The sequence below is a fragment of the Clarias gariepinus genome, chromosome 8, assembly GCF_024256425.1.
Source record: "Clarias gariepinus isolate MV-2021 ecotype Netherlands chromosome 8, CGAR_prim_01v2, whole genome shotgun sequence".
NCBI lineage: Eukaryota > Metazoa > Chordata > Actinopteri > Siluriformes > Clariidae > Clarias > Clarias gariepinus.
This window is the reverse complement of record NC_071107.1, coordinates 4,870,247-5,014,425: the sequence shown is the minus strand read 5'-3', so window position 1 is coordinate 5,014,425 and position 144,179 is coordinate 4,870,247. Positions and strand designations below refer to the sequence as shown.

The window sequence follows — 144,179 nt, the reverse complement described above, 5'->3', positions numbered from 1 at the left end:
TTTCATTTCAATGTCAATTTAACATGAATCAATTACACGGTCATGAATATTTAAGTTTTAAATGCACTCGGATTAAATCCTTGCAATACAAAAAATGTTTTAAAGGACCCTCAGTGTCTTAATACGGTTGATAAAAAAATGTATCCAAATAACATTTAGACGTTTGTTTTATTGGCGGAACGTCTGCACAGCTGAAGACAGATGTGTTTCTCTGTGGTGTATGAGCTTAGATTAGCACATGACTTATTTTAGTCCAGAGCAGATACAGGGAAAAAAATCAGTAAAGGAGGCATGATCTTGGTCTCTGGCCTGTCAGTCTTAGTGTAGGAGGTGTGACCTCTGTGTGGGAATCAGTCCCAGTGGAGGCGTGGTCTCTGTGAGTTTCATTACCTGTATTGACCTGCAACACTGGAAGGTGCAAGTGCTTACCACTATGTCAATGTACCTTCATCAAACTTCTGCAAATTAGTATCTTTATTACCTGCTTCATACATTTTTACACAAGTGTTTCTCTTTTGAATAAGTTATAAGGTCAACCACAACATATTGCAATTGAAAATAATCAGCAGAACAGAAAATATCAATTGCTAAGTTCCTATTTTATCTGTGTGACAACGCATCTGGTAGCCTATTGGGTAATCAGGTAATCATCAGGTAATAACATCTTTCTGTTATTTTGTTTTTGTCTCGAAAATACACGTCAAACATAGGAGCCTTATGTCTGTTAAAGTGCGTCTGTATCCGTTATTTTCGATGACGTCATGGAAAAGGAGACTGCAAAAGATCTATAATTATGTCTCTCTTTTTTTTTAAGTATAATTGTACATATGATTAAATTTTTAAGAATACATTTATTAGACTACATTTCATGAAATATCAGCACTTTGTAGAAGTCACAGTTTTCTGCATGCATGTTACTAATTTTAACATTCCAACCTAACACCTTAAGAAAAGAGCAAATTCTACTCTTACTCACATGGTTTTACTGTATAAGCATATACACCCGTAAATGACTTACTGTAACAAATGCCACTGGCTTAATAATGCATAAAGAAAACTTAATCTTTTCCATCTGAAAGCAGAATCTGCCAAATGCTTTCAGAGTCCTCGCCAAAGATGGATGTGACATCATTAGGACTGGTTTTTGGTATCCCTCCAATGCTAGCATGGATGCTTGAACTACAGCAATTTTTATGTGCTCATTATTTCCTTCATAACCACTATCAATTCTAATTACTTAAAGCGTTTGTGCATCTGCAGCAAGTGTCATGTTGATCTATTTCCATCGTGCCACTGGGAGCAATGCACCTGCTTGGTGAGAAATTTAATTTCCACATCACCTGTCAACTGGTATTAACCAGCATTCGTTCGTGATGTCAGGCTAAGCCATGTCGAGAGCTCAGACTAAACTAAATTGCTTGTCTCTCAAAATAATCAACATCCAGTCATCTCCCTGTGTGCTCTGGGAGCATCTGTTTGTGTTGGCCTTAAACCTGAGGAGGGTATCGACCAGGCTTGCCCTTGGTGAGTGAAATTCAATTTGTGACAAACATAGAGTGACATACTGAGGTTTGTTTTGCTCACTAATAAGTTCCTTCTCACATTCATCCATCACTCGACAGACATGGGGATGCTGAGACTAACAAACGCAACCAGACACTCACATAGTGCCCATGTAAGTGTCTAGTGAAGTTGTGCGTCTTCAGTCTTGATTTAAAGTGAAGTTCACTCCACCACCTGAGTGCCAGGACTGGGAAATTGGGGGTTGAGCTGAGCCATGCTAGATAATTGAAGGGAAAGCTCGATAACTGGTGAGTTGGGGTCTGTTTTTAGCCTGTTAGGTGAACATCGGTGTTTTAAATCTGATTTGATCGAACCACTGACTTTTCAAAGGCGAGCCAAGTAATGAAGACTGAAGGTTAAGAACTAATACATCTGTCACCACTGAGGATCTTAAATCTGTCACTTTGGCCTGGAAGGGTATACAATTCAGGGTCAAACTCATCCACCATTGTGGCCATTGATTTTAAAATAGATCAAAAAAAAGTGGGAGGGAAAGCAAAAGTGTCTTAACACCGGATGCTACGTCTGATCTTACTTGCATATACTTATATTTATTTTATTAAACTAAAACAATTTTTTTTTGTTCACTGATTTTGACAATATAGGTTTTCACTCAGCAACTTTAGAAATAAAAGCTTCACTTGCTGTATGAGCAAGCCAGTGGCGACGGGAACGAGGATGAGGACGAAACCTTGAAAACAACCAGACTTAAAACAGAAGCACTCCTGAGTGATGAGAGTCACATATAAAGAAAACAGTTCTATGTGGACTGGAAGGAATTATTTGTATTATTGTATATCCTAAGAAAATAAGTGAGTAGACAGAATAGGAGTTCCGGTATGATCATAAGATCATAAACAATCTTCTGGTGTCTAGATGAGATCATCAACAGAAGCAGGAATTTGAGTCAAAAGGAAGTTAATATTCCATAACAGGGGTACTTCATAGAAAGAAAAAAACAACATCCTCACCTTGGTATACTGTACGTACTGTTGGATGAGACCAGTTTGTAGTCATGTGGTGGTATTATACTGTATAACTAGAACAACATTGTACTTTAATTTATTCTGGCTAGTGAACTTGTTAAACAGCAAAGTGTTATTATAGCCCACTTTATAGAACATTAAAGCATGAGCTAGTTTTCCTGATTGTTTGTACTTCTAACATGGAAAAAAAGTCTATCTTAGTAATATTAAGCCTGCGCAAATGACAGACTAGACTTAATAATCGTATGTATTTCTTTAACACTTTAATCACAACTAAATGTTTTACTCTGCATTGAGATCGAAGAGTTCGAAAAGACATAAAGACCCTAATAAGTCAGCAGTCTGTCTTTTATATGAATCCAAGTAAGTATACAAGCTTTTTTGGTTTTAGAGATGCAAAGGATGTCTGATATTGGTCTATATATATGTTTTTACTCTGACATGGGTCAGGATCATGTTTATTAATTAGTATTGCAGTAAGACATAAGACCTCAGGTGCCATTAAGAATTTTTTTTTAAACATCTTTTAAAACAAGACAGAGTTGCCCCTAAAAGGACATGAAAGGAAAATAAATTAAGAACAGAAAAAAATAACTGTTACTAACAACGTCACCTAATATTTCTAGTTCTACTCCCAAAATAATTAACAATCAAAGTTATCTATCTATATAATTTTTTTAATTTTTTTAATTTTTTTTTTATCTGGTTTACATAGACATTAGCAAAAAATAATATATACTTCTAATAAACACCCAATGTATAGCAGTATTTATTATTATTATATTTTTTTTTGCATTGACAATTCTTACACTGACCTGATTTTACTCCCATCCATCCAGTCAAGGGTTCAGTTTTTTTTTTTTTAGTTATTTAAAAAATTATTAAAAAAATAATAATTTCTACATATTCTTCTCCTCATATGTCCTTCTACAGGCTCTAGAAGGAAAAGATCAATTAAAATATTTCATGATGTCAAATTTACCCACAAAATATACAAAATCTCTCCACCGATATGTTTGTATGGTTATTGTTTAGTATTATGCAAAATTTACTTTATATGCATTTTTAGACATATGATTTTACACTGTAAACAAAAAAAATTAGGGAGCAAAAGAAAGCTTTTTGTACATTTTCCATTTTTCTATTGGTTGGGATTTAAAAGCCAATTAGATTTTCCTTTAATGTGACCTCATATAAGAAGAGCCCCTCCCCTGGTTTGTTGCTCAGGAGGTGTGTGATTCAACAGGAACTCATTTACATAGATGCTGAAATAGCATGTGCAAAGCAGGAGTGAAACAGAGGGCATTCGAGGTGAAAACATGCACACACACACACACACACACACACACACAAACGCATGCACATGCCCCCACGCACGCACACACACTTTGAAGGAGCTTTGAGACCTTTGTTTACTTGTTAAAGAAATGGTCTGATGCAGTGGTTCTTAAAGTGTGGGGCGCGCCCCACTAGTGGGGAATACAGATATGACAGGTGGGGCGCAATGAACGGGAGGGAATTAGTGGAAAATAATAGGAAAGTACCTATTCTAATTCATGCTTTTCTTAATTGATTTCTTTAATCTTTATTTTCTTTATCGGACACTCGAAACTAAATAATGACACACAAAGAAATGGATCATTAATACAAGTAAATTAAAATAACATCAGAGAAAACGTGGAACCATAGTGCAACAATAACGGTTTAACGTCGGCATGTTAACTTCTTCTTCTTTGTCTTTCGGCTGTTCCCTTTCAGGGGTCGCCACAGCGAATCATCTGCCTCCATCTAACCCTATCCTCTGCATCCTCTTCTCTCACACTAACTAACTTCATGTCCTCTCTCACTGCATCCATAAATCTCCTCTTTGGTCTTCCTCTAGACCTTCTGCCTGGCAGTTCTAACCTCAGCATCCTTCTACCGATATATTCACAATCTCTCCTCTGAACATGCCCAAACCACCTCAATCTGGCCTCTCTGACTTTATCTCCAAAACATCTAACGTGGGTTGTCCCTCTGATAAACTCATTCTTAATCCTATCCATCCTTGTCACTCCCAAAGAGAACCTCAACATCTTCAGCTCTGCTACCTCCAACTCTACCTCCTGTCTTTTCTTCAGTGCCACTGTCTCTAAGCCGTAGAGCATCACTGGTCTCACCACTGTCCTGTACACCTTTCCTTTCATTCTCGCTGATACTCTTTTATCGCACAACACACCTGACACTTTTCTCCACCCATTCCAACCTGCCTGTACCCGCCTCTTCACCTCCTTTTCACACTCTCCGTTGCTCTGGACCGTTGACCCTAAGTACTTAAAATCCTGCACCTTCTTTACCTCTGCTCCCTGTAGCCTCACCGTTCCTCTTGGGTCCCTCTCATTTACACACATGTATTCCATCTTGCTGCGGCTAACCTTCATTCCTCTGCTTTCCAGAGCATACCTCCACCTCTCCAAATTTTCCTCCACCTGTTCCCTGCTCTCGCTACAGAGCACAATGTCATCTGCAAACATCATAGTCCATGGGGACTCCTGTCTTACCTCATCTGTCATCCTGTCCATCACCAGAGCAAACAAAAAGGGGCTTAGAGCCGATCCTTGATGCAGACCCACCTCCACCTTAAACTCTTCTGTCACACCTACAGCACATCTTACCACTGTCTTACAGCTCTCATACATGTCCTGCACCACTCTAACATACTTCTCTGCCACTCCAGACTTCCTCATACAATACCACAGCTCCTCTCTTGGCACCCTGTCATACGCTTTCTCTAAATCTAAAATGTTAACTGCAGAGGAACAATATATAAGGAAACATTCGGTATTATATATGTAGTTTCATTCATTCCAATGTGTATGCTGATGTTTCTGTATTTTTGTTAAACATTAATATTTTATCAGGCAGTACTAGTCCTGCATTTCTAGTTTCCAGTGTGGCAACAAAGTTGCTTTTTGATCCTTCAGGCGCTGAACAGAAGGGAAGATCAATATCGTTCTACGCTTTTTGTTGGTGTGCGGCATTTTGCGATGATCCCTAAATCATTCGTTGCGCCGTAGAGAATAATGATGTTTATGCTTTTAAACATGTATAATTTAAGGCGGATGTAGCTTGTAGACAATGTAGAGAGGAAATATATGTGGGTATCTTATTCCGTGGACACAAACCGGTGTTATGCGCTAAAATGCCCCCCTGCCACGGATTGCCCCCCTACATAATCTCTATCAATTATTATATTAGGACATGCATTCAAAGGTTTATTATTATCAAATATATTATTACTATTATAATTAACCCTAGCACGTGACAGCCGTCGAGACCATAAATACAAATCTCCCAAAAATGATTTCTTTTGCAGGGGTTTGTCAATGTACAAATAACAAATTATTCATCACAAATTACACTAAATAAATATTGTTTGTTGTGAAAAATTACAGGAAACGATTTTTATTATAAAATAAGCAATATAAAAATATACATGTGGTATATGAAAAATTAATAAGCGTTATTTATATATTTTTTCTCCTATACAAATTTTTTTATATTGCTTACTTTATAATTAAATTAATTTGTTATAATTTGTCATTTGTAAACCATAAACCTATGAATTTATGTTCTAATATATAATTTGAAAGAGATTATGTGTGTGTGTGGGGGGGGGGCACAGTAGCGTACTGTATGTAGTGAGCCTAATAACATCAATGGATACATTTGTTACATGGACCACAAAAAAGCAGGTGATTCTGCACTATCAGCCTAATCAACCAAAAAGCCAGCCAAAAGGAAAACATGATGAAGCCTATGTTGCGCTTGGATTCATGGTGGTGATGGTGAGGGCAGAGGAGAGACACGTGTGTGTTTTGTGTCTTAAACTGCTGGCAGCAGACACTTCGAGACAAGTCACGTTAATAAGCCACTCGACTTCTTTGAAAGAAAGCTCTAGATAAGTAACAAAGTAAGTGCTTTAGCTGAGCAGCGTATTAACTCGTGCTGGTGTCTCTAAGTCCTAAATATTGTTTCTTGTAAATCTAAAGTCAATACAAAATACTCTGATCGTGCTTTCACCACCAAAAACACAGTGTGTGGGAATAACTTCTTTTTCCAGTTCTTTTTCCAGTCTTTTTCCAGTCTTTTTCCAGTCTTATTTATTTATTAAAGTGCACATTTGTTAATAAATCTACTTTATACTCCCTCGTTTAAATGTGATTTAAACTCACCAGATATTTAACAGCTTTATTGAGTAGCACTTTCTCCTCCGCAGCCCAATGTACCACCGCTCCCCATGGCTCATCCTCAAGCGGCACTCATCACAACAAGTTTTGTTTTTCTGAACAGCAAACACATTTCGAAGTGTTTTGAAGCTTTACATTGTCTCTCAAGTGGAAGTGCAGTTCTTGTTTTCTTGTCCCCTACTGTATCTCCCTTGCTAACAGTGTGAGTGCACGCTAGCAGCCAAATTTACTTTAGCTCTTCTAGCTTCGTCGCATTCGTGTGTCGTGTATTAGAATTGCCGCGAGGTTGCAAATGCAAGAGCTGTGTTTCCGGGCCTGTGTGTTTAAATTACTAATGCACTGATGACACCGAGGGAAAATAGGTGAAGTGAACTAGCTTCAAGAAGCAAGCTGTAAAACATAATGCACATTATTTTTGTCGCTGTGTCGTTACTGAGCGATTCTGACTGATGAATCATCTGCTTAATGAAGCCCTGTCAGACGGATTTATCTTTGATTATGTCTCATCCTGCCTCGGGCACCGTTTTACTTTATTATATGTCAAATGGGCTTTTTTTTTTTTTCATAAGTCCGACTACACAATCGAAACCCTGTTATGCACTATTGAGTTTTGGCTTCTGCCTCAGTGATAATTGGATTTAGAAAGGATAATGTATGATGCAATAATGGAGATCACGCTGGTCATGTGTATGGCTTGCAAGCTGCTGTGTTTCTTTGTGTTTTATACCACAGTGCTGCTGTATTCTCTAATCTGATTGGTCAGAAGGTATAAGCACTGATCGCTGGGGAAGTTGGAATACTTTCGGACAACAACATCTGAACATTACCAGCCTATCTATAGAAACTTAGCACAGCTGTTCTATCTTCAGTACTCTGGCTGTGCCCTCGTACCTTCAGCCCCATCACAGCCATGTTGATATCAGAGCAACACCATGACCTGGAGTGTGTGATTACTGCTTTTATACAACAGTTCCACATACAGAATTTATTATTGATCTACAGTTATTTTTACAGTTTGACATTATAGGAACGACATGTTTACATGCTTACAGTTTTTTTTGTTTTTTTTAATCCAGAATGAAAGCATAGAAAAAAATATATAATAAATCTTCCTGCTGTTGTGCAAGAAAAGCAACCCTGTACAATCATGAGAAGAAGGTTATCAAAATCAAACAAATGTGACATTTTACTGTGAACTATTTCTGCATAACCAATCAAACATCATCGTGAGGATTTTGTTAAAAATGTCATCTTGGTTTGTTTTTCCTTATTTAAAATAATAGAAAGCAGCAGTGTATGGAAACAAATTACTCTACTTGTCTTTCTTTCTTTCTTTCTTTTTTTTCTTTCTTTCTTTCATTCTTTCTTTCTTTCATTCTTTCAGTTAGGGCAGTTTACATCATGGTGATGGAAACCCAAGCACGGGGAAAAGATGCAAACTCACTTACAGGTAGTACTAGTTTTTACTATTAAAAATTTTGTTTTATCTTTTAACAACATCCAAAAGAGTAGCTATTATTTTCCTTTACAAGTTTTTCCATGTGACAAGTTATGGGTCTTAATTTATGATTAATAATAATAATAATAATAATAATAATAATAATAATAATAATAATAATAATTAATCCATAAACCTCAATGTTATTTACAGCTGTCCTTTGTCAGAATCCAGATATCATAAATAAAATGTTTTTTTTTTATTAATTGCTTATCTTCCCATTTAATAAGCAACACATACAGTACAATATAAAGTACATATACCGTTACACCCACCAACATAAAAGCAGCCCACGAATGTAATAATCCACAAATGTAATACAATTCTGCCGATTTTAATGTAATAATCCCCCAAATTCAATGGCAGTTGTGATTACATTCAGAGAGATTTGTTGCATCTTCTCATCTTCTATACCGCTTTATCCTGTATTCACGGTTGCGGGTATGCCTTTTTATTATTATTATTTCTTTCTCTTTTTTTTTTTTACATCAAATGTTGTGCATGTGTGCGGGCTGAGAAAAGGATGAGTCTTACAGGAAGAGGGCCCTCAGTGATATATTTAGAGCATAGCTAAGCCTTTCTCATTCTTCTGTGTCTTTATAACAAGCTCTGAGACTGAAATCAGACAGGAAGCTCTGATATACAGAACAGTATATATGTGATGTGCGTGCTTGTGTGTTCCTTGGGCTTGCATCCGTGACTACACACACGTTATTTTTTCATGAGTTTGAGGGATGAGCTGGTCCTGAGAGTCCAGAGGAACATGTTCTTCATCCTCCAGCTTCCAGCACTCCTTATATGTGGCCAATTCTCAAACCCTCAGCGGCCCTGAAGGCCACTCTGACCACTTTCTGCTTCCTGGGATAGATGGTGTGTAATGGACTGCAGTAAATGATGTGGCAGATGTGGAAAGGATCATTTGTGCCACCTGAAGCTGCTGTGGTACTGTGGTAATTAAAGGCTTCCGCTTGTTGTCCGGCATTATCATTTATATTGTCACAGGGATTGAGATTTAAGTTTAAAGGATTCGGTTAAAAGATTTATGTTTAAGGGATGCTACTCGGTATGACAGGTCCATACAGGATAAAGACACATCCATAGCTAACTCATCTTGCTAGAATGCTACTCAAAATGAACAGATCCCACCAGTCTGAAAGCTAAAAGAGAAAAAAAGAAAAAGAGATTATCTCATAATAAAATAATTAAAGACAGGGTAAGCCATAAAGTAATGCAATGCCACAATAGCCAGCAAACACATAGCTATGAAGTCTGCTTGGTTTACAGCAAGTACTTATATAATTAATTTATTTAACTATCTTACTTAGAAAATATCTTTTTGTTTTGTTTTAAAGTGTGTACAAAGTTTTAAAGGCAACACTTTAGCAAACATATTATTTTTGTAGGCAACATGATTAACATTAGGAATCTTGATCTAGCCCTTCATCTAGAATAAGGAATATAATGCTTATCCTTCCAGAGTGTTGTCCTATACTGTAGTTTCCACAATTGTTTTTCAGGAAGGCATCTGGCTCACATGATCATCATCTCTCTCACTCACTCATCTTTTATAGCGCTTTATCCTGTATACAGGGTCGGGGAGCCTGGAGCCAATCCCAGGGGCCTTAGGGCACAAGGTGAGGCATACCCTGGTCGGGAGGGGCCATTCCATTGGAGCGCACGCACACACAGTACACACAATTAGCCTAGTCTGCATGTCTTTGGATTGTAGGAGGAAACTGGAGCACCAGGAAACCCACTAAGAGGAAAAACATGCAAACTCCAGGCTGGAATTGAACCATGGAGGTGCAAGGTGATGGTGCTAACCATTTAGCCACCATGCCACCAATGGTGATCACAAGGAATAAGAATATCAGGAGGTCCCACTACAAACCATAGAATGCTGACAAATAAATAATTTGCTTTATATCTTTTTTTAGGCGTTCAGCAGACTGGAGTATTAGTCTGCTTCCCGATCCCAGACTAACTGACTAAAAATGTAACAGTGACCTCATAAGCTAGTTACAGTAAGTGTGTTAATACATAGTACGGATATCAAAGGAGCATATAACTGTAAGTGTTAACTTCTAAAAGCAGAAGTTCCCATTCTAGCACATCATGTTTTGATCTTTGGCCAAAAATCGTGTTAAACATTTTGGATATGATTTTAGATAGTTTTATCCTCATAAACGATGTAAACAATTTGACTAGCATCATCCTGATAGCATAATTTTCCTCCATCATCCGGAGATTGCATGCTTGATTCTGTAGTCAGGACCTGGGGGTGTTTGGGGGGCACGCTTACACTCTCGCTTCAATCAGGGCCAACACTAGGTGTCTGTAAGCTCCCTCAAGCAGAAGGGCGTGGATAGCGCTTTTCTCCAAGTGTGTGACGTGTCTCCCTAATGGTGCATATGAAAAATATAGACTGCATGCTACAGTATGTACGCGATTACAGGGATGAATTAACGAGTATAAACTTTGTGATTTGTTAATCAAAACTAATCATTAAGCTCCACCTCATTATCCCTGATTTAACATAATCTGGATTTACCAGTATTTTGAATTTACGTTTCTAAATTTACCCACATGAGTCTAATGTCATTTCTGAGCAATAAGACGTCCTGACTGCACATACATGGTAGGGCTTTTTTTTTTCCTGCTGACATGTGAGTGTATATCCTTACACACATTTACACACCACCATATTCACAATGGAGCAGATGTGGCCTTTATCAGCTTTAGAGAACGATCTCTGCAGTGGATGCTGCCTCTGTCAGCGGTTCTAGTTCATTATGGGACTTGATTGTCCCCTGTGCTGCAATCTTACTGTAGGTGGTGTAACGGGTTTCAGGTGATCTCGGAGCTTCAGCCTGGCCATGATTGGAGCATGATTGTCATGATTGTGGCAGAATGGCTTGTTGTAGGGTGTGGAAGGAAATAAATTAACTTATTTACCTTCCTGTTAGCGCAATGCTACAGCCGTGAAACATGCATAAGGTTTGGTCCCAGGTAATTATAAAAATGCGGATTATTTTGTAAAATAATGTTAGTATTAAATCATTGTGTCATGTGCAATGTTACTTTGTAACGCGTTAGAGTACTTGGATTACTTTTTTGATGTAACGAGTAATCTAATGCATTAGGTCCGCCATTTAAGTACTAGCTTTACATTTTCAAAAATGTAATCCGTTATTTAGACAATTTCTGTAATCCGTGAGCCAGACAGCAGTCATTCCCAATCTATTAGTGTGTGTGTGTGTGTATGAAAGTCGTCCTACAAGCCCCGCCCCCGATAACCCAGCCCCCTCTGTTATTTCTGCTGTTATACCCCTATCTCACCTATGCGGTTTGACTATGCGAGGACCGACGCACAGAAAGATGGAAACCTAATCACAGTGCCAAAACTCGCAGTGAATCATGATGATCCGTACTTACAGTCACCGCGCAAAACCGCGTAGGTGAGATAGGGGTATTAGTAGTTAACAGATTATGGCCCAAATTTCGCTGAGTGATTATGGTAGAATAATTATAAAGGTCTTGACTCAAACAACATGCATGAGGAATCACAAAGGAGTTTTAATTTTCTGCGATTGAAAAGTACTCAAACTAGTTACTTTTATCAGAAAGTAACGCTGTAATGTAACTAATTACTTTTTAATCACAGTAATTTTGTAATGTAATTGGTTACTTTAAAAAGTAACTTCACCCAACACTGGTCATGTGATGTCCAAAAGTAGGATGCAAGATGCAAGATAAGAGCAATGCAACACTATGTCAGGAGATAATTAAAAATTGTCAGGCAAAGCTGATGAGCACAGGCTCAGTGAACAATGCAGGAAGTGGCGACCAGTGCCTACGTCAAAGTTTAAAGATTTGTTTTTATTTTCCTATGTAGTAAAGTACATGTACAATTTGTTTCAATAAATTTGTGTTAGAAATATGGGCTTTATTACTGACCCGTGGGATGCCGACCCCACTTCCAAACTTCCCCTAAAAAGATCTGATTGAGCACCCATGGGATAGACCAGACAAACAAGTCCGATGACACAACCAACAGCACCCAAAGGATCTGCGCTTAACGTCATTGTGCCAGACACCACAGGACAACCCCAGAGGTAAGAACCTACACAATACTGGGTTTAATATTTTTCTTTTTAATATAATGGCTGATTAGTGTACAAATATGGTAAGATGCAGTATTGATGATCATACATTTTAAACAATCAGAATCTAGAATTTAGCTGTACTGTAATATTCATTACTAAGACCATCCATCCATCCATCTAAGAACCTCTGTAGTCCAACTAGGGATCATGGAGGCCTCTTTATCACAGCCATGAACTCATCAACTGTGAGTGAAGAAAATTGTTAAAGGGGGTGCTAGCACTATGATTACATTTTTCATACAGAACGTTAGGAGGGGTGAGGGATTAATAACCCCAGTGTGTAATTGATTCTCGGATCAATTGCATTAGGATAGATGGAGATCAGTGATACACACATCCATACATGGTGGCAGTAAATCAACAGTATTTAAAGCACACACACACACACAGGAAAATGATAACTTTCTTGTGTTACTTTCACTGCAAAACATCTTATCATCTCAAACTCTTAAGTATTACTCTTAAATGATATCTGTCTTTCTTTCTTTCCTTTTACTCTTTCTTATTTTTTCTTTAAACTTGTGGGCCCTTTGGGACTCAGGTTCCCATCATTGGACCTGTTTCTCGCCCTGTTCCTGCATATTATAATGTTTTTCTTGCTTTACTGCTGCATTCGTGACTAAGTGGGAAGCTTTTGTGTTCTCAACGTGAAACATCTGTTTGAACAGCTCTCTTAACTCCTACTCAAAAAGTCAAAGATTTTCAAGAGCTCTGACTTCTTCAAATTGTAGCTCATCTTGAAAAGCAAGAACAAGACATGAGAGCATGATTAAGGATGTTCAAGCAGGCTTTTGAGGTTCTGTTTATGTTCGGAATTGCTAAATACAGGGTGAAACTTTGATCGTTTAAATATTAATTCCCTTTTTGCAAGATGTTTTGCATAGACTTTCATGTAAATGTTGATGCTTTTACTAGTGAGTTAGTCACATTTACGCTGAAAATGGTAGACTTTCAGTTTTATTTCTGACTTCAAATGATGAAATGTGGGAAACTAGCAGCTTCTGAGCTGGAAGATTTAACATTTCCCCGTTATCATGAATACAGAGTTATACACACACACACACACACACCACGCTTCAGAAGGTCTGAAGAAACTAGGGCAGGGTGAGCTCAGTGGTTAAGGCATTGCGCCATGGTCTGGAAGGTTCCAGGTTCAAACCCCACCACCAAGTTGTACCTGTTAGACCTTTAACCCTCAAATGCTCAGGTGTATAAAGGGATTAAAATGTAAGTGGTATGTGAAATAGGTAACCCTTAAAGGTTCCATATTTGACTATTTCTTTAAAAATAATTAGTACAGCTCTCAGAAAGCCTGCCCTTAAGTAGATGTGTTAACTCTCCAGGTAAAATACCTCTCAGACGTATTTTTTTTATACCCCAAACTCCTTTTATTTCACCCCTCCTCCGAATGTGCCATTTCAGTTTTTATGTAAATGAACTAGTGCTAAGCCACACCCCTCTAAAGAAACAAGCCAGTGAAGGGGATCTTCTTATAGGAGATCACAACAGAGGGGAAATCTAATTGTCTTGTTTAAACTCTGGCCAATAATAAAAATGAAAACAGAAAACGCACAAACCTCCTGTGTTTTTGTTAGTGGAGCCTTTTCTGAACATGGCAAAAAAGGAAATTTTGCAGTGACATGCCATCCTTAGATGATCATCCTACTGTAGGTATGATCCTTAAAAAAAACAACAAAAAAAACAGAGAGCAATTGTTTAGAGTATCATTAGAAGACACTTTATAACCCCCACTTCAAATTCTAAATGTACAAATGTCTTTTTTTCTCTATTTTTTTTTTTTTACTTTTTTTGATTTTCTCAACATTTTTTATTGGTATCCCTTTTTTATGTTGCAAATTACGGTCACTGAACTCACCAAAAATGCTTCTTCACCTGTGTAGGGTAATAATTTATTCCACAGGAGTGGTTCTTCATCTGATTAAATGGTATCTTGTTAAAATTAGAAATGTTTTCAATTTACAGTATAAAAATAAAACCAGATGTTCTTCAGTTGAGTTCAACAAATTGTAAAAGTTTTTTTTTTCATTATGTTATTTGATGTATTATCTGCTGTTTTTCTTAAATATGATTTACATTTATCACCATGCCCTACCTTATGATGATATTCATAATTTTACAACAGAACTTTTCTAAATTGAGATGTTATCGCCCACACAGACAATGAGAAATAGGTTAATATATCTTTTATATAAATGTGAGTAAATAAAGCCTGGAGTGTCCAGTGTTCCTGGCGTGTGTGTGTGTGTGTGTGTGTGTGTGTGTGTGTGTGTGTGTGTGTGTGTGTATGTGTATGTGTGTATGTGTGTGTGTGTGTGTATATATGTGTGTGTGTGTGTGTATATATGTGTGTGTGTGTGTGTGTGTGTGTGTGTGTGTGTGTGTGAGTGAGTGTTCTGTGGAAGGAACAGCCATTTCAGTGCTGAGGTGAGGCAAGGTGAGCTGTCCATATGCCTACACACACACACACACACACACACACACACACACACACAGATGCACATGGATAGCTCACCCAGGTTGAACCCACGTCTCATGACACTGACGATGGTGCATGCTCACACACTGAGAGAGTTTCAGTTTGTTCAGCAGTGTTCACAGTGATGATGGCAGTTTTAACAGCCCCCCTTTATTCCCATGTTGTTTCAAATTGAGCATCAAAAACAGGCAGAGAAAATAAAGTAAACACGGTTTGACAACAATCCCAGGTGCATCTGATTGTGGCAGTCAGGATCCGTTAGTGTCACAAGGACATGTGGTTGGTTATTTCCAAATTTAGGAAATCAGACAGCTGAGCTAGACCTAGAAGCTTTTCAGGCCGTGTGTGTCCAGTTTCTCCGTCTTGGTCTTTTGCATGGCTTACGATTGATAGTGAGAGCTGTAATGAGTCAGGAGAGAGAGGTCAGTGTCAGTAATAAATCGTCCCAATTGATTCTGTTTGCCTCGACAGATTCCGATTACTTCAGTGACCTCTAGGTAACAAGCTCCGAGGCAGCATGGAATGTCTTCTGGGTGTGCTTCACTAATCATTGCGAGCGTTTAGTCTTTAGTGTTTAACTTTTTTCTTTTTTTTCAGGGTAGAGCGATTTAATCAATTTATGCAATTTAATCACTCTTTTTTTCAGTCATTTTGACTTTGAATCAATTCACATTTTTTTTGTTATTTGCAAAACTTACAAACCGCTTCTATCTTTTGCAAACACTGTCATTTTGTGAGATTACTGCGGAAAAAAAAAAAATTCTTTTTTTTTTCCTCTTCCTTCTTTTTCTTCTTCTTCTGTGTACAGGACTGGAGTGTGAAGCACGGTACAAGCCTCTGAATGCAGTGTTATGATCTGGGGTTGATTCAATTGCTCAGGTCTAGGCTCAGCATTACCATGTGGCAACAAAATGAAGTCAGCTGATGACCTGAATGTACCAGACAACCAGGCAAATATCAAATCAAATCTAAATCAAATATTTTATTTACTGATGGAAAAGGCATATCCCAGATTTATCTTCCCATCATTAAAGCTAAAGGTGCTTAATGAAATCTTGGATTTGAATTTTTTTTTTTTTTTTTTGGCCAGGCAAATTGCTCTCCATAAGCCATCTTAAGTGGGTTTAAATTGTGTGATTGTGGAGGCCAGGTCATCTGATGCAGCACTCCATCACTCTCCTTCTTGGACACATAGATCTTACATATACTGTACACAAGCTAGAAGTGTGCTTCGGGTTATTGTCCTTCTGGAAAACAAATGATGGTCCCTCTAAGTGCAAACCAGATGGGCTGGCATGTCCCTACAAAGTGCTGTGGTATCCCTTCTGGTCTCAAATTCTCCAACAGTGAATTACAGCGAAGTAACCACAGCATCATCATCATACCTCCTTTTTCCTGTATCACAGTAGGAACCACACAGTCAGGAATCGACTGTTCACACTCTCTATGTCTAACAAGGACATGGCAATTGGAACCAAACATCTTAAATTTAGACTCATCAGACCAATGGACAGTTTTCCACTGATCTACAGTAATGTCCATTGCTTGTGTTTCATGGCTCAAGCAAGTCTCTTCTGCTAGTTTTTCTTCTGATGTAATGGTGTTTGCCGCAGTTAGTCAATGTCCAGTAGTGCCATCAACAAATAACCTGGGGGAAACCAGTGAGACCCGTTGTCTTCAAGGAAGAATTGTGGCTCCAAAGCTATAACTCCGACATGGAGACAATGCATCTCAACAATGCATAAAAATGTAGGAACCAGGGTGCCAAAAAAATTAAACTGCTCTAAACTGATTTAATCGTTTTTTTTTGTTATCAATTATATTGATAACAAATATAAACAATTTTCCCCTCATCTCTTTCAAACAAATGAGAGTCTATTCAGGTGGAAACATGCTGACTCGTTAATCATGATTTGCATCCGATCTTATTAAGAACTAGTTTATAAAAGCAACATTTGATTTGGTGAGAGATCTCAGAAGTGATGCACAGTGCAAACGAACTGATTGATTGGGTAATTTTGTCTAGCCATACGCCTTGTAATGGGCAGAACGAGACGGAGTGGAGGAGTGAACATCAATTTAAGAGATTGTGCAGCTGCAAATCATGCTTTTTAGTGTATATGCCTGCTTGTTAATGGTCTGCTTCTGCGAGAAACCTAATAAAATAAAATAAAAAAACTCAAAAATATGTTTGGCATCCTCATCCACAGCTTGGTTTGATTTATAACAACCTAAACTTTGAACTGGTACACAGGTGGCCCTTTTAAACAAAAAGAAGTGCTTTTTAAATTTTAGTTTGATATGATCTTATATGGTAAAGTCGCAAAATTTGTAGTTGCTATAACATAAAGGACTAACTTGTTTTGTATAGGTTTACGATTAAAGAATAAAAGTCTCTCATTATTATAATATAATATTGTCTAGTTCCAGCTACACATGCTATTACCTATAAATAGGTGGAAGCTAACAAAGTGCATTTGCTTTGTTACTGTACTAGGTGTAAGTGCATACAGTACCAGTATGTTTAAACATTTGACTGGTAGTGTATTTCATGTATCTGCACTTTACATAAGTAGTTTTATTAGATTAGATTATAATAAATTAGATTAGATTAGATTATAGATTAGATTCAACTTCATGGCCGCTGCACATGTATGGTAATGCAATGGTCAGGCAATAAAATACAGTTCCCATCTAACCAAAAGAAATATCTTTATATCTATATCTTTATATATACCTATACCATGAAGAAAGATAAAAAAAAAAAAAAAAAAAAATTATACATATATATATATATATATACACCATGATAGAAAACACATGTAAGTGCGCAGTTATGTTATGTACCTATGTACAGTACAGTATGTATAACAGGTATGTACAATGGGTGCAGTGCTATTGTATACCATGGTTATGATATTTGTCATTTGAGAAGGTGATATATGTGTGCAAATTCTTATAGAGAGTGGAATGAGGGAGGATATTACTGTATGTACAATATGTGCAACAGTATTTACAGTCTATGTACAGTTGTGAGTTATGAGCAGCAGTTATGGGTAGTGCAATTCTATTTACAGTGTCTGTATAGTGGTATGTTACTGGAACTTAACACTTCTACTTCACTACATCAAACATATATCTGTACTTTCTACTTCACTATATTCTCTAATGGAATTAACCAGAGTGGTGCATAGTATTTAAAATATTAACCTGCTGAATGTGGTGTATAATTGCATGATTTACCATCCGTAGTCATGTAGCAGGTGGAGACATTGGCAGAAGCACAGAGAGAGAGAGAGAGAGAGAGAGAGAGAGACTGACACTATACCTTAAAGGCTATACATCACACATTTAAATCAATTTAAAGGTAATTATTTTGTATTTTCGATCAAGCAGAATTGTAAGTGGAAGATGTGAGTAATATTTTACTTGTGGTGTTTATACGTTTTATAATTACACAGTAATGTGATGGACCAAATTAATGTATATCAATCAATCGAACAAACCAATCAATCAATCGCTCAATCACAACTGAGGGGTTAGGTAAATAACAATAAATAAATAAATAAAAAAAGGCCACTGCTTCCGTAACTATATGGTAAGAATAATATCTTTATTATTATTTACTATGAAAAAAAGTCTGTGCCTACTGTGACTACAAACATGACTACTCTTAAAAGCTGTTCCTGATGCAGCTGTATTCAGATCCAGCCGTCCCACCATTCCCTCAGTCCCCATGGCCTTTCATGGAAATGTCAAGTGTGACAGTAAGAGAAGCTGAACGGTGCTTCACTGCAGTCCGCCTGTGAAACTCAGTGGATAAATTTCAGCTCACCAATGTGCACGGTTATAAACTCTAATACAGAAGTGCTCCTCAACCCCTGGGGCATTTTAAAGCAGAGGGTATCTTTCAGCTTCTCTAGCAACAAACAAATGTGCTTCTGCCCCAGTGAGCCCCGTTTCCAGGTCAGGTGTGCTTACTGAACATGAGATGATTTTGAGATGATTCGACATGGTTGGGAGTTTTTGGACTGTGCTGCTCGGTTAGTATCAGCATAAAGAAAGATAACACCCAAGAGGACTGAGAACAAATCGCACTTTCTGTTCTTGAAAGTGTATGTATGAAAATCTGATATTTGTTAAAAAAAAAAAAAAGGCAAGAAATGACAGGATTCTTTATGACATAGATTTTTTTTTTTTGATAAATTGGCTTTTCGTACACTGTAAAAATGTAAACTTTTAACTTAGCAACTTTATGAAGTTTCAGCACTTGGACCATGGCATGGTTGATGGGATTAGAAGAAACTTTTAGAATTATTGCACAAAATGGTGTGAAAAACAAAAAACATCCAAAAAGCAGTTGTTTTCAAGGCAGAAAACACCTTTTTGGTAAAAGCAATCGAAGGAGTAATGACAGATTGGTTCAAACTGACAGAAGGGCCACAGTAATTAATGGAAGAAATGTTCATGTGTTAAATCCTTGGATAAATGGGCTACAACAGCAGAAAAGTTCCAACCACTGACAAAAATAAGATGCTACCATGGGCTCAGGTGACCACCAGGTGCGGGTGAAATATTTATAAAATAGGCCATGTGAATAAAAGTAAAATATATACTAAATCAATTTGTATATGGCCCAGCAGTAGCAGCAATATTACAATCTAGATCTTATTTTAACTGGGACTCATTTTAAATTTCTAATTTCTAGCACCTAAATGCCATTACGCAATGTAATGGAAGTCATTAAAAAAGCCCATCTCCACCTGTTTCAACACCGGCTAATGCAAGTTTCATCAGATTCATCTCTGTCCACTCCATCACTGAACACTGCTTCATGTGCCTCATTTCTGAGGCTGTCACTCGAGCCACAGCAGGAGAAGCAAAACACCCCAGAAAATTGGATCCATTTCAGATGGGAATAAGATTGTTGGGTGGGGGCTGGAGGGGGGCTGGAGGGGGGTCGAGGGCCTGCTTATGGAGTATGAATTCAACAACCCCAGCTGTGAGGTGTCATCTAACAGCATCTTCCTTACATTGCCCCATCCAAGCATCATTGTCTGTTTGTTTGTTTATTTGTTTGTATGTACGTTAGTTTAGACCCATGTTTGACGGCATGGGCACAGTGTTGCTGTGAATAAGTGGGTGCAGAAAAATATGTGGAAAAAACAAACCTGGAGCGAGGCTGCATCATGTGACTCAAGTTGCATTCATATATGTAGCGCTTTGCTAAAATACTAATTTGCTATTCAGTGATCCCCATTGCCCCAATTCCCAATAACTGGTTACTCCTTTTTCCAACGACCAACCATTTTTTCCCAGTGCCCAATAACTTATCATCACAGTACCCAATAACGAACTGCTATTGTTTTCAATGACTAATCACAATTGTTTGAGGGTCCAATCAGTGATCGCTATGGTTCCCAAAGCCCCTAAATCAACCACCATTATTCCCAGTAGTCAATCTCTCTCAAAATCATGAATTATAATTGTTTCCAACAGCCAATCTCCATTTCTTCAAAACCCAACCAGTGATCTATATCGCGTCCAGTGCCCAATCAGTGCTTTCCAATGTTCCCAGTGTCCAATCAGTAATCTTCATTGTTTTTAGTGCGCAATTACTGATCATTATTGTTCCCAGTATCCAATTAGTAAACACCATTGTTCCCAGTACCAATCAGTACTCTCACTCGTCCCCAGTGCCCAATCAGTGATATCCATTGGTCACGGTTCATAATCGCTAATTGATTTTGTTTCATCATTGTTTCCAACACCTAGTAAATGACCACCATTGCTCCCAGTGGCAAATATCTTACTACAGTATACAATTTCAGTTATTTCAGACATAACTGTTGCTTTTGTCTATTCCTAATCACTTTTGAGCATTGCTTGTATGTTTTATTATTTTATGCATCTCAAAAAAAGAAAAGCTCCATTAGTATTTTTGTATTGCAAATGACCATGAGGTTTCAACGTTTATGTGACTAAGTCTAATTCATGATTTGGTGATGTTTAAATGTTGTTGTTTTTTTTCCTACAAAAGCGTCTTTCTAGCTTTACCCATATGGCCATGTTTGGAATGTAAGATAATGGATGGGCAAGACAGATAACCTTATTTTTCAGAATTATGAATTTGATAGTAAAAATGGTGTCAATAGTGAAAATGATAAGATGAGATAGGATAAGATAAGATAAGATAAGATAAGATAAGATAAGATAAGATAAGATAAGGCAAGTACGTACAGTATTTAGCTTTCAGGTTAATTAATGTCTTGTGATGAGTCCTGTAATTTCAACAGAAATCTGATAGCTAGTAAAGCAGCTGATCACTTTAATTCACCATTTAGTCATACACTTTCTTAAAACCAGCATTTGTATTTCACTATAGTTGACTTTAAGTCTAGTATTTTGTTTTGTCATTTTATTTAGCACGGAAGAGCATGCCAGGTTATTCTCTTACAAATCTGTGATGTAACCACGTTGCCCTTTTTTCGTGCTCATTTTTTTTTGCCTCCAGCTCTTGTTACCCTGAGTCATCACTCAGAAGTTTCTGAAAATAAAAACGTCTCTAACGAGAAGCTAGAAGCTTGGGGAGTCCCAGAATAGCTGATCAGATTCTGGCTCAATGAGCTGTGCTTGTTGTAGAGCACCTTCTTTCTCCAATACACAGGGATAGAGTTTGTATAGCAGCCTCAGTCATCTGTTTGCTCATTGTCTTTTTCCATTATTAGACCTTTTTATAGTTTTGGCCTTTGGGTGCACCGTGTCATCTCATCCATGCTCCCTTTGCTTGTCTTTGCTCCACTGAGAAGAGAAACTGAAATAGCTCTAGGACTGGTGTACGGTTTGGTTTCATTAAGAGAGGAGCGTGGAAGCGGCAGACTCACTCGAACTTCAGTACTGCAGAGACACTGAGACGATGAGGGATTTTTTTTTTTTTACTCATTAGCATAATTTATTCATTTATTTGTTTTCCATAGAGCTTATACTGAGTAGGGTCACAGAAACCCGGATCCTATCTCAGGGAGCTTAGGGTACAAGACAGGGTACACACTGGATGGGGTGCTAACTCATTGGCAAGGCACATTATTGTAAATTGATTGGAAGAAAAGAAAATCAAAAAGAAAAAGAAAAAAGTCTCAATCCAAAAGGAGTCCACTAAGGAGTGACTTCTATACTATACAATGTTCTTAGACATCCAAGATTTACACCTACAAAAGAATTATTAAAACTTATTTATTCATTTATTTATTTTTGTTTATTTATTTATATTATCACACATAATTTAAATGTTTTCAGGGACAGATGCAATTTCTATTCAGTTAATCCCATTAGCTTAAAACGATCGATGATGCAGATCATATGCTAGTTAGCATAAGTTCATTCATATGCATGTTCTTTACAGTACAATTAGTTTAGCTGCAAACTGTTCCCCCCACAAAACTGCTGTAGATTTAGGGTCAGATCTGCTTTAAATAAATAGAGACTAAAACATGTCAACAATGCACAAGAGGTAACAGTATAGGAACTGCCAAGCACGTTTGGATTAGTAGAAGTATATCCCCAAAAGAGATTCAAACTATATTGTAAAGTTAAAGGGTTTTGATTGGTCAAATACAGCAGGTCTTGATGTTGTTCAATTCTTTATTTCATCAGTGGAAATCTCAGGAAGCACATCATTAACAGTTCCAGGTCTAATGAGTGAAGTAAGCACTATTAATCAGTGTTAAACAAACTCATCTAGCGGTCATACTGTATGAGCTCATGCACTGGCATTATTAAGAGATGTTTGTTTGCAGTTGATGCTCGGAGGCTCATGATCAAAGAAAGTCAGTGGATTAAATAAGTGTTAATAAGCTTCGGTAGAGATGAAAAGAACTTCATGCAGGAGTATTCCACTAAGTATCCTCTCGCTTTTTCATCCAAAGCAGGAAAGGGAAAAGAACTCAGCAGGAATAAATAAGTGCTAAATGAAGTCCTGCAGAGTTAACATGAGCAGTCAGAAGCAGTGTGAAAGGGCAGGATATAGTGTTCTCTTTTCAGGGGGTCCGGAGGAGGGGGGGATCGGGGGGGGGGGGGATTGTTGGTGCTAGCCAGGCTGTAAATCAATTCTTGAGTTCTTGAGAGTGCAAAGTTTGTTTTTTGATTTACAAAAGGTACAAAGTGCAAAGGGGTGCAAACAGAGCTTCCTAATCGACAAGGTCAACAGAAATCAGGCAACTAAATATCAGGAGGGTAGCTGAGCACCTGCTTTCTGCATCATACTGTAGCCCTCGCAAACCAATATTGCTTCCCATTTTATTCTGGTCCGTTAGCAGATCATTTGCTGGACAGTTCTGCTTCATAATTAATTAAATGTTATTTATAAAACCAAAAAATCCAAAAATTATCAAATAAAGAATATGATAACATAAAAAAAATAAAAGACTAAAAGAACCAGCATAAATAATAAACAGAACATAAAATAACAGAACATAAATAACACACGTCTTTTGCAATCGTTAAACGACGACTCAAGACGTATCTGTTTCTTCAGTACTTGAACTAATTCCCCACCCAAAAAATAAAAAAATAAATAATCCCCTTTTCAACTGTGTTTGACTGATGACACTTAGTTAGTAACCTAGTAACCCAGTGTAAAGTATCTATCCAATACAGAAACTTCAGAACACTTTTTGTAAGTCGCTTTGGATAAGAGCGTGTGCCAAATGCCTTTCCAAAGAGGAAACCAGAGTTCCCAGAGGAAACTCAAAAGCAAGGGGAGAAGATGCAAACTTCTTATACACAGACCTCGAGGTGAGAATTGAGCCCAGACCCTGGAGATGCATGGTGACAGTGCTAACCACTAAGCCACTATGCAATAATAATAATAATAGTACATTAAATGTACCTTTCTTAACCTTTAAAAAAAATTTTTCAAATAAAATTTTTTTCAGAGCTTTCTTAGCTTCCTTGAGCTTCCATCATTCATGCATGTACACCTTCTCAAAAATGTTTGCACCATTCAAATGTTTTAAGAGCCTCATCACTGTACCGTACTTGACGTCTTCTGTAAATGTCAATTACTTTTCCATCTTTATTCACCAGAAATTTCATCACAAGTTTCAGTTTGACATGAACACCCCATATATACAGTATTTATATATATTAGTGTAATATGTAGTAGTATTGTGGGTTCAGGCATTGGAAGAAAACCATTGTAATAAAAGTTAAAGCTGTAATTATTTCTTAGATTTTTTTTCTGTAAGCTATAACTGAGACATAAGTCTGATGCATTCCCAAACACCACAAGCATTCCATAAGCACTGATATTGGACGCACTTATAATTTTATCGTATTAGCTGTCGGTGCGATGCCAGCTTCCTTTCTTTCATTTCTTTCTTTCTTTTTTACCAAACACAATTACCCAGAGTAAGAGGATCCTACTGCAACATAAATTATTCATTTACCACAAACGCAGCCAGTGAAACCTCACGGTCAGGGCAATAAAGACGCAATAAAAAGCTCACTTGATGTATTATGCATTCAGACAAGCTGAATTAACAACATCTCTCCGAGTGTTAATTGTAAACGATGAAACTGTTTAATTATGCAGCTGGTATTGTGCAGTTGGAAAAGTTTTGGAAAATGTGGTGAGCAAACTTCTTGTTAATAGTTATTGTTTGTTCTTGCTCGTTCACGTTCTCGTTCTTGGTGATGCAGTTGTACTTAAACAGTGCTAGGAGTCCAGTGTTGTCCACTTTGTGACCCCCATCTATCAAACCACATTTGGAGGTGGTCTGGGTTGCGTAGGACTACATACTGCAGTAGACTCTCAAAAACATCCTAGACAGCATCAAAGACTTCCCTAATCAACATAGAAGGCTGAAAAATACATGAACATATACTCAACATACACTGCTTGGAGATAAAGGCAAAAACCAGCTACTTTTTATATCTTTTTCTGTCATATGCCAGCCACTATGCACTAGTGGTCGTGGCTCAAAGGTTAAGGCTAAGGGTTTTTTTCCCCAGCACTGCCAGATGGTAAACCATTGAGCAAGGGCCTTAGCCTTATCTGCTTCATTGGCTACCTAATTGGTATATGTGAAAAGTCATAATAATAATTTCACTATGTGACAATTAACTAAATCTTACTTTCATTGATTTTCTTGTTTTTAGCAGAACATGTGATCAAGGCATTTGAAGCTGATCGTACAGGTCCAGTAGAAGGATTTGAAGGAAATTTTTACTGGGAAACAAATGTAGAACAGATAATTAAATAATAAATGTGTATTTCATGCCTACTCCAAGGAAAATAATGGGTAAAATCTGAGCCTGAGGGTTCTAATGCAAGGTTTGAAAAGGGTCTATAACATGTTCTTCCTCGTACATGACCATGATCAGGTTGTGTCGATGTGATTGACTGGAGAGAGACCAAGCCCCTCCTACCCTGAGGCAGCAACTTTCCTGGTCCAACCACTGGTATCCAATGTGGGGAAAAAATGGAAGTGCAGCTGTATTGTATCTGTATTTTATATTTTGACATCATGCATTGTGTCATAGCCCTCGCAAACCAATATTGCTTTCTATTTTATTTTGGTTAGTAAGTGCATCATTTGCTGGACAGTTCTGCTCCATAATTATTTAAATGTCAATTTATAAAATAAAAAAATCTAAAAATGATCGAATGAAGAATACTAGACTAGAAGAACCAGCATAAATAAACAGAACATAAAATAACAGAACATAAATAACACACGTCTTTTGCAATCTTTAAACGGCGATTCAAGACGTATCGGTTTCTTTAGTACTTGAACCAATGTCCCCCCCCCCACAAAAAAAAAAATTCCCTTTCCAACTGTGTTTGACTGATGACACTTAGTTAGTAACCTAGTAACCCAGTGTAAGGTATCTATCCGATAACGGAAACTTTAAAACACTTTTTGTAAGTCGCAGGTAGCATCTATATTCATGGTTAGAACTCTGGACCATTGTATTTATTCCCATTTTACAACCTTGTTGGACCTCGGGTTAACATTCACAAACACATTCACCTTCAAACACCAAATAGCATTGTGTTAATTTCTTACACAAGGGTTAGTTCTGTATTAATAAATGCTTATTGATGAATCTTGGAGTAAAGTGTTACTGTACTGTATTGCTTGACATTCTCATAAAATAAAAAATTCAACATAAAAAATAAAGCAAACGACTCTGCTTCTACAGTAGAAGACCAAAGGCTTTTGTCCAGCCCTTAAACAACCTCCTAACCATGCCTCTTCATTAAATAGCTGATGTTCTGCCTCTCTGGATTAAACTTTTTGTGAAATGAATGAATATAATTTAAAAAAAACTAGCTTTTCTTAAGCCGAGTTCTGATTGGATAAATTTTCCAGCATCAACAAAAAGGTTAATTTTCCCTCAACCTCAATTTTCCAGAAGGCACACTTAGTCTAGAAGCAAAGTCGTATTCAATGAACTCCATTAGAGTTTGCTGAACTTGTGGAGGGTTTATATGAACCCACATAAAGAAATGGGTGATTAACAGATTTCTGAAATAAGTAAAAAAAAAAAAAAAAAAAAGCAGTTGTACATCATTTCAAAATAAAAACCAGCATCACATCTGATTGATACCCACCAAAAGCCTTCGAAAAAAAAAGGGGGGGGGGATGAGTGGGGAGGGGTTTGCTCTTTAACGTATTATTACATCAGATCTTCATTCTATTTTGTTTGACTGTTCACGTGCGGACGTCCATAACCGCAGTTGAACTGAATGGCAGTTATATTTAGAGTTTATGTAATGGCATCCTGAGGGAAAATCAATTATCATTTCACAGCTGCCTCTGTGGAGGAGTTTAGAAAACAGGCACATAATGTTACACCTCAGTGTTTGAGTTAATGAACGGTTCAGCGTAGAGAAATGGTGTGTAAACGGTTTGTACTGGGCACAAAGCAGGACCCGGGATTGTTCATGTGTCAGGAGTGTGCATGCTGCATGCTTCTCTCCGTGTTTGGTGGGACTCCTCCAGGTACTCTGGTTTCTTTTCACAGTCCAAAGATGGGCAGTATTGGCATTTGACAATCGCCAGGAGTGTGTGAATGAGTGTGTGAGGTTGTATTTGCTTTTGCTATGCAATGGATTGGCACCCAAGCCAGGGTATGCCCCTAGTGCCCCGAGTCCTCCGAAATAGACTCCAGGCCTCCCATGACCCTGTACAGGATAAGCGTTTTGGAAAATGAGTGAGTAAGGGATAATTATAATTATGCATTATATATATATTTTATTAAAGTTTCATTTTATTTGTATTTTCTTGTTTTAAATATGTAAAGCCATAATTTTATGCTAAAGCAAAAAAGAATATATACAGCTATCCCTCCTTTCTATATTCTTGCATAATGACACAATCTAGTCTGAGATAATGTGTACTTTTATTTAAATATAGTTATATTTAATATTTTGGAGCGTCCTGTTTTCACATACAGTATAGTATATCAGCAGTCATTCCCACACCAGCCTCTCTTCATTTATCTCAATCATTTTTAATAAGGTAAATAAATTTAATAAAAAATAATTAACTGGTTAATCATTGTGTCCTGAAAATGAAAGAAAAGTGTGCTGACATGTGCCAATGTTGTCTCTATCAAGGATTATGCATTTTAAGCACTTTATTTGGAGCATCCGCAATACCCAACAGCATTCCTTATCATTTATTGCAATGTGAAAAACAAAAGCTGATGGTATCTGTTAAAATAAATAAATAAAAATAGAGGAGTCCGATATCAGACAGTGCACTAGGGTTTAAAGAGATTAGTGGCACTGGACAAATGCACGATTAAATTGAAAATCACTGACTGGAAAATTGCCTTTGATCCTATTGTCTCATATCCCAATGTGTGTGTGTGTGTGTGTGTGTGTGAGAGAGTGAGAGAGAGAGAGTCTTATCGGAATAGGAGGAAGAGAAACTCCAGGTTATGGTCATACGCCCAAACATATATGTATCCAAGCATAAGATAAAAAGCATCATCTATTTAAGATTATTCTATTACTGGTTTAAATAAAATAAATAAAAGAGCTAAAAACCTTTTCTTTCACATCAGCATTTACCTAACTTTTAACTGAGTAAGGGTATTACTTCCTTCCTTTTACTTAATTCTTCTATTTTACCTTTACTGATTTTATTTGGTTGTACTTTTATTCTGTCGAATTCTTATATTATTCTTATACTACTGATACTGCACTTCATTATATGGAGCCCCAACCAGATTGTGTTTTGTGGCTGTCTGGGGTTCTGATCCCCCCAGGAATGATTCACTATTACTTCTCATAGGGACCGGACCGAGGGTCTTCCAAAAAGATCTTATTTTTTTTCTAACTTTACTTTGCACCCTCACTAAATTTATATATAAATGTTTACCCATGTCTATCGAGTGGTATTAAACAAATTGTACCGTCTTTAAACTATTGTAGGACAATTTGTTTTTTTAGACTTGACCTGCAGAGTTAAATTTTGTTAAGATCAAGTGCATGCATTATTTCTGTCATATGTGCTTTACTGTTAAGGTGCATCAGGTTTTTTGTCCTCCCCACCACTAGGGGGCTGCCACATTAAGGCTACTACTACCACTCTTAAAGCTACTTCATGAGGGCAGAAGACTATCACATGTTTCCTCCGAACCACATGACACCATCTGACCGCATCTTTTCTAACTGCTCACTCACGCACCGTTGGTGGCGGCGTAACTCTTAGGACAGCGCTATCTGCTCCTTCCACTTGCGTGAGCTCACAGATGCCCCTGATTGGCTCTAGAGCCATGATTGATGTGGAAGCATGAAGTACCTCTCATTGAGCAAAGCTGTAGAGACTTGTGTTCATTCAGCTAAAAGGGCATTAGTGAGCTACAGTAAAGTGGAGAGGGTCCTGATCCAGTCTAGTCTGTTCAGTGGGGATGGGTTCCATTTTGTGCACTATGCAGTACATTCGAGTTCTTCCAGTCCAAGTTTAACACACCATGTCTTCAAAGAGCTGGCTTTGGGAATGGGAATAGTGTTTGGCCCTCCTATCTCCAGTGAAGGGAAATTGTAATGCACTAACATGCAAATACTGTACATTTTAAACAATATCAGTTTGGAAAAAGTCAACGTATAGGTCTACTGTAGGTGCAAATACTTTTGCAACACTTTGTATTTTTGCAAACCAGCTTCAACAAACGTCTGCCACGTGTCAGCAGAAAAAAGCCTTAGACTTTAGAATTGGAACTATTTGTTTCAGTGTGTGTGTGTGTGTGTGTGTGTGTGTGTGTGTGTGTGTGTGTGTGTTTGTCCACATAAATTCAAGCTTTTCATCTTTTATGCTTTTATTTCTACCTCCTCCACTATCTCTGAGAAAGAAATAGCTTCAACTGCATCTCCTCCTGGTTAGCTACTGTATATTATTCCCTAACTGGCACTGCAGCTTGATCTTAGCAGTTTCAGCAGACTCTCACCAGAGATTTGTGGGGTTATCAAACAAATAATAATATTTTTAAAAAATGTAAACAAGAATTTGGTATTCATGCATGTCCAAATACTCAAAAGACACATTCTATAGTTGTTCTAGTCCTCACAGTTTTACCTTTTATTTAACCGTAATTATTATTACATGCTACTAGTTACATCAAATACAAATATAAATAAATATATAAAACATAAAAAATATTTCAATATATAAATAAAAAATTAATGTACCATTTAAGATCATCATTCATCACTATTACATTCTATAGTATACATAAGTTTGTGTATCTAAGTTAAGCAGTTTGTGTCCAGATCCCTTTGATTTTTTCCTTGGAATTTACAAAGCAGTCAAATGAATGAATTTGGACCAAACAGTAATTAGACTGGTGTTGTGCTGTGACCCTGGAAGTGATTAGTGCACTGATGAGAGAGCAAAGCTTTCTATTTAGGTTGGATGGCTATAAATCCTTTTGTGTCTTGGCAGTTCTCAGATATTGCTAGTAAGGTAAAAAATATAGTATGTAAAGATCATAAAAAATAAAGATTGTTAAACTTGAAGAATAATGAATGAGTGACTTGGTTTGTCCGCTGTGCTTGGAAATGCTTATTGATGTCAGGAGTCAAACACCACAGGGGTGTCGGAAAGTTCTCAGTTTAATAAAAGCAAAAAACAGAGTTTTTATATATTTATCCAAACGCCTGATGTAATGGACATCTGCTACTTCAAAGAACATTAAAGCATTTTAACATATCCTGGTGAAATTAGGGAGAGAAGAGAGAAGGGAGTGAAAGTTGTATAGAAGTACGCCTGGAGATAAACCAAGAAGTGTTGGGTCAAGGGGAGGGACAGAGAGAGAGAGAGAGAGAGAGAGAGAGAGAGCATGGGAGAGTTAACAAATTTTATACTGTATATATATATATATATATATAACTTTATTTATTACATATATAAAAACTTTATTTATTAACCTGATTTCTGCAAAAATTAAAAATTTGATACAATTCACCTACTGCACTGTATTGGCCATTACACAAAACTAACCTGTGTGACTAAATATGTGATTTAATATCACATATTATAAATTATATATATATATGAATTATAGAATCACAATAATGACAATAATGTGAATCTCATTAAACTTGGGAATGCAATCACAGTTTAATGCAGGATTTTATATCCTCTCAGCTGATATACAGATGCACTGTGGAGTAGAATATTTAATAAGTAAAAGACAATGTATCATAGTGGTATGAAATAAAACAATCAAGAAAAGGTGGTGAGATAAAGATGAAGTTACTGTTTCAACCATGAAATATTCACTTTCTTTAATTGCAATGTATTATTCATTGTATACTTTTGCAATTCACATAATACTTCTTTATTTTGCAGTAATAAACTGCTTATTTTGCCCTCGGGCAAGACAAGGCTAGGCAACAAAATTTTATGAAATCCAACAAAATTTAACAAAATTCAACAAAAAAAAGGAAATGCAGCAAAATGAAACAAAATAAAAGAAATGCTCCCGTGCATGCTTATTGATAAATGTAATTTATGCATGTATTTATGTATTTGTATATAATACTATTATATACGCTATTTTGTATTAGGATTTGTTTCAATAGTCTTTATAGTATGAACTGTAGCCTTAAAGTTATTTGTAGTTTACTATATTTTACTTGTTATGTTACTTAAAACAACAAACTTAAAAATATAAAATAATAAAGCAATCTGCATTTTATTTCTAATTAACTCTCGAGAGTCTCGAATTTACCTGAAAATAAATCTCCAGTTCAATCCGCAGTAGCACAGTGGTGCAGAGTTTGTCTAAGAAAGAGGTTTATTTCATTTCTTACATTTGGCATGTAGCAGCGTGACTTTGGCTGTGCAGAAAACAAAATATTATTCCACTGATGATCAATGCATTAACATAACCACCTGCATGCTGTAAATAGCATCGGACTGTGAAGAGTGCGGAGGATGTGGAGTGTGGGAAATATGAGAAATGTGGGAAGAGTGAGGAGTGTGGGAAGGAGAGTGTGAAAGGTGTGAGGAGTGTGGAGTGTGTGAAGAGTGTAGGAAATATGAAGAGCTTGAAGAGTCTGCAGAATGTTAAGAGTGTAAGGAGCATGAGGATTGTGGGAATATATATATATTTGAATAGATGAATGAATTGATCATTGATGAATGGACAGATTGATGGATGTCTAAATGTATGAAGAATGATAAATAGATAATGGATTAATGTACTGATGGATAGGTTGATGGATGAATTGTAGGTTTTGTAAATAAAACAATAAATTAAGGATTGGAGGAATGAATAGGATAGATTTATGAATTGCTTAATGGATGGATACAATAATTAATTAATAGAAGGATTAAAGGGTAGATTTAAAGAAAAATGAATTAAAGAATGAATGGATTAATGGATGGATAAACAGAGTGATAGGTTGAAATGATTGGGATGGACTGGCGGATGAATTGATAAAGGATGGTTTGATGGATACATGGAAAGATGAGGGATGGGAGAATGGATTAATAAATGATTGATGAATTGGGGGATTGACTTATTTAATGAAAGATAGGATAATTAATTGTCTAATTGACTGAAGAATTAAAATATTAATTGATACGTGGATTCATGGAATGGCTAAATGGATTGATAAATCGAGGTAAAGGATTGATGGATTAACAGATAGATTGATGGATAGGTGGATTAAGGGATGAAATGAAAGATGGGTTGATGGATTTCAGGATGGACTGATGAACAGAATGATGGAGGAAGGATGGAGGGATTATTATGGTAATGAATGGACTGGAACCTGGAGGAACATTGTTTCGTTTCGCTGTGTACTGAACTGGGTTGAAATTACAATAAAAGCCTACTTGACTTAACTTGACTTGATTGATTGATTGATTGATTGATTGATTGATTGATTGATTGATTGATTGATTGATTGATGGATGGATGGATTGATGGATGCATGGACAGATTTACATTGATTTTGTGACCACCTATTTGTCTAACCTTTGGTGCGTTGTACAAACGACGATTAATTAAAAAGAAGATTTGACCTTGAAAAAGGACTTAATCTTGACTTGTCCTTGTGTTGATTTAGACTCGATCTTGACTTGTCCTCAAGTTTATTTAGACTTTATCGTGACTTGGACTCAAGTCACCTCATGAGTCACCTTATTATAATTTTTTTTTTTATCTTGGCTGGTCTTGAAGTTGGCAATAATGGTCTTGACTACTGCCCTTTTAATGCAACTAAGATCTAACACCTATTAAAATGTTCAACAACGAAACTGTAGAGTTCATCAAGGCATTATATAACAATATCTTATGGATAGTAATACGTGTAATAAGCATAATGTGGAGAATATTAGACACACACTTAATGACAGTTAGATAACTGCATTCTAATTGTGATTTTGGCTTTTCAATTATTGTTTTTAGAGGTTCAAATTCAGTGTGGTGTTCATTAGATGTAATAAAAATCAACTGTCAAATAGATTTTTATGAAGTACAGTACAAACAACAGGTGAGACCCAGAACCAGAGGAAAAAAAAACAGAAGAATAAAAACTTAGCACTTACCTTGATAAATAGCAAGGATAAACACTGTTAGAGGAAAACAACAGGGTGTGAATAACACTTCACACACTTCGACAGAGCTGAAAAAAACATAGCATATCATATGAACAAAAAGCTAGTACAGTTGTATATTTTGTTTCTTTACATATGTGCATTTCTAACTAACTACACTAAGATACCAATTCGGCTGATTTTAATGTGTTATATCACCAAATACAATGAGACACATGGTATTTTTTTTAGATATTGCTATGAAATTTCAGTATAAAATATTTACAGGATATCTAATATTTATGTGCGTTTATATACTGTATTAAGTACTAAGTGGTTATTATATTCTGAAAGGACTAATATTTATATTAATAATAGTAACATTTGCAGTATATGGTCACATTGCTATATCATTAAGTTCTGAATAAATGTGACAGCGGGTCTGGGAAGCAGATATATCTTCCCCCGGGGTTGATTAGCGACTTCTGAATTGCTTCAAACTTTCACTTAAATCCCCAAATTATCCTCGTTCCCTGATGATGGGAGATCTCTTCTGTCATCAATCCGTTCTCACTCAGACGCTGATTAGTCCATAAAAGATGCTCAGGCTCAGCGTGCCTCGACAGGGCAGACACACTTATTCAGAAAGGCCAGCTGAGATTATACGCAGGGCACGTCAAGTAATTGACAGAGTCCAGAGTAGGCTATTATCAGCCAACTCACACTGGCTCACACACTTGCTCACGTACACACGATTTCTGCCTGGGAATATATCTACTTCTGAATGCCCAATCAGACAGCAGTTTTCTCTGACTCTTTATTTATAAACCATTCAAAATAACCAGTGTTGGATATTTGAATTGTTTTTCATTGCACCGCCTTTGATTTGATTACAGCACACATTCACCATGGCACTGCTTTGAGTACTTTATTTAATGACTACATTTATTTCCATCCAGAGTTGCATTCATTTTTGGCTGAGATATTGTATTAATAAGAGGGGCGTCAGAACATTCTGTGTAAAATCTTCACTAGCACATCTCCGAGACTTTCAGTAAGGTTGGATTGAGGACTCTGCAGTCTCTAAGAGAAAAATGTAAATCCTGGAATATGGCCATGCTGTTAAAAAAGAAAAAATCCATAGATGTGATAACCTGGTCATTTAGTACATTCAGGTCGTCAGCTGACTTCATTTTATTGCCACATACATTTACATTTAAGCATTTGGCAGATGCTCTTATTCAGAGCGACTTACATTTTTATCTCATTACACATCTGAGCAGATAAGGGCCTTGCTCAAGGGCCCAACAGTGGCAACTTGGTGGTTGCGGGGTTTGAACCTGGGATCTTCTGAACCGTAGTCCAATGCCTTAACCATTGAGCTCCCCCTGGCCCCTATAACATGGTTGAGTCTAGACCTGATCAGCTGAAGCAACCCCAGATCATATCATTGCCTCCAGAGGCTTGTACAGTGGGCACTATGCATGATGGTTAAATCACTTGCACCAATTGCTCTGGAATAGGGTCAATCTGGACTCATCAGACTACATGACCTCTTTCCGTTGCTCAAAAGTTCTTTTGAATCTTTATGTTCCCTAGCAAAGTGGAGCCTTTTTTCTGTGTAGTCTCACTAACAAGTGCATTTCTTAAGGACACACAGCAGTTTAGGTTCAATCCTGTGAGCTGCCATAGTCTCATACTCTCACTTTCACTATTAAACTGATCATGATTTTATTTTCATTTATTGTTGCCTACATTTCTTGATGTCTTGATGAAGTTGGCAGGTCTGTACTGTCCTTCCAGGTTACAAAAATGTAATGTAAAATTTTCTGACAGAAGGCTCTCGTTTAATTGGCTAGCACTTCTTGGATCTGGACAAAGCTGAGGGAATGGTGATCACTTCCACAACCTCATTTAAAATGTTAATAAAAGACCAAACACAAACAGGACCTATGCTGCCAGAGTGCTGTGCCCTGGCACTGAGAGATTGTTTGAGTTGCTGCCTGGTTCTGCTTATCGTCTCACTCCAGAGTGGTGGCACAGAGCTAAGAACAGGGTCAACACAAATGACTACACACACATTACAGATGAAGCAGATGCACTCAGCTCCATCTGTACCAAACACACTGCCTGCAGCAAGCGGTGCCAGTCTCTATTACTCACCGCTGCAGTGACACGCACTGGGATGTCAATTCAGGTTTATTTTTAAAAACTCAAAATCACAAGCACATCTTAGTCCCACACGCAGCCACATTCATAATGTGAATGTGATGTCTCTCTCACCGCTGTGTGTTTCTGTTTGTGTGTATTGTTACGACGGATCGCTTACTTTCCATTCTCGAGTAGATCAGCACCTTCACCTGCTCAGTGTGTGAGAAGGTTGTGAATAAAGGTGAGAGCTCAAGTGTCAAAACAGCATCTATTTAGTAGAACATGACATTTTTTTACGTAGATGTGTCCAGTTTATAAATGTATCACTGCATTTATATCTTACAAAATACATGAACTGATTTATGCTGAAACAAATTCAAAATGATACCCAGTTAGACAATGTTGATCTGCAGGATTGTGCAAATGGTGTAGATTATCAACACAATTATACATGCAGCACACCAAATATTTTGTTCAATGTTACTTAGCAAGTTTCACCTTTGTTACACACTTTTGTTTGCCATCAAAAAGTATAAGGTGGAAGTCTAGTTTTATATTCAACCACTCGTCTTGGAAGAATTGCAGAGCTGGGAGATACAATAACTGAGTAGATGTACTGTTACTGTACTTCAAGTTCAAGTAGACTTTAATTTTCATTTCAGCCATATACAGTTTAGTACACAGTGAAACGAAACAACGTTCCTCCAGGACCAAGGTGTTCCATACAACATAAATTAACACCATAACAAAAATTAACTAGCTAACTAAGAAACCTAGTTAGCTGACTAGCTGAGACAAGACAGTTAACAAAAAAACTAAGCCCTATACAAAAGAGACAACATAAAGTGCACATGCAAATGTGCAAACAAGAGCGACAAAGTGACAACGCAACAACATGACATTCCAATACTTTGTGGTAATGAGGTAGTGGGAGTAGAAAAAGTAAGCAGTAAGCAGACACCACCTACTTTTATGTGTAATTGTTTGAATCGTCCTTCCTTTAAGACACGCCTAATAACGCAAATAGAAGCATGGCTGCGATGAAAACAGCACAATCACAATCAATAAGCATTCTATGAACAAGGTTACTCTGAGCTAATACAAGCCCTGTACATTTGATTCATGAAGTGTTTCGTTAAATCTGTTGGTTTCCTGGAACAAACTACAATTTAATTTTTTTATAGTCCTGAGGCTCCAAAAGTTAAAAGTCATGTTCCTGTTCTACTTCACAAAAAAAAAAAAAAAAAAAAAAAACTTTAATGTGTGTTTAAAAAGATTGTCTTGCTGGAACCCTCAATTGTGTCTAAGTTTCTATTGTCCAGCTATTGATTTTAGTTTTTGCTGAAAACCTCTGAGGTTTTACTTAATTTTCATTTGTGTAATGCACCAGGTCAACTGACAGGAAAGCATTCGCAAGCATGATACAACCACCACTATACTTGCCAGCTGCTACAGTATTCTTGCCCCACCAAAGGTGTTCCTCCAAAAGGCTTTTTCTTCATCCATGTGGTCAGTTGCAAACTTTAGTCGAAATTGAAAGAGCAGGGATTTCTTTGTTGGATGGCAGCCTTTCGGTCCATGGTGTTATAAAACTGGCTTGAGCATACACAGTGACATTAGTGTTCCAGCAGCTTCCAGTTCATGGCAGGCCTGTGTCTTGGTTGTTTCCTCTCAGCTGTGATACTGTAGTTTGTGTCTTTTTCCAGACCTTGTGGCTCTACCTCCCAATGACTTGTAATCACATAGAGGTATTTGAACTAATCAGATGTAGTTAATCATCACCACTAACAGGAAGTTAAAAGGTCTTGTGCTTAGCTTTTTTTTAAAAAAAATTTCAGACTTTTACTAAATTTAGTAATCTCCACTGAATTAATAATATATTAATTAAATAGAAGTTGTATGTCTGTTTTTGACTTGTTAAATGTTTGACTTGTTAATTTCAGAAAACACTAAATGAATTACACAGACTCTACACATTCACATTCTGCACTTCCTGTTTAATTTATAATTTATTCATTTTATATTTTTCTATTTTGGGTATATTGTCTATTACAGTGTTATAAATTGTAGGTTATAGATTTGTACATTTACCTGAAATTTATATATTATAAAATTTACAATTTTCTCTGTGCAATTTTTTCTTCCAATAAAATTCTTCTATTTTTTTGCATTCCCATTTCACCCTACCTTTCTTTCTTAGGTCATGAACAGCCATATATGCATTTCATTGCACATTACACTGTGTATGGTATGTATATGACAAATAGAATTAAAATTTGATTGTTATATGGGCAAATAGAGGGCAGTTAAAAGGACATATAGATGAATGATGGAAAAAAGAGATGAATGCTCAGATAAATGACAAGATGGATTGAATGAATGGATGAATAGATTTACTGACATGGATGCGTATATGGATGGATGGATATATGGGAAGAGGAATAAATGTACAGATGGAATGATGGATGGATGGATGGATGGATGGATGGATGAAATGATGGATAGGTAATGGTCGTGATTTCAGTCAATGCTACTACTACTATTATTATTATTATTATTATTATTATTATTCATTCATTCATTCATTCATTCATTAACTCTTACATACCATTTATCCAATACAGGGTCACAGAAGCTTGAAGTCTATCCCAGGAGACTGAGGGGTATACACCGTAGACAGGGTACCGATCTTTAGGAGGGCACCATTATTATTATTATTATTATTATTATTATTATTATTATTATTATCATCAGTATTATTGTTATCACTATTTATAATAACAATGACAACAACAGCAATAATAATAATATAAATAATATAAATAATAATAATTGTACAGTATTATTATTATGATGATGCCACTGTTATTCAGTGTGTGTGTGTGTGTGTGTGTGCGTGTCTGCTCTTGCTTCAGCGTGGAGCGAATGGTAAACTGACCTGTCAGTCACACGCGCTCGTTCTCTGGAGTGGGCGGGTCCACACGCACTGCTCTCACTCCGTCAGTGTTCTCTCTCTCTCTCTCTCTCTCTCTCACACACACACACACACACACACACACACACTCCAGCTGCCACGAGCAGCAGCGCACTTCTCTCAGAGCGGCACTTTAAACACATACACACGCACGCACGCACGCACGCAGCGCGCGGCTGAGTCTCGGGATGTGTGTAATAACGCCGCTGAGAGCTGCGCGTGCCGTGCGTAAAGAGCGCGAGCGCTGTCCGTGGTGCTGAAGTCCGGTACGCGCGCAAAGGGCTTTTCCCGGCGTGTGTGTGTGTGAGTGTGTGTATAAGTGCATCTGTACTGAAACATCACCATGACTCGGAAAAGGTTGCGCTGTGTAGCTGTGCGGGGATTCCTGGCGTGGGAAGTGGCGCTGTTAGTGAGGTAAGAGCGAGATTTCATCAACATTTGTTTATTTATTTATTTATTTATTTATTTATTTATTTATTCATTTTTGAACACGTAATTTGCATGTGAACCCATGAGGCTCCTTAATAAGTTTATTAATTTCACACTAAAGAGCAATGTCATGTTTTTTACTATATTTTTAGAATATAGATTGTTGTTTGTTTGTTTGTTTGTTTGTTTGTTTGTAGTGCTATCCACTAGCAGTTTAATGCCCATAGCTATGCCGGGAGATCAGTGTGTATTTGTATCACTCATGTGTAGTTTGGCATTTACACCCCAGTGTGGGCAGCAGATCTGAGCAGGAGATTTTTTTTTTTTTGCGTGTAACAGGTGACTGTATGAAATGAATGCAACCAGTTCTGTTTATCAGTTGGTTTACACTTTGTCACTGTTCATCCCAGGAATAAATATACACTTAGAAGAAAAAGATTAAAATTATGAATTCTACAAAACTGAGTTAAATTTAAATTGATGTAGATTTAGACTTACAGGAAAGAGGGAGCGAAAAAAGAAAAATAAATACAGATAGAGTGAGTGAGTGAGTGAGTGAGTGAGTGAGTGAGTGAGAGATCAATGGGATATGGATATTGTAGTAATGAAAAAGAAGGAGGAGATGAAAAGAGAGAGACAAAGGAGAAGAGAACAGGTAACACAGGAGAGAGGGGGGGGAAATTAGAGAGCCGGTGTGGAGGAGGGAGAGATGCAGGGAAGGAGGGAGAGAGAGAGAGAGAGAAGAAGAGAGGGAAAGGTTGGGGAGAGAAAAGGTGGTGGGATGATGAAGAAACGGAGAGAAAGAGAGCAGATATAGTAAGATAGATAGAGAATAATTACTTTTTGCACTGTATTTTATCTAAAGGGTTTGTTTAAAAAGATAAAGTTGCCAGGAAAGGATCAGAACTGCTGAAGAAGCATCTATCTATCTATCTATCTATCTATCTATCTATCTATCTATCTATCTGTCTATCTGTCTATCTATCTATCTATCTATCTATCTATCTATGTGGCAGTCTGCCTGCCTGTCTGTCTGTCTGGCCATGTGAATGACTGTTAGACAGACAAACATACAGACAGACTAGCAGACAAATAAATCAGTAGACAGACAAACAAGGGGAGACAGACAAACAGACAGACAGACAGATGTACGTCTGTCTGTCTGTATGTATATATGTATGAACTGGGTATTCTGATACCTGACTATTTTAAACATGCCTTTGTAGAGCATTCAGAAGGATGAGTTACTGATTGACCAGAGAAACGGCGACTCGTACTTGACCCCAGGTCATATGACATCATACTTCAGTGACCTTCAGTATCAGTTTTAAAGCTCACAACACTATTGCAGCTACTGTTTGTAGAGTTATACAAAACACCAGGTCTACAGCATGCCGTGTGTGTGTGTGTGTGTGTGTGTGTGTGTGTGTGTGTGTGTGTGTGTGTGTTTTTGTGTGTGATCCTCATTCACTGAATGTGTGTGCGTCGACTCCTTTTGCCCAAACAGACGACTTTTATGGTTGTAATATGAAACTGTAATTAAAGCGAGGGATGAGAGTGATGATGCGTGATGGTGACTGAGGTGGAGTGTGATGGTATGCTGAATCATGAATATGTTGCATTATTGATAAGTTTAGATTAACAGCTGTAGGGAGAGCGATTACACTCACATAGCACTGAACACAACACAGAACAGCAGATAGTTCATCTCCTCTAATAACCTCTGTGTGTGTATGTGTGTGAGAGAGAGAATATTAAAGGTCGCTGAACAAATCGGTCTGTCATTAAGTGTTTGTTCTTTAGAGCCACGTGTTTCTCTTCTCTCACAGTAAACAACACAAGCCGAGACTTGTCTGAAGTTCAGTTATTGAAATTTAAATTAAACCTAGAAAGCAAAATCTAAGTAAATATATATACTTAACTATATAACAGTTTTCATCATGTAAAGTATAGTTGTATTATTACCCACATTGACCAGCCATAACAATAAAAACACCTATGTTTTGGAAACTTCTGCACCACAAGGGCAGCTCTGACCCCTCATGGCATGACTCCGCAGTGTGCTATGGTGTCTGGCACCAGGACACTAGTGGTGTAATATGTAAGTGCAATGGGTTCTCCTGAAGGGCCTTGTAGTTTGTACATGTTTATCCATTGCATTCCATAGGTGCTCCATTTGGATTGGGATCTGGAGAGTTTGGATGCCAGGGCGGTGGCCTTGGGTCTTTGGCTGCTTGGCCTCATGCATGGCAGGCTGTGGTGCACAGGCCGTGGTGTAATGGGTGAGCCTTGGGTGCCCATGATCAAGGTTTTCAATTAATAAACAATGTACTTTGTTAAGTGGTGTTAATGTTTTGTTATACTGATTCGTATAAACAGTACCTACATACATACATAAATACAATTAATAAATAAATTATTAACTGATGTAGGTGAGTAAATCTGTACAGGGTGGTACAGTAACTCTTCATCTATACAAAGGTACTACTTAACATAGTCTCCATCATAAGGCATGCATTTGCTCAATCGTTAAACCCAGCTCTGGAAACTTATTTAAAAATCCTCTTTGTCATAGCTGTGTATATGTTGTTATATAAGTATATTTTATTTACATATGCACATTCACATACTAAGGGAAATTAGGAAATCCCAATTAGCCTAATCTGCATGTCTTTGGACTATGTGAGGAAACTATAGAGGAAACCCACCAAGCATGAGGAGAACATGAACTCCATGCACAAGGTAGGAATCAAACCCATACCTTTGAGGTGCAAGGTGACAGTGCTAACAACTAAGCCACTGAGCCGCCACATAATAATATAATTATACTTTTTAAAAAATATTGTAGATACTGTATACATATTGTTGTAAAGCATCCACAAGACAGTGAAAATTTCTCTCTCTCTCTTATCTTATCTGTTTCATGATGCATCCACTGTACAAGTCTTTATGAATGAGCTGTTACTATAGAAACTATAGTGTTTACAAGAATGAGTGCATTAATATAAGCCTGGGATGTACAGCTCACTACTGTCAGAGCTACTATTATAGAAAACGAATCAACACACTTTGACCAAATAGAATCCAGAATCCAGAATTAATTAGTGTGTGACAGTATTGAGCAGTTTTGCATGGTCTGGACATCACAGACTGACAGGAGTGAGAATGTGCTGCTTAGAAACCAGTGTGTATGAGTGTTAGTGTGTATGAGAGAAAGTCAGTGTGTTCAGCTGGTTGGTGATGTAGGGCTTAAAAGGTAGATTTGTCTCTGAGTGCATGTCTTGTAGATGTTTGTGTAGCTGCAATCCAGTTGTGCTGTCTCAAACACACACACACACACACACAAAATCTGCTCAGAAGCACGGAAGCTGTCAAAGTGTCCATGCAACGAGACAGCCACTAAGACAAGACGTCTTTACAGCTCTGCATTTCCGCCTCGGTGCGTTCCGTGAGATTGTCTGCTCCTTCATCTGGAGTGAAATCATTAAACTTCCTTTTCTTAAAGGAGCGATCCGACCTGTTGCTTCGGTGAGGATTGCAACCAAATCACGCGTTTAATGAGATGGTGGTGATGGCGTAAAGGGAAATTACAATTGCTGATTTTTGGCTTGTTACTGTTGCTAGACAAGGCTTGTAGAGAATCGTATCCGAAGAAACGGAAAGAGTGAAGAGCCCTATGTCCATATGGTGCTTTCACTTGGGCTTGGTGTTGAAAAAGTAAAAACAACAACAACAACAGGGCCTGCTCGGGAGCAGGTTTATTTCATGTAAACAGGATTTAGCCTACGCTCCTGGCGGGTTAGGATTGGTTGAAATGGCAAGGTCACATCTGATTGGTTAAAGAGCACGACTGACTCACATGGGAAAAGAAAAGTATATGCCCCCTGCCATGGACTCCCCCCCACCCACACACATAATCGCTATCAAATATTATATATGAACATAAATTCATAGGTTTATTAATATCAAATATGATATTACGATTATAATAAACCCTAGGCACGAGACAGCCGTAAAGACCATTAATACAAATTTTTGTATAATGTTTATTTTTTAACACATTTATTTTTCAGGGGCTTGTCATAAAAATATGCAAATAAATATTTATATATATTAAAAATAAATATTTTATAATGATAAATTGGGCGAAACTAATTTTATTATAAAATAAACAATATAAAAGTATACATGTTGTATTTAAAAAAAATATTAATATTTTTTTTTCATATACAACATATTTATTTTCATATTGCTTATTTTATGTTATTGTCTCATGTCATTTGTAAACCATTAACCTATGAATTTATGTTCTAATATAATATTTAATGGTGATTATGTGGGGGGGGGCAATCCATGGCAGGGGGGCATTTCAGCGCATAACACGTGTTACAAAAAAAAGTTGAGCCGCTCTTTTTCCATTTCGTCAACCAATCAAAGGGGTTGTGATCAGTGTTTCTACTGTCGATGCATATCGCCTTTTAAACCAACGCACGAGCGCGCAATAATCCTATACAACTCAATCCAGCTATACCAATCATCAACAACAGGTGAGCTCGAAGCACCGAATTAGCCAGATCGTAATTAGCACGATGATCTCATCTTAGATGTGTCACTTCATCTCGGATGTGTCAAGCGATGCACGAAGAACGGACCCCAGCGCTGGTGTGTTTGCCATTTTCTTGAGATTATTTAAGCAGAGGAAAATATGACAGTACATCATAATCACAATGGTTCCTCTGATCCACTCCTGAATGAGCTTGACTCAACAAATTATACAAACCACCATGCTGCCGGAAGTAAATCAAACATGCTGTCTGGTTAAAGATTGCAGTTTTGTTGTTGTTGTTGTTGTTGTTGTTGTGTATGTGAGCTGCTAAACTGGTCCAAAGCACAGACGTTATAAATGTGCTTCAATGCCATAAAGAAATTAATGAAATAAACAAGAATATAAACCTGGGATGTAATGCACTAAATAGTTTAAAATAGATATTTACATGTTTATCATATGAGTAGTTTATGTGTGCGCTTGCAAAGTATGTCTTTACCTTTTCTGTTGACATATTTCTGACTGTTCACATCCACATAACTTCCTCTAACAGCGAGAACTGATTGGTCTCCTTGCTGTCTTAGATGGACATACAGATGGATAGACGGACGGATGAATAAATAAATAGATGTATGGATGGATGGATGAATGGATAGACATGGAAGAAAGGATGAGTGAAGAAACATGAACAGATGGATGGATGGATGGATGGATGGATGGATGGTAACCCTTGTCTGCCTGTGGGTTTTACAAATATTTCATCAATCCAAAGTATTAAGATCATGTCATTGACCCTCTACTCCACTAATAATAATAATAATAATAATAATTATTATTATTATTATTATTATTATTATTATTATCTTCCTTTTTTTTCTCGAACATTAAATTGTAAATAAACCTCCTGGTTCAAGTGCACAGTCCGCACCTGTCAGTGTAAGCATCTTTATAGAGAAAAATATTTTTAAAATTTCATTAATAAATAAAATTGATGAAAAAAACAAATGTTTAAAATTTCATAGAGTGTGTATAATGATGCTCTGGCAGTCATGTCCTTCAGCAGTCCTGTGCATCATTTTAGAGATTTAAAGCTACAGTTGGATTTCTGTATTGACAAGGTTCACTGTGTCAATGCTGCACAAATAAAATCTAATTAAATATCTAAACTCTGAGTTTAAATTTATGATGCAAACTTTACTTTTATTTTGTTTTTGCTGGTAATTTAAAAGACTTAATCACATGTGAATTGCAGATGCCAGGCTAACTAACAGTGCAGGTAAGCACACACACACACACACACACACACACGCACGCGCGCGTATATACACTCAGGGGGTTGATGATGCTCTGCAGGAGGACAGGAAGGCTGAGGTGGATGACAGTCATCACTCAAGCTTTGTCAGCGTGTCAGAGTGTATTGGCTTCTGTGACTCCAAACACACACATCACACACGCACTGTAAACCGTGGCAGATTAGAGGGGAATCTGCACTAAGCTGGCTTTGAATGCATTTTTCATGAATCTCAGAGCAGCCAGGGCTTGTTTTTCACTCGAAATTTTACCTCCACTTGTGAACACACACATCATGTAATGCATTAATTATATAAACATCCATTAATCATATAAACGTCAGTATTTAGATACAGTACACTACATTATGCCCGTGTACTGTTAAATACTGGATTCCGATTGGGCAGAAGTTGTTATTTCATTAGTCAGGTTGTCATTTTCTGTCCAGTTAATATGATAACCTACGATGCTGCTCACCCACAAGGTTCCTGTTCAAGTTCCAGCTGAAATACCCCTTTAGATAATGCATTGTTAATGCCCCAAACTCCCTGTTTTACTCCTCTATGTAAGTGAACTACTGCTTATCCCAGTCTTTGGGAAACAGCAGAGCTGAGTAACAAGAAGAGGTTGGGCTCTTTTAATACTTCCGAGTCTTTTTTCCCGGGTGTGTCAGCAGGGTTGACCAGTAGCCAATTTTGCTTTAAAGTTGCAGACTTTCAGAGTCTCCAACCAGCCTTGCCTGGTATATCCAGGCCCTTCTGCCAGATTACATGCCGGGTCTGTTGTATGAGAGGTGTGCTGGATGGCTCCCGAGCCTGCTCCTCATGATGGTGACGTACTGTAAAGGAGATCCTGAGGGAACCCAAGTATTGGCATGCCTTGCATAGCTGCAAAGATGCCTGCTTATATGGTGGGCAGAATGGTCATGGGTTAAGCCAAAAGGGCAGGTTCATTTCATCCTAGGGGCCCTGTGATGGCTGGAAGCATCAACTTTCACTGCACAGGCTTTTTTTTTAAATCACCCAGGTTTGGGAGCTACAACTGGTGCTGGGATTTCCATGGTTCCAGCCAGACAATCCACACAGCAACTGGTTAACTCAGTCCATCTCTGTGTAGGGTAAACAGTGCTTCCAGATTTGTCTCAAAGGTACTCAACCCTAATAAAAACCACAGATCCAACTGATTGATCTACTGTGTCTTTTTAAAAGGCCTGGCCCAGAATTTGTCTTAGCATAGACTGGAGGTTTCTTCTTCTACATGTTGAATTGAAAAAGTGCTTACAATCTAATTGACACCATGGCAGAGAAAGACTTGAAGGTAATTGATAAAGTCATCTGAAAAATTGGTTAACCAGTTTACTTTTGTTTATCTTATATATTAAGATTATTATAAGTTTATGTTATAATATTTTAGTGTTCAGCAAATCATTTCATCCATGTACTTTTTGTGCTTCAACTCCTAAGTACTGTAATTACATCATTCTTCTGGCTTTGTGGTCTCCAAAGACACATCAGGATGGACCCAGCCAAGATAAGAACCATGACAGAGTGGCACAGGCTCACATGCAGGTTCCCCTGTGCATTTCCCTGTGCAGGTTCCCCTGTGCATTGTTCTTTAATCACTTGACCCTGAAGAGGAGGTATGACATTGTTGATGGCCATTAAGCTGACCTTGGATGAGTGGAGACACTGGCTGGAGGGGGCCAAACATCAATTTATCATTTGAATCGACCAAAAAAAAAACATTTTTTTTTCAGGCCGCCAAATGAATTCTCCACAGGTCTGGTGGTCTTATTATTTTTTTTATTAGATTAACTTATCTGTTGATATTTAGGCCGTGTTCCAAGAATCTTAAACCTACTGTAGTGTGCTGTCAAGGCATTAGGACCTACCCTTACAGGACCCTGCTCCCAAAAGTATCATACCCCAGCCTCATATCGTAGCTCCCGCTGCTGACATTTCTCGTGGCTCAGGATGGACATGATCAGTATATTTCCAGAACACGGTACAGTAAATGCCCTTTCAGTCTACTCCATCTGCTGGAAAGCCTTCAAATATTTATTATAAATAACACTGAGTCTATATTTGGGCTTCCGGCCAGAATTGAACGGTCAGAATGAGAGGAACCAACCAAGACATTGAGTGCTCCCTCAGGTGTCTGGCATCATCCAACCACTCATCATGCGCTGAACATCTAATCTAGGTGGAGCAAGCACATGACACACTGTGGCACTTGTAGCTGGGCATGCCACCATTTGAGTGCCAGGCAGACCTGCAGGCCACTACAAGTCTGGTTGCTAGGCAACACCACCGTAGAGGTAATCAGGTGGACGTTATAAGCCTTACACTTGCCTCACTCAGCTTGCGGACGTTAGTTCGATACCAGGTATGAGAGCAAATCTATGTCATTTCAGTATAGAAAAAAAGTGAAAAGAAAAGAGAAAAGAAAAGACTTCCCTTGGAGCTGTTATGCCTTGCGCCGTCCATACATAACAGTTATATGACTTGGCAGTAGGGGGCTGCCCCCGACACCCCCGCCCCCAGCCACACACACACACACACACACACACACACACACAGTCTTGTTCATGCTTTCTCTGTGCACATAAAGCCGTAATGCAGGAAGTAACTTAATTTAAGTTGGTTCATGTCAAAATAAAAACAATCCGATGATTAAGTTTCCGTTTTATTTTCTTCCAAACGCACACCCACACACACACACATACACACACACACAGTACAGTGTGTAATTAAAATTCCTGTGTGAGAAATGTGTGAAATGTCTCCTGCACTGGTTTAATGGTGAGACATTCTACCTGATGAGAGTTGAAGTCTCTATTTTCTGTTTTTATTCCTCTCCACCTCCACTTCCTTTTATTTCATGATAAATGACTATGTGTTACAGAAAACTAATCAACAGCAGGCTTGTGTGATGAAGCAGAATTGCTTAATGTGTCTTTTCCTGAAGTGTTTTATTCCTCTCGTATTGCAGGAGCTTGCCTACATGAAGCATATTTTAATAAATTTAATTTAATTTAATTTAATTTTAATTTTAGAATTTCCTTCAGGATCAATAATATGTCTATCTATCTATCTATCTATCTATCTATCTATGCTGTCTTTTTATCTTATAGTCAGTGAATCGCTAACAGGGTATTTTTCTCTCTTTTACAAATTTTCTGCCTTTCAAGATTCAAAGAGAAAAATAACTACTGATAAAAGCCACTGAGAAATAAAGATAGAAAAAATACCAGAAAGAAAAAAAGAGAAATGCCAATAATAATAATAATAATAATAATAATAATAATTATTATTATTATTATTATTATTATTATTATTATTATTATTATTATTATCTATGGATAACATATAAATTGTTGAAAGTGAGACATTTTGAAATCTCTATTGGTTCATTTTGGATTTCGTGAGCGCTAAACATTACAAAAAAGTTACAGGTCAGGACAGGTAGCAATAAGAGTGTATTATATTATATAATAATATGTACATATGAGAATCAGCTGAAGGACCAATTTGCAACTTACTAGGTCAATTGGCAACATGATTGGGTATAAAAAGAGCCTCTCAGAGTGGCAGTGTCTCTCAGAAGTCGAGATGGGCAGAGGATCACCACTTCCCCCAATGCTGCGGCGAAAAATATTGGCGCAATATTAGAAAGGAGTTTCTCAGAGAAACCTTGCAAAGAGTTTATCTACAGTGCATAATATTATCCAAAGATTCAGAGAAACTGGAACAATCTCTGTGCGTAAGGGTCAAGGCCCGAAGACCATACTGGATGCCCGTGATTTTTGGACCCTGCATAATATACAAGAATGCTACTGCAATGGAAATCACAACATGGGCTCAGGAATACTTCCAGAAAACATTGTTGGTGAACACAATCCGGCTAAAACTCTATAGGTCAAAAAAAAAAAAAGCCATATCTAAACATGATCCAGAAGTGCAGGCGTTTTCTCTGGGCCAAGCCTCATTTAAAATAGACTGTGGCAAAGTGGAAAACTGTCCTGTCGTCAGATGAATCAAAATTTGTCATCCGGACTAAAGAGGACAAGGACAACCCAAGTTGGTAACAGACTGAGAAAACTAACACTTTTTCAGTTTAATCATTTGATATGTCATCTATGTTGTATTATGAATAAAATATTGAAATTTGAAACTTCCACATCATTTCTGTTTTTATTCACAATTTGTACAGTGTCCCAACCCTTTCGGAATCGTGTTTGAAGGACATTTAGTGACAGGGTGCAGCTCTGTCCCTATTCTATTAAATGAGCTCTGCTGGCACAGTCTCATCTCTCGAGTGGACTGTCTGTGTCATCCTGTCTCTATGGTCAGACGCTGCTCACCTTCGTCAAGGTGTTTAGATCTGTCACCATGCTCAGAGAGCCAACTGCATCGTATTCTACAATTTTGTTGGGGTTTCCCAAGAGGTCACATAATTCCCCTTTGGTGGTTTATTCTAATTGGGTCTACAGACTTGTTCTGGTGTTCACTTTGTGAGTGTGTATTAATGGTGTTGTGGAGCAGTGAATCAGGACCAGTTGGATGAGGAGACTGGAGGCTTTGCTCAACTCTTGGTGCTACAGAGCTTGGTACCAGTGTGGAGCATACTGTACTGTACTCTTTTAGATGTTTGCATCTAAAATGGTTTGTATCTTAATGCTTATTGCCTTAATTTTTTAATGTCATTTGTGGGCATTTCTTCTTGTGGGGCCTCTCTGACCCCTCTCTATCACTGTCTCTTTCTCTCTGTATACACTGTACAGCCAGGCCCATAAGTTTAACAAATCAAAGTCAAGACTCTTAGCTTGAATTCATGGGGTTTGATAATTGTGTGGCATTCACCATTCAGGTATTAAAGCCATTTTCATAGATACACCTCCATTTTAGGGGTCATAAATAATGGAACAAACCAACATAGGCAAGGCAATTTTAATTGTATAATACATTTCATACACAATGGTAATTCAAAGTGCTTTACATCAAAGAGAAGAAAATTATCATAAAGAGAAATAGACAATAATAGCAATAAAAATTAATTAAATAATTAAAAATATTTAAAATTTGATTTAAAATAAAAATAAAAACTGTTTGTAGTGACACTTTTGAAACTTCTTAAAATTTGATTTAGAATAAAAATAAAACAGGTTAAAATCTAAGAAACATAAAATACAGTGCAGTCAGTTCGGACATAGCACAATGCTCATTCAATTAATGCGCAGCTAAACAGATGTAACATAGATACAAATATTTTTCAGCCTTATGATGGCCTGCTTCCCTTGTACAGTATAGACATCTTCAGTTCCTTTGGCTTAGTTGTTAGCAATGTCACCTTGCACCTCCAGGGTCCGGGTTCAACTCCGAACAGGTTCGATTCCTGCCTCTGTGTGCATGGAGTTTGCCTATTCCGCCCATGCTTGGTGGGTTTACTCGAGGGTCCTCCAGTTTCCTTTCATTTAGGCATTTGGCAGATGCCCTTATCCAGAGCAACTTACATTTTTATCTCATTATACATCTGAATGGTTGAGGGTTAAGGGCCTTGCTCAGGGGCCCAACAGTGGCAACTTGGTGGTCATGGGATTTGAACCTGGGACGTTCTGAACCGTAGTTCTATGCCTTAACCACTGGCTCCCACAGTCCATAGATATGCAGGTTAGGTTAATTGGAGTTCATAAATAGTGTGTAAATGAGCATGTGAGTGTGTGTACAGTATGTGTATCTGCCCTGCGATGGATTGGCACCCTGTACCCCGTGCACTAAGTTTCCGGGAATAGACACGAGGCCTTAGGATTAAGTGGTATAGATGATGAGTGAGTGAGTAAGTTTATGCAAAGCTCATGTTCTAACCCTGTACACTCAAGGTGTGAGATGCTATTTAAATACAGTACTGTGTTTCTTAATCCTCCCTGATGTAAGAACTGTGGGCAGAATGTGGAAATGTATGGGTTCCTCACAAATAGAGAATTTAACCGATCTCTTGTCCTCACCTGAAAGTACGGTAACAGTGACTTCGCTGATTTTTTCTTGGCTATCACTGGAACTACAAGGCCTATAGAGTTCATTCTTAATAGTTAAAGAGAGGAGGCTTTATTTGTACAGGATATTAAGTTTCATGTGTGTATTGCTAAAATTGGGATCAGGTTAGCGGTTTTTCCAAAGTGGTTAGTGGGCGTTTTTTGTATGTAAACCAGCAGAGTGTATTTCAGTTTTTCATTTCAACTCCCATACTGTCTGAATTTGAACAATCTTCTCAACTTTTTAAGCTGAAGGTTGTGATCTAAAGAATTGAAGGAGAATCCGCAAGAGAGCAATGAAGGTATTATATTCCGATTTACAGTCTCTGCACAGTAGAGTCCCAATTATTTTCAATGGAGAGAATTTGAATGAGATTTAGACGAGGCTTAGAAGGGGTTACTTATTTTTGATCGACGTGGAAAGTAATAGAAAAGTAAAAGCTAAAACCAATCCCTCCAGCAGTATGACCTGCAATTAATGTCAAAAAAAAAAAAAGTGCAGTAATGATAGCTTTGGGGTGTAACAGTAGCTGCGCTCTATTACACCACCCAGTGGTGAATGTTTTTTCCTAAAACAGTACAACATGGAGTGTTTTATGCCTTACATTTTTCCAAAAATCTATTGGATAGTTGTAACATCCATGCGGTATTCGTCTATATAGCAGAGTTTAACTTTGATCCAGAGTAAATGAAGGTTTCAGGATGAACTAATTAGCGAGTGCATCATAATTTTTTTATTAATTTGTAAATCAAATCAAATGTAATGCAATCAAATCTTCGCCAGCCCTGCTGTTTTACATGATAAGAATTTATAAAACCCAGTTTGAATTTTGGCCTGTGAAGAAAGTGAGCCTCTTTACACACACACATACACACACTCACATAGACACACACACACACAACAGCAGTCTAGGGCACTCTTTCTTTCTCTTTACTTTATTCATTGTTTGTTTTTTATAGGACAGCAATCTTCCTAATACAATAAAATACAATACAGTACAAACAAATAAATTCAGAGCTTGGACTTTCTATCTGCCTCGTAGTGCATTCTGCAGTTCTGTGATTATATAACCAAATGACAACCCATGTCTCTCTCTCTCTCTCTCTCTCTCTCTCTCTCTCTTTCTCTCTCTTTCTCTCTCTCTCACTTTCTTTTTTTTTAATAATCAAAACCGAGCTCAAAGAAATCAAATTGCCATTAATTAGCCTCCCAGTAATTGTGGTGCAATATAAAAACAGCATATTGTTTCAGCAAACACACATTATGTTTTTCTGTAATTAGGTTTTCCCCTAATAATCACTTCAATACAAATATTGGAAAATATACAATTGATTATAAATCGTCATTATTTGTCAATTTTTTTAAATGCCACAAGTCTCAAGACATTTTGTAAGTCAATAATCTGAGTGTAATATATCTGATAAACAAAGGACAAATGAATGGTATGTAAATGAAAGAGATTAAAGTGCTGGTTTAATACAGTTTAATGCAGCGTGATCCCATTTGATCACAGTGTGATATCTCATTCCTCAGCATACTCAGACGTGTCAACACTGATAACAAGAAAATCCTAGCAAGCAGACAGGCAATGCGAGGGATTGGCTCCCTGTCCAGAGTGTACCCTGCCTAGTGCCCTAAGCCTCCTGGAATCCGCTCCAGATCCCTGCATACAGGATAAAGCGGTATAGAAATCTGTGTGCATGGAGTTTGCATGGAGTTCTCCCCGTGCTTGGTGGGTTTTCTCCGGGTACTCCGGTTTCCTCCCACAGTCCAAAGACATGCAAAGTATGCTAATTGGCTATGCCAAAGTGCCTGGTGTGTGTGTCGATGGATTGGGACCCTGTCCAGGGTGTCCACTCCTCTTGCCGAAAGTCTCCTAGGAGGTCAGATGTTCCCAAGACCCACATCAAGCTACTGGTGTTACAGGTCACCCTTAGTGCTCGACCCAAGGCCTGAGGAAAATAGGAGAGTTGTTCCCAAAAGGCATCCCTAGTAAAACCCATGCTAAAATCATATGGTGGATCCACTGGAGAAATCGTTATTAAGCAGCTGTAAAACAACAACAGGTTATCAGAGGCTAGAGCCGAGAGGGCAACAAGATTTTGATATAATATTTAAGGAGATGTTGGAAGATAGTGAAAGCTGAGGAAGTATCAGGAGTGAACTTGGAAAATCAGAGTGAAAAATAAGATCCTGATTTAGAGCACAGACCCTACCACAGCCTACATAGAGAAGAGAACCCAGAACTGCCAGGCAAAGAGCTCCACATTAACCTGAGCACAGACCAGAGGGAATATGTATGTCTAAGAATGGTCAGATTCAGGTTTCCAAAAAGTAAACCACCTTGTTACGTGTAATATAATCCTATTGGTACCTGGGGCCACAAGAATACCAGAGAGCCATCAGTCAAGCTATTGCTTTTAACCTCAATTCAGAAAGAATTCTAGAGAGGATCATCCGTGAGGGAAGATGCATTTTTGGAGAGCACTGGAATGACATGGATAACACATGTCTTTACTTTAGGATCCTCACAGGTCTCTCTCTATATAAATAGTATGCAAACCGTTTTAAAAAAAGAAGAAGAACATGATTCATGCAAGAGAAATGTTGATATAGTGCACACTTTATGAAAATGAACAAGTTATTATTCACAAATTATTATTCTCAGAAACAATGCATACTTCCACTGTTAAAAATGGAAGTATAAACTAGGTAAAAGATGAAAAGATTTTATTGGAAAAACAAATGAAATATTAAAAATATTTTGTTGAAGACGCCATTATATTTCAGTATATAAGTGCCTGATGAACCTCAGTTTGACCCAGGACAACATTGCCAACAAGTACAAATCTAAACACAACACAAGTGTGAAACAATTTTAATTTAAAATATAGTTGTAAGCAGCGATGAGCGGGTCCAAACACCTTGCGCCATCACCTCCCAGGGGCGCCGTACAACCTGTGTGTTTTTTGAGCATTTTAAGACCTACAAAGCCCATCGCCACCTGGGTGCACCGCACACTTCACACACTATATAGGGCTGATGTCAGCTTGGACCCTAAATATTAGTTGAGTGTGTGAAGTGTGTGTGTGTGTGCTCATAGGAATCAAGAAAAGCCTATAGGAATCAAGAAGTTTGTTAATGTACTTATACTCAACCCTGTTAAAAAAAACCCTCCAAACTATCCCCTTGAATTCAATTTGTGGAAGGAAAATAGGTTTCTTAGGAAAATATAATGGGCAGTAACAAAGAAATAATATAGCCACAAGTGAAAATCACTGTTTGCAAATATCATCTGTTCAAACCAGGTTAAACAGAACTATCAGGACACTACAGATCGATACTCTTTATTTTAGCGATGAGAGCTCAGTGTTAACCAGGTCAGATTCCTGCTGATGGTACTCATGGTTTGAAACTAATCAAGTCATCAATTCCAAAATTCCAGACATACTGTAAGTACGGTTCTTATGGAAGTTTCCTATGAACAGTTTATTGCGAAACCATGCAAGTAAACGAGGTTTTGCCGTGTTAGAACTGATGTGGTGAACATGTAGTTTACAAGTCTTCTCACTAACTTTGACCAAATGTTATGTTTCTCTGACTTATTGTTTGGTCTCAAGGGGGGAAAGAATGTGAAATTCTTTGGCGCTTAAAACACTTGATAATAAACACATGAGCTGGGTTCAAAAAAGACTCATTTATCTTGGAAAGAACTAGGAACTTGAGTGATGTACTGTAGATGAGGTCTGAGGAACGGTCAGAGCCTGTCCCTAGTGCTCTAAAGGAAAGCCCCTGACCATCTCAAAAAGCTTTTTGCTGCAGATGTTTATCTTGCCTGCTTTTGTCCTATTGTCTGTGTTTTTTGTTTAAGTTTCTCCATACTGTATATCACTTAAGTCCTGGGCCTTCATCATTTCCCACATGCATTTATGGGAGGCCATGTGAGGTTCTTTATGATTTCAGTTCAGGTTTCAGTTCCCACACAGAATTAAAATATCAGCAAAGTTACAGTCAGTAATTACGTTGTTTAATTTGTCTAAAAACATCATCCTCTCCACTGCCTTGGTGGGAGTATACACACAAATAAAGACAAAGGCCTCGTTCCCATAAACAGTTTTCACTTTCAAAAGCCTCCAGTTTAAAAAATTCTTCTATTGTATATGAGTTAGGTATAAAATTGCCTGTATGTATTGCGGCTCGGAATTGCGAGCTCATCCCACCCTTTTGACCAGACGGCAGCATTTTTGCCGTCGCTGTGTGTCTCTTAAAGTAGATCCACATCAATGTGCTTCTGTTTTAATAGTTCATAGAGTTTAGCTCTTTTTTTAAATGTTCTTGGCGTATTTATGTTTAAGCTCGCACGATGTTTACTTTATTCATTCATTAAAAGGTGTAAATAAAATGCATCCATTGCACCACATTTAAAACATTTAATATCGGTGTTTAAGGATAGGAATATGATATGAAAGGAGGAACATTGGATAAAAATATTTTGTAGCTGGGGAGCTCAGGGGAGAAACCAGTACAGTATGTGCTCGTTATTAACAGTGATTCCGGAACAGTGAAGTCTGATCGCTTCATCAACATTATTTACAAACAAGACAACATCACTGTTCATTCGGGAAGCAGAGACAATGTTCTCATGTCCCACCACACCTCCAACCGCTAAGACACACTCCTCTAAACTCGCCGAGCACACCACGCGCACACCGTGCCGGCAAGTTAAATAAAAAAAATTAACAAAAAGGAAATTAGCACGATGACAATCGTTTTCCCGCTCCACATGCCACATTAGCTTCCCTGCCTCACCGCGCATGTGCAAAGAGAGAGAGATAGTAAACTTTATGGTTATTAAATTACTGGCAGATCTGATGAAATGCTGGAGTGTATCGATGTGTGGGAAACCCATCAGGCCTGCTTGCATTGATCTATCTGAAGCTATCTATGTCTGTCCAGTGTCCACAATCAGTCCACCGAGGGAGACACACAAAGTCAATTAGTGTAATGGAGGAAACCGGGTGGATGCGCATTTGATTTGTGAGTGCCATCGCAGTTTATGTACAATAATTCAATGGACATGCTTGATGTCAGGACTGCAGGAAATGGGTTTCACTTTAGTGTTATATGTGTGCCTGTGTGTTTATGACTTCAGTACACTCTAGAAGTAAACCCTGATACTGATCCTCTGATTATTGCGTTAGAGTAAACCAGTGTAGAGTGCCCTCAGGAAACAGCACGACAGCACTGTAGCTAAAACCTAAAGCGGGAGGCAAAGCTATGTGGGGTACGAGGGTCTTATAATGCAATTTCTGGTGAATGAAGGCATAAAAGTGAATAAAAGCAAATACGTTCGTGAATGACGATCGGAGGTGTCTCATTATTTACCACCACCATCACATTACAGGATCTTAGCTGGGAGTTATCGCCACATCACCTGTACAGTCCTGATCTCGCTCTAAAGCATTTCCACATGTTTGGGCTCTTAAAGGAGTTCGGCCAATGTTTCAGCCGTGAAACAGACAGTCTGATCATGGCTCCGGCATACTGAGTAAACTTTCGATCTTGATGGTATTCATGGAGTTTTTACTCTCATAACTGTGTTTTGTTATTCTGCACAAGCAAAAGTCCCATTTTACTTGGACGCCCATTGTAAATCACTTTCGAACCACACCATCTTTAAACAACAGCATCCTTAAATCAAACCAACCCCAAACCATACAGTATCTACAAACCATCCCACCCTCAACCTAAGCATTTTAGGCCCAAAACATCTCCAAACAACCCCTTCTACATAGCAGCCTCTCAAAATTACAGCATTTCCAAACCACATCATCCCTAAGCCAAACCAATTCATCACCAAACCAATGAATCTCCAAATCAAACCATTTATAAACAGCACCATCTCCTGATCTACTCCCTCTCCAAACCACTGCATCTCTAAAACAAACCACATCTCCAATGAAAGCCTACTCCAAACCAGAGCATTTCTAAATCAAAACACCTTCAAGCCACAGCTTCTATCTGTAAACCGAACCAAATAATGCCAACACTTGTGAAACCCATAGTTATAAGCCATGTCTACGTTTGGCATATTGTAATGTCACCAGTGTTAATCATGAGCACATTACACACACGCTGGAGTGTGTGTTTGATCAGCTTTGCTTCTTATTCATTCCCTTTGTGTTTGGTGTGTAAAAGGAAACAATCCGGAAACGCCTCACTGATTGAATTGCTAATCCATGTGTTAGCATGCAGATACGGATTCAAAGCTGAATGTTGTTGTTTTCCGGAGGGACTCGGCGTCCGTTGGGGAGACGATATGTTTTGGTTGTGTGATTGTGTGTTGGTTCAGCAACACATATTTTGAAATAGCAAAGAAATAGCATTTCACAGCAGAATCCACTGTGAGAAGTGGATCTTAGCTGATCATGAGCTTTGAGTGTGTGTTTTGATTGATTCCGAAAACTTGGCGTGTTAAACACACAGATAAAGCAAAATCCACATCGGAGTGTATAGTTGGAATTTGATTACAAGCTTTTGTGTGTGTGTGTACAGTATGAAGATATTTTAAACGCCAAAAAGGCAAGTCTGATATATTGAGTTAGACATCTGCTCCTGTTAGTGCTATTAACCTTTTATATGTAGTTTATTTAGTGCAGTACTAAATCAAAGTGCGTTTTTTCTTGCATTTAGGCAATGTAAAACAAATCTGCATTATACAGTTCGTAACTGATATGGATGCCTTGCACACACACACACACACACATACACACTACACGGCATGTTTTAATGTAGAAAGTGCCGTCCTGGTCTTTCTTACCTGCCAGGCTGCATTAACCACAATGCACTGGGAGGGAGATTAGACGGGTGCTGAGGTCAGGCATTGGTGATTCTGCTCGGGGGCTCGTACCCATTGTGTTAAAATGACTTGTGTTGATTTAGACACATGCAGAAACTCATAGACTTGAGTGCACCAGGGATTCAGTCAAGCAAAGAAAATGAATGTAGCTGGGGAGAAGATCAATACAACACACACACACACACACACACACACACAGGGGTCAAAAAATGCAATCCATTTTTACGACATGAACAACATGAATTATGGGATAGATGTGTGGCAGGAAATCCTGTTGGAAGAATGAGCTTTCATCTTAGGCATTCATCCATAGCCATTACCAAGGCGCTTCAAGACCTCACAATGCTGGTGAATCCTTTTGTAATTACTAGACATGACTAAGATGACTGGTTTAACTGTTATGCTGCTTTAGGTTGAGAACAATTTTAGGAAACCTGATAAAGTCTAAAAATGCAAAAGTCTATAAAAAAAAATCTCCCATATTTGACTCCCCATAGTGTACGTGAAATATGTGTGTGTGTAGTCAGTCGGTTAATACTGAGGAGTACTGGGTTACTAATTGAAAAGTCAGGGGCTCAAGCCCCAGCACCACCAGGCTTCCACTGTTGAGCCCTTGAGCGAGGGCCTTAACCCTCTCTGCTTCAGGGGCGCCGTATTCCATCCAATATCCGGTATCCTGTATGCTGTCAATCAACTTCTGGGCCACATTCTTGCATAATCAATGTTTGGAGTTTATTAGAATTTGTGGGTTTTTCTTTGTCCACCGACTTCTTGAGGACTGACCACAAGTTCTCATGGGAATAAGGTCCAAGGATTGATTATGCAAGAATGGGCTGTTTTCAGTCAGGATGTGGCCCAGAAGTTGATTGACAGGATGCCAGGGTGAATTCCACAGGTCTTAAAAATGAAGGGTCAACAGTGCCAATATTTTCTCTTTGAATAAACGTAATGTAAGTATCAATAAAAGCTTTTGACACTTATGAAATGCTTGTAATTATACTTGGGTATGGCATAGTAACATCTGACAAAATGATCTACAGTAAAAACTCAAAAAGCAGCAGACTTTGTGAAAATGAATGAATTTTCAAATCTATTATTCTATCATCAACAATGCGGTGTTAAAAAAAAGTGGTTCGTTTATCGCAGTTGGACTTTTAAATCTGATCAGTCAATAGATGTTGATTAATGTTCTATAAGAGCAGCTGTGATAGTAGTGCAGATACAAATCACAGGTTAATATACAGTAAATGCACTTGTTTTGATACATTAAAAGTCAGCTTCAACTTGACCATCAGTCGCCACCTCACCCGCTGCTCTGACACATCAGTGGCTGCTGGTTGCCATGGTGACTAGCCTGATTTGGACCGTGTGTGTTTATGTGTTTGTGTGTGTCGAGGTGCTTGAGGTCTAAAGTGACCTGTTTTAGTTGGAGACGGAGTCAGTGCAAAGGCTCTTGGTGTAAGAAATGAAAGGTACAAAAATTAGAGAGGAATGAAAGATGATGCAATTAAAGGAGCAGTGTAGTAAAGAAGGAAAGAAAGAAAGGAAAAAAGAAATGTGGTTAACTAGAATCCATGCTGATGCCATAAGGATTTTATATCATTTTAACATTCTAATGAGATTTGTCCCCTATAATCATCAACCCTAACCACATGATACCATACCGTGACCCCAATGGCCCACTATATACCATGCACATTAGTCTATTCTCTATATTGGACAGTGCGCATGTCTTGGCTGATTTATGACATTTAGGGATGCAGAAATGAAATAATTTGATTAATATTTGTGAAACAGTCGTATTGAATAGAAGCCAGAGGCAGTTTAGTCGGATTTGCTGAATGTGTTTTTGATTAAGCCTGGAACTATAGCGACATGCCTGATATAAAGCGCCTTTTGAAAGAATGAAGGAGATTTAAAAGCAGCTGTCACACACCAGAGCATTATAAATAAGACTGGCAGTGCTGGCCTCACACTCACACACACACACACACACACACACACACACACATAGAGTAGAGTTAGGCAGTGTGTACAACAGAGGGGCAATCAGAGAGGCATAAACAGTCATTACAGCCCGGGATCGACTCCGTCATTCACTCTTGCTCTGAAAGAGCTGGCACAAAGCCCGGCCATCATTTGCTTGTCTATCTCCTGTCTGTCACTGAAAGCCTTTCTCTGCTGCAGGCTTGTTATCACCAGCCAAAATACACCCCTGAGAAAATTACAGTCATTTAGGCAGACCGAATGATAAGAACACACAGGATATTTCTCAGTAACAGTGAAAGCACACACACACATACACACACGCATATATATATATATATATAAAGACCTCTTTGACCTTTTATTTTCCTGTGTTTGCCCTTAAATAGGAGGTCAATATAGCTCTTTCTTTACAGTGTAAAGTAGTAGTCAGATCAAAAGTGCCAAAGGGGAGGAAACAAAACTTTTAGTGTCTAAGGAAATTCATCAAGATGGACTTGGACTCCATGAATTTGAATACACTAGACCAGGCAGTATCAGCTAGCAGACCGAGGAAATATTTTAGCATTTCTTTGCGTTTTTCTTTTTATTATCACATCTTCAGCCGTAATTCAATTATGCCATGCAATAAAATATAAACCATAAAACAAGCATGGCATTAAATCCACTGACAGATGATGTGAATAACACTGATTATCTAGTGGTGCATTTTCTAGGGGTGGGATACATTACGCAGGAAGTAAACAGTAAGTCCTCAGAGTTGGTGTATTTTAGAAGCAGAGAAGAGAGGGCAAGTGACCTTGACGATGGCCAATCTGTGATGGCTAGACGAGCAACTCCAGGTGTTAAGAGACATGCCACCTGGGGGAAGAGATGGCACCAGGATGCACTATGTGTAGAAAGAGGAGCCAAAGGAGGCAGTGTGATGTTTCTGCTGGGAAACCTTGGATCCTGACATTCATGTTGATGTACACCCTGATGGCAATGGGTTCTTTCAACGGGATCATGCATCCTGATACACTACAAAAAAGTTTCAGGAACGGGAACAGGACAAAGAGTTGACTTGGCCTCTAAATGCTTCAGATCTCAATCTACTGTACAGTAATTGGGCAGTGTTAGCTCAGAGAGCTGAGGCACTGAGTTACTGATAAGAAGGTCAGTGGTTCGAGTCCCAACTCCACTAGGTATGCTGAGAAAGAAAGAATTTCATTGTGCAGTAATGTATATGTGACAAAGTAAGGCTTAACTTGCAAGATACCTGTTGGATAAAATAAGTCCTAATCATGAAGGCTTCTACTTTATCAGATCAAGTTCATCAGTCCTAAAGGATCTGCTGCTAAAGTCTAGGTGCCACAGCACACCTTCAGAGGTCTTGTGGAGTCCATGCTCTGAGATCTGAGCTGTGTTGAGGCACACTTTATTAGGCAGGTGGGTTTTTTATGTTTTGTCATGACTGGTATGCAGTATGTGTTTATCTAGGTTCGTTATCTAAAGGAAGCACATTGGACCAGAGAAACCAGAGTTTTCAGACATTTTTATGGATTATTTCCCTTCTGTGATCTTTTTGGTGAAGTGATAACATGGAACCTACAAAACAAAAGATAAATGGTGGTTTATCCCCATTATTCATGTGGTTTAATCTAAGTTTAATCCTCAAATTGCAAAATACAGTTTTACTGCCACTGTATTATATTTAGGCCTCATTCCTGAGCAAAAGTCTTGCTCAACCTGTCTTATGCAGGCACTATGTTCTCCATGGTTGCCAAATCAGACTGTAAAAACCTGCCTTCGAGTCTGTGTGTGAGGTTTGAATGTACTCCACATGCTTGGTGGATTTCCTCTGGTATTTTCTTTTATGGGTTTATCCTGCTTTGTGACCCGTGTCCCCTGAGATGTGACCATGTACAGTACAAGATAAGCGGATAATAAAGATATGTGAGCTATATTATACAAACATTATCAGTTAATACATTTTACTGTAGTTGGTTGAATTCTTAATAGCAATGAATTTATGAATAATAATGATTAACATGAGTTACCATTTAATCATAGTATGTAATTTTTGGCCTACAAATCCAGATTTGGGAGTCATCATACCTAATCTGGGTGAATGCAAGATTAGATAATGATGAGCTACGAATTTGAAAAAAGTTGGGACGGAAAGAGGCCGGAAAAGTTAAATGTACATATAAGAATCAGCCGAAGGACCAATTTGCAACTTATTAGGTCAATTGGCAACATGATTGGGTATGAAAAGAGCCTCTCAGAGTGGCAGTGTCTCTCAGAAGTCAAGATGGGCAGAGGATGAGTGGTTTCTCATAGAAAAATCGCAACGAGTTTGAAGTTATCATCGTCTGCATGCATAATATCATCCAGAGATTCAGAGAAACTGGAACAATCTCTGTGCGTAAGGGTCAAGGCCGGAAGACCATACTGGATGCCCGTGATCTTCGGACCCTTAGACGGCACTGCATAATATACAGGAATGCTACTTCAATGGAAATCACAACATGGGCTCAGGAATACTTCCAGAAAACATTGTCGGTGAACACAATCCACCGTGCCATTCGCCCTTGACGGCTAAAACTCAAAAGAAAAAAAGGTAAAAAAAAAAAAAAAAAAAGAGCCATATCATAACATGATCCAGAAGTGCAGGCGTTTTCTCTGGGCCAAGCCTCATTTAAAATGGACATGTGGAAAACTGTTCTGTGGTCAGACGAATCAAAATTTGAAGTTCATTTTGGGAAACTGGGACGCCATGTCATCCGGACTAAAGAGGACAAGGACAACCCAAGTTGTTATCAGCGCTCAGTTCAGAAGCCTGCATCTCTGATGGTATGGGGTTGCATGAGTGCGTGTGGCATGGGCGGCTTACACATCTGGAAAGACACCATCAATGCTGAAAGGTATACAGTATTTAAGTTCAAGGACAACATATGCTCCAATCCAGACGTCGTCTCTTTCAGGGAAGACCTTGCATTTTCCAAAATGACAAAGCCAGACCACATACTACATTAATTACAACATCATGGCTGCGTAGGAGAAGGATCCGGGTACTGAAATGGCCAGCCTGCAGTCCAGATCTTTCACCCATAAAAAAACATTTGGTGCATCATCAAGAGAAAGATGCGACAAAGAAGACCTAAGACAGTTGAACAATTAAAATACTCTATTAGACAAGAATGGGAGAACATTCCTATTCCTAAACTTGAGCAACTTGTCTCCTCAGTCCCCAGATGTTTGCAGACTGTTATAATAAGAAGACGGGATTCCACACAGAAAACATGGTCAACATGGCCTTGTTTCAACTTTTTGAGATGTGTTGATGCCATGAAATTAACAATCAACTTATTTTTCCTTTAAAATGACACATTTTCTCAGTTTAAACATTTGATATATCATCTATGTTGTATTCTGAATAAAATAGTGAAATTTGAAACGTCCACATCAGTGCATTCTGTTTTTGTTTACAATTTATACAGTGTCCCAACTTTTTTTGGAATCGGGTTTATATATACAGTACATATGAAGTTCGATATATATATATATATATATATATATATATATATATATATATATTAAATATAGAGTGGTGAGCAGCATTGTTCCGACTGTTGCTCACACAGTTTCACTGATATGATGCATTTTGATGGTAGTGCAAAAATTTAGCAAAAGTGAACAAAATAGTGACACTGGAGCTGTGAGGCAACAACGTGATGTGGAGCTATTTTGTATATGAGAAGTATCTCGTCTCTAAAATCTTTTTAGAAATGTAGTTTCATTTAGGAATTGTGAGTTTATTCTTTAGAGATGTAGTTCTTAGGTGTCACTCTTAGGGCACTGTGTGTCATTCTGCGAATGGACTCATAGATATTCCTGCTGTCTGTAAGTGAATAGATGTGCTATGCCTTGAGGGATGTAACTCCTGCACTCCTCTGAGTAAACCTGAATGTGAATTATGATGTCAGATCATATTAGAGCGGCTCTTCCCATTTATAGCCTCAGTGAACTGTCTCAGCCCATTTTTCTAAAATCCCCCAATTCTCTCTCTCTCTCTCTCTCTCTCTCTCTCTCTCTCTCTCACTCTTGCAGTCTGGTGGCAACAAAAGACCCTGAACATCCTCGGGGGAGAGCCGTACCCATGTCTCCTTCAGACTTTCTGGACAAGCTCATGGGAAGAACCTCGGGCTACGATGCCAGAATTAGACCCAACTTCAAAGGTAAGGCATAAAAGCGTTAAAAAAAGCATTTTTACTTTGTTTCTTTTTCAATCTGTCTGTCTTTTAATCAATAAGAAGCTGAGCTGATCTTTGATTATTTATTCTGTATGGATCAATTAACAAAAAAATAATTCTTTGAAGTCATATTCACCACTTTCTGTTCATAGGCACCAGACTTCCAGTTTATCACAACTACAGTACTTGCTGTATATGTAAGCCTATAGTTACAGTCAAATTATTGGCACCCTGTATTACATCTATTAATTAATGCTATTAATTAATGATGTTAGATGATGAAAGAAAGAAAGAAAGAAAGAAAGAAAGAAATATCTGCTTTTAGCCTAAATTGAGCCTTTCTGATTGTAATAATCATTGACTCCCTTTAAGAAACTGTAATTTTTTTGCCAAAAAGAAAGAAATAAATGAAAAAATACAATTCATATGGTTTAAATGTAATCCTGCAAGTTTAACCAAAGCAGCTGAGAAACCTAGATGAATGATGGTTTAGTTCCCCCAGACAGGCTGCACACATTGTTGGCTTCTAGTGAATTTCCAAGCTACTCGATTTGTCTTCAATCTGTTATAATTAATCACCCCGACACCAGCCCTGTTTTTTTAGTGTGACGACAAACCAACACCGCTTTTAGATTGGCCTCGGAGTTAAAGCTTCCCAAATGAAACGTCAGGCGGTCGAGATCAGGCAAGTTCTGTCAAATATCTGGGTTAGGCAGATAAGGGGTAGCTACATCAATGGCAGGTGTATTTTGGGTTTCAGTAGAAAGCACTTAAGAACTATATATAATAGAAAATGTCAAAATTTCACCATGTGAAGGGTTTTCCCAAAGCCCCCACACATCCCTGGTTTAATTGGCTCAACTTGTCCTTTATACCAGACCTGGTACCAAAGAACACATAGGAATATATGGTAGAAAAAGTCACTAATTTAATTGGCTACTTATGAACAATTCTTTAATAATCTTTAAGTTATTTATTTGGCGTTATTAACCAGATTGCCTACAGAACTTGTCATGCTTAATCATCTCCACTGCTCTGAAACGCCAGGCCAGGTTTATTATTTTAGGCAGATTTATTCACATACTGTATACTTTTCATTGAAAAGACCAAAAAAAATAATCTAAAGGTTTTTTCTGAGGCTGACACATATACTGTAGCTCCCTGGTTTTATTGACTTTGCTTCCAGTTTACATAGTTTGCCAAAAATGACTATTTTTCCTTATTTTATATCACATTAATGTCTCTTAAACACCTGGCTTTGCTTATTAGAGGGCCACCAAATGTTTACGGCAGTTTGGTCTCAAAGCTTCCAAATGAGACAGTTGGCAGGCCAACGCAAGCGTTTCCTGACCAAATATGGATTAGGGCCATAATGGATAATGGGACGTGTATTCTGGACCAAAACTGTTCCAAATATAAGGAGCCACACTTAATATTTGCTTGTATTTGGAAGATATGTCCAAGTTGGCTGGTTTGGGGTCAAATCTGGCAGAGTGGTACTTTACATTCTGACATAATGTCTTATCAGGGTGAAGTTGTTGCTTGCATCCTGGCCAGACTCAACTGAGATCACAGTGATGACATGATGAAGAGTGATCCCTAAACCCATCACTCAGTAACTATTTGACGGGATGTATTTATACACAGAATCTTAAACATTAGCTTTAGTGTACTAAGAGCTGATCTTTACTACATCTGACATACATTTAGGAATTGTGGATAGTTTGATCCAAAGGACTAAAGAAATGCTAATGAAATGTTATCCATGACAGGTTGGAAAGGGGCCAAGCCAGTTCTATTCATTACCATTATCTAATAAAGGTAATCTGATCTAATTTGATCCAATAGCAGTGGGCTCCATTCACAAAGTATTGCATTCTTATTTCTATCCCTAATTAGGATTCCCCCCTTCTCCCCAAAATCCATAGGTTAAAAATGACTTGAACTTGTTTCATATTCATACATAACAGCAAATGATAAAACTCTCTTGTAGTGTGTTGTGGATTTAAACAGCAATTATCCATCATATTTATAATTACACAGACATCCTAAGACATAACTTGACTGATTTCTAATTAAACCTCCCTCTAGGTCCACCGGTGAACGTGTCCTGTAACATATTCATCAACAGCTTTGGCTCAATCGCCGAGACAACAATGGTGCGTATTCTGCGTTTTTATGTTTCATGCATTTTCATTAAAGCATATATGAGAATGATCTATTGTATAGAAATTAATAAATGAATTGAGAATGTTTGGTAATGAAATCCTGGTTCTGAAATCTTAAGGACAGATGAGTTAACACTACATTTTCTCAGTCAGATTGAAAGATCAAATTCAAATTTGATTTGTCACATACACAGTCATACACAGTACGATATGCAGTGAAATGCTTAGACAACTGCCCGTGACCTTAAAATGAAAGACTATGAATAGAAAATAAATATGAAAAAGAAAAGAAGGTAAATTTAACTGAGAAAAAATAAATAAATATAACATTAAAATAAAATAACATAACTGTACTGTAGAAAATATACAATATAAGAAAAATATATGAAAAATATAGAAAATAAGAAACAGGTGTAGAATACAGAGATATAGAATTTATGGACTTTTTTTTGTGGGAATGAAGTTAAATATAAATTGAATATAAATGGAAATGTCACATATTTAAAGTGTTTAAAGTGTCTTGTGCATCCGGGTAATAGAACGTCCAGGGGGTGTGCAAATATGCTTGAAGGTGACATATTTAAAGTGACTTGTGATGGGGTGATTGGATAATTTAACTAATGTCCACAAATGTGTAGTTGTGCAGTGGCCACTAGTGTAAGTGAATGTCCAAAAACCATATGTTTGTGGATGTGCAAAATGGATCAGTACTGTGTGGTGTACTGATTAAGAGACCGTATCGCCTGCGGGAAGAAGCTCCTCCTCAGTCTCTCTGTGTTGGTCTTCAAGGAGCGGAATCGCTTCCCAGACCACAACAGAGAGAACAGTCCATTGCTGGGGTGGCTGAGGTCCTTCACGATCTTCCTGGCCTTGGTCCAGCACCGCTTGCTGTAGATCGAGTGCAGGTCAGGGAGCTCGATGCAGATGGTGCGATCGGCTGATCGCACAACCCTCTGTAGAGCTCATCTGTCCTGCATGGTGCTGTTCCCGAACCAGGTCGTGATGTTTCCCGTCAGGATGCTCTCTATGGTGCAGAAGTAAAAGTTCCTAAACACCTTGTAGGGCAGTCTAAAGTCTTTCAAGCATCTGAGGTGGTAGAGACGCTGCCGGGCCTTTTTCACCACGGTGTTGATGTGACAGAACCATGACAGGTCCTAAATGATGTAAACACCGAGGTATTTGAAGCTCTCCACTCTCTCCACTGGGCTCTCTTTGATGACGAGGGTCATCAACGAGAAAAAGATGAGTGTTTTTTTATTATTTCATTTGAAGTTGTTAACTTCAAAAGTGAGGCAAAAACAAGTGGACAAGTGGTTTGTGGACATTTCATGACATTAACAGCACCTAAAAATTGAAAAAAATGATTTCTTAAACAATCCTTTAAAAAATAACATTATACTGTATATATTATAAAACTATTCAGGGTATAACAGTACAGTATCTGAGCTTCATCACACAACCCCATCGCTGAGTCCTTACACACAGTATTTATCTAACTTCTAAAGTCTTTTGTTTAATGTTTTGCATTTGCTGCAAATTTAAAACCCCAGAACCTTTAAAATTACAGCAATACAGGAGATAATTAAGCCCTGAGAAGCCCGTCATAATCCTGAAGACACTCACGAGGACGTCCAAGTTAATGGACCTAACTCGTGTTGTGTGTGTGTGTTCTTTCCTTTCAGCTATAGTGCAGTGCTTCACACTTTGCTCCTCGGGACTCATTGTGTTGCCGCGAGCTCCATCTCCTCTGACCCGATGAATTAATTAAGTCATGTTAAGCTATTAACAGATAAGCGGATCATAATCAAGTGCGAGCTAAATGGCGGAGCAGCACAGGATGCTGAAGAGATGCTAATCACATAAACGGTGATTTGTTATAAAGATTTTTTTTAAACATAAAGAAAATATCAGTATCGTGGCTATATCTAATACATCACAAGGGTGATTCCTTGATTGTTGCACAATTGAGTTCTTGTAACAGAGAAATTTCAATCTTTAATATTTTTTTTTAAAAGTGCGTTCATTTACGTACAATCCCTGCTGAGGTGTCTCAGAGCCCACTGCCGTCGTTCCAATGAAAATCAACATATAATTTGCTGCCAACTTGAAAGAAAAGACGTTTGTGTAAGAATATTGTATTTTGCACAATCCAACGTCCCGGTTTGACTTGAACATACCTCATAAAATCTGTTATCTATGCAGCTTATCCTTTGTAGGGTTGTGTGGGTCTTGGTGCTCACGAAACTCAATAATGTGATGCCAAGCCATTGCAAGACATAAACACACACACACACACACACACACACACACACACACACTCATACACAGTCACACACTCAGTAATACAGAAGGGGCAATTTGGAAAACAGGTAATTCAGCCTACAGTGCATGTTTTTTGACTGTGGGAGGAATTAATGCAGTAACGCAAAATAATATGATGTTTTGAAGTATTGTAATGATTATGTTATATAAAGTGGACACGGTTATGTAGTTGTTTCAGATAGGCAAAACTGCTGTGGGTTTATTATTGTATGAAGTGGTTTATATGAAGGCCTGGGCTCTGGGCCACCTGATGTTACTCCCGACACTCGCCTTCTAAGCATTACACACGTAGTATACGCTACTTCAAATTACTTCAGATTAAAGCTTCTGCTAAATGAATGAACGTACAGTAAATGTATGTAAAGCCATGCATACGGTATATTCCCTTATGGATGAGGAATGGGGAAAAAAACAAAAAGATGTGCTCAGATGACATCTGTACGAGTCTTTGGGTTTTTTTTTTAACCTACCTCCTGCCTTTTTAAAGTAAAAAAGGAATTTTAGCAGTCTATGACTATATAAAGGTTAACTATAACTCCTGAGAGAGAGAGAGAGAGAGAGAGAGAGAGAGAGAGAGAGAATAATTGAAATGATATTATTAGTGATGCTTGAGAAGCAAATCTTGCAGGTTTTTACTTTTTTCTATTCTTTATTTATTTTTTTTCTCCTTCTTCTTCTTCCATACAAACTTTGGTGTGTAACTAGTCCTGTACCATTTGTCAAAGACCCATGGAAGAGGTGTGAACTTGTGCGGCTTATTCGGAAATGGGGTGCTATGACTTTTCTAAGGAATGGGGGTAAATAGCCCCAAAATCTCATAGACTTAACATTTTCGAACATTTTCTTCATTTGAAGAGACTCGCAAGCTGTGTCAGAACATACCACACAAGAGAGTATAAGTTGTACCCCTGGGGTGCTAGACGTGCCCAAATTTGCCCCATTGACATACAGTACTGTATATCACTGTAAAGGTACTCCCCACTGAAATAGGAAATGCCCACAGTTGCATTACTTCCATAGGAACATTAAAACTGACCCTACCTGGGGCTGCCGTTGTCATGGAGACGTGGGGGTGGGCTCATTTTACTCAGGTAACCAATCAGTCTCTCAGGATCATTATGAAGCTGTCAAGCCATGCCCTAGCAACCACTTTAGAGCACGTTAGCAACTAATCCTGTAGACTGTCATTTAAAAGGGCCCAGAGGCCCGAGTTTTGCCACGGCAAGCACCACTCACATCTTCTTTAAGAAAACTTACCTCTCTAGTCTTTTCTGATAAAAACACACTTTTAGTAATCTTTTAGTAAGCCTTCATTATAGTGCACCTTTAAAATAAACAGATTTAATGTTTGTATTATTCTTTTACCTTTATAAGTATTGGCATTAGGGAGAGATAGTTTTATCCCTATGTAATAGTAATATTAACAAAATTTTCTCATTAAGTTATGAACATCTTGACGACAACAACAACACCACAACTTACTGATACCATGCAAAACCATATCCTCTTCTTCTTGCTATTATTATTATTATTATTATTATTATTATTATTATTATTATTATTATTATTATTGTATTAGCTCTGTCTTCCAAAGTACTCCCCTCTTAACTGTAAGGTTCTGCCACTGATTCACGAAGAGCTTACAAAAACCAGAGACAGATGGTTGACAGTAAAAAAAAAAAGCTAAATAAATTAAAAAGAAAAAAACTCAGTTTTGTGCTGTTGTTCCCTGTAGTGAACACGTCGTCTGATATTAATAGAAGGGTGCTGATTTTAAAAAAGATGTTCTACGATAGAAATCATATAGTTCCCCTGTTTGTTTTTTGTCTTTTTAATGCATTTAAAACATTTACATGTTTCTTAAGGTTCACTATTATGAAAGGTGCCAAAAGGACAGTATGTCAGTAGAATATGGGATAAACTAAGGATTTAGTTTTTTTATAATTATTAATAATCCAATTTTTTAAAATGATTTGCATTATATACTACCGAATAAATAAATAGCCTATTAACCTTTATCCAAATATTTGTCAAATAAAATACAATGAGATCATGCCCTGTCTCTGACATGTTGTACATTTTAAAATGTTTTTTTTTTTATTTTTTTTTTATGGAATAATTTAAACCCTATGCCATAGGCCACGTGACTTATTTAAGCAGCATACAGTATAGTTCTGTTGGATTTCCTGAGGCTCGCTGTGTACGGCGCAGAAGTCAAGAAAACACAGGCCTCAAAGCTTCCTGACGGCCCCATATGCCCCATTTAGACGACAGAAGACTGTTTTTAAAAACCCAGGCCACGTCCATCTGTGATCAGCTTCATTTAGACTCAGTGCATTCAGTGCATCATCACATGACCACATCACTGAACTGTGTCGTGTTCCCCACAGGCCAGGACTGACCATCATGCTCCTGCATGGGTTACATAATTTTACTTCTTAACCCGAGTTTGTCAGGAAGCTTTAGTGAGAAATATTTTGATCCACTGTAGGTCATTTAGTTTAAAATATTATTTTTATTTTCAGATATTTTAAGTAGGTGCTTAATGTCGGTTAGGGTCACAGTGGTTCCGGAGTATTTCCTAGAAAACTTTAATGAGATGCCAGTACATCACTATTGATCACACATTCACACACTCTTTACCATATTGGATATTTTGGCAAGACTGCTACCTTCTACAGCAATGTGCTGCTTTTAGTTAGTAAGTTAGTTATCTAGTTAGTTGCTTGATTGACTGATTGGTTCATTAGTATTTTAGATGCGTTAAATATTCTATTGAAATGCATGGATGATTCTATCTAAAGTGACCTGCAATTAAGTTAAGCTTGCAAAGGTTATGAATCCACTCAACAAGCCTTCTTTGGCTGTACTGGGATTTGAACTCACAACATTCTGTCCACCCATACATTTCCTATCTGGCTAATCCTGTGTGGAGTCACGGGGTCCTGAAGTCTATCCCAAACAACTTACCCTGGATGTGTCAGGTCACAGGATACAATCACATAGCCAATAAACTAACGGCAAGTTGACATGCTAATCAGATTCAGATTTAGATTCCTTTTTTGCGATTGTACGTGTACAATGGAATTGAGGCACAAGGTAAAAATGGTACTAGTAAAATAGTAATAAATAGGAAAATAATAAATAAATAGAAATTATGCCAAATATACACATGCATACATACACCACATACTGTATGCTTGTAAACATAGATAGTGATAAGTCAAAGTGGCCCTCAATCCTCCTCTTGTAGGCTTGTTTGGCATCACTGATACCACTCTTCAGTCCCAGGATGACGACCTTGTATCACTGTGCCTCACTGGACCTGAAGGCTATGTTGCGGTCCTCAAACAGGAGTCAGACCTCCCTAGTCATCCATGGTTTGTTGTTAGAAACAGTACTGCTTTAAAGCCATCCTTGATATCACTGTTTACATGGTCTTACACATAAGTGTGTTTTCTTCTCTAGTGGGACACAGTACCTACTGGGATAATTTAGGGAGCACATGCTTTAGATTTACTTGGTTAAAGTCATCAGCTATTACAAACACCCTGTCGGGCTGGGCACTCTCTGGATTGCGAATAACAGTTATAAGGTAACTGCTTCCTGTCTCTGCGGCATCTCCACCATCTTCCAGCTGGGACAATAATCCACGGCAACCCTGGTGGTTTTACAGTCTTTGTTGGGATGTTATGACAGTCAAGAGGACAGTTGGTTTTGCAGCGAGTGCATCAGTTTGTGCTGACTGTATTGCATGCCTACATGAGCATACATAGTGTTCAAAACAAAATATATAAATACCTATTAAGGAGATCCATTAATGATAATAATAGTTGTCTGCTGCATGTACACATTCCGCCAATTCTACAGCCTACATTGCATGTTTAAGGTCTGTAAGATTAAACTTAAGTACAGTACCAGGGGAAAACCGACTAAGCACAGAGAGAAGCCCTGCAATCACCACTAGTGAGATTAGAACCACCGTACTGCCAACATTCTGTCATTTTACCAGGAAACCAGGAATATACCAGGAATATTTTGCATGGTCCAAATTCATGTGTAGGGTGCTGATGTTAGCAGGGATTTCATAGCAGCATTAGAAATAGCTAGGCTACTAAAACAGTTGATTAACTTTTTTTAGCCCCCCCCCCCCTTTTTTTTGTTACTAAAATTGCACCCATTATTTAAAATACATGAGTGTCTGAATACATATGATGTGTTTTTACCCCGGATGGCACGAACAAAGACAATTTGATGTGTCCCTAAATGCTGTTTCAGAGGAAAGGCACTTGTATTACAAATGTGAACTTGTATTACAAATGTGAACGTTCATAAAAAGTTACATGGAACAACTATGTATGAGCTGTTATAACAGTGCATTAATATTAACATTTTCATAATCAATAGAAAAGCACTTTCCTGTAATGTTGATTGGGAAGTTTAAATGTTGAAGGTCTTTCAATTACATACTTTTGATATTTTATCTTTAATATCCATTTGGCCTAAATGCATACATGTATAGATCGCCTTTATTGATCTGTTATTGATTGTCCGGCACTAATCATAATGAGAAAGGCTAGCTTTGAAGAAATTATATTACACCGGTGTCCATTTTGTTGCTGCCAGCTTGTCTGCTGGCTCCTTGGGTTTCTTTGGCCAAAATTATGGGAGCACTTGTGCAAGATTTATGGGATCTTGTCAAGCCTGACATTTTAGCTTGCCGTTTAACTGTGCCGGAACAGCTTGAGAGCATGTAGATCGATGTGTAAACCGGATGAGCATGGACTTCACACGGCCCTCGTGGAATGTTCTGGAAATCTCCCAGCACATCTGCCAGTCTGGTAGGGTGCTGAAAATTCAATGAAAGATATCAAACCTACGACATTTGGCTCAGAACTCGGAGAGCTACAGAGTTTTAATGAGAACCGGGTCATGGTACTCTGGGTAAACTTTCAGATTAAAGGTTAAAAGTTCAGCTGAACAGATTTACTAAGGGGCCGGTTCAATTTAATTGGTTGAGTGGGCTGATGGAGCTGTGCTCTTTGATGGAATGAAGTGAATACTGATGCTGCTAATGACTTTAACAATATGGCTGAGACGCTTCACGATGATCATCAGAGAACTGGGTAGCATTTGATTCAATTTGGGGGTTTTGAAAGTAGGATTGAGAAACGACATAGTGATTAAATTTTGAACCCTAGAAGTAAAGAAATCACAGTTAATAGACATATTGATGAGTTACAATTTTGCAAATTACATTTTGTCTACGCAAAACAGATCACAAACCCCTGAGAGTGGCAGTCTGGTGAGACTGTACACGCTGGAGCGTGTGTGCTTTCCTCCATGCCCACTCCATTGGAATTTTGAATTTTTCTTGAATCAAGTACATGAAAGCGATACTTGAGTAAAAGTACAAGAATCTTACCACAACATGACTTCGGTTTAAGTTAAAGCCACCTTTTAGAATATCACTCGAATAAAGGTCTTAGGTATTCTTTATTCTAGAAAGCTATACAAATAAAATTGAATTAAATTAAATTGAAGTAGCAATTGAAGTAGTAAAGGTAAATTATTTATATTACGAGCCCTTGAGTAAGGCCTCTAATCCTACCTGTTTCAAGAGTGCTGTTTCCTGGCTGACCCTGTGCCCCGACTCCAGCTTGTTAACTGGGATATGTGAAAGTTACAATTTCGCTTTGAGATTAATCAAATACTTATTATTATTATTATTATTATTATTATTATTACCTCAATAAGCAAGAGCCATTCATATGTCCTGTAGAAATCCATTTGGATACATTTAGCATTTCTGTTCAGTGTGTTAACTACAGATTATTATCATTTAATAATATATGAATATAATTTCATTTAATGATTCATATTGCTCATAATTACAGTATATGTTCCACACAAAGTCAAAAGAATTAAAGTGGTGATACACTTATGCTATATAAGCATAAGTTGCTAATTTGGTTTGCTTTTTGCTACATATTGTACAGATCAAACTTTTGTGTTCTTTAATCTTTTCCTTTATAGTTCCTGGGCTTTTCATTTTCAGGAATTGATCATTCATTTTCTACGAAGGCAGCTCTAACATTAGCAGAGCTACAAACCACATGTTTATTCAGAAGTATTAATGTACTCTTTTTAATATTATTTCTGGAGTAACAGCTCATTCCACAGAGATGTAGGTTCATATTTTTTTTGTTTGTTTTGTAAGGAGACAATAATACAGTAGTATGCATATACTGTATACAGTATACAGTATATATATATATATATATAATAATAATAATAACAGTGCATGGAAGGAGACTCCAGTGTCAACACTTTTTTTAATGAATTTCAATGCAGAATAATAAAAAAAGGAGCTAGTAAGGGAACAACTGTATATGATGTTTTTTTGCTTGTTTATTTATTTGTTTGTTTGTTTATGACCATCTATAAGGGCCATGTTTCATTCCTGTGATTTGTTGTTATGTTTATCTTATTTCAGTTTATTAGTTAAGCATTAAGCATTAAGTATCATATTCATAATTTGTATTGTGACATCATTTCATGAGTTGTTCTGTGACATCATTCCACAGTTATGCAGTTTTATGTTTATCACGCACGTTAGTTGTTGTTAAGACACGGAAGGATACAGAAAGGTGTGGAGAACACAAGCTTTTAACCGTGAGACAGTAAGGTAAAAGATACAGTAAAATAAGTTGTTGTAACTGTAATCTATCGAAGCTACAGAACACAGCAAGCGACTTGTCGTGACTACAGTGGATTTATGCAAGAAACTGTAACAACCGTTGTACTTTGATGTTGAAAATAAACAAGAGACAAATCAACGAAACGTCTGATGTCGTCAGTGACACTGTGTAACAAAAGACACGCATCAGAACTTGTGAATAACATGCACGTACACCATTCACAATATTGTAGCGTTTTTACGCCGGGAAGAATGCTGGAGAGACGAGTGAGCTTATTTGCTACCCAATGCAATGGCTGGGAGTACTTTATTAATCACACAGCATGAAAGGCATGAGCAGCACCTTCACTCAGGAGCCTACATCCAATTCAGCGTCAGCCTGAACTGGAGCACATTTCACACGTCACACCCACCTCACACACAACAGGGCGTAAGCCACTAACCAGAACACCTTTCCCCAACATGGTGAACACACACCGACATCCCCGCAAGGCATGCTGGTCGTCAGCCGCCGCCCCGCCCACGCCACACTGCCCCCACCCGAGCTGTGACCGTCCCTGGTCACCATGACGAACTCCGTTTCGGAGGCGTGGAGGCGGTGGGAACGCCAGCGTCCTTTGGCAGGTGAGGGGTGAACGCGAATGTAGTCCTGAGGCGGTCCGGCCTCCAGAGTTCGATGGTTCCCCGGCGTGCGGCTGTGGAGGCGCAAGACGGTCCCGGTGGAGCAAAACTCGTGCCCGCCCTGCCAACCGCACCCGGTAGATGACATCGGAGAGCTGAGCTGGCTGTGAGTGTCCACGCCCATTCGCCCCATAGGTGCCCCCTCCCAAAAGTCCTGCAGCGGTGCCCGCGAGCGCTGGGTGGGGCCCTTCTGCCTGGCGATGAGCGGTTCACAGTTCCACAACCCGTGGGAAACAGTGGAGCCGATGTCCACGAGCGCCCGCAGTAAGACGCCGTCTAGCACACAGTCGATGTAAAGCCCCGCGGGGCTCCCCAACCGTCCACCCGGCGCTAGGTTAGCGGCTGCTGGTGTACGCTGTCCCTCAGGCCTGAGAACGTTGCAGTGGTAGTCCGGCGGTCCCTGGCCTCGGCGTCGTCGCGGAATCTCGGAAGCGGTGTCGAGGCCTAGCCGCGACGGGTAGCCCTGTCCCCGGCTAGGTTCACCTACCGAGCGCCACTGAGCTGCGGGCGGTCGCTCGGCTCTTTCGCCGTGATGTGCCGCCATTATGGGCTCAGCGCGCTCAACCTCGCACAGCGCCTCCTTACGGTCACCCGCGCCGTCGCCTCGCCGCGAAACGTCGGAGAGCTGCTCGTTGCCTAGCCGCGACGGGTAGCCCTGTCCCCGGCTAGGTTCACGAACCGAGCGCCACTGAGCTGCGGGCGGTCCCTCAGCTCTTCCGCCGCGATGTGCCGCCGATATGGGCTCAGCGCGCTCGGCCTCGCGCAGCGGCAGGTCGCTTTGCCTGCTAACGGCGCACGGAGCTGTATCTTGCTCCGGCTCTTGCGCAGTGCCAGCCTCTGCCCCGAGATCCAGCGCCGGGATTTTCTGCTTCCCGCTCCGCGTTGGTTGACGTGGTGTGCTCGCGCTAGCTCCGCCAGGAAAGCGCTTCTTCTGCGCGAGTAGTCGCTCCGCTACTCGGCGGCCCGCTTGGATTTTTAGAAGGTCCTCCTTTGTGCGCTCGAACCCGTTATTCTCCATCCCACTTCTGACACCAATGTAGCGTTTTTACGCCGGGAAGAATGCTGGAGAGACGAGTGAGCTTATTTGCTAACCAATGCAATGGCTGAGAGTACTTTATTAATCACACAGCATGAAAGGCATGAGCAGCACCTTCACTCAGGAGCCTACATCCAATTCAGCGTCAGCCTGAACTGGAGCACATTTCACACGTCACACCCACCTCACACACAACAGGGCCTAAGCCACTAACCCAAACACCTTTCCCCAATATGGTGAATACACACCGACATCCCCGCAAGGCATGCTGGTCGTCAGCCGCCGCCCCGCCCACGCCACAATATTAAACGTTACAACATGTTATAAAAAGTGTAACGTAATTCTTTAATGAATAAGCAATTAAAAAAAAGAAAAAAAAAACAAACAATATCAGAAAATGATCGATGTCAGTGAGGTGACAGAAACTTCACTTGACCACTCCAATTTACTGTCGATTATTTTCCTATAATTTCTTGACAGGGTTTTATTTCTCACTTACTTACAAAACTTTTTCTAAAAAGTCGTTCAAATCAGGCCAGACTAAATTATGTTGTGATTTTTTTTTTTATGTTTTTTTTTTTTTTTTTTTTTATCTGTATACACTGTTGGATCTACAGTAACTTGTTTGTCAGATGCATTCCATGGTTGCTTAACCGGAGACAGGGTCATGGCCTTGCAGTTTTTGTATGGTGGGCTGTGGGGCACTGAGCGTTCTTGTGCCTTTTTGTCGTGGCCAGCATTGACTTTTGTAGTGATTTGTGCTGCATTGGCTTTTCTGTGGGATTGGACTGGACAGGTTGGCATTTGATTCCCGCAGGCATGGGTGAGCCTCGCGTGCCCATGATCCTGTCGTCACTTTACTGGTGGATAAATGACATTTAATGTTAAACTTTTAATGTTGTGTGGTGTTAATGTTATGGCTGATCAGTGTATTATTGCATGTTTACTGTGCTGCTTATCAGACTTATGACCTTAAATGGTCGAGCATGTCTATGACTTCCACTGACCTGAGGTGACTGACCTGTATCGCATAAACTGTTGACCACAAAAAACAAACAAAATGGATTGCAAGTGTTTGTTCTGGAAAGAGAAATGTGTGTGTATTTCATGTGGCAGTTACTACAATGGAGCATTAATTCATTTTGAATAAGGAGTGTAATGTAGTACTTTTGTAATTAATACTCACCCTAAAGATTTAAAAAAATATCTACTAAATATGGACTAAAATGAATATATACTGTAAGTATATTTTACACACTGTTCGATGTCGTCCACATTTAGTGATGTGAGTAAACTGTGTGATTTCATTGTCTGGAAAACTTTAAACCGCAATGGTTTAGCAGCGAGTGAAGATTCCTTCCCTCCATCCATCCATTCTGCGACTTTTGGCTTTGACTGACATTAAGTCGTGTTTTTCCCTCTCAGGATTACAGAGTGAACATCTTCCTACGGCAGCAGTGGAACGATCCGAGGCTGGCCTACAGCGAGTACCCGGATGACTCTCTTGACCTCGACCCCTCCATGTTAGACTCCATCTGGAAGCCGGATCTGTTCTTTGCCAACGAAAAAGGTGCACACTTTCATGAAGTCACCACCGACAATAAGCTGCTGAGGATATTCAAGAATGGCAACGTCCTCTATTCTATAAGGTGAGTCAATCGCTGATTGTCCCTCACAATTTGTTCCTTATGACACCAGAATTATTATTATTATAATTATTATTATTATTATTATTATTATTATTATACCATTTTTTTTCCATAATGGTGAAAAACATAAGTGTTGGTCAACGATTTCATGGTGATGCTACAGCCATGCATAGGCAGGAGTCCTAATGAGGGAAATTGTCCATGTGTTCAAGATTGTTGTTTGGGTCAATCAGAGGAATGTTTGCAGGTCTTTGTGAGCCTATGTAAATGGAAGACCATGTCTTGGCTACAGCTTTAGTAGACTATCTGTAATTCTGGATGGATTGTTTATTCTGCCAGAAATCTAACAGAAGAATATGTGGGTTTTTTTTCTAATTTTTAGATTAGATAAGGCTTCTCATTTTTTCCGGACAAATCCCACCTTCTGCGTAATGATGGTTACAAGAATTAAATTTTATCTGTTATTGGTTAGAGTTGTTTTTTCCCAGTTTACTGATCAAAATCAAAATCGGCGCACCCGAGCTGATACAACCAAGTTTCATCACCGGTAATGATCCTCGACATGAAGGACCGGTCATCCACGGCACGCTGACGGAGTTCTTGGCAGACTTCAACACGATGGTCCTTTTGCTCCTGGGTCCGTGTGCTCATGACACACTGACAACGCCAGCAATGTTGTGGATTGTTCTCCAGCGATCATCATGCACAAGTAGCGAAATGATTTAGACATTTCAGGGTTTGAGTCAAAATAGCACCAGTAGCATAGCTCCCGATGTTCGCAGGACGATATCTTTTGGCACGCGGCCTCATGACCAACATGAAGGTTGGTGCTTCCTATGACTTCCCAAAACTTTTTGAAACCACCTTGTATTTTGCTCATTATTGGAAAATTAGGGTCCATTTGGGTCAATGTAGTGTCCTACTAAATATAACTGGGATCAATGCATTATACTAATTGATGACAGCAGGTATAAAAATTACAGCATCCAGGCAAACTAATCCAGTTGTAGAATTTGGGAATAAACTGATTTTTCAGAGTATAAATCTTAACTGTATATACAGAAGTCGGAAGTTATTCAGACCAGAGGTGTAGCGTGGTTGGGAGCAATGTCTGAGGTAACACACAGGCCTGTAGAGATATGAGTAGATATGATATGATATGACACTGCATTTACTTCTCAGCCTGAGAAGCGAGGCAGGTGGAGTATAATTAAATCATTGGCAATCTGCAGCTGTCAGCCTTTCCTGTTTCCTCTCTTCCATATTACTGAATCCTGTTCAGCAAATGCATGATTCGAAACTAGCTTTGACAAAGCAATGAAATAAATAAATAATATAGCTGCAAGCAGCAGTCGACAGTGTGCTTCACAAGTAGTGCTCTCAGGTTGTCAGGTTGTTGCCAATTTGCATAGAACTATACTAAGTGATGGTAGCTCAGTACTAGTTCAGTTCAGTTCAGTTCAAAATGGCTTTATTGGCATAAATTACATTGTTGCTAAAACAATTATAAAAAATTGAATTCATAATAAATGACATCAATCTGAATTTATAAACATATTAAATATGAAAAAAAATAACATATTAGATAAACAATAAAAAAAACATCAACATTAACAACAATAACAACAACTATTAGGTAACTATCTGAACAATGGTGATGTTAAGTTGTAGTTACACATTTGCTGGAAGCTGATTGGCTGATGATTAGTTATTATTATTTAAAGATCCCAGGTTCAAACCCCACAACCACCAAGTTGTCACTGTTGGGCCCTTGAGCAAGGCCCTTAACCCTCAACTGCTCAGATGTGTAATGAGATAAAAATGTAAGTCGCTCTGGATAAAAGCATCTGCCAAATGCCTAAATGTACATGTAAATAACCCATAGTGTTTCCCTCATACCAATGGGGAAGTGTCTGCGTAGCGGCAGGAAGTACTGACATTGACCTTTCACATCTGTATGACCCATGGGTTGGTCTGCATAAAAAGTTTTAATGGGAAACTAACAGAAAGAAAAAGAGGAAGCAGAAGAAGAAGAATAAAAAGAACAAATACTTGGCCTTCTTAAAACACTAAGCTTTGAAGGCTTGCTTTGAGGCACACAAAGCCTTAATACCCAGCGTGACAAATTCACAGGATATTTCTTGCATTTCATATATTTTTGCTATGCTTTATCCTCCAGTCTACTGTAAATATAAAAGCTGTGACATAAATCCTCTTTTCCTGTTTCTAGACTGACCCTGACACTTTCTTGTCCGATGGATCTGAAGAATTTCCCCATGGATGTACAGACATGCATCATGCAACTAGAGAGCTGTAAGTAAACTAGGCCTTTTATTCTTTTCCACTTTTCCAAGTTTTTCCATAATCCCTGACACTTATCATCTAACACAAACTGTATGGGTTGTTTTTTTTTCATACCCCTAATACATCATAGTTGCCTCGAGCAGTGGTGTGGCATGGGGAACATTTTTGACTAAGATGACGTGTACTGTATGTCTTTTTTTTATTATTTCTGGAGGAGCCGATTCCAGTCTCATAAAGTTTTCTGTCTGTATGTCTGTCCAGCCAGATTTTGTTACAGCATCACACAAAACTGGCTTAACAGAGTTTAATGAAACTTTGCCAGTACATAGGTGTTTTGCCTAAAGTTAAACCTGCTTCGTAAATAAAATTAAATTGTTGAGTGGAAGGGAGTTTATGAGGCGGATTAAATAATCTACTTTAAAATAAGTTACCAATCCGCGACTTGTTCAATGTAAACAAACACCTGCACCAATAGTTATTAATTACAAAAGCTAAACTGAATATTTTTACTGGGATTAGTTCATATATTCGCTGCTGAAATAACAGCGCTGAAGTGATATAAATGAATTTTAATGTGCTGGAGTCGTTTTAAGACAAAACTTCATCTTAATCCGATCTACTTTATCGATTTCTCATCTGTGATTCACTTTCCCGATTACTGAACACGGAGTGTATTTGTCTGACGACGAAAATAGTACAGCTTAGCGTAAATAAGGCGTAACACTCAACCTTACAAAATGTGATTTCTTTGTATTAATAAGTTAGACAGAGAGTTTTGCCGTATAGAAAAACAGACAGACATGTACATGGGCTTCAACCTGAAATAATAATATCACTGATTACATTAGAGTTTATCATATTATTTTCAGCGTTAACCTTTTAACCATTTCTACAAACTCTTTTCCCGTCATTAACACGTACTAACTATATAACTGTAACATACGAGTGGTGTTCAGGTCAAACCAATACTTGCAATTAAATTCATTGTGAATGCTGATCCTGGCTGAGGTGACTCTGAGCCCTTTAAAGTCATTCCCATGAACTTTCAGCAAGCGGAACGCCTGATCCTTGAAAATCGATGGATACATTTTTGCCAACTTCTGTCTGTGGGAACTGTGCACATAACCATTCACCAACACTACCTGCAACACCTCCAAACCTCACTCCGAGCCTTTCGTCAATCTTTGGACTTTTAAAGGAGTTCCTGGAAGGCCAGCGTTTCAGACGTGAATCAGACAGGCAGCCCGATCATGGCTCGTCTTAAGAAAACTTTCTCCCTTCATGGTATCCAAGTGCTAGTGAAATGCTGGGATAAGTGCATTAGTATATGTGTGTGAATAATGTGTTCTGGGGTTCTGTTTGTATCTCTGTCTGTTACAAACATGGGAAAGTCTTACCTTAAATGCTAAATAAACATCTTACAGAAAACTTGACCATATCAGTGATTATACACGATTTGAGCTTTGCAATGCAGTCCATTTAGGATCCTTAAAAAGAGAATAAAAAAAGAGTAAGCTGAGGAAAAATGTTCAAAATAAACATAGGATGGAGGTTAGACGAGGATGTCCTACGAGTCTCTTCTGTGTAAGAGACTAAAGAGCCTAAAGTTTAGTAAACTCTATGGCTGAAGTAGGCAGTAAGTCATGCTGAGTGCTTATTTCCTCACATGCGCCTGAGGCGCTGCGTGGCAATAATTCATTCAATCTCTAGCAGAAAAATCTCTGTGTTCAGTCACAAGGGCTTTTAACGGAAGAACCCTGTCACTGAGGATCTGTCTGCATTCCACGTATTTTAGAGCAACCTAATGCATGACATGTCAACTCATCCTGGTTGAATTAAAAGGGTCCACAGTAGCGAGCCTGGATTCATTACATAATACAACTGACTGCCTAGAAGAACAAATGCCTGTATGATAGAATAAATACAGTAAAAAGATTAGTGATTAGTGTGATTAGTTACAATTTACGAGTGAAGCGTAATTTGAAGCATCTAGCAAATAAAATCTGTACCTCATATGGCTGGGACAAGCCACATTTCTTGTCATCAGGTGAAAAAATCTTAAGTCTAGACCTGAGCTACTGAAGCCACCCCATAACACTGCCTTCAGGGATCGTACAGCGGACACTATGCATGATGGGGGCATCACTTCATGCGCTTCTCTTCTTACTCTGATGCACATATTTTTTTTGGAATACACTCAATCTGGACTCATCAGACCACATGACCTTTTTTTTATCACTCCAAAGCTCATTATGGACACACAGCTGTTTAGTTTCAATCCTGTAAGTTCTCATCTCATTGTGAGTTACTGTTACTATTAAATATAGCTTTAATGGTACTGTCTTTACCACGCATTTAAGTGATCTTCATTTATGAATAACTTGACTTTTCAGAAACTGTAACTTTGATATGTATCCCTGATCAATTTTGATGTACTTCAGGTTACTCGATGTTATAAGTTATAACTATATATATAATTTGCATATATATATATATATATATATATATATATATATATATATATATATATATGTGTGTGTGTGTGTGTGTGTGTGTGTGTGTGTGTGTGTGTGTGTGTGAAATGTAAAAAAAAACAAAACCCAAGCTACATACAGTATGTGCTATGAACTAAAGACACCAGATGGACTGCGTTCAATAACAGTTGATGTGGTGATGGTTAATGTGAGGAGGCATTAATTTAATATTTTTGTAAGGATTCTACAGTGTCAACACTTTATGAACCTCTGTTTTTCAACATTTCAAATAACCGAGGTAAATGCAAGGGTGGCAAAGGATTTGTTTCTTAAATGTCCGACAATATTACACACTGCTCCAAATAGATTTTATTCTTTATCTATTCTTTAACAAATAAATATTGCACATGCTGTAAGAACAACTTCATCGTGCATGTTACTGTATGTAATATGTTATTGATTATTTTCCTATAACAGACACCCCTAAGAGTTGCTTGAACTAAAAAAAAAATTTAAATACATCAACGTATATTCTGCATTTATTTATAGATATTGATTGCAGATATTCATTATTGTTTCAATTCCATCTCAACCACCAGGACGCTCTGGATGCTAAAATATTCGTGTTACACCCTCCTGAGGAGCGAGATAAAAAAAATAAGCGCACTTTGGCGAAGCGGGTGAGAGCAAAGCACTTATGCAAAGTAATTCTCCGTCTCTCCACTCAGCCGCCTCGGCCTCCCATCAAATGAGAGTCTAAATGGGTGCTGGAGCTAAATAAAGAACGTGAAAATTCTTTCTAATTACATCAGCTATGATTTATTTAAACATTTTTACACCCCATCTCCGTTCCGGTGCAGTTGGCCTTGGGGATATTTGCGATGGCACAATTTAGTGCTTTGAGACACGATTCGTCTTCATTTCTGGGCCTTGAGCTGCTTTATTATGCAGGAACTCTTCTGGTGTTTCAATCAAGAAGCACAAGAGCAGCATAAAAACAAAGAGAAAGATAAGATGGTATACAAATGAGAGTAAATATTAAAATAAAGCTCAGATAATAGTGTGATTTGTTGCAGGGATATTAAGGCTGTGTGATAGTCCTAGTCATGATTGCGTTCAGTTTAGCCTGGAAATCAACAAAATCTTAAAAGAAAGAAAGAAGATTTGCTTACATGTTTAACATTTGTTATTTTGTGGAGATACTGTGCATGACAAATGTGAAAAAGTTCAACAGTGGTGAATCCTTACACAATGCACTATAACATCAGCGCTCTCTTTCTCTCTCTCTCTCTCTCTCTCTCTCTCTCTCTCTCTCAATCTTTTATCAGTCGGCTACACGATGAATGATCTGATCTTCGAGTGGCAGGAGAACGGACCCGTGCAGGTGGCTGAAGGACTCACGCTTCCTCAGTTCATCCTAAAAGACGAGTCTGATCTGAGATACTGCACCAAGCATTACAATACAGGTCTGAATCCCATCACTCCATCGCTCGCCACCACGACTTTGGGTCCAAACTCAAAGCGCAGCTCTGAATGTCTTCAAAATGCAGAAAACACTAAAGCTTAGATTTTAGAACCTGAGCCCAAATACTGTTTATGTAGTTTATATAGAACAGATGCAGACTGATTTTCGAGTCTATTGGGACAGCTTTAGATTAGTTGTTAATTGTTTGGGATAAATTGGGCTACAAGTGAAAAGGTTATGAGTTTAATCCCAGCACTGCTTCTGTTAAGTTCATGCATAAGCCCATTAACTAAAAACATATATATATATATATATATATATATATATATATATATATATATATATATATATATGTATTCTAGGGGTCACCACATTGGATCTATCATTGGATAATGTGAGTTCTGTGACTTTAACCATGGTTTGTTTGTTGGACCCAATTGGGCTGGTTTAAGTGTTTTAGAACCTCCAAAAGTAAGTTGCTGAGTAAATTGAGTAAATGGTCTTGCTGGTTCCTGCTAAAAACAACTTAAATAATCACTTCTAAGCACCATGATTATCAGAAACACCTCTCAGAATGCCCAATATTCCAACCAATATGGTAGATGAGCTGAATCAGGTTTGGTTTGTATGAACCATGAATAGAAGACTGTGGCTACAGTGAGCCTGAGGATACCCAAACCTCACCCTCAGTATGAACTGGGCATACTGTTGACTTTGACTTTTAAATCCTTGTCTGTCTATTTGATTGTGTTAGTATTGTTTTATTAACTGTGATTTAGAACTATAATGTATGTCCTTGATGAGTTGCATTTTTTTTCTGTGCTCTCTACTCATGCTCTTGCAATCTCTAAGCCATAAATACTTTTCTAACTGTCCTCCAGCACTTCATTAGGCAAAATTGAGCTTTTTTTTTACTGAGCAGTCAAATCAGCATTTGTTCTAATGTAACAAAAACATAACTGGTTTTCTATCTGCCCAAATTCAGATGTTATTAGTGTTATTATTATTATTATTATTATTATTATTATTATTATTATTATTATTATTTAAGCACAGTTTAACCAAAACTATAAAATAGCACACACATGGTTCATATCCTCTGACTCTTTTTATGAGTTACACATAGACTGTTCTTAAATTAAAACACTTTTACTCATTTCTGTTTTTCAACTGACAGTCCAGGTTCGATTTTCAGACATCATTAGAGTAAAACTTACCAAACACAACACCAAAGACCAGTACTGCACACTGATGAGGATATTTCAGTCAGTGCATCCATACAGTTGCAGGTTTGTTTTGCACTAATAATAAAAACAGTAGAACAGAAAGTATTTACACACAAATGTTACAAAATGAAACAATTTCTGAAAGAAAAAAAACACTTAAAGAAAAAAAAGTCCTATTTCTTCTTGTTGTAGCATTTGGACAGAATAATTAATCAGTGTAGCACACCATATATATATATATATATATATATCTTTTACCACGACAGTGAGGGAAGAATTGTCTTGAAAGGTGTCGACATCCTTGGATAGACCCATCATCAATGTGGTCACAGGCCTCCTTCATCGCCTGAATGATGAAGACTTGGTTGGTGATTGACACTTTTCGCTGCCATGCTGAAAAATACTCCGTATCTCGTGATGTCTTTTTTTTTTTTTTGAGGATTTGACCCAATGATGAAGATAATATCGACAATGGCAAGATGTCTGTCTGAGCTTCGTTGAGGCGTATTATATTTTTGGCTAAAATTATGTTTACAACATCTCTTGCTTTTGTGCATAAAAAAATATTGGGGTCCGTCCACACTGACGCTGTCCCCTCAACTTTATGTAGAAAGTACATTTCCTGTAACGTGTCACAGGACAGCATGCAAGACATGGTTACAAAAAGTACAGATGTATTGGAAACTGTACAGTATGTCACATTGTTCTTAATGCAGGCAGTAGAGAAAAGATTTCGCACCTGTGTCGAAATGTTCTGATCAGTGTCTCGGCTCAGGTTTGGCAGCAGCCTCTCAATGTCAACCCATAATTTACAACATGGTCAACTAAAGTTGCTCTAAATGCATTTAACACATTTAGTCCTCGTCTTCTTTGTCCATGTCCTCATCCATGTACAGTACTTTTCCCTCAGCCTTTGACTGCAAAATGGGTTGAAAACAAGATAATCTCACCTGTTGCCTTCTTATGGTGCCTACATCTGATTGGTGAGTTTACTACAATTATGTGTTGTGTTTAATTAAACCCTCGTCCAACAGAGCCACATTCCCACTACTTCCACAAAAAAAAAAAAAAAAAAATTATGAATCCAGTAAGAACTACACATGAACCACCCATGCCTGTCCAGTGAGGGCACGATTGTGCTATGACCATGGTAGGTCCATGCTACAATATGTCATACAAGACCACATTAGGTTCAAAGTACATTCTTCTGACGGGCATGCAGCAGGTTATCCGTACATCTGTTTCACGCTCAGAGAATCCCGTATAAATACTGGACCCAATTTCCCACTCGGTGATGGAAAGCACTGCTTGTGCTGCGGGATTTACAACAACAATATCAATGCAATAAATGTGTGATAAATGTTTCATTGCGGTGGTGTCCCATGTTAAATTTCTGTGGTTTGTTTAGTGTAAAGATAAGAACGTGGTTATCGTTGTGCCAATTTGGGCTGATGTTTGTTCGTTGCTTGTTACAGTAGTTTGCACTAACTGTGTGAAAGTTTTAATGTTAGTGTGTAAGCGTGCATAAAAAAAAAACGTAATGGTTATAATGGTTCATTTATTAAAATACTATGTGCAATGAAGCACATGGTATTAAAATAAATTGAGACATTTGCGTGTTAATGATTATACATTTCAACACAGAATTTATAGCCTGTAGCGGATTACGGCAGCTTTTTGAGACATTATCGCTATTATTACCAACAAGGAATTCCTTATGATTTATGTAGAGTTATATCAAACAGTTCTGTTGTTCATGTGGCAGAGTATACAGTAAAATTAGAATTATAGAATTATTAAACTGATTTTATACCTATACCTTTATTAACAAGAAAACAAGACTTGACACACATGAGACATCAAAGTAAGATTCACATAATATCAGTACAGATATATTGATCGATGAATAGACAGATTGATCTATCAGGCGAGGAATACAGTATATATCTATCGTTTGTGTGGCAGGTCGGGTTGCCTGCTCGTATTTGAGCACTTGGGCTTAAAGGACCTTGCAATCAAGCAGCATCCGGGCTCGAACCAGAGACCTCCTGGACAGCAGTCCAACACCTTAACCAATCATGAGTATGAGCTGCTAGAAATAGTGGATGTCAGAATGATGATTACATTACAACATTTGGCCGGGCCTCACAAGGACATGTACGCAAAACATGCATAGAGAAGCATGGGTAAAACATGTGTAGAGCATAAATTAGACAAAATGCAACTGTGTGTGTGTGTGTGTGTGTGTGTTGGTGAAACTGTGTCAGTGAAACTGCAGCCCATTCCGTATTGTGTAGACAGAATGATTCGCACATTGCTGACAGATTGGACGTCTCACGCTGACGGTCCGAGGTCTCTGAGGAACGCTAAAGAGAAGTCGCTGTCACTCAGAACGCTCCTCCGCCCCCTCAGACATACCTCCCACTTAAATTGAATTGGTCTTGTCTCCTGAAAGCCGTATAGAGATCGATTGGCCGTAAAAGCAAAAGGCCGTGGTAATTTATTACCATATGGACATGAATGGAATTAATACGCAGCAGCAGCAACATCATCATTCTCATTACATTTAGTTTTTTTCTATTTTTTCTTGCCCTTATTTTGACATTTGTAAGACTTCTAACCTGCTACAGGTGCACAAGTGTCACTGGATGAACACATCCGGCAAAGTGAAGGCTTTTCACATTAAAACTTCACCAGAGTGGAGATAAGTCACGTGTGAAGGCTTCTCGATTTCATTTCATGAGTCTGTGTCATTAGTAATGTCATTCTTTCTAAGTGTGTGTGCACTTGTGTGTGTGTGGAATAGTAATCATCAAGATTAATAACATACTGACTAATGAGTAACAGCTAATGAGCTGTAAGAGTGATGCCTTTAATGGACCTAATTATTGACCGTGATATCTTTCTCTCCATCTCCTACTTTGTTTCTCTCCTTCGCTCTCTTCCTTTGGTTCTTCTTTCCATCCCTCTCACCTGTATTTACTATATGGTCTGTTTTATTGCTTGACCCTGATACAGACCAAGCCAGCTGGGTTGTACAGTAGGATGTGAGTGTGTGTACAGTATGTATGTGTATGAAGCATTAGGACGTTCCAGTATCTTCATGCGTTAATTCTGCGCTTCTTTATCTGGGACAGCTGGCTGAAAATGTGTCAGTCTAATCAGCGCTGCCAAAAAAGATGATTTCTTTCACAGAGGAAGTCATTTAGACTCATCCAGCTCCATAAGAGCCTTCCTCCATGCTTCTGTGGTGCACAAGTGATTCTTTATTTATACACTCCTCATTTACGCTCTGCGGCGTTTCAGAAGCTGGTACAAAGTCATTTGAAGCTACAACCTGCAACGTTTAATCATTTTCTAATACTGTTGTACTTTTCTAACTTGTTAGGAAAGTTGCTTTTTTTCTGTAACATAACATGTAGTTTTCTAAAACAGCAGCTCTGATTCGCAGGTTTATACTAATACACTTATTCTAATGCATTATCGTTACCATAGTAACAGTTCATTACTTTAAAAAAACTGATCTAAAATAAAAAAAAATTACATTTTTTATTTTAAAAATGTGTCGAAATCCGTTAATATGATTAAAGTTATCATGAAATAATTGTAATGTTCAATGAACTATAAATACATTTATAATGGCTTAATAAGGCATTGTAAACATTAAAATTATTTTAAAATGCATCGACCAATATTTTGCTATAGTATGAGGCTAGAGTATAAGTCTACTATAAGATTTCTTTTTAAATCAAATCATTTAAAAAACAATTATAGTTCAGGTCTATACAATTTTACAACAGTTGTACAAAACTTTACAGCAAACTTCAGACTTTTATTTCATTGCAATAATCTACTTGGCACGGGCGGTGCTGAACGAGAATGAGCCCAATAGCGGACAGGCAGAAATTTTATGAAATTCTTATAAAGGCTTTATTTTTACACAGAGAGTCGAATAAATGGTCGAGGTCATACACATAGGTGAATCCGAACACAACCAAAGATCCAGAGGGCGAAACACAAAACGAAATTCAAGAGACAGACAGGGTCAAAGCACAGGAACAAACAACTGGACTAAATCAGTTAGATACGTAAGGAGCACAAGTAAGATACATCGGCAGGGAAGAAGATCTCTGGCTTTCTGTTAAAGCCCTGAGTAGGTAGCTTGATTGGCGGCAGGTGCACTCAGGTGATTGGGTGAAAAAACGAAAGAAGGCAGGGGTTATAACCTGAATGTGCTAGGCTGATCAGGCTGGTTGGTGACACTACTAAACTTTACATTATACTGTGAAATTTACAATTTTTCAACGTACTGCAAATTTCTGCACCTTTACAACACATAAGAAAAACAGAACCTTAAAAGATACTTAATATTAAAATGCCTTAATAATAAATTATATTACAATGATTATCATAAATTTATTTAGCAATTTTATAAAATACATATCACATACATAGGATCTGAAAATTTTCAACATGCAAAAACATCTTCATAAGGTATTGCAAAACTTTACACCATATTTAAAATTTTATAACAGATACCGTATATGTTTTTCAAATTGCAAGTACAGTACATGTTATTCTTTAGTAATGAATTATGAAATTGTACTTCTGAACGTTTACAGTTTTACAACATACAGCAGAACTTTACAATTTTTCAAACAAAACTATACAAGTTTTGCTAAAAAAAAACTAAATTTTACAAACTACTGAAAATAGTGAAAAACATACTTGAAGAATTTACAAAGGTACAACAGTCTTAATTTTTTATAGTTTAATTCTATATAAAATATATAAATATTTAATATATAACGTAATATATCTATTTAATATATCTATCAAATTGTCTATTAAAAGTACACTCAGCCAATTAAACTATTTTTGTCTGTTGACATGGCTATAGTTAAGCTACTGTAAATAAGTGGATATAGTGTGTATGATGCCTCTGTTTTATGCTGTGAATCATTATAACAGTAGTGTTCAAAGAATGTGCTCGCACAATATTATATTATAAGGCAATATTTAGGTGTATTTTAATAATTCATTGTATACATACGGGCTTCATGGAACGATTATCCTACCTCTTTTCCTGTTGATCACTTTAGCATTCTGAATATTGCTCTACATAAACAACTGGCTCACTGTTTCAGTCATTTTCCTTCTGGTGTGTTCTAGCACACACCCATGCGTTTGTGTTCCAGATTGACTGACACTCTGCCTCAGCTTGATTGAAATCACTTAACCTCCAGGCCACTCCACAGAGCCCATCTCCAGGAAGAGTCAATAACTCGATGCCTGACGTGAGCCATTTTCCATGTCAGTGATGCACATAAGAATTTTGTCAGTCAAATGGAGCAACAGAGCGACTGACCTCAGAAAGATGCATGCTGTCAAGCAGGAAAGAACCTGCACAGCCTAGTGGTACAAAGTGATTGGATTGTGAAAGGAATTGAATGAACAGATGCATTGGATTGGACAAATTACTTTCTGTTTAAGATAAGGGTTTTGTAAAGCACATAATGCTGAACAGTGACATCCAAAAGTCTAAGACCACATTGAAAATCAGAAAATTCCAAAAATTGGAAATATACTGGAATTGTATATTATATATTGATATTTAAAACAAAAAAAGTATATACAGTACTGTGCAAAAGTCTTAGGCACCATATTATATGCTGTACCAATTTTGTTATATACACTACCGTTCAAAAGTTTTAGAACACTTGCAAATTTCTTTTTTTGTTTACTGATTTATTTTCTACATTCTAAAACAATACTGGAGATTTCAAAACTATAAAATAACACATATGGAATTAAGTAATTACGTAACAACAAGAAAAACAACAGTTAGTTGTTATTTTAAGACACAGAGGTCAGCCTTTCTGTAATAGTTCTTGCAAGAACTGTATTGTCAAGTGCATTCGCAAAATCCGTTAAGCACCATAATGAAACTGGCTCTCATGAAGGCCGTCCCAGGAGGGTGAGACCAAAACCTACCTCTGCCGCAGATGAGAAGTTCATTTAGAGTTATCAGCCTGAAAAATGACCAATTAACAGCACCTCAGATTAGAGGCGTTATCAAAGGAGATTAATGCATTTTTTGGACACCTTCAGCACTACTTTACAATGTAGAAAGAAATAAAATTCATGAACCATCATGGAGTTAGAAAGTGATCTAAAACTTTTGGACGGTAGTGTATATTTATCATCTCTGCATAATTATGAACAAGATCAATCAGTATTTCCATATAAAACCTAAAAATTAATAAATAAATGACATTAGAGAAGAATATATGCAAGGCTGTAAAGAAAAAAATATATAGAACCATCAAAATATATAGTACCATTTTGTTTCCATCTGACCAGTTTTCAGATGGAAACAAAAAAACCTAATGTACGCTCCTGGGATAGCATTAATAATAAAAAGGCATGAGTTTGACAAAGTCACCAGAAAAACTCATATTCTCCATGCTCAGTAAAACCTAACAGCTATTTTACCAATAGTACTATGCAAAAGTCTTGGGCACAAAAATATGGCATAAGCAAAAGATGCTTTAGTAAGATACTAGGAAACTTAATGATAAAAAGCAATAAAGAGTAATAAAATAAACAGTCAATATTTGGAGTGAAAACTCATTGCTTAAAATCAGGAGTTTTAGACACAGATTTGTGCAGTTTTATGCAAATCCCAGGAGCGTACATTAGGTTTTTTGTTGTTTCAATCTGAAAACTGGTCTGTCTTGTACTATATATATATATATATATATTTTATTATTATTTTTTTTTTTATTTACAGTCAAGCACATATTTTCCTGTAATGTTATTTATATATTACTTTTTAAGTTATATATTGAAATACTGAATGATTTTGGAAATAATTATGCAGACATAATAAACATATACTGTATAACAAAATTGGTACAGCATACAGTTTAATATGGTGCATAGGAATTTTGCACAGTACTGTATATTATTGAAAAATATGTTACATATGAGTGGCATTTGAGACAAACTAGGATTTGTGATGAAGTTTCTGGTAAATGAAAGCATTAAACCATTAATGACATTTATTCAAGACTTATTGAACAGTACGGTGATAAGACTCTTAGCCAGGGTAAAACATTAGAATTGTGCAAACGTAAAAAAAAAAAAAAAAAAAAAAAGCCATAGGTCCATAAATGACCCGGCTCAGAGCCCCCTGCAGTCCTTCCCATGAACATTCAGTAAGTGGATCGCCTCATCAACCTTGAAGACTTAAAAACCGACACATACTGTAACTTGTCAAAAACCTGCAGAAGAGCCGCATCTATCCATGGGAACTGTACACACAATCATTTACCAAAACCACTTGCACATTACAGGAACTCGGCTGGGAGTTATTGCTACATCCCCCATACAGTCCTGACCTCCCTGTTTGGGCCATTTAAGGAGATTCTGGGAGGACAGCGTTTTAGACAATCCGATCGTGGTTATGGCGTACCAATAGAAAATTTTTCTACCTTGATGGTAGCATTAGTGTACACAGGGTTTTTACACTCGTAACTGTGTTCTGTTAGTCTGAACAAATCAAAAGTCCTGGTTTGACTTGAACACCCCTTATAAACATTTAAGATTCTACTTTCTAGGAAACAATGTCCAGTTCCCTATGCAAACATACAGTATAATATTGACACTGTTGTTAACTGTTTTGAACTAGGTCAGATTTTTTTTATGTCTAATTTGTTCTAAGCTTCTACTTTTCACTCAAGTTCACTTAGAATTTGTACTCAGTTAGAAAGGAATGCAAAATAAAAGCATTTTTACATTGCTCTCTGACATTTCAACACAGATAATTGAGGGTATAATAATAATAATAATAATAATAATAATAAAGTATTTGGAATTGATCCTTTATGCTTTATTAATATTATTATTATTATTATTATTATTATTAGAAGTAGTAGTATTAGTATTAGTATTAGTAGCTTAGTTGCTCAGAACAGAGTAAGACTATATTAGCAGCATGCTTTAAAAAAAAGCTTTCTAAAGTATGTAAAATTTATATTAGTACTTACAGTAATTTAAACAACCCTAGTGTTTTAGCAAGCATACGAGACCCAAGAAGACTACAAGACCAATGAATGTTTATTTTTCCCCTTCCTGCACTGCGTCCTAGTAGTCCTTGGAGAAGTGAAATATCTATGTGATGGGTTGAAGTGACCACTTCCTGCTCAGAGGTCAAAGTTTTTCCAGAGAAGCAAAATGTAACCTTGGCAGTGTGAAAACATTCAAGTCTCAGATTTACACCCTCAATTATCTGTACAGCTATTATCTATAACTTTTTAAATAGATAGAAGATTAAAGTCTGAAAAGTGTGAGGTCTATATGGAGCGGCTTGAGCCATAAAAAAACAATAAAAAATTTTTTAATTAAACTTGCACAGTCTTGGGTGTTTGGTTTCTTGTAAATGAAACATAATGTAGGCATGTAGCAGCAGCCAAGCGACCATGTGAGATACCACGGCAACAACCTTGCAATCACCTGAGATCAATAGCAACAGCCTGGCAACCACCTGGGGTATCATAGTGGCAACCTTGTAATTGCCTGAGATACCACAGCAACAGCATTGGAGCCACCTGAGGTGGCATAGCAACAACTTTGCAACCAGCTGTGTTGCAAAAACAATACCCTTGCAACCACCTGACAATCCACCTGAGATAACATACTGTACTGTACCAAGATCCTTGCAACCATCTGTGATCAGTGTTGGGGGACGTTACTTTTTAAAGTAACTAACAACATTACATTATGGCAGCACCTTGGTGTAGAGGTTAGCACCATCGCCTTGCACCTCCAGGGTCCGGGTTCGATTCCCGGCCAGACTCAATTCCCGTCTCTGTGTGCATGTTCTCCCTGTGCTCGGTGTGTTTCCTCTGGGTACTCCGGTTTCCTCCAGTCAGTCCAGAAACATGTAAGTTAAGTTGATTGGCATTCCCAAATTGCCCGTAGTGTGTGAATGAGTGTGTGAGTGAGTGTATGTGTGTGTGCCCTGCGATGGATTGGAACCCTGTCCAGGGTGTACCTGCCTCGTGCCCTAAGCCTCCCGGGATAGGCTTCAGGCCCCCGCGACCCTGAATACAGGATAAAGCAGTATAGAAGATAAGTCAGAGTGAGAGTGAGTCTTTAAAAAGTAATCAGTTACATTACAGCGTTAGTTTCTGATAAAAGTAACTAGTTTGAGTACTTTTCCATTGTAGAAAATGAAAACTCCTTTGTGATTCCTCATGCATGTTGTTTTAGTCAAGACCTTTATAATTATTCTACCATCATCACTCAGCCAAGTTTGGCCCATAATCTGTTAACTTCTACCACCCTTATTTCACCTACGCGGTTTCACGCGATGGTCGTAATGATGGTTCATCATGATTCACTGCGAGTTTTGGCGCTGTGATTAGGTTTGGGAATGACTGCTGTCTAGCCTACGGATTACATAAATTTCCTGAATAACGGATTACCTTTTTTTTTTTTTTTTTAATAACTAAATAACTGAGTACTTAAATAGTGGACCTTACATGTGCATCAAAAAGTTTGTTACATCAAAAAAGTAATCCAAGTGCTCTTACTCATTACTTTGTAACGTGTTACACCCAACATTGCCTGTGATACCATAGCAGCAATGTAACTACCATTTGAGGCAACAACTTTAAAAGCACCTGAGATACCATAGCAACAACCTTGCAACCACAAAACATACCTTAGCAACACCATGCAGACACGAGACGCATAAAGACGAACCACACAATGAGTTTTGAGTGCTTTAAACTGTAAAAAAAAAACAAAAAAAAAACTTTTGAATGTAACAGTTTTAAATAGAATTGGAACATTTTAACTGTAAGCATTGTAGCCTTTGAACTGCTCTGTAAAGAGTTTATTTTGTGTTTGAGTTCCTTCTAATTTTTTTTCTCTTCTAAATATAAGTTACTAAACTTTTAATTATTGTGTCTATGGTGCCGTACAATTCTTGTCACAAAAATGTTATATAGTAAGGAGAATCTGAGGCATGTTAAAACCTGATGAGTCTAGACTGTCCTACTTTCTTTCCCTATGCAGGGTTACCACAGCAGAAATACTTTTTTTTGGCAGATGCTTCACACTGAATGCCCTTTTTGATATAAGGTTCCCATGATATCCAGGCTAGGGACCAGCACTAAAAGTGCATTGATTTGACGCACCAGTGGATAGGTCTGGTGCCTGGGATGGGAACTGAACCCGAGCTTCCCACAAGGCAGTGAAGTGTTGTACCACTAAGCCCACCAATGCCCCAAACAGAAATCCAGACTACGGGTGATAAATTTTGCAATACTTTTTCCGACACCATGATTGCTCCTCCTTAGAGAATGTGTAAAGCAGAAATTGTTAGCAGAGTTCATTAGGATTAATGAAGGCTGCATAAGCTAATAGTGTCTGGTCTTTTTATGATTTTTTTTTTATTTATTTTTTTTACGCTCATTAATTTTAAACCAGTACTGAAACAACAGTGTTAAAAAAGATGTCAGGAAATCCCAGCCAATCAAGTCTGGCTAGAATTTATTCATTTATGAGCAAATAATACAAACACAGAAGCTGTGAAATGGACCTTGTCAGGATTTCTGGGTATTTTGGAGGGTTGACCTTTTTCCTTTTTCATAGTTAATAAGCTATACCGTGTTATTATTAAATGTCATGTTCCGTAATTAGTCCCAACCTGTCTCATGGAGTAAAAAGTTTCCATGTGGATGTTCTTGCTTCTGAGCGAAAGCCGTTTTCATTAAAGTGAGCCACATCAAGGCCAGAGCAATGCGGTGAAGTGTGCTCAGCCACACACTGCTACACACTGCTACACACTGCTACACACTGCCACACACTGCTATACACCGCTACACACTGCTATACACTGCTACACACTGCTACACACTGCCACACACTGCTATACACTGCTACACACTGCTATACACTGCCACACACTGCTACACACTGCCACACACTGCTATACACTGCTACACACTGCTATACACTGCCACACACTGCTATACACTGCCACACACTGCTACACACTGCTATACACTGCCACACACTGCTACACACTGCTACACACTGCCACACACTGCTACACACTGCTACACACTGCTACACACTGCCACACACTGCTATACACTGCTACACACTGCCACACACTGCTACACACTGCCACACACTGCTACACACTGCTATACACTGCCACACACTGCTACACACTGCTACACACTGCTACACACTGCCACACACTGCTACACACTGCTACACACTGCTACACACTGCCACACACTGCTATACACTGCTACACACTGCTATACACTGCCACACACTGCTATACACTGCTACACACTGCCACACACTGCTACACACTGCCACACACTGCTATACACTGCTACACACTGCTACACACTGCCACACACTGCTACACACTGCCACACACTGCTACACACTGCCACACACTGCTATACACTGCCACACACTGCTATACACTGCCACACACTGCTATACACTGCTACACACTGCTATACACTGCTACACACTGCTACACACTGCTATACACTGCCACACACTGCTACACACTGCCACACACTGCTACACACTGCCACACACTGCTACACACTGCCACACACTGCTATACACTGCTACACACTGCTATACACTGCCACACACTGCTACACACTGCCACACACTGCTACACACTGCCACACACTGCTATACACTGCTACACACTGCTATACACTGCCACACACTGCTATACACTGCTACACACTGCCACACACTGCTATACACTGCTACACACTGCTATACACTGCTGGCTTTGTATTCTTCACTTCTGAGCCTTTTTATTCATTTCTTTGAGGATTTCTTCGAGGCTTGTCTGACCTGAAATACGCACGCACGCACACACACACACACACACACACACACAAACAGTCTGTTGACAAAATCAAAATTCAATTTTCTAGGTAACAGTGATCTCGCTCTTTCTCTCTCTCTGTGTCACACACACACACACACACACACACACACACACACACACACACATTGATGTTTCACAAAAACCCGACAAGAGCACTTGCAGAAACAGCATTGTTTCTGATTGGTCCAAAAGTATTTTTTTGTTTCTTTGATTATTTTTTATTTATTTATAATTTTTTTTATAAATGCACTTAATTTTGACACTTTCTTAAATCACATTTATAGTAACCATGTCTCGACATGATGAAGATTTGGTCAACACTTACAGTTTAGTGGTGCTGGGGTTTAAACTTATGACCTTCTGATCAATAATCCAATGCCTTTTGGATCAATAATCCAATGCCACTAAGTTACCACAGCTCAATATAAAGAAACATAAAAAATGTCCTCTGATGGTCATGAGGAAATTAAAACTTTCTTTATTCCATCCCCTGCAGGGAAGTTCACGTGCATAGAGGTGCGTTTTCACCTGGAGAGGCAGATGGGTTATTACCTGATCCAGATGTACATCCCCAGTCTGCTCATCGTCATCCTCTCCTGGGTGTCCTTTTGGATCAACATGGATGCTGCTCCTGCTCGTGTGGCCCTGGGAATCACTACGGTGCTCACCATGACCACACAGAGCTCCGGGTCGAGGACCTCGCTGCCTAAGGTCAGATTACATCTGGAACGCTCTAATAACTCTCTAATAACTCTTTAAACACTCTTGATAAACTCTATAATAACTCTCACATATACAGTAACCGTAGTAATTCTCTTAATCTTTAGTAGTTCTCTAGTAGCTTTCTCATAACTCTCTATCATTTACTGTTAATTAATGTTAAAATACTAATGAAATGAAATGAAATTGAATTGAGTTATTTCTCGTACCTTCTCTCTAATAACTTAGAACTTTCTAATAACTCAGAGTTTACACTCTAGCAAATCTACATGAACTCATTAGAAAACTTTTTTGCATAACTTTTTAGTACACTGCAAAACATGGCACCTTAGCAATTAAACTTAGTAAAATTTGCCCAATATTTATATAAGAAATAATAAACAACAATAAACAAAATATTGAAGGTTTTATTATTTTTTTTCTGTAAATAAATGTGGTTGTTATATAATATCTCAGTGCAGTGACCATGTGGTGTATGTGTGTGTGTGTGTGTGCGTATGCGTATGCGTGTGTGTGTGTGTGTGTGTGTGTGTGTGTGTGTGTGTGTGTGATTCAGGTCTCCTATGTGAAGGCCATAGATATCTGGATGGCTGTGTGTTTGCTCTTTGTGTTCTCGGCTCTGCTGGAGTACGCAGCAGTGAACTTTGTCTCGAGGCAGCACAAGGAGCTGCTGCGGTTCCATAGGAGAAGAAAGAAGTCAAGAAAGGTGAGAAAGCAGGTGATGGAGAGAACGCTGACGAACACGAAACTGACAATTATCTCTGAAGGTGTTTTGAGGGTGTACAGTGATGGATGGATGGGTTAGAAATAAAGGAGGATGGATGGATGGATGGATGGATTATAAATAAAGAGGTAGAAGGTTGGTTGGCTTGGATGGACAATAGATGGACGAATGTATTATACATTAAATGTGGATGAATAAATGGACGGTTGGATTATGAATGAATGGATCAGAAGGAATGAGAGGGTAAATGCTTTGAATAAGTAAGTTCCCCTTAGCAGATATGCACACACACCTACACACACTACACTTTATTATTGCTTGGTAAACTGCCCATGCTTCACTGCCTCCTAGTGGCCATGATCTGTAATAGCAGTTGATGAAATCTGATGTACAGAGCTAATCTCAGTACCAGGCCACAGGGAGTCACTCCTGCTGCATTCAGCTATACATGTACACATATTTGCTCTTTTAAATGGAAAATGATTAAAATACTTGAGGGAGGGGGGGGGGGGGGGGGGGGGGGGGAGGGAGTTGGGGGAATGGATGCCCAGTTCCACTTAGCTCTAATGTAGTCAATTGTCCAGGAGATACAGGAGATATGAAACTAGTGTATCTAACATGCTAATAGTCGCCAGTGTAATGTGTGTTAAGATGACCGTAAATTGCAAAAAAAAAAAAAAAATGTAAATAACTTAAAGCAGAAGTACTTTCATTACACTAAGCATGTCAATGTGCCTTAAATCACTTTATTTACACTGGAATTTTTGATAAACTATGCATACCTTTTCTTGCACTACATATTTTATTAGTGGTAGTTGAAAGGTAACTGGTTTGTAGAAATAGGTAAAAATAGCTTAAATTAATTTAATCAGCTTTAATGTAATCAGTGATATTATTATTCCCGGCTGCAACAATCATAAACACCTTCATTTTTAATAATAACTGTAATTAAAAAAAAAAATTGGTGTGAAAAAGTTGGTTTCCACTGGATTGGGGGCTAAATATTAGGAAATTGTACAAAGTATGTACCTATTTCACTGCAAGATTTTGGATCTACTGTCATTTTATCTTACGATTACAATCAATGCGAAAGAGGATAGAAAAGTTTATGTTTGTATTAGACTAGTTTAGATCAGATTCGTTATTGTCATTGTGCAGAGGTTATGTACAGAGCCAATGAAATGCAGTTAGTATCTAACCAGAAGTGTATACCGTAAGTGGCCTATTTACGATAAATAAATACAATGTAACATTAGTGTGTTGCAGTTTATTCCTGGATTCTTCGTAATCTCAGTCACACCTTTTACAGATGGTGTCAACTGTATCTGTTGAGAAGAAAAGTGATGGTGTGATGATTTGATTGAGTATTTGCATGCTCTGCAGCAGCTTCATGTAGGGCATCAGGGGCGTAGCACAGATCTCTGGGCCCTGTATAGTACATACCTGGTCTCATTGGGCCCTCTTCCTCCTCCTGTCACTGGGTAGTCAGTCCCAATTTCCCCCACTATGAAAAATAAAATTTATTTTATACGCATAGGACCGAAAAAATTACAATATTTGCATTGAGTTTAATCATAAACAGAAAAGTGTATCACTATTTATATTCATAAAAACAGTTATAGGCTAACACACCTGATTAAGAGAGAATAAAACCAAATGCATGTGACATTATGTACAATGCAGCAGTCATGCAGGACAGTGGATGAGAGTGGAACTGTGGGTCATGCAGAAACAGATGCTTTTAAAGGAGGAAAATCAAGATCTTATGAATTTATAATAATTATAATTTATATCTTTTTTCTAATTTATTATTTATGTATTTATTTTCTTTAAAGCTACTTTGCAGCAATGATGGATGTTAAAAATGCTATACAATAAAAAATAATAATAAAAAAAATTATTTTTAAAAATGCCAACAAAGTGGTTCAACCACTGATCTGTCTGTGTGTGTGTGTGTGTGTGTGTGTGTGTGTGTGTGTGTGTGTGTGTGTTTGAGGAAGAGAGAGAGAAAGAGAGAGAGAGAGAAATGATTTCTCGAACAAAGATTCCATCATACCCTCCAGTTATCAGCCATCATCACTACTCGACACAGAAGAAATTACAAGCTGGACTCCAGCTACTGGACTTGAAACTAGTATTCATATGTTGTTAACCCACCCAATAAAACCTGCTTCATTAATACTGTACTGACAAATCTGATGCATTATACCTTACATTAATATCAGTAAGAACTAGACATCGAACATGGAAAAAAAGTACAGCCGTACCTCAGCATACGGATTTAATCGAGGCGAGTTCTTAAGATGAAAATGTGTACTGTGAAACATGCTGTAAATAATGTAAATTTAAATCATTCGTTCCAGCCACACAAAAATATTACCAAAACATTTAGAAAAGACACGTAACCGAAGTTAAATAATAAATAAATAGCCAATAAACCACACTTAACCTTAATTTAAGATTCCTGTTAACGCGGCTCCGTTTTCTTCTTGTTACCGTCCTTGATAACATTCTTGGGAACTGTGGCGCTATGTCTTTAATAAATCTTGCACAAAATGCAATGGCTCAACTTAGACAGAGTTCGGTATGGCTCAACCATTTGTATGCTTAAAAAGCTTTGTATGCCAAGGCAAATTTCTTGCAAAATCTTTGTCCTTGAGGTGAAAATTTGTGAGGCGGGGCATTCGTATGGTGATGTAAATAAAGTGTAAATAAAAAATCTGCCTACATGTTGATGATAATTTACCCTTTCTGTAAAAAAAAAAAAAAAAAAAAACTCTAAATTCAACATAAAAAACTATTTTTTTAGTTGGTCTGTAAAATAAACCAAAATCCATAACTTTTCACTTCCAAGAACTTATGAGAAAGCACAATTTGATCTGTTCCTATTCTCATTCCCACTGACCTGGATTAATTTCCCTCCAAAGAGAATCTTTCTCTTTTCTCTCTCTTCCTCTCAATCAAGTTTATTAGCCTTCGAGTGTTCTTATGAATATAAAAAGTGCTAATGATATATGCTATCGTATAATTAAAGTAAATAAATTCATAAATATTGACATGCATTTTCCACTTTGGATAATATTATGTCTCTAACCTCATTTACTCTTTTAATACTTCAGTCTGTAAATGCATTTTAATGTCGATCTATTTTATTAGATTAATTTTTTCATAACTATTATGCCTATTATTATTCATCGTATTGTGTTTGATTAATGCCTTCACGCAGCTGTAAATAAACATAAATTTAAATTTTACATTAATGCCATCAGTAGACACCCTCATCCACAGCGCTTGTTTTCTCCGATTATACATCTGAGCATGTGAGGGTTAAGGGCCTTGCTGAAGGGACCAACATTGGTAACTTGGTGGTGAACCTGAGACTTTTCGATCAGCAGTCCAATGCCGTAACTTAACCAGATAACTTGAATATTGTTTCTTTTCACTTGGAGAAAATTGTGGCAGAGCATCATTCCAGTGCGCTAAGGCCGCAATACACATATGTATCTGGTAATGATGGAGTGATTTAACTGAAAATTTTGAGCTGATCCATGAGCAAGAGGCTGGAACTCAGTGATTTTGCTTTTGCTTTGAATACAAAAGTGTGAAAAACTGGAAGTCTGGCATGAAAGTGTGAGAAGAGTGAGTGATTGATTGCGTGATTCCCACACTTTATGCGTGAGAGTTGGAAGCTCTTCTACAAATAGTTAACCAAAAGAATGATAACCATGATGGTTATCAAGAATTTCATACACACAACTAGATGTTGTTTTGAGACAGCAAACATGATGTGCAGTTTCAAAACTGCTCTGTGGTGAGAGGTTTATGCATACTTCCTATTCAAGCACACACTCTTATTTTAGTTTAATCTTGTCTCTGTAACACACTCCTGTAAAGTCACTGTTTTTTTATTTAATTACACCATAACACATCTGCGTTTCTTTGCAGCATATCATGTAATACTTTTTCATAGTTTTTTTCATAGTTTACACAGTTTATACTTTTTCATAGTTACGCTTTATAGTTATGTTTAATGTTACATTTAACTAGCAACTAGAAACTTTTTTGTCCTGGAGATTTAAAAAAAATATATTAGATACACACATTGGAGACTCTTTCCATAACTGTTAAATTTTAGTCTGTGTGTAAATGAAATCTCAGACAGCATGCCAGTAAAGCACATGGTGCACCTTTCAGAGGTGGAAGATAACTAAGTGCATTTGCTTTGTTACTGTCATTAAGTACTTTATTTATGTATTTTTACTTTACATAAAAAAAAATAAAACATTTTTAATGTCTCCACTATGTAGTACAACAAATAGCTGTACTATTTTCTTAACTACAGTAAATTGCTGCATGGCATTGTGTTACCTAACCACATTGGTGTGTAGTACTTAAAACACCTGCTGACTATTATCATCGACATTTCTTAAAAAAAAAAAAATCAATAAAATAAATGGTGGTATAGTTCTGCATGATGCTACTAGATTGAAAAAATCTAAATGCATGCTATGGGTTTCTTGCAATTAAAAACAACGTGAAAGAGATTTATAAAGAGATTTATAACGAGATTTATAACGAACTGGTTGATTTGGGGTGGTATAAAATTCCACTACTAACCACCTACTAAGCAAACACCCCCATTGACTTTACCCTCCTCCATCACTTGTAGAAAGCATTCTGTGGCAGGTGTTTCAATGATAACGACTAACTTTTCCTCAAGAGCCAAGAGGAAGGCTTCTTCAAAGACGGTCTCCACCAGCTCATCTATCATTTGGAGAAGTGTGTCGCCTTGGATGGAGGATACTGTATTTAGAGAAATTGTATTTTGTGTACTTTGCCCACCACTGCACATTTCTCAAAAATAGTAGTTCTGGGAAAAATAATTCATTAAACAACCAAAAGAAAAAAAAAAAGAAGGCCTGTAGGCTTGCCCCAAGCAAACCAGCACATCTCCAGCACATCTGTCTCACAGTGGTAAGCAAGGGGAATAGTTCCAAGACAATAAAACTAATTAACATATTCATTAGTAAGATAAATGCCTGGTCATACATATATATTTTTATGCTTTTGAAAGTAATACCAATTGTGAAGGTTATGTGGGAGCTTTCAGTTAAAAAGTCTAGGACTGTTTACAGATAAAAAAAGAAAAAAATTACTACTTTAATTACTACGACACACTTTGCTAAATGGATTAGTGATATTGTGCTAAAAAAAATATTTCCAGTTAATGCAACCGGAACAATTGGAGCAAGCACTGCTAGGGGTTAGCATTTTCATCTAACCCTCTAACCGCCCCAACCAGACCCAACAACACTGACGCTTCTGACACATTTTCGTTCTTAAAAATACATTTTTGAGAGCAACTTTTGCCGCGAAATGACTTACATTCTCAGCATTGATTGTGTTGCTGCAAAAGCTATGAGAAAATACTTGTGCCAAAGAAACAAAATCATGCTGCTTAGTCAAAAGTAGAGTCACTCGGTTTAGCTGTGGTCTGCAATGTGTGATCCTGTTCTGTGCAGGTGATTTGACACATGATAAAGTTATATATGATATACAGTAGAGGTGTAAAGACAGCCAAAAGACCTTCAGTGGAGTCTTATCAACCCGGCACAATCATAGGGGAGAAATGAATACTTGTCAAATCAAGGTTTGGATTTGAATGAAAGTCTCAACAGAAGCAGTGTTCTCAAGCCAAAATACTCACCAGAAACTCCCTTAGTTTCACTCCTCCTCTGAATGCATCATTTCAGTGTCCATGTAAATGACCCACTGCTGAGCCACGCCCTTCCAGAGAACAGTAGAGCTGAGCAACAACCCAGGGCAGGTGCTCATCCTAAGGTATATGAGGGCTCATAAGGGGAAAGTCTAATTGGTTTGTTTAAATTCCAGCCACTAAAATGGAATGTTTCTTTTTAACAAATTTTGTATAATAGGTCGTCTGTAAACTGAAATAAAATTCCATGTGACCACGCTGTGTAAAAGAGCTCTTTTAGGGCCGTGTGTTGCACATCACTGTCCAATCCCACTTCACTAATTTATCATATGATTTATAGCACATACTTACTCAGAGACTTGTTTTTGGATGGTAAATATGGAAGAATGTCACAATGGATTCATTTAATTTTGCAGCATAACCCATATACTGTATGAATACAGGTTCTCCTTGAGCTTGGTGGGCTCTCTCTGGGTACTCCAGTTTCCTCCCACAGTCCAAAGTCATAAATTGTAGCGTGATTGGTGTTTCTAATATGGCTGTAGTGTATTCGGTATGTAAGTGTGTGTGTGTTTGTGCCTTGTCATAAGTTGGCCGTCACCATCTAATTGGTATTATACCGCCTTGTGCTCTATGTTCCCTGGAATAGGCTCTGTGCAGCCCTCGACTATACAGTACATAGGATAAGTGATATGAATGATGGATGGAAGAATGGGTAGAAATATAAGGTGATTCAGTAGATAGACAGATAACACAAGGATGTCTGACTATAAATAAAAAAAAAATTCAAAAATGTCAACCCCCCTTCACTGGACACCCCAGTCTTGTGGAAATAAAGTTGGTGTGATTAGTGTGTATGTCTAAAGCCTTAATGTGCAAAAAAGCTTATTATATTTCCTTGGGATACAACCCTGTTTACTCCAAGTATGTAGCACTGTGTTTATGATGGGAGGACGAATACCTCTTTTTCACTGCCAACAATGCTCTGGTTTGATTCGATCTTCTTGCTGAATAATTTCCATACACATATTTGCACCACAGAGCTTTGTGAATAAACATCTCATTGTTATTTTCCACAAGATTCATCCAAAGCACATTAGTCTAGAAGATGAATGACTTTTGACAGCTTCACTGTTTCCAATCTTAGCAAAATGTGAGAAAACAAGTTGGGAGTCAGAATTAATGGGGATCACTTAAGATGAGCTCATTGCCGAAGGTCAAAGTTCAAAGTGAGGCCCTTAATGGTTTTCAAAAAGCTCATGATGTTATAGTGTTTAAAAGTTTTAACGGTTTAACCACCGTCTCTCTCTGTCTGCCTATGTCTCTTTATTTCTCTCGATCCCTGTGCATCGCTTACCTTTTCTTTTATTCTCTCACTTCTCTTTTTGTTTGTCTGTCCATCTATCTATGCTTCCCTTTCTGTCTGTGTAACTATTTCTATTCCTCATAATCTGTGGCTTTTATCTCTCTCTTTCTCTCTCTCTCTCTCTTTCTCTATTTCACTCACTCACTCACTGTGTGTTTTTCAGGAGGATGAGGCACGTGAAAGTCGTCACAGCTATGTCCCTAACGCAGCAAAAGATGCCCCGATCGCCAAATCCACCAATAACATGGGCGCTAACTCACTCCAGGCCCAGACAAGCACTAATGTCACTAACAAGAGTCCGGAGGAGATGAGGAAGATCTTCGTCGACCGCGCCAAGAAGATCGACACCATATCACGCGCTGGGTTTCCTCTGGCATTCCTTTTCTTCAACATCTTCTACTGGGTTCTGTACAAAATCTTACGGCACGATGTCCACAATCCCTAAACACGCAGCCTGACCGGGTGGGCGGAGTTTCAGCCTGACGGGAAGCTACATATGGCGTTACATATTAGAGATACACTATATAGTACATACATGATGTGTACTCTACTGTCATCATGGAGACCAGGAAGTGTTACAGTGGCATGGACCACATGGTTACGACGCACACACTATGCAACTGAGAGACATCATGGAGCAAGACAAGAGACAGCTTCAAACATCCCCTCATACACACACAGTCCCGCGAACCTCCCTGGATCTCACTCTTTGCTCTCGTCGTCTCTCTTGTGTCCTACAGCTTTTAACTGCCAGCGTTGTGTTCAAACACAAAACAGTTCCGAAAGAAAAAATGTACATGTGTTTTACTGTATAAAAGATCAAGGAAATAACGGATTACCTTTCTTTTTCTATGATTATAATGTTATTGTCTACTACAAAAACCAGAGTCGTCCCCTTAAATCAAAGCCTAAAGAAATTTGTATAAATTATTGTTCATTCAAGTACTGTTGATTGATGAGTAGGAGAATCTAGAGAATATTTTTATGAAAGGTGCATGCTTTTATTTTTAGCTTCCAAATACATAACAGTGAAACTTCAGCGATTTTGAACATCTAATGATAAATTACTTTCCTAATAGCACAATATTTGCTATGAATCACTACAGTTTTAAAATGAAGCCTTGCCATGGCTCTAACACACTGATGCCATTAGCTACTGTATAGCAACAAATCTCTAGATAAAGAGTGGCACTATATAAAGGCATGGAAAAGCCAACAATTTGGTCTGTGATGGCATGAATAAGGACTATTAGTTTAAATAGTTTTAAATACTTATACATTTACATATTTGGCAGACGCTCTTATCCAGAGCGACTAACTTTTTTTTTTTATCTCATTACACATCTGAGCAGTTGAGGGTTAATTGGCTTGCTCAAGGGCCCAACAGTGGCAACTTAGTGGTTGTGGGGTTTGAACCTGGGATCTTCTGAACCGTAGTCCAATGCCTTAACCACTGAGCTACCCCTGGCCTGTCTTATAGTATTCTATGAAATGCTTGGACTTACAATCATGAATCCCACTGTTCATGAACCTGTGGTTGGTACAAAACACAAATGGTTATGGATACTGGAACGGAAGCATATTGTCCACCTAAAGCATACCTACAGGTCATACTGAGCCAAAAATAGGTAGCCCAGGCTTGAGATCTGTGAATCACTACATATTAACCAGTAAGGCACAATCCTACCATACAACTACCCATTTGCATTTATGGCATCTTGTAGACATCCTTATTCAGAGCAACTGGGTCTTGGTGGTGGTAGGGTTTGAACCTAGGACCTTCAGATCAATAGGCCAATGCATTGAGCTACCCTTGTCCTACCTGAGTCCGAGTATAAATTGTAGAAAAGAAATCATGAAAGTGGAACCTGGGCTTTACTTTTGGACAGATTGTTTACCTTCAAGTCATTGGCATGAGTAACATTATGAAATGAAGCAAAGCTGCCTTTACAAATACTAAATCTAAATAAAATAAAATACAAATTTACAATAAGACCAGTAAACATGAATGAAGTAACAAAATCAGTATAAACATAACTTTTTGCTTTTTAAAACTAGTTTACTGAAGTTACTGAACTGATGGTCTCAAGGACTGCATCAGTGGTCTTGGGGACTGCATCAGTGGTCTCAGGTACTGCATCAGTGGTCTCAGGTACTGAATCCGTAGTCCCGGGTACTGCAACAGTGGTATTAGGTATTGAATCAGTGGTCTCGGGGACTGTGTCATTGTTCTCAGGTACTGAATCAGTGATCTTGGGTAGGGCACCAGTGGTCTGGCACTGTTTAGGTGGTCTCGAGAACTGCATTTCTGCTCTCAGTTTCCGAATTAATGGTTTCAAGGACTGAACCGTAAAGTCTTGGGCACTGAGTCAATGGTCTCAGTTACTGCATCAGTGCTCTTGGGGACTGCATCAGTGATCCGAGGTACTGAATCAGTGATCTCTGGGACTGTCCCAGTGGTCTCGGGTACTGCCCCAGTGGTCTCAGCTACAGTACTGAACTGGTGGTCTTGGGACTGCATCAGTGGTCTGGGGTACTGTGTCAGTGGTCTCAGGGACTGCGTCAGTGGTATCAGGTATTGCTCCTGTGGTGGTGGTTACTGAATTACTGGTCTTGGTACTGCATGATTGATCTCGGGTACTTAATTAGTGGGCTCGAGGACTGAGACACTGGTCTTGGGCAAACACTCTTATCCTTGGGTACTTCACTTGGCTTTCCACTGACACAAACAAGTTTTCAATGGCTCCCGGATATATGCGCAACTTAGCTGATGTTTGGTTTGGTTTGGCTTGGTTTAGTCACTTGTATGCTGAAAATGCTTTGCATGCCAAGGCAAATTTCTTGCAAAAGTTTTTTAGGTGTAAATTTTTAAGGTGGAGTGTTTCTATGCCGAGGACCCACTGTATTTAAATAGTGCATTTCACAATGATCGTTTTGGCAAAGCAGGTTTACAGATTTTTTTTTTTTCATTATAAAACTAAATTTGAAATATGTAAGGAAAATAAATTTAACCATAATTATCATTTTTTTTTCCTGATGAGCAAGCTATAGATGACATAATTACAGACTTACTTCATGAGTATTCTTCATAGTAATTATGAATGTGAACCTACATGACGTGCAACTCCAGAATTGAACAATTGAACAGATCAGAATTGAACAATGTGGGTTGTAATGTAAACGTAGCCTTACAAAACCAAAATCCAACATTTTTCAGAAAATGCCTATGTAATAATCTTATTACATAAGATTTGGAATAGTAATAGTATTAAGTAAGACTGAATGCAGGTCCCCCGAGATGTTGGAAGCTGAAATAGTTTAACATTAGTGTTTTTACTCTCATAACTCATGTTCTGTTATTTTGCACAATCCCAGTTTGACTTGAACGCCCCATGTAATCGTTTTACCTAATGTTAATTTTAATAATTGACTTAAAAAAAAAAAACATAACATAAAAAATAACTCTTGCTTATTAGCATTGTTGCTGTATACTGTACTGTATGTACATCATGAAGTGGTTCTGAACTCGAGGTGGCCAGAACTTGAGGTTTAAGATGAGAAATATGGGTGGGCACAAACAGTGATATAATTGTAATGTTTAAGCAAATCTATAATGATATATGTTTTTTATTTTTATTTGTAGCTTTTCAAATCCAGATCGAAAGGATCTCTGGATCCTCGCTGGTGTCTCCGTACTCACAGTAATCAAAACCAGACCTCCACACTACTTCAACTGTCCCTTTAACAAAAGCAGCACTGTTCAGTAAACCACTGCCAGCCTCCAATGCTAATCGCCGTGCCTGATAGCCAATACTGGCCATGTGTTTAAGATTAATGGCAGGAACAGAGTTTAGGAGTACATGATATTTATTTGGTTCATATGTTCATGTATAGGAGATGGGTCTCGTTTTTACTACAGCACTGCCAGTACTAATGTCAACCTTTAACAACAGACAGATGAAACTTTAGATTCAGAGTGACTTGAGGAAGAAACCTTGACTCATGAGGAAGCCCAGATTGTAGAGTGCAGGAATTAGCACAGGACACTGTATAATCACTAAAGCAGCTAGGTACAAATCTACAGTATCATGGTGAAATGAAACACTAAAGCAAGACTTTTTAAAGCAAGAATTAAGTATGCATTTTCTTTCTTTCTTTCTTTCATTCTTTTTTTCTTTCAAGGATAATTCATGTGAGCTGAGTGTCTGGCATATGTAGAATAGGTGAGGATTATTTTATTTTTTTTAAGTGTCAGCCCAGACATTCCATCAAAACTCCACTTGGAAAGACATAAAACACTTTAACACTAAAATATTTGAGATGGGTTTAGCAATTCTGGTGCTAGTTGGTTTTCTGTTAGTGTAAGACGTTAGCAATTGCTCTGATGTCATGAGATGACATTGCTGAAAAAGATTTTAGCATTCTTAAACGTTAAAGAGGGCGGCACGGGGGTGTAGTGGTTAGCACTGTCTCCTTGCACCTCCAGGGTCCGGGTTCGATTCCCGGCCAGGTTCGATTCCCGTCTCTGTTTGCATGGACTTTGCATGTACTCCCCATGCTTGGTGGGTACTCTGACGTTCCCAAATTGCCCATAGTGTGCGTACTGTATGTGTGTGCCCTGCGATGGATTGGCACCCTGCCCAGGGTGTGCCCTGCCTCGTGCCCTAAGCCTCTTGGGATAGGCTCCAGGCCCCCTGAATACAGTATAAAGCGGTATAGAAGGTGAGTGAGTGAGTAAACGTTAAAGAAGAATAATCAGGTTTGAGTGTTAGTGCTTAGAAACTAATGAGTATGAAACATTTTGCTCAGCTAATTAGTGATCTATAACATGACAAGCACAAAGACAATTATGATGTACTTTTGACTCTAATACAAACCCTGCCAAACCGTTTATAAACTGTCTAAACTTTCGCAGCACAGCTACAGTAGTAGAAAAATCAGCTTTTAGTGATCAGTCTGGAGCAGTGTTTCAATTCATCACTACATAGTTAGTGGAAAAAGGATTTCTTCCACCCTACTGTACATGTCACTTTGTAATGCAGCTCCACACACTAGTGAATCATTGTTCCTGAATCATAGCTCCATTATACAATATGAGCTGTACTGTAATGTGATTATGAGGACACGTTTGATCTTCGTTGAAGTTTCCAGCAGGTCCTTGACACATTGGAGTTGACATTGCGACGGTTCAGGACGGTTTGTAGTAGAAAATTGTATAAATCTGATATATTTTTATTGGTTATGATTCATTACAAAGAGACAAAGGACACTAATAAAGTCTTCAAGAACCACATACGAAAAAAAAAAAAAAACACACTCACCACTTTTGTTTTTGTTTAATAATTTTGTTTTACATTTTTTATTAATTTAATTTGACGGGTACTGCTGGAACTCAATGGTTTTTATTCACATTTTTTATTTAGTTATGATATTTCTGATTAGGTTTCCTATTTTATTATTTGATTATAATTTTTTATACTGTTTATTATTATTATTATTATTATTATTTATTATTAACTAATTTACTTATAATCTCCCTTGGTTTTATTATGAGGGTTGTTTAAGTCAAACCTGAACTTGTGATGAAATTTCTGGTGAATGAAAATGCAAAACCAAATGACATTTACTTCAAGCACAGTACGGGGGTATCAGACTCCACAGAAAGACATTTGAACAGTGCAACCGTTTTAAAAGAAAGCCGTACTGTACATCCGTGAATGGCGATCCCGGCTAAGGTGGCTCGGAGTCCAGTGCAGTCGTTCCCGTGAAAATTCAGCGAGTGGAACACCTGATCTTTGAAAAGTGTTAAATAACTTGTTGCCAGCTTGTGGAAGAGATGCATCTGTCTGTGAGAACTGTACACACGATCATTCACCAACACCACTTGCACATTACAGGAACTCGGCAGGGAGTTCACATCCCCCGTACAGTCATGACCTCGCTCCAAGCCATTTCCACATTTCTTGCCAGTTTGTGCCATTAAAGGAGTTTCTGGGAGGCCAGCATTTCAGACATGAAGCAGGCAGTCCAATCATGGCTCTGAGAAAACTTTCTACATTGATGGTATCCGAGCACTAGTGAAACCCTGGGACAAATGCATTAGTGTAGCAGGGGATTATATAGAGAAATAATGGGAGTTTTACCCACATAACTTTGTTCTGTTATCCTGCACAATCAAATGTCCCAGGTTGACTTGAACGCCTCTTGTATGATCTGGAGATCGTACTGTTCAGGATCAAAAATTTGGAATATGGGAAAAAAAGCATTGTGGGTAAAGTAGGAAACTGTTAAAGAAGTCAAGAGTGAAGATCACAAACTGAATAGATTACTGTACTTTTTTTCCTTTAAGGTAAAATTAGTGTCCTGAAGGTTGTAAGTTTGAATCCCAACACTGCCTCAAAAAACATTTTTAGACTTTAGGCAAAATTTTATTCTTCATAGATTATAAATAATGTTGTGTGTCATTTTATGAATGTCAAGTTTGTTTTCTGTTAATTTTATTAACCAACATAATTGTATAATGCTACTAAAGAAGTCACTCGTACTGGAATCTTTTAATAAGTTATTAGGAATTATTTATTAAACACAAAGAACAAAACAAAAAAAATATATTAAAAATATACAATAGAAATAAACTACTACTATATGCTTTTACAGACAAATTGATACGCCAGATATCATTTATGGAAATCCCTATAAAATATGTGCTCATCCAGTTTTTATTTCTATTTGCACATAATATTTTGATACACCTCATAAATATAATGCATATAAGGAACTTTTTATTTAACATAGACTTTTAAAAGTAAAACATTTTACAGTGATAGGTTTGCATTGCATTGCTAAGGAGATGAGATGTTTGTGTAAATTTCTAATGCAAATGATTTATTTTATACACTTGTTATGCATGAACCAGTTATGATATTAATGTATATTACATTTTTTCTGATGTGAACTGGACTTGTCCTAGTGTTTCTGTTGAGAGAGAGAGAGAGAGAGAAAGGAAGCTCAAATATTATGTATGTTCTGTACATAATTTTCTCATATCTAATAAAGTTCTGCGCAAAGCAAGTAGAAAATAAATAAATTAATAAATGAAATGTGGTAAAGTTTTCTATCATATGACATACAGTTATAAAAAATGAATAGTAAAGGTTCTTTGTGTAGTTGAAGATTCTTGGCTTTGTAAACAGGATCTGGATGAAACCATCCACACTCTGGTAAGGTTCTACATACAGTATAACATTTAAATGCTTGCAGAGCTGGTCATGGATTGCCCTGATGTTTTTTTTTTCAATACGGTAGACCAGCATGTCATTAGACTGAGGGAGGAAACTCAGAGTACTCAGAGGAAACCCATCAAACACGGGGAGGACAGACCCCAAGGCGGAAATTAATCTGGAGAAATTAACCCTGAATCTGGAGGTTTAAGGTGTCAATGCTTACAATATGTCAGTATGTCGATTTTTTCGACAAAATTTCCAGCTAGACCACACAGCTGCTGCTAACACACAGGACATTATCCCTATGTTATTAAGGTGTAAAAGAAGTAAATTTTACTGTAAAACCATAACACCTTGAAATGACCCAAAGTACTGGATGAATTAGAGCAGTGTAGAACTTTTTAGGAATAAAAAGTTATAAAAGTACTGGATGAACAAAACAGTGTAGAGATTTTTTGGAATAAAAAGTTATAAATAGTAAAACCTTGAGCAAATTTTGATTTAATTGATTCACAAACTTTTGCTTTAATAAATATTTAAATAATACCATCTTGTTTACACTGGTTAATATAAAGCAGATTTTATTTTAAAAAGGTAGTTCAAATTATAATAATAATGCAACCATGGGGGGGCGCAATCCAGTGTCTTCTTGTGCTAGTCCCAAGTCTGGATAAATGCAGAGGGTTGTGTCAGGAAGGGCATCCGGCATAAAAACTTTTGCCAAATCAATGATGCGAATCCCATATATCACCACCATATTGAATCTATTGCGGCCTAGGTTAACAACGTCCGCCACTGGTGCTGTTGACCTACAGGGTGCCGGTGGAAATTGGGCTACTGTTGGTCGAAAAAGAAGAGGAGGAAGGTGTCTTTCAAGCAGAGAGAGAAGAGGAAAGGCAAGAGTTTAGGAGTGATAGTAGGGACTTTGAATGTTTGAATGGGACTATGACAGGGAAGGCAAGAGAGTTGGTAGACGTAATGCAGGGAAGGAGGGTAGATAAACTGTGTGTCCAGGAAACCAGGTGGAAAGGTAGCAAGGCTAGAAGCTTGGGATCAGGGTTCAAATTGATTTACCATAAATTGGAGTAGGAGATATTCTGAAAGCAGAGTTTGTTAGGAATGTTCTGGAGGCGAAAAGAGCATAAGATAGGGTGATGAGTCTGAAGCTGGAAATTGAAGGGGTGATGTTCAATGTTGTTAGTGGTTATGCCCCACAGGTAGGATGTGATTTGTAAGAGAAGGAGAAATTCTGAGGTGAGTTAAATGAAGTGATGCAGAGCATCTCCAGAGGTGAGAGAGTGGTGATTGGTGCGGACTTCAAGGGACATGTTGGGGAAGGGAACAGAGGTGATGAAAATGTGATGGGCAGGTTTGGTCTTCAGGACAGGAATGTAGGAGGACAGAGGCTGATGGACTTTGTAAAGAGGCAGAGAGATAGAAGCAGAGGTAAAGAAGGTGCAGGACTTTAATTTACTTAGGGGTTAGCAAGAATGAAAGGAATGGTGTACAGGACAATGGTGAGACCAGGGATGCTCTACGGCTCTACAGTGGCACTGAGGAAAAGACAGGAGGCAGAGCTAGAGGTAGCAGAGCTGAAGATGCTAGAGGTTTTCATTGGGAGTGACAAGGATGGATTGGATTAAGAATAAAGTTCATCAGAGGGACAATTAGATGTTTTGAAGATAAAGTCAGAAAGGCCAGATTGGGGTGGTTCGGACATGTTCAGAGGAGAGATGATGAATATATCGGTAGAAGGATGCTGAGGTTGGCACTGCCAGGCAGGAGGTCTAGAGGAAGACCAAATAGGAGATTTTTGGATGTAATGAGAGAGGACATAAAGTTAGTTGGTGTGAGAGAACAGGATGCAGAGGGTAGGGTTAGATGGAGGCAGATGATGCGCTGTGGCGACCCCTGAAGGGGAACAGCCGAAAGACAGAGAAGAGTTCAAATAATAATAATAATAATCATAATAATAATAATCATAATAATAGTAATATTGTCCCATGTCTCTACATGGGGTATGTACAAGACCAGAGCACTGTCTTTGGGAAAAACAAACCATTCAGGAATAAGAAAAACCAAACAAAACTATAGGGATTAGCATTCTGCCATGGCTTGGGCAAATTCCAGAAATCTATGCCACTTTACAGAGAAATGAATCCAATTTTATTCGATTAATCAGTCCCCAGACCTTAACCCAATTGAGCACTAAACAAAAGACAAAAAGAAAGAAAACAAAAACTACTGAATTTTTTTTTTTTTGCAGAACAAGTCTGAAAAACAGAAAAAAAAGAATGGAACAGTTTGGTGACGTCAGTGGGTTGCCAGTTTGATATATATATATATATATATATATATATATATATATATATATATATATATATATATATATATATAATAAATATGATGCACTCATAATCAACATTTTTTGTTTGTGCATTGCATAAAGTATTTTTTTTATGTGCAACTTAAATGACATTTTCATCCTGCGGTCAAAAGTGTTCGGTGCGACTTTATTTTCCTTTTTTTTTGTTGGCAGAATCTGTTCCTGTTTGCTTGCGTTGCCTTGCTTTCTTGTCAACTGCTTTCCGTTTCAGGTCATTATTATGAGGAACAAACAAACGACACTTTCAGAAACATTCTTGAACGATGTGCTGATTTAAAAAAATAAATCTTTATTTTTTTTGTAAAAGTATTTATTTTTTTTATTTATATTTATTGGTTTTTCTATTTATTTAATAGGGGCTTGTCATGGTTTTCAAATTATTATAAGTAAAAACTAATTTAAAATAATATAAAAAAAACTAATATTTTAATCAGCGTGTATACACACGTATAATCATTTTCAAGTTACAGTAATTCGTGTAATATTTAAGGGGAAAAGAAAAGCAGAATATGTTTTTAAAAGACAAACAGAGGCACTTCTGCTTCCATCCGTGTTTGAAGAGTCGATTCTTCTGACGATTTACTTCCAGAGAATCTGTTAAGATAAAGAACCGATTCCTTCAGAAGGATTCGAATCTCGAGTCGGGCTCTGGCGGCTACTTAAGGCGCGCGCGCGGCGGCGCGAGGCTCGCAGCGGCAGTAAATGGCGCTGCGCGGGAGAGTGGCTCTGGTGACCGGAGGAGTGCAGGGCATCGGGAGAGCTGCAGCCGAGAGCCTGCTGGAGAACCATGCCAAGGTTCTAACAGCTTCATATTCTACTTATCCTCTCTCTCTCTCTGTGTCTCTGTAAGATATCTGTCTGTTTAATGTATCCGACACTGTGTGTGTGTGTGTGTGTGTGTCCAGGTTGCGCTGGTGGACCTGAACCAGGCGGTGGGAGAGGAGTGTAAGAAAGAGTTAGATGAGCAGTACGGACAAGACAACTGTATTTTTATACAATGTGACGTGACGGACGGAGGAAGGCTGAAAGGTAAGTTTAACAAAGTCGCGTTGTTTAGTAACTTGTGCAGTTTATTTCCTCTTTGCGCTTCACTTGTGCGCTTTGCGTTACTATTTGTGCAGTTGTGTTTTACTTTTGCACTTTATTTATTTATTTATTTACGTATACACTTAGTTTTGTCTTTACTTGTGCGCTTTGATTTATCACTGGTGCATTTTGTTTTTCACTGGTGCATTTTGCTTCTTTACTTATGCACTTTGTTTTGTCACTTGCATACTTCTTATTGTTTGTTTTGTGAATCACTCCGAACCCTTTGGCACAATTTTATTTCTTTTCCCTGGCATGCGGTTCTTCTGTAGTTTAGATGGTCTTTTATTGCCGGCAGCTCTCTCTCTCTCTCTCTCTCTCTCACACACACACACACACACACACACACTCTCTCTCTCTCTCTCTGCCTGTAACATCTTATCCTTTCTGATTTGCCACGGCCTAAACTTAAACCCTCCCTGGTTCTCTGTCTGTAAGGCTGCGTCTCTGTAAGCCCTTGATCACCTGCGCTGCTGTGCAGATTGTAACAAGGTGTGATTGTTCGGAGCTGAACCAGCTCACGTTACAGATCTCCAGAGCACCTCAGGGCAAAACCCTGGAATGTTCATTGCATAAGAAAGATGAGAGATCTTCAGCTTTACACTGTTTTTTTTTTTCCTGCCTGTGTGGTTTTCAGAGACGTGATCCTTGTTTTGGTCTGGTTGTAGTGACTATGCATATCTGTTGGGCTTGTTGATGAAATAGTGAAGTAATGAAAGACTGTACTTTATAAAATAAAGTATTATTATTATTATTATTATTATTATAGTTGTTGTTGTTCTTGTTGGCGGTGGTGGTGTTATTATTATTTGCACTTCACTTTGTATTTAAGGCACATCACAAAGTCTTATAAAGTAAAAGAAGAAAATATATGAGACAAACCATAAAACTAAAATAACATATTTAAAAGTTATTAAAGTATACAGAAAAAATATTCTAAATTGTTAAAACTGTGTAAAATTAGTTGACTTGTTAATGAGTGCATCATAAAATGTGTAAAGATATACTAGGGATAAATGCCTTATTTTAAAGTAATTTTACTCTTTAAAATGTATTATCTTAGTATTGAGTATTTGTTTTGTCCCTGTTTTCATGTAATATTTCTCTTTTTACATAAGTTTCACTTTCTGTCTCTTTGAGATTTGCCTCAAAGTACAAATGATGTATGAATAATTTCTGTCATATCTATCTATCTATCTATCTATCTATCTATCTATCTATCTATCTATCTATCTATCTATCTATCTATTCAGAATTGGATGTGACTTTTAAAGATACAAAGATCAGTGTTAATAAGTTTAAAATCCCACTGCAAAAAACAAAAGGTTAAGTTAAACCACTTTAAAAAAGAAACCTTTTCAAAGGCTTGAAAGCCACAGTTCGCTCACCTTCTTAAAAAATGAAGTCCTTAAGACAGAATACTACCATGGCCCAAAAGTGCATCTTAATCATGCTTACTGTCACACTGATTAATTTATTTATAATTGTATTATTTGTTTTACATTTTTTGCTTCAGAGGCGTTCAAAAGCACAGTGGAACGATTTGGAAAACTAGATATCGTCATCAACAATGCTGGAATCAACAATGAGAAGAACTGGGAGAAGACCATCGAGGTGAACCTGGTGAGGACACACCCTTTTGCCTGGCAGTTTATACAGCGCAGGACTGATCACTACACAAGAACACACGCACGCTGCTTGAGGGCACAAAAGCCGGCACCTGTCGTCTAGTATTGTAGATGAATTACAGTCAAAAAGCAAACACACCTGTGTTGCCACGCTCACGTTTCACAGCTCAACACAGCAGCTGCGCAGGTCCATGTGTTGTTCTAAACGTTGTCTTATTTCACATGGCTGATAAATGTATCTAATCTGGAGATGTTAATTCATCTTCTGAATATAATCTATTATTAGCAATAAACATATTTAACCAACACTGATGTTGTACTTCGTAGACATCTGTAAGGAGATTTAACAGTAATTTCAGATTTATGGAAGGAGTCACCAATGTCAGTGCTTAGTAACTAATTAAAAGCATAATGTCTCTTGCTTTAGTGGATAACACTTAGTACTCGGCTAACAGGTTTATAGAACAGCTAGAGAAGATGGTGTTTTTGAGTTGCGCTGGACTTTGGTAACATGAAAAATATTTGAGTTGGCATGCCGCTCTGCGTTATCTTTAAACGCTCTGATGAAATCTTTAACTAAATACTGTATTATGAGCATTAATAATTACTTAATTACTATCCAAAGAGAACTAGAGGTTAAATGAAAAATGGTGCGGTGTTAAATATTGATATTTGTGGAATGAAAAGCCTGATGTAATAATATGCATATGTGTGTTTTTTCATAATTTTTTTTTTCAGACTTCTGTCATTAAGGGCACATATTTAGCTCTGGAGCACATGAGTAAAGAGTACGGCAAGGGCGGAGGTGTCGTCGTTAATGTCTCCTCCATGGCAGGTAATGTCATCTCATGTAAAAACTGCCTATTTTCCAAAGCCAGTGCAATTTGTGTGTTTTATTCATCTTAAACAGCAGCAATCCCACTAGATCAGTTATCTACAGTATGAAACATTGTAGTTCCTGTTTTCACTTACTTTATCGCAGCTACAAACAAGTTCCTGCTTCTGGGCAATTTTATTTTTGTCTTTCTCTATTCTGGTGAAAAAAGGCTGATTATGTTTATTTAATGTGAATGTGTACATTGAGTTCATGTGAACAAACTGACGTGTTGTACCACGGTTTCTCTCCTTACAACCAACATGATTTAATTCATACACTATTACACTATTTACTAGAACACTGTGAACTCACCCGAGCTTAGGATCGAACCCCGATACAGCACTGATTTTTATTTAAAATGATTACGCTTATGCCATTAAATGTAATAAAAACTAGTCGATTCACTACTTTTTAAAATTAAATATATTAAAAAGAACGAAAAAAAAAATTTATGAGAAAATTAACATTTTCACATATATGTTATTTTCTTCCCCATCCTGGGAAAACTGCTACCATAGAAACGGTAAAATTTTGGAACGGACGCATTAATACATGGCGTTCAAGTTCAACTGGGACTTTTGATTGTGCAGAATAACAGAACACAGTTCTGAGAGTAGAACCTCCTGTTATTTCTCTATATACAGTAATCCCCTGCTACACTAATACACTTATCCCAGTGTTTCACTAGTGCTTGGACACCATCAAGGTAAAAGGTTTTCTCAGTATCCTGGAGCCATGATCAGACTGGCCTCCCAGGACTTAACCATGTGGAAATGTCATTCCACTTGACCATGAAGATAATCTTGGATTCAGCTGAATCAGGCAGTTTTTGTTTTCTCTGATTGCTTGTGACTGCTTAATAGTTTGAGACTAAAATTCCTACAAACAGTTTTGTACTTGAGCCTCCAACACTGGAATTCGACTCCAGATTAACTTAAACACCTCTCCCATGTACTGAACTTCCAGACTCCTAATACTCAATCTGACCCCAAATCAGTCTCTGCTATGTGATATCACCCAGATAAGGATGGGTTCCCTGTTGGGTCCGATCTCAGGAAGTTTCTCCTTGCCACGTCTCCATCGGCCTGCTCACCAGGGACAATCTGCCAATTATCCTCTATAGATGTTTTCTCACATTTTCTACATTTATTTACATTATTTTGAATTCTGTAAATCAGCTTTGCGGCAGTATCCATTGTTAAAAGCACTGTGAAAATAATCCTGAATTAAATTGAAATTACTTAGAGCAAGGTCAGGTCAAGGTCATGATTGTGTGTACAGTTCCCACAGACACATGCGTCTTTACTGCAAGTTGATTTTCAAGGTACAGGCATTTTACTACAGAGGAACGACTCCACCTCGTCCAGGATTGTCATTCACAGATGTATGGCCTTTTTTAAAATGCTTGTACTATACTATTGACCTGAACACCCCTTAGAGAAGGATACAAAAATATATAAAGAGCTAACTGTTTGATTTATAGTGTTAAGTTACCAAAGTACATAGTGGTACTTCTTCCACTATTCTATTCTATGACTTCCATGTATGTGAAGGGTTTCCCCCTTGGACTCCAGACGTGCACCAGACTTTGTACCACACACTAGTGTAAAACTACCATCTCAGCAGACAAACACAGGAAATAATCGCTCAGGCTTGTCAAGCATCAGCTCTTAATGTCACGACAGATGATCAGGACAAATATTTCCCACTAAGTGAAGAGAAAAAGATGTCGACTTTGCACTTTGTTTATAGCGTATTGGCCACACAGTCGCTCTGGCCTTTTAGCATGACTCCTACACATCAATCCTGTTTGCTCTTTGTGGTGACGCCTAAGCAAATAAAATGTGCTTTCAGTCTTAGTAGGGACAGACGTGGTACTTTGCGCTGCTACTTTATCATGTAGTGCAAAAGCTGAACGGGAGACAATAGACCTTGCTTTTTTTATTTTTTATTTATTTTTCTCATGTCTGGTGTACATAAAGGGCTGTAATGCCAAATAAATGACGGATCAACAGCCAAGGTTATGCGAGGTGAATTTTTTTTTTAAACGTCATGTCACGTAAGCCGGAGCCGGCTAAAGAAAACTGCAGGACAGATTTAACAAAATACTGAAGGTACAAAGGAAGGCGGAGTTTAGAGAGCGTACAAAAGTTATGCTTACAGCTAAACTTACAGCAGGTCTTTAAACCAATCATCATGTTATAACATGTTTAGTTTAAGATAGCAAGCTAGCCTTGTTTTGAGCTTCAAAATGGCACCAAGCTCAATTATGATTTACAGTGTATGAATTTTACAGAAATTTTTGTGGGTAATTTTTCCAAAATTAAAGACTAACTCTTTGCAACCCGAAATCCGCTGAAAACAGCTCCAGCAAAGTCATTATAATTTCCATTTACCTTAAACCTTTCTCACGAAATGTTTTTATTTGTTTTACGCAACATAAAGAACTGATACAGTCCCTATCTCTTTAGCCTTTAACTTCCCTTTCCACATACTGACTCAGCCAAGTCCAACATTCTTCCTTAGACCTTCAGGAAAATAATAAGAACAAAGTGGCTTTTCTATGTCAGCGGGACTCGCGCCAAAAATCATTCTCCTAAAGTGGTGGGTCAGAGCTGAAATCCGATCTGAACGCTTCTCTGAACTCTGTGACAGATCGGCGCAGCTGGGACAGAGAGGAGCTGAGCTAGCATATATGTAGCGGGATGTTCGCTAATAACAGTTACAGATGTACAATTTGTGTGCGGAGATGATAGCTAGCAGTTTGCCACAGAAATGATAACGTTACAATGCTCAGGTGGTAAAGGCTTAGCACCACGGTTTTCCACAAGAAATCGTCCCATTGTTGTATTTGTATAAATAAAATAGTTATTATATTAGTAATTATATCATCTAATATTAATATAACAAACCCCATACTATTTTTCTTTTCCTGTAGTATGTATACATTTTTTAGGTTATCTCTGTGATTAATGATACTAATTATTTATTTTTATTGTTTACCATGGTACCCATTGAAGTGCCACAGTACCTACCCTGGAACATTGGTATCCACCATGGTAATGTTTAAAGTACCACAGTAACACTGTGGTATATTCTGGTATATACTGTAGTTTACGCTAGTACACTGTAGTACAGAACGCAGCCAATTTCCTATGGGTGGAGATGCTCAAACTGCTAGCATTAACTCTTAATTAGCTTGACCTGATGCTAGGTAACTTTTCCAGAATCAGAAATATGAAGGAAAACACTGACAAAACTGAGAAAAACAATTTTGATATACAGTAATTCTAATGCTAGCAAGCGATTTAGTGACCTCGCGTTAAAATACCACAAAATCGCTAACATCATATGATGAGAGCTTGTATCCAAAAATGCTAGCTAAAGACTTTTGCCTTTTTAATCAAATAAAAATGCAGTTCCTTCATATTTATAAAGAAAATCATTAAGTGTGGTAAATTGAGGTAAATTATGCTAATTGTTACAGTATATCTAGCTTCCAAACCCACGCAAGCACACTGGAGCTGCTGGCTAATTGTCAATCCCTTGAAACTATCCATCTTTCAGCTTCTCACTTCCTTATCTCTGCACTCTGTTCAGACAGATCAGCTTCACATGTAGAGCTGCTTTGCATTCTGGGACATTCCTGCATATCCCCACCACTTCTACGCTGGATTTCACATTAATGCGATATTTAAAAAGTGCTGCAAAATCATGTTTAAGGAAAGAAAATGAAGTTTTCCTTAAATCTATAAATTAAATCTCAGTTGTTTATATGAGGTGTGATCATGTCAGACCAAGATCTGATGAATGAAGGCCTAAAAGCGATTGGCCTTTACAGAAGACTTCAGGCACAGTATAGTGATGAGATTCTTAGCCGCAGTAAAACATTTGGACAGTGCAAACGTTTTAAAGAATGCTGATCCCGGCCGCGGTGGCTTGGATCCCACAGCAGTCGTTTCCATTCGGTGAGGAACTGGGAGTGCCACATCCCCTATACCAGGGGTATTCAACTAAAGTTTAAAAAGGTCCATTCAGAAAAGTTTTTTTGAAGCAAAAGTCCGGAAGATCATAATGTCTAACAAGTTAGTGTAATAGCTTATATATTTAACTTTTTATTATAAATTGTATAAACTGTCTGTTTCTCTGTTTCTCTCTTTCTCCGTCTCACTCGCCTGTTTCTCTCTTTCTCCGTCTCACTCGCCTGTTTCTCTCTTTCTCCGTCTCACTCGCCTGTTTCTCTATTTCTCCGTCTCACTCGCCTGTTTCTCTATTTCTCCGTCTCACTCGTTTTTTTCTCTTTTTTTCTGCCTCACTCGTCGGTTTCTCTCTCTTTCTCCGTCTTTCTCGCCTGTTTCGCAGTCGCCTGTGTCTCTGTTTCATGTATGGCTATCTTTCTTTTCTTTTTTTACCATCTCTTTTAATGTGAAACTTGCTGCTTAACACTCTCATCTGTCTGCGCTGTAGACTTGCAATGTTTATCAGACTTGATAGGCTGAGTGGTATCACGTGGTATGCTTAGCTTGCATGCAATTGGCCTGTGCGTTTCCACTACCATATAATCATACAGCTGCGCTGGTTGAAATAGAAGCGTCCCGACAGTTTTTTAAATCATAACCTTAACGTTGACGTTTTGGCTGTAGGTCCGGGTCACTGATCTATAATGGATACATCAGTGGTCCGGATCCGTATGGGATGGCTTCTCGCCTGTTAGTGAAGGCTGCCCTATATAGTCCTGACTTCGCTATAAGCTATTTCTTCACGTTTGGGGCATTAAAGAAGTTCCTGGGAGGCCAGCGTTTCAGATATAAAGCAGGCAGTCTGATCACAGCTACGGCATACTGAAAGAAAAAAAAAAACATGATGGTATCCAAGCACTAGTAAAGTCCTGGTTTGATTTGAACAGCCCTATACAGATACATGCATTTTTTTTGTTGTTGTTTGTTTGTTTGTTTTTGTTAAATTCTAATACCAATTAATACAATGCAAATCAAAAGACAGTTGTTTGTTATAGAGTGGTTTAAGTGTATATTACACATTCTTGGTTAAGAGTTTCAAGACAAATCTCTTTTAAGAAGCGTTTGTGTGTGTGTGTGTGTGTGTGTGTGTGTGTGTGTGTGTGTGTGTGTGTGTGTGTGTGTAGTAGTAGTAGTAGGCGTAGGAGTAGAACTGTTAAGACCTGATGAGTGATGAATATGAGTTCTGCTCCTAATCCTCTGGCTCAGTTTTGGCTCGAACAACTTCATGTAGGATTGAGGATCCAGGAATGCAGGGACAGTTTGAACTTTAGCTTACTGCAGACAGCGCGCACGCGTGTGCATGTGCGTGTGTGTGTGTTTGTATTGGGCTGTTTCCTCAACATTTTTTGTCTGCTAGAGTGCTGACAGCAGCAGGCCTCACATACTGTACACAAACAACAGCAGAGAAGGACAAAAGGTGTTAAAGAAGAAGCTGAAGAAGAGCAGTTTACGCGTCATCTTTTCCACCTCTGTTAATTAATTCTAGTAAGATGATTAACCAGAGATTAGTTCATGTCAGAGCATGTCGTCCATGTCTTAATCATTCCATCAGCTTGTTTTCTTTAGCTGCCTCTTGAATGATTTTGTGCAATTAAACTCAAACCATGGTGTTTATAATGTAATTATATATTAATTGCAGTCTGTTTCTGAATCAGAACATATACAGGTCAGGTCAGGCTTTTGTTTACGTCAAGTGATTTGTATCATCTGTGGGAAGAAAGTGTACAAAGGAAGTTGTCGATTTCGTCAGCCTTTATGTCACACCGTGTGATTTGCACAATGTTAGTAAACTAAATGACGTTAAACGAGTCGTAAACCACTTAAAGTCATGTTTTGGGAAATAAATCAACATCATGTGGTACAGTATAAGGAAGCAGAGTTACAGTTAACAGTTTGATTTCTGTTTTTTATTTCTCTATTACTATTACTTAACTTAAATAGATAAAAGATCATTTAACATTTATCATTATGGTGTTGTTGTTTTTTTCTGCTTGAAAACAACAACAACAAAGCTTTATGAAGCTTTATAAAGCTGGGACTGCTAAAAAGCACAAAGCAATAATGAGGACAAAAGTGAAAATAATTGAGAAAACATTGCTCGTTCTTTTAACATGACTCATGGAACATATTCGTTTTTTACTGTGTATAGCCAATTGTGTTAATATCATAGTACATAGACAGTGTTTGTTGAACTTACAAACAAGTTGGACTTACGAACAAGCTGTCTGAATGGAACTCATTTGTACACTACCGTTCAAAAGTTTGGGGTCTGTTGCAAATTTCTTTGTTTCTGTTTAGTGATTTATTTTCTACATTCTACAACAATACTGAGGATTTCAAAACTATACAATAACACATATGGGATTACGTAAGTAATTACGTAACAACAAGAAAAACAACAGTTAGTTGTTATTTTAAGACACAGAGGTCAGACTTTCTGTAATAGTTCTTGCAAGAACAGTATCGTCAAGTGCATTTGCAAAATCCGTCAAGCACCATAATGAAACTGTCTCTCATGAAGGCCATCCCAGAAGGGCGAGACCAAAACCTACCTCTGCCGCAGACGAGAAGTTCATTTAGAGTTATCAGCCTAAAAAATGACCAATTAACAGCACCTCAGATTAGAGGCGGTATGAAGTCTTTACAGAGCAGAAGTTGCAGAAACATCTCACCATTAACTGTTCAAAGGAGATTTAGGCATTTTTTGGACGCCTTCAGCATTTTTTACAATGTAGAAAGAAATAAAAATCAGGAACCATCATGGAGTTAGAAAGTGTTCTAAAACTTTTGAACGGTAGTGTATGTAGGATAGGTACTATACTGTATTTTCTTCTTTTTGATTCTTTCGACTAAATAAACGGTGGGTGGAATACCACCACCTACTGTACTGGACTGGAATGTGGAGCAGCAGAAAAAAAATATTACTTTGTACAAGACAATCGACAACATGGCATTTCAGTATTTATTAAATACGTTAGTAGTTTATTCTTCTTAAAAGATGAAACAGAAGCTGCTCGAGACAAATTACTGTATACAGTTATCTTAGTGTTGTTGAATAAAATCTAATAAACATTTTAATGTTCAGATTGAATTTCAAAGAAAGTTCTTGGCCACATTTGTTGATGAACTATACCAAACGTTCTAATCAATGCTTAACATCTGGCCTGGCAGACTACCAGTTACACATTGCCATCCTATTCACATTGCTATCCTATAATAAATTGCATAAATTATGTAATTGGTCCAGTTATCGTCCAGCCCTACTGCTAGCCCAAATCAGATTTTTTGCCATATCCAGATTGGAATCACTTTGCAGTCAGATTGTTTTTATGTAGTCTGAAGAGTGGATCTGATTTAAACCACATACAGGGATGGAAATCAGATTCAACCAAATTACCACCATTACCACAGCAGCCAATGCAGATTTGGGCCACCAGTCTGGACAGAGCCAAATCTGATCTGATCACTTTCAAATAAGAGTGTGGATACTCTGTTCTAAAGATTAGTTTTTAAAAGGAATCCATTTTGCCTACAGTTTGAACAAGGCATAAGAAAAAAAAAACAGAAAAAAACATGACGTAGCCCATAAGATCCCACGTGAGCACAGGTCGCACAAACGCTTTAAATGACCTGGAAAGTTACTTAACATCCATGTTCCTTCCAAAATGGTGGTGTGCTAAGTTACAAATGTGATAGAGTTAGCTAATGTTTAAATTATGGCTGTCAATATAAATACGTTAATGCATGTGATTAATCTAGAAATTTTAATGCAGTACTGTTTTTAAATGCAAATTAAACATATGACCACGTTTGCCCCGAATGGCTTCCCATAATCGCAGCACGGTTACCTGTCTGTGTGTAATAATGGCATGTCTAATGCGAATAATTAGATGACTGAAAAAACATCCCCAGGTTTGCTGAATGGCAAGTTCAATTATCAAAAGCTTCTAGGTGGAAGTTTGGATAAAACTAAACCAAAAGAACTTGAAAGGTAGTGCCTCAGGCGGCTAAGGCTCTGGATTGTTGATTTTAGGATCTGAGAAGCCCTGCCGTGCTGTGCTGGTCCCATTTGAGAGATTTTAATTTAACATTTATTAAGTGTTAATCTTTGAGATTTTATATGTTTTCTTCAACCAGTTTGTAAAGCATTTCTTTATTCCAACAATGCACGTTTATAATACAAGTAAATCTGAGTATTTTACATTTGTGATTAATCATGATTTGACTTCAATTAACTAGATTAACTAGTTTAAAAGATTGTTTTCTGTTACTGAATGTAAGTTTCATCCCATTTAACAATTTTACATGGTTTAAAAACATATTTGACCTGTTCTGACTGCATGTCTTGAACAAATTAATATCAAACAAATTAAGAAAATGTCATCGTGACATAAGTCCCAAGGGCTTTTAACCCTAAAATTGTCAGCGAAAATGTTGTAACATATTTTAAAATGTGTTTCATGTGGTCTGTCTGGTCTGCGTTACTGTATATCCCCAAAAATTTCCCCTTAAATGAGAAATGGGTCTGGGTTCTTATGGGTTAAGAACTGATCTCCATCCAAATGAAAAATTTCAACAATTAAAGTAATGAATCTACCCTTTTAGCCATATTGTTTTTGACTTCTTGAAGTAATCAGTATAAGATATGATGCATTGCCTTATTTTGGCTCACACAAGCTCTTACAGCTGCTTTTTGTAATAACGATGGATGTTCCAAGGTCGACTAACATATTTCCACGTAGAGGGAGTCCTAATAGTCAACATGGAAAGAAATAAAAGCAAATCAGTCGGCGTCCATTAGGCATGTTTTAGTTTGGAGCTGGAAGAACCACTCATACAGTACTTAAGCAAGCTCACACACTTTAATTACATAGCCGTATAGATTAGATGACATGCAAGGAAAATAATGTGTATGGAATTCATTGTGGAGCTAAATGAGTGCATGTTCAGCTGGAACAGATATCTGGATGTGATTAAGTAACATCTGTAACAGGAATAAAAAATTGTGTTCAGAGCAGTAAATAAGCGCCTGTCTGAGCAGTTCGCTCAGCGCTAAAGCGTACGCCACGTTTCCAAACAAAAGCAGAAGTGTGTGATTGTGTGACACTGAAGTTCCCGTTTGCATGTTTACTTATGATTTTCATACACGCACACACACACACATGCACACATATGCATACAGACAGCTCATAAACATAGCTAAAGCACTTAAACACAAATTGCATTCCTTCCATGTTAAGATGAACCTCTGGTTGTTTTTTAGATGTTTCTACCCGAAACAGTTACACAAAACACAACAGTCCCTCTAAACATGCTTCAGGCACGTTCAAACACGAGCAAATAGCCTTCAGATGGCTGAGACTGATACTGCTCATGGGCCAGTGCTGCGATTGAAGCTCGTGATAGATAAAATGGGTGGATTGGTTTTCAGTTTGACAAACACTGCAATCTACACGCACACATGCATACACACACATACACACACATACACACATACACACACCATAGTATGACTGCATGAGGGATTCAGTAAAGTCAGGCTACTATACCGTGTAAAATTAATGCTTATCTCTGATTTATGTTAATAAGTTTCAAATCTTTGCTTTCAGCATAGCGACCCTTCAACCTTTGTGATGTTCAAATCATGATGTTTAAATCGTCTTAAAAAAAAAAAAGGTTTTTATAAGTTATACCTATAAAATTTGAACATTTTATTTAAAAAGTCCCTGTTTTCAAGCAGGTTCTTACCACGTCTAGTCTTTTTTTTAGGTACTATGGTTTTCACTCATCACCTAAAATCTCCTAAATCTGCTACTTACACACACCATTCAATTTGATTAATTTCAAACAAAATGTATTTGTGTGATACTTTTAACATGGACATTGTTGCAAAGCAGAAAACATTGTGAATATAAATTTAAAAAAGCTTTTTTTTGGTGGTTATTAATACTGAATAATTTACTGCTTTTTTCTGCCATCAAGTATTTTTTTGTAACATTGAATTTTGGAAATCAGAAACATTTTTGTATTAACTGTCAATGATAAAGTCATTTACAGTGATTACATTTTGTTTACTTAAAAACACAAGGTGCCTAAGACTTGTGCAAATAACTATATATATATTTATATCATAGATATTATAGTATACTATAATATATATATTATAGATTTATCATTCACAGTGGCAAGGAAAAACTCCTTCAGATGACAAGAGGAACTAACCTTGAGTGCATCCAGGCACAAAAGGGAACCCGTCCTCATTCGAGTGAATTAATTCCTTCCGTAACATCATTCTGGAGTTGGAGTTCAAAAGTGGAGTTGTATAACAGAAAATGCATTTTAAATGCCATTAGGTGTAACTGATGGTACAAACCTGTCTGTGGTCTTTTTAGGCCTAAGCAGGCGGTAGTAGCTTAAAGGTATAGTTAAGGCTTTCGGTTACTGATCAGAAGGTCAGTGGTTCAAGCCCCAGCTCCACCAAGTTGCTGCTGTTGGGCCTTAAGCGAGACCTTTAACCCTGTCTGACGCCAGCCTCCTAACAGAAAAGAATTTCACTATGTAGAAATGTATATGGAACGAATAATAGCTTAACTTACAGTAAACTTCCAAACATACAAGTTCACTATTCCACTGTTCCTTTACTTATAACAAATCTATCCATAAAAAGCTTCCAATTTTCAGCCTAGACACAAATTAAAATGGTATTCTGTAACTGTGGAGGCTGCAATAGTTTTTATTGTACAAGGTAACACCAAATAGCCTACACCTTGAAATAGGTGTGGCGGATCATCAAGCAGTAGGAATTGAATCAAACACTGCGGTGCAAGACTGTTCAGTGCATTACAGGTCAATAATAGAATTTTTAAATCAATCAGAAATTTTTGTGGGAGCCCATGCACTGTTCACTCCATTTGGACACACATAAAAACAAGAAGAACTTCAAGACGGTTGCTTTCTGAAAAAAACTGATCATGAGACCAGTTTTAAACTCATAAAGGTGTCTTTAAAATGAATCACTATTATTGCATTTAAAAAGACAGCTTTTAACCTTTTTTTATTTTTGCAGCACTCCTAACTAGCCAAATTATACGCTACAAGGCTAATGTTGCTAAGTGGTAAGCGAAATGAGTAGATTGCTGTTTTTTTATATTTTCTAAACTGCAGTTCTAGATTGTTAAATAGTTTAGTTTTTTTGTATGAAACACAATTTTTTTGCTGGACAAAATCAGTACTTCTTGTCCATCAGGGTCATGGCTTCATAAGCGGCGTGTAAGTTTGTAAGCAGATTTATAGTTTTTAGTGATTCAGATGGTGATATATTTCAAATCTGCTGTATAGATACGGGGCGGCACTGTGGCGTAGTGGTAAGCACTGTCGCCTTGCGGCTTGAATTGAACAAGTGTTCAATTCCCACCTCGAGTCTTCGTACGTCGAGTTTGCATGTTCTTCCCGTGCTTGGTGGGTTTCCATTGGGTACTCCAGTTACCTTCCACAGTCCAAAGACATGCAGATTAGGCTAAGTGGCTTTCCCAAATTACCCGTAGTATGTGAATGTCTGTATGCTCTGTGATCGATTGGTACTCTGTCCCCCTCGTGCCCGAAGTGGAACTCGACCTGGCACACTTACACATTGGTACGATTTGTAGTTTTTAGAAACATTGTTTTCATACTGCAGTGCAAAACTACTCAAGCAACCAAGGGGCCTTGCAGTGTGACGGTTCTGTCATCCTGCGTTTACACAATAGCTGTGCAGCAGATCTTTGTGGCAGTACGTCATACTTTCGTTTTACTTAATCACCGCCTAATAGTGAGCTTGCAGTCATTCAAACTTGCAGGAAAAAAAAAAAAACAGGTGAAAACAGAGGCTCCCATTGTGCCCACATGGATTAGTCTTGTCAACAGTGGGTTTGCATTCACTCATCCAGAACTCACAGGAAGCTGGTTAAATGTAAACGCTGTCTTTGCATGTCCCGGTCGGTAATTGAAGGTTTGGTGCTGGTCGTAAAGTTGTTTATCATGTCAGAGCCTTAAGGTTGAAGGTGATGGATAAAGAACACAACTGTGCCGTGATAACAGAGACAAAATGAAAGAATTTTAGAAGACAGCTGAAATTTATAAGAGTGTAGAAAACAACAACAATAAAAAAATGACGTGCTGTTTGGGGTTTGTAACAAAAAGTGGATCTATAAAGTGTGGTACTGAGCCTGATGATTTATTTTATTTAGAGCAGGAAATGATCCGTAGCCAATTTATGTTTCTGGAGCACGGCTTTTGTTTAAGCACACTCGACAGCTGGCAGGATTTTTAAAAGGGGAGGATGAAAAAAACTTCTCAGACTTGGAAGCTGCAGTTTTTTCCATGACGGAGGCGCTGAGAATCATTCAGAAGACTTGTCGCTTTATTTGCCTTGATCCTAGAAGTTCAGAACATCCTGGACAGGTTGTAACACTAAACTGAAGTTTGAATGAGAACAATTCACTTGTGAAACGTATTTATTTATTCATTCATTCAGGAATTGGTGCAAGAAAATTCTGCATATCATGTACATTACGCGATTAAGCGTCACACTAAAAGGCTTGAAGATGTGAAGAATAATCCACAGTGCTGCTGAATTCTTCTGATCGGTCAGAATGTAGTTAGAAATTGGACAGGAATTTCAATTCCAGTCACTTCACCGTAATATAAACATCTTATTAAGTCATAAATAAAAATATATATTTGATGCAATTAAGGAGATGTTTATTTAACATTTATGGAAGGAGTCTGTTTACAGAAGGCGTTTAAGGAATAGGACTTTACGCTGACATTGTTATTATCGTCAGGAGTATGGCGGCCCTTAAGGGACACATATAAGGGAGGAAAAATGACATGACAGGAGAAAAAACAACACATTGATGAAAAAAAATTGGATCAATATATAGGTCAGTTAATGCTAATAAAATTATTTTTTAAAAAAGAGACCATAAGCACAAAAGCCCTTTTTAGCACACTATTTGGGCTGTTTTTTGGCATTACCATGTTTTCATAAATATATATAGGGGTCCATCGATCCAGGAACCTCAGTAGTCCAACTCCATAGGACCATGGAGATTAATGGTGACCATTGTATTCATTCCCATTTTTTTAACCATGCACATTCACACACACCGCAATTTGGGAACGCCAGTTGGCCTAATCGGCATGTCTTTGGACGGTGGGAGGAAAACCACCAAGCACGGAGAGAACATGCAAAACACTATGCACACTGACCCGAGGCTGTAATGCCAGTGCTAACCAATAAGCCATCGTGCCACCATATAGGGGTCAGGATTGTGTAATATAGAGTGAAATATTTATCTCTGACTTTTTCACAAAAACCTACGTGATATGATGAATTTTATTTCATTTTAACTAACTATCCAAACATGACTAAGCGAAGAAATTCAAGATTGGACACATTCAAATTCAAATTTGATTTGTCACATACACAGTCATACACAGTACGATATGCAGTGAAATGCTTGGACAACTGCCAAAACTGGCAAAAAAATAGCACAGACACATATAATAACATTTTTCTGGCTGTTTTCGGTTAATTCTATGAGCAAAAAAAAAGCAATAATACGAGCATTTGATGAGTAAAAGTAAAAAAGTAAAAGTAATAACAGTTTAAAAATAATGATATCTACCTGACATATCCCAAAAACTCATGACAGTTTGATGTCTGATGCCTCCCCTGTCGACACACACCAGCAGGACTGCTGTATAAGCAGTTGTTTTTTTTTATAATCGGGCATTGACAGATGCGGTGTTGCCAGCACATATCTGTGACGATTGAGTTTTAAGTGTCAAACAAGAAATCTCAGTGTCAGCCTACACCACATTTGGATATAATTAAGTCATTTAAAAATAAAAAATAAAAATTTAACGAGTAATTCCTTTTAATCCTTATAATAAATTTTTTAAAATGTATTAAAATACAGCAATGAAAACAAGAATGATTGCAAAACTGTTAGCAGGATCCTTTTCGCAAGCGTGTCTGAGGTTAAGAAATTCCACCTTCCGTGTTCTGATTGGTTACAAGCATTTTGTCTCATCAGTGATTGTTTAGAAACCAATCCAAAGTGATATATCAGCTTCAGGGTAGAAACAGTAACTCTATCACACTGTCGTCAATATTGTTAATTGTTCTCCTATACCAGCAAAGAAACAGATGTGGTTGTACAGATTGTCCTAAAATTCTTCCTAAATAGGGAAAATTAAAATAACTACACAATTAAATATCTGACACGCGATGAGTTCACAATGAGTGGGAGAGACTTTTAGAAGTTTTATTTTGCTGCCATTAAAAAAAGTCCTAATTTCCCCATGTATGGAGACTCGTTGTTCTGTGCTGTGTTTATAGCTGTCTATCTGTGTTAAGTCTGGAAGGAATAAATGACCAAGTTGTTTGCTTCCCCACAGCATTCCTTCATTCCCCTTATCAGCCGGTCTACACGGCCACCAAACACGGCGTGATCGGATTCTCCAGATCGCTCGCGGTGAGTAAATCGGCACTGATCGCCTGCTCAACACCCAGCTCTCATACCTTGATTGAAAAAAAAAAAAAACATCTACAACCAAATGAATGAATGTAAACAAAGTGGAGGATATAAACTATGTTCTTTTGCAAATGTTCTTTCGCGAAACTCTGACACACTAGTTGACATAACCCTCGCGGTTTTCTCGTAAAAAAGAACCTCTGACGCCATCCTTCAATGGAAGGAACACTCCATTACTATATAAGGTCAGTGTGTTAAATGAGGCCTTGGAGGTCAGAGGGAATGTGTCATTAAAGATGTAGACTTCATGGAAGGTTTTTTTTTGTTCGAGTTCCTTAAAAAAAAATTCCAGACATAAATGCACAAATCTTGCCTCTGGTCTGTGTGAGCAGGGTTTGCTGGTTCCCCTATGCATGATTGGTTTCTTCCAGATACTCTAGTTTCCTCCCATAGTTCAAAGAACATGCGATATAGGCTGATTGGCCAAATTGCCCATAGTGTGTGGATGCAGGTAGGCTGCAAGCAGGTTCTGTTTCCTTACCAAAGTAATTTATCCCTTACAGTGGGTGTGACGTAATAGACCATTGCAGCCAACCATCGAGTGTGAGTGTGTTCCTAGATGAAATTATACTTGTGTTGTCATTTCCGCATCTTTTTCTGTAAGTGGCCACTCGTTTGATGTTGAGGTTTCTTGCTTCTGAGATGGAAGGGGAAGTCCAGTGGTTGAAAGAATATTGAAACAGGAAATAAACTTAATAACGCAATAGTCATACTCAGCCACCAAATGCAATCACTCAGACAAGAAGCTGCTATTTAAAGCTTAACTGGTAGCCACAAATATCTTGCACCTTAATCTTAAGACACTAGGTCTTTCAGTCCTCGGTAGAATGTTGTCTCATGTTTATTTCTTCAACAATCCATCTATTATCTAGAGCACTTATACTAGTAGGAGCCCACACCAAGGGACTAAGGGCATTGTACAGGGAAACAAAAAAATCTGCCTACACTGCATGTCTCGGAACTGTCAGAGGAAACCCGAATAACCAGAGGAAACCCACAAGGCATGTTAGGAGAACATGCAAACTCCACCCACAGGCCTGAGACGAGATTCAATCCCTCAAACCAGGAGGTGCATGGTGACATTAATAACCACTAAGCTACCATGCTGCCTTCTTCATTCATGTTAATTTTTTTTTTTTTTAGATTTGAGTCTAATAACATAATTTTGTTTGGTGTACACAAAAGATCTACAAAGCTATCATCATGGAAACTGTAAATCAAGATATCATTAGTGCAATCTTGACATTGCTAAACGGTAACCATTGGCTTCCCTTATATACTTAAATATTAACCTCCCAAAGCCATTGTAACACTATGTTCACACTAGCGAACGACAAGGCTATGCACTTGCAATGCAGTTTCTGTGACATTTGAAATAAGATATTCTCAATTCTACAACATTATACTGAAAGTGACATGTCCAATCAACTGCCTCAGATCTGCATCATGGTGCATCTGACATTTCTTTACTTCCCCATTTATGACTTTCAATGCAAGTAGATCCCACTTTGAAACAAAAGTCAAATGTTTGGACACAGGTTTGGATTTATTTTCTACATTCCAGAAGAACACTGATGAAATACCATGAAACACATATTCCATTAGGTAATTAAGCAACAGCAACAACAATCAGTTGTTATTTTAAGACATGAAGGTCAGCAGTTCTGGAACAGTTCTTGCAAGAACAGTATTGTCAAGTGCATTTGCAAATCCCATCAAGCATCATGATGAAACTGGCTCTCATGAAGACCTTTGCAGGAAAGCAAGACCAAAAGTTACCTCTTCTGCAAAGGAGAAGTTCATTTAGGGTCACCAGCCTCAGAAATCACCAATTAACAACCAGCAACCTCAGATTAGAGCCATTATGAAGGATTTAAGGGTAGCAGATGCTTCTCAATATCAACTGTTCCAAGGAGATTATTGTACATTTTGGACGGCTTCAACATTCATTCAATTAAAAATCAGGAAAGAGCATGGAATTTGAAGGTGTGTCCTAACATATGACTGGTCTATATAAGATGTGATTTAAACAATCTTTAGTGAATCAGGTTTCAATTGAGAATAAATTCACACTTTTTGAAATATTTAGATAAACTTTTAAATGTTAAATTCTATAAAATAGACCACAATCTCTGCAGAACAAGCAAATCGCTTCCACCTTCCGTGTTTTGGCCAGATTGTTGCTTCTTGTTCCGTGTTGGAGTTCATGGTCGATTGTTGCGAAACCACCACTGTAGTGTGGAGCACACTGCACAGATTAGCAGGAAAAAACGATAACCGTGTTGTATTAGACGTAATGTTTACAACAACAAAAATTGTGCAGCATGACTATGCAAATCAGACACTTCAATTAATTTACTTAAGAAATATAGCTGCTTGCGTCAAATCAGACAATAAACATTGGTGCTATCAAATCGATCCAAAGATTAAATTGAATCGAATCAGCTGTGTATCTATGATTTAAAGCTCTAGATGTGATTGCACAATCTATTGGACACGAGAGTGAAAAATCGCCCGAATGTTGACTCAATCTTTGTGCTATGCGTGCACTCAGACTGAACTTTTTGTCGTGGGCAGGACGCATCTGAGAACTGCAACTACGGCGTGAGGATCAATGTCCTGTGTCCGGCCTTCGTGGACACGCAGCTCCTTCTCAGCGTCGAGTGCGAGGAGACCATGGGCAAATTCGTCAGGTACAAAGATGACATCAAGCAGAAGATGGACCTGTTCGGAGTTCTTAAGTGAGTATTTACAGTAAATTCTTGCTATTTTTAAAGATGTTTACTGCACTCTACTCGGATTACACATTATTGTCTTTCATACACCCTGCATGCAAACGCATTCCTCCAGCATTAAATGATATTCTCTTTGGAACATTAGAAGTTATCTCAGTGTAACTGCTCTTGTTTATGTAACAAAGGAACGTGTTTTTAACAATGGTGAGTGATTCGTGATTAGAAAGCTCTTACTCAACGTGTCTGTGGTGTGTTGCAAACCACAGGAAAACACTTCCAGAATTCATAATAGCTTCTGGCGAGGCTCTGGTGAAACTGGCACAATAAGTTAGGTACAACAGGAATTCAATACAGTGTAGATTCTGTTACATGTAAGTCCCATTGAAAATAGAAAAATATTTTTTTTCCTTTCTTTGATCGCCACATCGGATCACCCAACCCCTTCTCTCCAGGCTGTGATATTGACACTAGCTAGATATTTTATATATATATAGGGCCATAGGTTTAAGGGCATTGATCTAGTGCCCAAAGGTGGCAACTCTGTAGTTGCAAGGCACCCTTTCGTCGGCAGCCCAGAGCATCAACCACCTGAGATGCCATTGCCCCTGTCTGTTCCACACAACTGCACTAAAATAAGTTATAAAGGGAAATCTGATAAGGGAAAAGGTATATGTTACATCTCCCAGTGAAGAAGGAAAGGACGATGAAGTGGCCCACATGGTATAAGACTGTTGTTTAGCCAGTCATGCTGATACTATTTGTCCGTTGAAACTCCTGATGTCCTGTATGGCTGGGAGTGTTGTGTCTGGGAATACTTCCATAATCATACAGTTCCTTACATCAGGACACGAATTATATCCAGCATCTCTAGCAGAATATATGATTATAAAGGAGTCCCTCAAGGTTGTTTCCTCGGCCTATTCTTATATAGCCTTGCTCCCATTATAGAGAATAAAACTAACGTGGACAGATTTTAATATGTTTCACAATACTTATACTTAATACATCTGGCTTTTTGCTGCTACACTACTGCACACTAATATTACAGGTTTATATATTAATAAATAAATCACAGGTTTATATATTAATGACCTTGGGAGCGGTGGCTAAGGTAGTAGGTTGTTGGTTGGGGGATCTGAGGATCCAGGTTCAAGCCCCCTGTCAGTGGTTGCCACACCCCCATACTACCCAGCCAGGGCAATGCTGATCCCAATCCCTGATAAAATGGGAGGTTTTGTCAGGAAGGGCATCCGACTTAAAACCTGTACCAAAGTTGTGTGCGGATCAGATGATCCGCTGTTGACCCCTTGAAGGGAGCAGCTGAAAGAAAGTATATATAAATGGCCATATTTAAATACTAACCCCCATATCTCTATGACAATGGGATCCAAATATGAAATTCTTGCGTTTTTTTGAGGTGTTTAATTGTTTAATACAATTTATCACCCACCTGTTAAAAAAGTCAGAGCACCCCATTCCCAAATAAGCTGCACGATTTAACACCTCATTCATGGGTCTATGACAAACCGTAAGGGACTAGTTACACGCCAAACTTTTGTATATAATAATACACAGAAAAAAGAATAATAAGCCTGAGAGATAGCACCACTAATAATAATAGGTGAAATGCAGTGCATTTGTATTTATGACAAATTGACAACAGTGAAAAAAGTAATAATTGTGCAAAGAGCAGCATGAAAGTGTCTGAGTCTATTTAATTCAATTTAATTTAATTGTATTTGTATAACGCCTTTAACAATTGACATTGTCAAAAAGCAGCTTTACACAATCAAAAGAACTATATATGATTATGCGTATTGACGTTATTTGTAATACTAAAGATAAAAGTTAAGAGAGTTATGTACATAGCACCATAACATACTGTATATAGCCAAAGAACCTTAAGACTAGATCTCCCAGTCCACATTTCCATGCCCCTGTCAAGTGGCGTTGAAAAGCCAAATATCACTAGGGACAAAGAATTTCCTGAGTCTGTCAGTTGAGCAACTTTGCGAAAAATGTCTTCCACTGAAAACATTCTTTTGAAAAAAACTGGTGCAGTGGGTGGTCTTTGTTTAATGTCCTCCTCTCCAGTACTCCAGCTCCAAACTAGCTCTTCTGACCACCTTGTCCAAAAATGCGTTGTCTCTGCTTCTGAGCCACACTACCACATAGAAAAGTACACTGGCGATGATCGATTGCCAATTCATCAGCAGAAACTTTTTACAGATATTATAAGAGCCTAGTCCTCAGGACGAACAATTGTCTCTGATCTTTCTTGAACAGATAGTCAGTGTTCAGTGGCTTGTCATCCAGCTGCAGCCCCAGGTATTTGTATGATTTTACCATTTAGACAACCGTTCCCTCGATGTAGACAGGCAGCAGTGGAGATCCTCTCCAACGAAAGTCAATCACCTTCACTTTTAGACTGGCTCCTATACTTCCCCCTCCTGTCCATCCCTAATACATGCCACAATGGAAGTGTGATCAGTGAACTTCTGCATGTGGCATGAGTTCTATCTATGTATGTATGTAGGGACAGCACTTCAAGGGACTGTCCTCACCCCTAATAATAATAATAATTATTATAGTAATAATAATAAAAAACATTGTCTCCAGCATCTGTGTTTTGTAACAGTTTATCCAGTGTCAGTGTTTTGTAACAGGTAAAGAGAAATTCTTTGCATTTTCCAGCTTTGTTAGTAAGCTGGGGTCAGAGTGCAGAGTCAGCTATTATACATCGGCCCTGATTTAGACAGGGTCAAGGACGAAATAGCGACAATTAGGCGGAGCTGGGTTTTGAACCGTCAATCTTCCGAACAGTGACTCGGGGCCTTAACATACTGAGACACCACTGCCCATTTATAGGGCAAAGGAATTCATGCTTGTTTGTGTAGTAAGAACAAGAGCCAACTTTTCACAACATTAAAGGAGTTTCTATAGTAAATACTATAGTAATTAAAAACTGTACCTGGTAGCTATTTGCTGTGGTTTAAGAAGAATAAAGCACGTAAGGACAAGCAGAGACAGCAAAATAACCAAGTTTTCTTTCTTATTCCTCAGCGAGACTCATGTAGCTTCCACCCTTATCATTTTCCCTGGCACAAACAACATTAAAAAAAAAATTCATAAAAGCATCTAGTTACATGCTGTTTCTGGCGTATTCCCTGGCTCTTTTCCATTCCTGTAATTCTCTTCCATGGAATTAAAAAAGTACACTTCGACCCTTTTTTAAGAAAACTACTATTTCATGCAAAGCATTGCCGTGAGAATGTCATGAGCATCAAAGGTCTAGCCTTCACTTGGCTTCCATCAGGATATGAGGCTCTTACTGTGTGAACGTTTTTGCCTCGAGTGCATCGGTTCTTTTTTTTTAAACATTACTTATTCATTCCTTTCGCCTCATTTTGAATTTGCAAACATCAGTGTGTTTCTTAAAATCTTTCCTTTTCTAAACGTCAACTTAAACCTCAATTCCCATCTTAACCTACTGTATATACTGTAGGTTCCCAGATTCCACGTACAGTCCTGACCTCACTCCAACCCATTTTAACATGTTTGGGGAAACGTTAAAAGGGTTCCTGGGAGGCCAGCGTTTCAGACATGAAGCATGATGTCTGATCATGGCTTTGGTGTGCTGAAAAAACTTTCTACCTTGATGGTATCCAAGCATAAGTTACAAACCAGGATAAGTGTATTAGTGTAGCAGGAAATTATATGGAGAAATAAATGTTTTCACTCTCATAACTGTGTTCTGTTATTCTGCACAATCAGAAGTTCCTCTGTGACATGAACACCCCTTGTATTACATTTGAGCTACACATCTAACAAGTAGTGCACATATTTTTCATTTTCATTCATGTTTTATTTATATTAAAGTTTGTTTTTTTTAATCTAATCCTGTAATCAGAATTAAGGCATTCTGATCACCTAAGCTTCAACTGACTTATCATTTCATCCTGTGTGTCTGTTTGTAGGCCGTCTCTGATCGCGGAGGGAATGATGCGCCTCATAACAGACGACAGCCTCAACGGAGCCGTAATGAAGATAACCTGCTCTAAAGGGATTCACTTCCACGAGTACGAGCCTCTGTCAGCCTGAACCGGCACGAAATCAGCCGCTCTCAGCTCAGGGCCCGTCATTCAGCAGCTTGTCCGAACTGGTCCCCGCAACACTCCCGGATCAGCCCAGATGTGCCCGGGATTCCTGAAGACCTGAGCTGTTACAAACACAAAGGATGATTTACCGTAAGACACGTGTCATCAGGAAAGTCCCTCCTGTTTCAGTTCATCAGGTCTGAGGAGCTTTCACAACTTTCTGTTTGTTAACACAAAGGATAAAGTGAAGCAGGACAATTTTGGTTCATAAGTTCATTCAGCAAAATGTAATAGGTCTGTTTTTCTTCCTGGCTGGTGTGTGATTGCTGTGTATCGAGCCATGTTTATAAAGATTCCTTAGAAAAACAGTTGCTTTTATGATATTTATTATCTGCTTCTTTTGCTATAATCGCTCCAGACCATGTAATTATTATAATTGTCATTTATTAATTTTAGCAAATTGTGATATTTTTCTGTGTACTGTAGAAACAAAGGTGTGTGTGTGTGTGAATAATATTGATAGTATATTAAGCAAAATTTACGTATACTTATAGTATAAGTATATTTAAAAATATATTTTATAAATGAATAAATAAATAAATAAATAAATAAATGATTATTCTTGACATGAGTTGTCAAATTTATTTGTAAGTTTGTTATTATACCTGCCGTCATATTATCATGCTGTAGCCAATAAGTTGGTCTCCCTCATTTCTTCATATGTGATTCAATGAAATGATGTGGATTCAATTAAAGAACTTGGAACAAATACACATGTGCCTAAAGATACCATCTAAAAAATAGCTGGTTTATGTAACAACCTCAGCAGCAACCTCATTTCCATTCCCGTCTGTTTTAACCTCAGCATTCCCAGTATACTAATCACCGGCTGCGGGATTGGACTGTATAAATGTAAGAACGTCCGGAAGCACAATATGAAGAATTGGGGGAATCAAGACTTTTGCTCAGTACTTTTTCCCCAATACTATACTGGAGTCAAAAAGTTTAGCATCCCACTAAAAATAAGTTTTTTTTGTTTTTTTTTGTCTTTTTTTTTTTTGTCTTTTTGTCTTTAGGTAATTAGTAGTTCCAAACGAATTCTAAAATTCATACAACATTTCAAAAAATATTCACGTTATTTGAGAACAACACCTGCGTTTTCACTAAAGCCTCCCAGAGTTTTGAACCTCACTGCATACAGTACACCATACACCCAAGTAAACATACTTTTTTCACATGGAGGAAGTAAACATGACAGGATGACATAAGTATGTTGTACATCCTGATCAGATAATAAAGCAGGAAAACAACCTCACGATATGGTACATGGTAAAGGAATGTGTAATTGTACTGGCTTTTTTTCCATTGTGTAATGCAAAAGTATGTGAATGGTAAACATGTGTATGATGAAGATATCAGTTTGCTTCCTTTACTTGGAGGAAAAATATCTAAAAAAAAAAAAAAAAAAAAAAAAAACATCTGGCCATGGATTTAGCATGTTAAGCTTAGTTCACATTACAAGCAACGTTGCTCAATTCAGATTTTTTTTGGTCAGATCAGATTTATATGTCCTGATGATTGACATTTACTATCACAAGTGATGTTCATCTTATTCTAACGTGGATGTGTCTGTGCTGTGAAATAGCATGCACATGCACGTTGATATGTGTCTTTGCTTATGCCATTAGCAGCTCATGCTGCTAATATCCTGAACAGCATCTACGCTAATTCTTTTCCTCCTGTTCCTACTTTCTCTACCCATCCCGAGGCATCTGAAGATCGTGCCAGCTCCAGTAGGCAGAGGCCAACCCTGCGAGGATCTTGAGGCATCCAGAGAAGGACCGCCTCCAGCTGGATTGTGTGTCATGATGGTTTGGATCTCCACATGCTGCTCCTGAGCTCCCAGTGATCTAGACCTCCCTCTGGCTTCTGCACCTGCTGACTCCATGATAACTTGGACAACTTCTGTGATACTGAACTTTCAGCAGCCTAACACACATGATGTCGTTATATAATTCCTGTTGTCTGTTATCACCCAAAAACAGGATGGGTTCCCTGTTGAATCTGGTTTCTCTCAAGGTTCCTTCTTATTGCCATCTCAGGAAGTTTTTCCTTGACACCATCGCCAACACCCTTGGCTCGCTCATCAGGAACAATCTCACAATCTTATTATTATCTAAACACATTTTTTTCTCACTCATACACACTTCCATAAGTTTTGCCGCTTTGAGACAATGACTATTGTTGAAATACTGTAAATAAAATTTAATTGAATTGAATCTGGGTTAAAACACATCATATTGGTGTGATTGCTTGTTCATTTCGGCAATGGATGCTTACAGCTGTATTTGTTGAGGTTCAGAAGAAGGAGGAAATCCAAATGCCTCTAGCTGTTTTAGCAGCTACTGCTAGCACTGCTATGAGATCCACACACTGCTGGGTACGTATACAAGCGCCACAATGCATACGCAGCGACACAATGTTGCATGAATTAGGACAAACAACCCTAACAAAATCAGATCTGTATCACATTAGGGTCCCTTCAGGCTGGTAATGTGAACGCAGACTTAAAGCCTTAATCGCGCTTTCAGAAATAAGGTGAGATTAAACTCTCACTGATTCACACACACTCACATACAGGCTTCATGATTGTTTTAGCTTGCACCAGTGTTTACGTATTCAGGTGCCTAAGCACGCACAAGCCCAATTGATCCAGGGCAGTGAAACACCTTTTAATTATACTTAATGTCCCAGAGCCGCAAACAGAAGCCTGTGACCATGCTGAGTGACTCGGCTCAAGCAGCGCAGCTGGTTTGTCTCGTAAACATTCTTCCTGGGTGGTAAGGGATCCATCAATTTATTTGCAGGACCAACATTCAAAATAAAGGTTGCTAGCAAAAACACTGCAAGTCATGCTACAGTAAGTCTGAGCGTTTCAAGCTAACATTTGTTTTCCTGACGTGAACCACTTGCACAGGATTTGTTGAAATGACATTAAACTCTATTCGTCACACAAGCACACCCATAAAAATCATTATCATACAGTAAAAAAGCGTAAGCTGCTTGTGTCACTCGCAGTTTATTTCAGGTATGCAGCCTAACAGGAAACTAGCAAAAGAATGGAAACACGCGGAACACTTTGTAATACAGGTTTAGACAATATGTTTGCAAGATTACATAAAGACAGGGCTGTGGAATTCACTGAGAACGTCACGGTCGAAAAACGTGTTCTCAGAGGGTTAACAAGGCAACACTGGGTGTGAGCCGTGTGCCAAACCTTACTGATGAGCCCAGCGACGTTTGTGTACACTCATTGAAAGAAAGAACACGTCTCGAAAGAAAGAACGGCCCCGAGGCTACAGTGGGTGTGGTTGAGTGAGAAGCGATGATAAGAATGTGTAGGTTCTACCGGTGGCTATAAATACACATCTGGTAAAAGATAAGCAACTGCTTTCATCTGCTGTCTTTAAAGCACTTTAAAGTCACATTTGACACATTTATCTTGTAAGAATGGTTTAAAGGCAAAAGGTGCCAGAAGGTTGTA

At 38.0% G+C, this 144,179-nt stretch overlaps 2 protein-coding genes across 2 annotated transcripts; both read left to right on the top strand.

Annotated features, from left to right (window-relative positions):
• Positions 1-38,425: 38,425 nt before the first annotated feature.
• Positions 38,426-106,752, top strand: glra3 (glycine receptor, alpha 3). The gene is made up of 9 exons (XM_053502298.1): positions 38,426-38,540; positions 63,361-63,488; positions 65,595-65,662; positions 77,836-78,059; positions 80,290-80,372; positions 84,166-84,303; positions 97,975-98,189; positions 98,755-98,904; positions 106,168-106,752. Exons 1-9 carry the CDS (start codon positions 38,470-38,472, stop codon positions 106,447-106,449), a joined length of 1,359 nt encoding a protein of 452 aa, XP_053358273.1. The 5' UTR covers positions 38,426-38,469; the 3' UTR covers positions 106,450-106,752.
• Positions 106,753-116,258: 9,506 nt separating this feature from the next.
• Positions 116,259-141,190, top strand: hpgd (15-hydroxyprostaglandin dehydrogenase). The gene is made up of 7 exons (XM_053502272.1): positions 116,259-116,408; positions 116,519-116,642; positions 118,216-118,322; positions 119,066-119,162; positions 133,667-133,743; positions 136,381-136,544; positions 140,516-141,190. The coding sequence occupies exons 1-7, from the start codon at positions 116,316-116,318 to the stop codon at positions 140,637-140,639; spliced, it is 786 nt and encodes a 261-aa protein (XP_053358247.1). The 5' UTR covers positions 116,259-116,315; the 3' UTR covers positions 140,640-141,190.
• Positions 141,191-144,179: the final 2,989 nt, after the last annotated feature.

Bases quoted from the DNA above. Each gene is read 5' to 3' on its own strand.
- hpgd (XM_053502272.1), top strand. From the start codon at position 116,316: ATGGCGCTGCGCGGGAGAGTGGCTCTGGTGACCGGAGGAGTGCAGGGC. The intron at 116,643-118,215 runs GTAAGTTTAACA...TTTTTGCTTCAG, and splicing joins GGACGGAGGAAGGCTGAAAG to AGGCGTTCAAAAGCACAGTG. The intron at 133,744-136,380 runs GTGAGTAAATCG...TGTCGTGGGCAG, and splicing joins GATTCTCCAGATCGCTCGCG to GACGCATCTGAGAACTGCAA.
- glra3 (XM_053502298.1), top strand. From the start codon at position 38,470: ATGACTCGGAAAAGGTTGCGCTGTGTAGCTGTGCGGGGATTCCTGGCG. The intron at 78,060-80,289 runs GTGAGTCAATCG...TCCTGTTTCTAG, and splicing joins AACGTCCTCTATTCTATAAG to ACTGACCCTGACACTTTCTT. The intron at 80,373-84,165 runs GTAAGTAAACTA...ATCTTTTATCAG, and splicing joins CATCATGCAACTAGAGAGCT to TCGGCTACACGATGAATGAT.